Source organism: Bos mutus, chromosome 4 (genome assembly GCF_027580195.1).
Source record: "Bos mutus isolate GX-2022 chromosome 4, NWIPB_WYAK_1.1, whole genome shotgun sequence".
Classification (NCBI taxonomy): domain Eukaryota; kingdom Metazoa; phylum Chordata; class Mammalia; order Artiodactyla; family Bovidae; genus Bos; species Bos mutus.
Genome location: NC_091620.1, coordinates 50,496,235 through 50,640,413, shown reverse-complemented (window position 1 = coordinate 50,640,413; position 144,179 = coordinate 50,496,235). Strand labels below are relative to the sequence as shown.

Sequence of the window (144,179 nt, the reverse complement as noted above, 5' to 3'; positions counted from 1 at the left end):
TAGAAACATGAAAACCAAGGATCCCTATTGTATTATTCCTTATTCATGCCATGTTGACGTCGTGGACAGTCGAGAACTTATCCTGAAAATGACACTGAAGAAAAAGGGAAGATAACCCGAAGTTCCTTTTCCTTTCAGTAGTTCGTACTCATCAGTAAGCTGAAGGTAGAGTGCTAGTAGAAGGTGTGTGTATCAAGAAATGTAATAAAGGACTTCCCTGGTGGTTCAGTGGTAAAGAATCTGCATGCCAATGCACATGGATTTGATCCCTGATCTGGGAAGATCCTATATCCTGCAGAGAAACTAAGCCTGTGTGCCACAACTATTGAGCCTGTGCTCTAAAACAAGAGAAGCTCCCACAATAAGAAGCCCCCATACCACAACTAAAGAGTAGCCCCTGCTCTCTGCAACTAGAGAAAAACCCACACAACAAAGAAGACCCAGCACAACCAACAATAAAGAAATAAATTATATAAAAAAGAAAGAAACGTAATGAAAACAATTGATTTCACTTTGAGCAACAATTTAATGTTCTTATATTTATATTTCTTTTGGCCATTCAAGAAACTTGCAGGGTCTTAGTTCCCAGACCACGGATGGAACCTGGGCCTAGGGCAGAGGACCTGGGCCCTAACCAGTAGACCACCAGGGAAGTCCCTTATATTTGCATTTAAGTTGGCATTATGCAATATAAAGATGAAGGGTAAAATGCATAATAATAGCTTAAATTTTTTTTTATCTTTTTGTTACTTAGGATGACTTTAAATAGAAAATAAAAAACTCCATGAGAAATTAAAACAGAGATCTCATAAGGAAACAATCTTTTGTGGGGGGGTGGTAGGAGACTTTATCCCAAGCTTGCAGGATCTTAGTTTCCCAACCAGGAATCAGACCCATACCTCATGGAGAAGAAGAAGGAGTCTTAACCACTGGACCGCCAGGGAAGTCCCCCCTGTGTTTTAGTACTTCTAATGTTTGCCCAATGAGTAGCAAGTTTATGCTGAGACTTTGAGGTTTGTAGCAGAGAAAGGGCTTATTCATAACGCAGCCAAGTCAGGAGACAAGAGAACAAATCTCAAATCTGAATCTTAAATCTGCCTCCCTGAAAGCGAGAGGCTTGGGATATTTAAGGGGTAAAAGAAGCACAGTGGTCTTATGTGTGGGGAAAGGTGACTGGATGTAGGGACAAGATGAGATAATCAGCATTTTGGGCAGCCATATCCGAGTTATATGCTTCTTCATGACATACACGTTTGAAAATGGGATATTCAGCATGATTTGAGGGTGGAGTTTTGGGCCCTTTGACATCCAACGGTCATTTATCAGATACTTGAGCAGGCCCAGTTTTAGGGTTGATGGTGTTAACCAGTCTCATTGGCTTAAATGAGACAAGAGTTGATTCCGAGTTTCTGAAAAACTTAAGTTTCTTGATCCCCTGTTACAATAGCAAGGAGTTATCTATAGAGTGGTTAAAGAGTCAAAAATAATTAAAACAATTCAGCAAAGCAGGTTATAAGCAGAGGGATTTTTAACAAGCTGTTCCCTTACCTGCTGTTCTATAAGACAAGCTCAAGAATTTCTGTTAGTCACCAGTTTCTGTTAACCCTGTGGGGCATGGTTTCAGAATTCTCTACTTTTTAAACAGGAGGACCCACATTCTCAGTTTGAACTGGGCCCCACAATTATGTAGCCAGCCTTGACTTCTTGGAGCCAGTTCACCATCTGTGATCTGCCTACTTTTGTGTTGAAGAAACTATCAGTTTTTTATAGCCAAATCTAATCCTAAATGACACTTATAGTATACAGGGTAGCCACTAAATCACTGCTAGGGAAGAATATTTGATTAATGGGAAAACTTGCTTTCGATAGGTTTTTTAAAGTGGAATATGTACAATATGCAACTTAAAAAAATGCACGAACACATAAAACACACATAGAAATAAAAGACCAAAAGTAATTATACTGAAATATTCATAGTGTTTCTCTTTAGGAATTGGGATTATTGATAATATTTATTCTCTTATTGTGTACATGGTTTTTCTGCATTTTTTAATCTCCCTAAAATAAATATTGATTACTTTTATAAGTAGATAAAATTTAGAAAATTTACAAATGAATCCTGAACCAGTATAAAATTTACCATTAAATCTAGAAACTATGTGAAACTCAGCCTCATGTAGTTTTTTACAGCTTCCTTAATTTGGGACTTTTCAAATTACAGCATTTATCCAGGCTGGTTTAACAACTGAAACAAAACAAAGTTATATAAACAAAAACTAATTTCATCTCTCCACTCTATCCTTGCCATCTGTCTAAGTAAACATGTTAAAAGATTAATATGGGGAATTCCCTGGATGGCCAGTGGTTAGGACTCTGAGTCCTCACTGCTGAGGGCTGGGGTTCAACCCCTGGTCTTGGAACCAAGATCCCACAAGTGGCATAACCAAAAAAATTTTTTAAATAAATAAAATTGATATGTATCTCTCACAAATTATACAGTAGTGGGACCAAGCCTATGTGATTTGTTCATCACACACACACATACACCGACACACACACATAGACTGAAAAAGAGAGAGTGATTTTTTAGTTTGCTTGTTTTCTGTGAAACTGAATCCTATTAAAAACATTATGACTTCCATGAACTTCTCTACAAGTCAAAAGATATAAATTTAACTTTATAATTTTTCTTATTTCTCCATGCACACATAGAAATATATCATTTTATCTCCCACATTACCCATTTTATTTTGGAGCATTGAGGTGTCTTCTAAATGTAATTTCTTAAGCATTCTGTCTATTATGTTGCAGAGGCAGGAGGTGGTTTAGGTGGGCAGGATTTTGCTTTTGAGTGAACTCCCTCCACTGATCTTGATCAGAAGTTCATCAAATAAGTTTGTGTTTCCAAACAAAATAAATACCTTCCCCATCTGTGTGTTATCTCCTTGCCTCTACTTTCTCAGGCCATAATTCATCTTGTATCCTACTACAATGTTCAGTCAGTCCCCTGGTTTGCAGTTTGCTTTCTGATGCATCCTCCTCTTACTCTTAAGAGAGAACCTAGATTTTGTGCTTTGAAAAAGACCATATATAGTTTAATATTCTTTAGTTTAACTTTAGAAGATTAGGGAAACCAGAAGTTTTCAATCTAGCAGTACTCAGTGAGGAACTGAGGGAATTTGAGGTGGGGAGGGAGGCTGCAAAAGAATTATCAATAGTCCATGTTGGTACTGAAATGTAAGGTTATTCCTACAAAGAAACCAGTAAGGGATTGTCTCAAAACTGACCAATCTGAGACTTTGGGTAGACAAAGTCTTTGTGAATTCTCAGTGATCTTAATGTTATTAGTAAGAGATGGTTCAAAGAAGATTCTTTTCTCACGTGGACGTGCATGTGCTTGCTTGTATACATGCTGAGCCACTTCAGTCGTGTACCACTCTGCGACTCTACGGACCACAGCCTGCCAGGCTCCTTTGTCCATGGGATTCTCCAGGCAAGAATACTGGAATGGGTTGCCATGCCTTCCTCCAGGGGATCTTCCCTACCCAGGGATGGAACCCATGTCTGTTGTGTCTCCTGCATTGGCCAGCAGGTTCTTTACCAGTAGCGCCACCTGGGAAGCCTGTGCATGTGCTTACCTGCAGTTAAATCTGTATTTAATCTGAGCTGGCCAAGAGTTACTCTATAAATCAATGGTTAGTTTATCATTTAAAAATATATTACATACATAATTAGGTCTTTTCTTCTTGGTAACAAGCTTACCATTGCAATCATCTATGGATAATGAATTCACATCTTCTTGATTTTGCTTATTACCTTCTTTTTATTAGCGCAGCTTCCCTGGTCGCTCAGATGGTAAAGAATCTGCCTGCAGTGCAGGAGACCTGGGTTCAGTCCCTGGGTTGAGAAGATGCCCTGGAGAAGGAAATGGCAACCCACTCTGGTATTGTTGCCTGGAAAATCCCAGACAGAGGAGCCTGGCAGGCTACAATCTATGGGGTTGTTAAGAGTCAAACACAACTGAGCAACTAACACTTTCACTTTTCATCATTAACAATTGTTTATCTTGCTTTGCAGTATCAGATGATAAGATTAGAAAATGTTCCTGTCACAACAGGGAACATGTAGTTACCTTTTGGGGATTATTTTCTTAAAAAAAAAAAAAAAAAAAAGATGGAGTTGTTACTCCCCAAACATTGGATATAAAAAAATCTCTACAGGATATAAGTGCAAAATATAGACACAACAACCATAACATTGAAAATACTGTGAAAATAAGAGAAAGTAAGAGAAATCCTTCAAAATCTATAGCTATAGTATTTTTTTGAAAGCTAGATTTCTTCTTTTTTTTTTTTTTTTTCTTCTTTACTCAAAGATAGAGTTGGGCCACTTTGTTATTTTAAGGGTTGTGCCCACAATCCAGATCCAAAATAAATATTAAACAAAGAAAAACTGAAATTAAAATTAACCCTCTACTCCCAATGCATATCAAAAATTTGCTATTTCTCCCCAAACCAAGATTATGCCAGGCTAAATGTGGTGCTTAAAGAGGGCCTTGTCCTCAGGGATTGGGCTGGCCAGAGGTAAGCTTGCACAACAGGAAGTTTGGCCCTGGCATACTCTCCAAACAGCTCCCTTGGCCCTTGGTGGCCACCTCTTCTCTTTCACTCTTGCTCTCAGGGGGCTCTCTGTCCTGGCTAGATGTTGCTCCCAGCTGGCTGCTAATTAATGGGTTGGGTATATTGGTGGAGAAAGTGTGCTGCTAAGGATTTACAACTTCTTTATATGTTTCAACCTTTTTCAATTATTAGAAACAGGAAGGAAAATTTTGATAGTAGAAAAACCATTTTGGCTCTGGGTCAGTAAGTCTGTCTGGCAATTTAATAGAATCAAACCTTAGTAATGAATTCTGCATCATATTGTGGTAAAAGTTCCTACAAGGTGGAAGAGGGAAGGTCAGAGTTAGTAGCGCTTTTATAATTTTGTTTTTCATGGGGTCCAAACAGTCATGGGATCCACTGGAGTCTGGAAAAATTGCTCTTTTTCTTCATTGATATTTAGTGAAGGAGGGAAAACCACCAGCAGGAGAACTGTAATCAGAAAGTTTTGGTCTTGTAGGGGCACAGATATAGACTTCATAGGCTTAAATATGGGGAAAATGGAATTTAAACACCAACCACTTCCCACCTACAGCATAAACAAAAAGGCTGAAAGATGGTGAGATGGAAAGATTTAGTATGCCCTCAGGCCAAATTCTACATATAACTGGGAGAAACCCACAGTTGATTAGACTCAAGAGTAAAAAAATTAAATCAACAGAAGAAAAATGTTAGCTTAGTTAAGTATGAATTTTTACTAAGATGTTACCTTCTTTTCCATCCTTCTTTTAAATGGGATGTTTTTCATAGTTAATTATAGCTGTAGTTAATGTACAGCAGTGTTTCCTAATGAAGAGTTTAAATTGCTTGAGGTGGTTGTTGGTTAAAGTGCAGATCTTCAAAACTCTTTGCATATGTAATCCTGAATGAAGTCTGAAAAACATATGGCCCCATGAACATTTTACATTGATATCTAAAAATGATTTATAATATCTTAACTTGAAATCATTGCAAAGAATGTACTTCCTGGTGTACTGTAATTTGAATTTATACTTTAACTTTGTTTTTATCAAATCTTGAGGCCGTGCTCATTCAGTTCATCAGTCAGTCAGTCAGTCAGTCAATTCAGTCGCTCAGTCGTGTCCGACTCTTTGTGACCCCATGAATTGCAGCACGCCAGGCCTCCCTGTCCATCGCAAACTCCCGGAGTTCACTCAGACTCATGTCCATCGAGTCAGTGATGCCATCCAGCCATCTCATCCTCTGTCGTCCCCTTCTCCTCCTGCCCCCAATCCCTCCCAGCATCAGAGTCTTTTCCAATGAGTCAACTCTTCACATGAGGTGGCCAAAGTACTGGAGTTTCAGCTTCAGCATCATTCCCTCCAAAGAAATCCCAGGGCCGATCTCCTTCAGAATGGACTGGTTGGATCTCCTTGCAGTCCAAGGGACTCTCAAGAGTCTTCTCCAACACCGCAGTTCAAAAGCATCAATTCTTCAGCGCTCAGCCTTCTTCACGGTCCAACTCTCACATCCACACATGACCACAGGAAAAACCATAGCCTTGACTAGATGGACCTATGTTGGCAAAGTAATGTCTCTGCTTTTGAATAGAATAAGTCAAATGTATGAATATAACACTTTTTAAAAGAATTTTATTCATTTATTTATTTTTGGCTATGGTGGGTCTTCACTGCAGTGCGGGCTTTTCTCTAGCTGCGGCCAGTGAGGGCTACTCTGTAGTTGTGGTGTGCAGGCTTCTCATTGCCGTGGCTTCTCTTGCAGCAGAGCATGGGTTCTAGGGCAGGCTTCAGTAGTTGCAGCACATAGGCTCAGTAGTTTTGGGTTTCTGGGCCCTAGAGCACAGACTCAACAGTTGTGGTGCACAGGCTTAGTTGTTTCTCAGCATGTGGGATCTCCTAGGACCAGGGATTGAATCCATGTCTCCCGTGTTGGCAGGCAGATTCCTTACCATTGAGCCCCCACGGAAGCCCTGAATATAAGACTTTTGAAGCCAGTCTTCGTTGTCAACCCAATCAGCTAAATCCGAGTTACTGTCTATCTTTTTTCCCCCTGCTGTGCTGAGTCCTTTTTGCTGCATGGGCTTTTCTGTAGTTGTGGTAAGCAGGGCTACTCTCCAGTTGCAGCACGTGGGCTTCTCATTGCAGTGTCTTCTCTTGTTGGGAGCACAGGCTCTAGGGCGCTCGAGCTTCAGTAGTTGCAGCTCCAGGCTCTAGAGCACAGGCTCAATAGTTGTGGTGCACAGGCTTAGTTGCTCCACGTGTGGGATCTTCCTGGAATAGGGATTGAACCTATGTCTCCTGCACTGGCAGGCAGATTCTTTAGCACTGAACCACCACAGAAGCACCTCTCTACCATTTTAAAATTTAAACGATTGAGATGATATCCTTCTGAAGCCTAATTCCATGTAAGAGAGACAGAAGACAGAGAAGGCATGGAGACTTAGCAAGGGATGTTACCTAGATAAAATAAGACTTTAGTACTTTTTACTGAGACTTTCTTTGCTTTTTGGGGGAGGAGTTTAGGGAATGGAAGGATGCCTCCTCAGATGCAGTGCCTGTTTGTCTCCTTTTGAGTTGGTTCCAAGATTTGTATAGCTTGGAGCAATGCACCAAGGTAAGATTCAGGTAGGGAGAGAGATGTGTCTGTCTTCTCTGAGGTGGGAGAGGTGAATGTGTAAAGGGAGACATTGGCAGGCCTTGGGAGGGGGCTCTCAGGAAACAGACCTGTGGAAGTTGAGAACTGGAAATTCACTGTATTAAAACTATCCAATCACCATATGTTTGGGGAAAGTTTTCTTACTCTAGGAGCATGAATACCCAGTTTGAAGTTGGCTACTTTAAACCCTTTTTGGAAAAGTACATGTGGTGCAAAGATTCAAGATACAAGACAGCCTTCCAATAGTGAGACACTCAGAAGCTCAGTAGGACAAAAGAAACTACTTTATCTATACTTCCTATTATCAGAGCAGCTCACATTCCCATCATATTTTGATACAGAATATAATCATCTTTTTAAAAATTGGAGGATAATTGCCTTACAATGTTGTGTTAGTTTTTGCTATACAACAACGTGACTCAGCTTTAAGTATACATATATCCTTTCTCTCTTGAGCCTCCCTCCATCCCCCCAACCCACCCCTTTAGGTCATATTTTGATACAGAATATTTAAGAGATGAAATATCCTACAGTATGAAATCATAAAGCTAGAATAGTGATGAGTAAATAGCAGTGAGATCATTTGCCTTTTTTGTCTCTGCCTAAGGGCTTCCCAGGTGGAGCAGTAATAAAAATACACCTGCCAATGCAGGAGATGTGGATTGGATCTCTGGGTCAGAAAGATCCCTGGAGTAGGAAATAGCAACCCACTCCAGTATTGTTGCCTGGAAAATTCTATGGCCAGAGGAGCCTGGCAGGCTACAGTTCATGGGATCACGAGGAGTTGGACATGACTGAGCACACACACATGCATGCAAGTAGAATAAAGTACCTTTTGATTTAATGTTTCCACTGAAGGTTCTAAAATATTGTCACAATAAGTAAAAATTTAAAGTAATACCACATGTCATGGGGTTTGAAAGCATGCAAAACTTGTGTCTCACTTTGAGAACACCAATTGTACAAAAATCTGAACTTCATAATATATAAACTAATATGTCACAGAAATGCTTCAAAGTGAATCCTTCAGCGTTACTTAGTGTTAAATATGTTTCCATTTTACAATTTTTTTCCTGTAAAGCATACCTTTCCTTGTTGTTCCCTAGGAATTGTTGAAACACCCAAAAAAGGAAAAACTAGCCATGAGGAATGGTCAAATCTCTACCAAAAGTGATGTTTGTTGCTTTTGTTCTTTGAGCATTTCTGTCTTTCATCTTTAGGTAAGATTTCCCCATTTCCTTTGGAGTTTTCTTCTTTTCTTATTCCATGTAGCTCTGGGCTGCCACCCATACTACCACCATAGAAGCTGCTAAGTGATACAGGTCTGGTCAGTCATACTCCCATCCTCCTGACCACACACTGACCCAGTGGGACGCACATGACCCAAGCTGGGCCAATTAGAATCTTTCCCTGGGATATTTACATGAAACTGGGAACAATTTGCCCAAACAGAAAAATTCTGAGTTTTGTTAAATTTCTTATGGAAGATGATAAAGAATGGAGTTTTTCCATTGCCGTCTAATGTGAAATGAAACCTAAGAGGCCACATAGATACAGTGATCAGCAAAAGACAGAAAGATACAAATAAGTAAGGACAGCTACATTATAGAAAGGACTTGGACTGGTATTCAAAGATTTACCTGCACCACAGGTAAATCTGAGACAGGGTGGCTCCCAGTGACATAAGAATGACAGGGTTTGAAAACCAGAGGCCAACAAGTAGAACTTGCTGGGACAGATGCCACTGGAAGGGCCTGTTATATAACTTTTAGCAAGCAAACAGTGCATTGGCTTGTTTGCATTGATAGAATTTCCTGCGTTGGAAGGAACAGTGTGTGAAAGAGGAGGGGGACGCTAGGTTTGAAGAGGAGATGCAGGTTGGTTCTCTGTAAAGCTTTGCATACCTAGGAGCAAGCTGAGGTGGGGGTGGTACGTGGGGGGGTAGGGAGGGTACTGAGGCAGCTGCAGTACCTATGTTTCAATAGTGCCACCATGTGGCTGTGATGTCAGCAACAGCCTAGGCCCAGCCTAATACACCACCTCCTGGGTGGTGGAATTTCCTGCCTTATGTCACTGGGAGCCACCCTGTCCCAGATTTACCTGCAATGGAGGTAAATCTTTGAATACCAGTCCAAGTCCTCTTTATAATGTAGCTGCCCTTACTTATTTGTGTTGTTCTGTCTTTTGCTGATCACTGTATCTATGTGGCCTATTAGGTTTCAGAGATCAAATTGCCAACATCCGTTGGATCACTTAGAGAAAGCAAGAGAATTCCAGAAAAACATCTACTTCTGCTTTATCGACTATGCCAAAGCCTTTGACTGTGTGGATCACAACAAACTGTGGAAAATTCTTAAAGATATGGGTATACTAGACCACTTGACCTGCCTCCTGAGAAACCTGTATGTAGGTCAAGAAGCAACAGTCAGAACTGGACATGCAACAATGAACTGGTTCCAAATTGGGAAAGGAGTATGTCAAGGCTGTATATTGTCACCCTGCTTGTTTAACTTCTATGCAGAGTACATCATATGAAATGCTGGGCTGGATGAAGCACAAGCTGGAATCAAGCTTGCCGGGAGAAATATCAATAACCTCATATACTCAGATGACACCACCCTAATGGCAGAAAGCGAAAAGGAGCTAAAGAGTCTCTTGATGAAAGTGAAAAGTGAAAGTGAAAGTGAAGTTGCTCAGTCGTGTCCGACTCTTTGCGACCCTATGGACTGTAGCCTACCAGGCTTCTCCGTCCATGGGATTCCAAGAGGAGAGGAAAAAGCTGGCTTATAGCTCAACGTTCAGAAAACTAAGATCATGGCATCCGGTCCCATCACTCCATGGCAAATAAATGGGAAAACAATAGAAACAGTGACAGACTTTATTTTGGGGGGCTCCAAAATCACTGCAGATGGTGGCTGCAGTCATGAAATTAAAAGACGCTTGCTCCTGAGAAGAAAAGCTATGACCAACCTAGACAGCATATTAAAGAGCAGAGACATTACCTCACAAAGGTCCATCTAGTCAAGGCTATGGTTTTTCCAGTAGTCATGTATGGAGTTGGACCATAAAGAAAGCTGAGTGCCAAAGAATTGATGCTTTTGAACTGTGGTGTTGGAGAAGACACTTAAGAGTCCCTTGGACTGCAAGGAGATCCAACCAGTCCATCCTAAAGGAAATCAGTCCTGAATATTTATTGGAAGGACTGATGCTGAAGCTTAAACTTCAATACTTTGGCTACCTGATACAAAGAACTGACTCATTTGAAAAGACCCTGATGCTGGGAAAGATTGAAGGCAGGAGGAGAGGGGGATGACAGAGGATGAGATGGTTGCAGGTCATCACTGACTCAATCAACATGAGTTTGAGCAAGCTCCAAGAGTTGGTAATGGACAGGGAAGCCTGGCGTGCTGCAGTCCATGGGGTTGCAAAGAGTCAGACATAACTGAGCGACTGAACTGAATACACCACCTTGGATGACCAGCTGAATTTCTCTTTTTTTCTTCTGTAAGTGATCTAAGTAGGTCAAACCTCTTAGTCACTGAGGTGTACAGATTTTGTACAGTGGAAATGGGGAATGGTCAGAGTGGAGATTACAGAGAAAAATGATGTTTTCATGATATCAGAGAAGTACAATTTGGACAATGAAAATAGAGGGGTCCTCATTTTGATCCCAGAGAAGGCAATGGCACCCCACTCCAGTACTCCTGCCTGCAGACTCCCATGGACAGAGGAGCCTGGTAGGCTGCAGTCCATGGGGTCGCTAAGAGTTGGACACGACTGAGGGACTTCACTTTCATTTTCACTTTCATGCATTGGAGAAGGAAACAGCAACCCACTCCAGTGTTCTTGCCTGGAGAATCCCAGGGACGGGGGAGCCTGGTGGGCTGCGTAGTCGGACACGACTGAAGCGACTTAGCAGCAGCAGCAAGTTGGTAAAGACAAGTGAATTTCTATGACATCTATGGTAATACTTTACAACCATCCTGAAGTGCTAAGTGACTAACATTTCTAGAAGGTGACATTTTATTTCCACCTACATAGTTTCAATTTATATAATTATATAAGGGGTTAGATGTCATCATGAGCTACTTTTTCATGGAAAAAGTAGACAAGTGAATTCTTACATATGATAATGATGAATAAAATTACTTTGAGACTGAAAAATAAAAAGGACTAGGGAGAGGCTTCCCACTTGAATGGCAAACTGCACACATGTGTTTGCTCTGGATGCAATTAAAATAATAGTAAAAGAGCAAAACCCAAAAAGGGAAATAAAATCACATGAATGAAGAGAATAGGAAGAGAATCACCAATGGATGAAATATTTTTAAAATCGTATGAAAATCAGAAAAGCGATGGAATCATATGAGGGATTAAACAGAAAGAAAGAAGCCACAACCCAGATACAACCAGGAGGGGCTGCAGTGGCAGTAGGAATGAATCTGTCCAGTAAAACCTCAGAGATTTTCTGAGGTTGGAAATTTGGAGTCAAATTGTCAAGTAAGCAATAGAACAAGATATGGTCATCTGTTGGTTTTCAGGGAGTTCGTTCCAGGACCCCTGGGGACACCAAATCCACAGATGCTCAAGTCCCTTACAGTTGTCCCTCCATAATGGTGGATGCCAAAACCACAGATAGGGAGGGCCCATTGTAAAGATATTCTGCTGCTGCTGCTGCTGCTGCTGCTGCTAAGTTGCTGGAGTGGATTGCCATTTCCTTCTCCAATGCATGAAAGTAAAAAGTGAAAGTGAAGTCGCGCAGTCGTGTCTGACTCTTCGAGACCCCATGGACTGCAGCCCACCAGGCTTCTCCATCCATGGGATTTTTCCAAGCAAGAGTACTGGAGTAGGGTGCCATCGCCTTCTCCAAAGATAATCTAGGACTCAGAAACTCCCTTTCTTAGGAAGTTACTTGATGTAATTGAGAAAAAAACAAGAGGTAGGGAAAATAGAAAGAAAATGAGCTGGAGTTCAGACAACACAGACCTAACCCAGGCTTCAGCAAACAGAAATCCCAAAGGACTGCGAGCGCTGCAGGTCTAGAAATGTCTTTCCAAATTAGAGTAAGAACTCAGTGGGGGCCAAAAAGAATATCTGTAATAAGAAAAGAATACATTCCACACTGTAGATAGAATAAATAAGGTGTTGGAAGATATTTGGATATGGTGAAGAAGGTATATTCCTTTTCCCAAAAGAAAACAAAAAAGAAATTAAAAACTCCAGAAAAACTGAAATAAAGTTGTGGTCTAAATAGTTATCAGTCTAAAATGCACTGTAATTTTGGGCAATTGGTAAAGTACAAGGAAAAAGAATGTATTTGAATATGAACATCAAAAAACATATGCATTTTATATCTTAATAGCAATTATCAAACATCCCTTCTAAAAAGATTCTATTTTGGCCATAATTATTAAAATGTAAAATGTATAAACTTTTTGACCCAGATATTCCACCCTAGGAGTTTATCCTCAGATTTATATTCATATCTTTGTTCAAATATTTAAATTTAAGAATGTTCATTTCATCACTATTTATAGTGGCAAAAAATTAGAATTGGTTAAAGGAGTTATGGTATATCTATACAATAGAATACCATACAGTCTTTATAAAGAATGAAATAAATCTATTTTTATGATTTGAAATAACCTCCAGGATATAGAAAGTACAAAAAGCAAGATGTTAGAACAATGTATACATTGTGCCTCTATCTGAGTAGAAACAAGAACACACACATTTATATATGTGAAGCTTATTCTGTGGTTGACTCTGAAACGAGATGGACATTTTCTTTGTCCTTTTATGCTGCTTGAATTTTACCACATGCTTGCTTGTAAAAATTGTTCTTAAGCCTTAAAATATTTTGATATTTTGAAAATGAAACAAAACTAAAACTAACTCAACCTTTTTAGTTAAGATACTTTTCCCCAAACGTAACAGAAAATCAGACTCCACTTAGTTTTTATTGGCTTATATAACTGAAAACTCACTGGTTCACATAATGGAAGTCTAGAGAAGGTGGGCACCAGGTTCAGTCTAGTCCAGCCTGCCAGAACTATTATTCCTCAGTTTGCTGGATCCATCCTCAAAGGGGCTTTTCTTACGGCAAAATGCTACCTTCGTATACGCTTTCCTCAGTGTCCAAAGAAAGAGCATTTCTTCCTGTGATTCTCTTGGAAGAACAAGGAAAACTCTTTCTCAGAAGTTTCTTCATGTCTCTTCTCATTTCTTATCAGCACAAACAGGTTTATTATATTCTTCCTGAACCAGTCCCTGGGGCCAGAGGAGTGCTGTGAACAGGCCAGCGTAGGCCTGGGTTCCTGCACCAGTAACTATAGGAAGGGACATGGTATTATCCTTAATTCAAAACAGTTTTTCTCTGGAGCTGGGTGTGCCGGTTTCCCCTGACGTACATGAAAAGAGTCATACCGGTACCCAAATTAGGATGCTGTTAGGAATGGGAGAGAGGAAAATGGAAATGGGTGTCTTGCAGGAAAACTAATGACCATTACTCCCACCCTAATCCTCCTCAATGCGTCTTTACTATGCCTTCATAAAATTATCCTAACTCATAAAATTACTGTCAAAGAAAAAAGTTTATCTTTTGCAGCAACAAAGTAAAACCTGCCCATAACGGTCATGATATATCCTTTGGAAAGATATAATTTATGGGAAACTCTCCCCTTTGATATAGAATAGATCATTTGTTAGATTACCCCATTCTTTAGAATACAATCCTCAGGGAAGTAGGACTATATCCTTCAAGACACCAGGCTTTAAGAGAATATAGAATAAGCTCGTCATAATGCATGCACAATGATTATAAACTCCAAAGTGGAATTCATTAGGCTTAACTTCCCCTTACTACTGATTGGCTGCAAATAAACAATGTAAAGTTTACAGGAAGAAACCCACAGAAAGCCTGATTAAACTGATTAGATAAGCAGCAGATATTTCCTTGCTAATAAGGGGATCAAGTTAAAATACTGTGGACATTCTGTCTCTTCTAGAACCTAACCAATTTAGAGTAAATATTGGTATTCTCCAGGGAAGGGACAGCAATCCTGAACATTCTGGTTTATCTGTTTTTTGTAATATGCCTAGCAAAAGATGACATTTCTGAAGGACTACAGAGTGCAAACAAAGCTGAAATTTCATGGGAATCATCTACAAAACAATATCGTTTAGCCATATTTCAGACTTCAGAGTCCAATCATGCAGGTCTCAAAAAGCCTGAAGCTTCTCCTGAACTCATGAAATTCTTCTAGGTAGGTTGCTGGAGTGGTGATCAAAGTAAGTAACAGAGAATTACTTGGAGTGAAACCCATAATTGCAGTAGGTATTGAAATACTGGTTGAACAGAATCAGAAAAGTTACATAGTGTGAAGGTTGCTCTATTAGGGTTAACTGCCCTATTAATAAGTTGGCCTAAAACTGAAATAGCCCAGTATTTGGTTCATAGTCTCTTGGCCATGAGTTTAGAGGTGATGACCAGTAGACTTGGACCTGGATTTCAAATGCCTATGGAAGGATTACAAGTCTGCGCCCCTCCAAGGGGAAAGAAATATATTCGGTGCTTTGTACTGTTCCACTGCATTTTGCACGTGTGTGGTCCAGGGGCATCTTGCAGGTGCATGGTTGAGTGGCCAGTGCTGTGTGAGCAGGCACAGGTGATGTATAAACTTTTCACCAATAGCCCCCTCACTCTGAGGTGGACACAGAGAAAAAGGAAGGTTTACGATTAAATTGCATGACTAACAGGCTTAGAGGCAGGAAAGGGAATAATAGCTCCTTGGGGATCACTGACTTATCTTTAGGCCGTCAGTATCCTTTGTCTTTGTCTGATTAATGAAAGAAGTTATGTTGCATATGGGACTATTGGAGCCCCTAATGAATCAAATTAGTTCTCTTGAAAAGGCCCTAGTGGCCTTCTCAGCTTGCATCCTGGCACAGAAGAAAGGCCTGGATCCAAGATTTGTCTACTGGGACATGTAACTGGCTATAGTCACATAGGATGCCTTCCTTATCCCCAGTTCACAGTGTCTGGGTGTTCCCAGAGTTCTGCTGAGCATGGACAGAGGCAGAAATTTCCTTTTGGTGGCACTGGATAGGTTTACCAATTCTTTTGAGGTTGCAGGACTGTAAAGGTTTTTGAATGGACATTCTAAGATAGGGTAGCTTTCTGACTCCTTGGCCTCAAAGCACACTCAAACCTAGAATTAACCATTGGAAGAATTAAGCTTTGCCCTTAATTTCTAAGGGCAATAGTTGTTCGAGGCTTCATTCTGAACTTCCTAAGAGTGCTTGGTCTTTTTGAGGTATGCCTTTAGGGGTTAAACGTGAACTTCATGTGAGGAGTTACTTTTCTATTCTAATTAAGGCTATCTGGCATTGCATGGGTAGGTGCTAAGGTGCTTCAGTTATGTCCGACTCTTTGAGACCCCATGGACTATAGCCAACCAGGCTCCTCTGTCCATGGGATTCTTCAGGCAAGAGTACTGGAGTGGGTTGCCATGCCCTCCTCCAGAAGATCTTCCTGACCCAAGGATCAAACTTGCATTTCTTATGTCTCCTGCATTGGCAGGGGGGTTCTTTACGACTAGCACCACTTAGGAGACCCTCATGTGGCATTAGTCTGTATGAAAATACTGAGCATACATCAGGACACCTGTCCAGACATTTTCTTGGAACAATGGCATTGGAGGCATCAGTCTCTTTTACCCCTACTAAAAGGTAGAGTACATCACAGCGTGTCTAGCCTCCTGACTGGTCTGGCCATAGTCAGATTCCAAGGGACCTCCTGGGCCTTCTCTTGAGCTGCACTGTCCAATACAGTAGCCACTAGGCAAACATGGCTATTAAACTTTTTTTTTTTCACTGAAATATGGTTGATTTACAATGCTGTGTTACTTTTAGGTGTGCAACAAAGTAATGTCATGGCACTGACTTTCTAAGGCAAGCAGACACCTCAACGACCAATCTCAGTCATTCTTCCCTGAGATACCCTTGTCATGCTGTGGGGGCACCTGGAGAGCATTTTCATCTTGACTGTACACTTTCAAGCATTTAACTCAGCTACAGATCAGGAGGGGTAGCCTTGGGCATCCCTTGGGTAGCATTTGGAATCAATCACCTCTGATCAAAACCCTCAGTGGGTTTTACTTCAATCAGGTTCCTGTTTGGTTTCCCATTTCTGTTTTTTTTTTTCTCATTCACTGTCCAGTGCAGACCTTTGGACTTGACAGTTATGTATGAAAGCTCCAGCCTCATGTTCTTGGTTTTCCCTCAAGGACTTTGGCTTAGACCTGTTTTACCAGATCTTTATTTGCATGCCACCAGTTGCTGGAATCAAGATTGCCGGGAGAAATATCAATAACCTCAGATATGCAGATGACACCACCCTTATGGCAGAAAGTGAAGAGGAACTAAAAAGCCTCTTGATAAAAGTGAAAGAGGAGAGTGAAAAAGTTGGCTTAAAGCTCAACATTCAGAAAATGAAGATCATGGCATCTGGTCCCATCACTTCATGGGAAATAGACGGGGAAACAGTGGAAACAGTGTCAGACTTTATTTTTTGGGGCTCCAAAATCACTGCAGATGGTGATTGCAGCCATGAAATTAAAAGACACTTACTCCTTGGAAGAAAAGTTATGACCAACCTAGATAGCATATTGAAAAGCAGAAACATTACTTTGTCAACAAAGGTCCGTCTAGTCAAGGCTATGGTTTTTCCCGTGGTCATGTATGGATGTGAGAGTTGGACTGTGAAGAAAGCTGAACGCCGAAGAATTGATGCTTTAGAACTGTGGTGTTGGAGAAGACTCTTGAGAGTCCCTTGGACTGCAAGGAGATCCAACCAGTCCATTCTAAAGGAGATCAGCCCTGGGTGTTCTTTGGAAGAAATGATGCTAAAGCTGAAACTCTAGTACTTTTGGCCACCTCATGCAAAGAGTTGACTCATTGGAAAAGACTCTGATGCTGGAAGAGATTGGGGGCAGGAGGAAAAGCGGACGACAGAGGATAAGATGGCTGGATGGCATCACCGACTTGATGGACGTGAATATGGGTGAACTCCAGGAGATGGTGATGGACAGGGAGGCCTGGCGTGCTGCAATTCATGGGGTCACAAAGAGTCGGACATGACTGAGAGACTGAACTGAACTGAACTGAGTTATTAAAAAAAAAAAAAAAGAGTTAACACAGCAGACTGAGTGCCATCCTTTCAAAGTCCTCCTTACAAGCTTGGCCCTTGACTGATGTCTTTCTGGCATGCTGAATCCTCCAAAACTTCCTTGGCCTTCTTCCAATGACTTCTCTTCAGTGTACCTTTCCAAGTGGGTGTCTTTTGAGAAGTCTGTATCATTTGCCAATTTTCCATGTACCATGAGCCTCAGATTTCATGCTTTGGGTCTCCCAACCACATTTTGCAATATTAGGTGTAGCAAGAGATTCCACTTCTTACTCTCTTAAGAGAGAAAATCAAACCAAAAATCATTTACATTCAAGTCTTCCTCTAGTGGGTTCTGTGTATTACATCATGTCTCATGGGGTCTCCAAGACCACCTCTCAGTCATACTCATGGCTATGATTGATTTCAGCAAAAAGATACAAAGCAAAATAGCAAAGATAAAGGGGACATGGGGCAAAGTTCACAGGAAACCAAGCACAAACTTCTAAGAATTCTCTGCTGGTGGAGAGAGACAGGACCCTCCTTGAACAGAACCCAAGGCCATGTCCCAGAAAAGGGAATAGAGAGATAAAGGCTGGTCTTGTCCCAGCCACAATGACAGAGTAGGCTAAAAGGAGGAATTCTGCTGAAACAAAACAAAACAAAAAACTAGTATCAGCACACAGAAAAACTTCTTTCTTAAGAAATACTGTTCTTGATAAAGCTTCAGTCAGAAGTTATTTTAGGAACAAAATGTTCACAAACAGAAGATTAAAAAGGGATAAAGGGAATTATCGAAATATTTTCATTTTTTATCTCAGAAAATGCAAGTTACTTTTGTATTTCTATGCTTAGGGTGAATTAGGTTTAGCATTGAATGTTTTTAAATTGTCAAATATTCAAAAATATACTAGGCCTCATTAGTTTTACTATCATAAAAAACCCAGGTTTAATTTCCCAATGAGAAGACAGCCTCTGATTTTTCAAGAGACATAATATGAAAACGGACTTTGGAACCAGACGCCTGCTTTTAGTTTTAGGTCTGGTTGCTAGTTATGTGATCTTGGACAGATTAATAACCTCTTTATGTCCTAATGATTTCATCTTAAAATGAAAATAATAATTACAGTTACTTCATAGAGTTATGAAAGGGCTACTAAATCTATATAAAGAATTCACAGTGCCTGGCATACAGTATATGCTCAAGAAATGGTAGATGTTATTGTAATAAGATATACTTCTTGTGTTCTTAGAAAGTAAGTTTACAGGATGTTCTAAATACTTGAGGATTATAAAGATATGCCCTGTTAACTTGTAAATGAGATAAAATAAAACCTCTAAGAATTTAGCCTTAAAATGAATAAAAAATGAATCACCCGAAAGATTGCTTGAAGGTACAGTGTAACCAGTTTGAAATCATTACGATATCTTAAGAACATATCAATCAAAACAGTGTTTGTTCCTCTGGGTGGATAGGATAGTAGTTCCAGGCCTTTAGGTTTTATGACTCAGTTTAAAAAAAATAAAAGAGGACCCAATGAAGTGCTGCTAACTTTTCAATTTACCAAAGACGAGTGTGAAAAAGATCCACCAGTCTCTTGCCACCATCATGGCGTAAATGAAAAGATGTTTTGCCATAAAAAATAACAAATGCCGTATTCTCAGAACAAACACAATTGTTCCCATAAAGGCCACTAATCCAGAGAGATATTATTTTCTTTTCTTTCAAAATAGGTGAAAATCTCATTAAAGGCAAGCAACACTCTCTTGGACTAGCCCTCGGGGTAAGAAACAAAGAATCACAGAGGGAAGTGTTGGAACTGCCCATTCTCTAGGGAAAAGGAAGTTTTAGCATCAGTCTTTGACCACTTCTAATGTGAAGATAAACATAGGAGATTTAGGCATCTGATTTTGAGTACTTCCTGTCACTACAATCACAAAGCGGCATTCACTAGACAGCTGATTCATTGGTTTCTCCGTGTTTGATTTCATGTTCATGAAGCAGCCTTCTAAGTTCCATGTAGGTCTGCCAATAGGGAGAGAATATGTTGACTCCGTGAACCTTACTTTATTTATTTTTTTCTGGCCATGCCATGTGGTTTGAGGAATGTTAGCTCACTGACCAGGGATCGAACATGCACCCTGGGCAGTGAAAATGTGGAGTCCTAACCACTAGACAACCAGGGAATTCTTAACTCCACAACTTTAAACATTTCTGGCAAGTCACTGGAGTCCAGAAACATGGGTGGATCTGGAGAGCATTACCCTAAGTGAAGTAAGTCAGAAAGAGAAAGAAAAATACTTTATGATATCACTTATATGTGGAATCTAAAAAAAAAAAAGCAAACTTATGAATGTAACAAAAAAGAAGCAGACTCACAGATACAGGGAGCAAATTAGTGCTTAACAGCAGGGTGAGGGAAGGGAGGAGGGACAATACAAGGGCGGGGAATTAAGTGGTACAAACTACTAGGTATAAAATAAGCTACAAGGATATATTGCACAGCACAGGGAATATTGCCAACATTTTAAATATCTATAAATGGAGCAAAACCTGTGAAAATCGTGAGTCACTATGTTGTATACTTGAAACCTATATAATGTTATACACCAACTATACTTCAATAAAAGAAAATTCCCTGAATTTACTTCCTTCTAATTTCTCCTTTCCTTCACAGGCCAAGTTTCCTGGGGGAAAAAAAAAGACAATATTCATTGTCTCTGTCCATTTTGCCATCTGTCATTGTCCCGTAGTGTATTGTGAGCTGGCCCTATCATTTCATTGCAAGTGTTCTTCTTTACTAAAGGCAACAATAATTCTTAGTTGCAAAAGCCTACAAAGACTTTTCTGTGCTTATCGTATCTCTCACTTGATAAGCACTGGCATTAGAAATATTTTCTTTGAACTGTTCTATTTTAACTTCTCTGACATCTCTCTGCCCTCATTTCCTGTCCTCTCTGGACTCTCCCTCTTGGTCTTTACATGCTCTAATTCTTCTTCCACCCCCTGGAGTGTTCTCAGGATTTTTATCCACTCTAGAAATATTCAGAGGGACCCCATCTACACTCATGACTTTCATTATCATCTATTAGCCCATGACTTCCAAATATATACGTCTAACTTCAACTCTCTATCTGGCCAACTGCCCCTGGACACATCCACTTCAAACTCAAAATAACCCAGTTCCCTATTGTGGGAAATGGCATTTTTGTCTAACCGGTTACCCAAGTCAAACCCTAGGAATCTACCTCGATTATTACTTCTCTCTCTCTCTCTCTTTTTTTTTTTTTTGGCTGCACCATGCAGCATGTGGGGATCTTAGTTCCTCAAACAAGGATCAAACCTGTGCCCCCTGCAATGAAAGCAAGGAGTTTAGCCACTGCACTGCCAGGGAAGTCCCTTTCTTTCAAATCTCCTTCAGTTTTCAGAAGTAACAGGTACTATCAGTTTCACCTCCCAGACGTCTCTCCTACTTGTCCCTTTCTCCCTATGCCCATTGTCATTGCCAGCATGACTAGTTCCTGAACATCTCTCATGTCTTAGATCGCTTTAACTTGTAAGGCAGCCGCTATCAATGCTCATTCTGTGGCAGAACTATTTGAGAAAATTTAAAAATAAAGGCAAATGCTCAATGAGTCACCCCAGAAATTACTTTTAGTTGAGCCCTGGGCTTTAGTATTTTGGAAAAGTTCTAATACGCATTTGGGACTCCAAACCACAGCTTTATGGTCTTCATAGATGAATTGGACCATACAGAAATAATCTAAGAAACATCAAAGTGACTGAAGGCTACCAAAATTATGTCATGGGTCTCTGGTAATTATAGCCTTAAGCAAAACTAAATAAACAAAAGCAAAACCAAAAACCTCTGTTATTTTTGTTATAATTGATATATTGGATATAGAATCAAAGTAATGCACTGCGTCTTCGGTCACGAAAGGGTCAATAGATTATATGAGCACATGACATGAATATTGGAGAATGCATGACTTGTTCAAAAGGCATTCTGATGCCAATTTTTTAAAAGCATCTAAGAATGGCTAAGTGACTAAGTTGTGGCCAGTGGGGAAGGGAAATTGTGGCGTGGCTTATAAAGAAGAATTCTGAAAATGACCGTCCACCAGCATATTCCTTTTCTTTACCTTTTCCCCTCCTTTTCTTTTATGTGGAACCACCAGCAGCCACCGTGGATGGTGAAGTAAGCATGAAGCCAGATACCAGTGGCAAGACAGTAAAACAAAAAGAGGAGCCTGGGTTTTTGATAACTCAAGAGTTGCCATAATGATCCTGGTTTGTCTATGTTTAGACTTTTTATGCGATGATTAACCAGACTGCTATTATTTGGCCTCTCTGCTTCATTCAGCTAAACCTGATGCTGTTACAATTTTTGAAGGTACCTTTAGGTATCGTTTCTTAACCAGACTTTACCATTTTCTTGACTGCTTATTTATTGTTGTGGAAAAGAAAGAGAATGAGAGAGGGAGAGAGAAAGAAAGAACCTGGTATTTCAGAGTGATCTGGCAAGAGAGACAGTATCATGTTATGGTGGAGGTGAGTGAGTAAGAAAATAGCTTGGAGACAGATGTAAAATGATTAGATAGCATGGGTCTTTTTGGGGAAAGCTTTTTTTCCCCCTCTCTTTCCCAGATTCTGAGGACATGAATGTTAGGTCTTTTGTCACATGGATCCCTGAAGCCAAGGTTTTGTTTTGTTTTCAGAATATTTTTTTCTCTGTTGTTGAGATTGGGTGATTTCTACTGTTCTAGCTTCTTGCTCGCTGATTCTTTCCTCTATTCTGCTGTAGAGCTCATTCTTTGAGGGTTTGTTTTTTCTTTCAGTTATTACATTCTTCAACTCCAAATTTTTCATTTATTTCTTTCTTGTATCTTCTTCTTCTTCTTCTTTTTTTTTTTTAACTGTGCTAATGTGCTTAGTCACTCAGTCACGTCCGGCTCTTTGCGACCCCATGGGCTGTAATCTGCCGGGCTCCTTTGTCCATGGAGATTCTCCAGGCAAAAATACTGGAGTGGGTTGCCATGCCCTCCTCCAGGAGATCTTCTCAACCCAGGGATCAAACCCAGATCTCCCACATTGCAGGCAGATTCTTTACCATGATAGCCACCAGGGAAGCCTGTAAATACTGGAGTGGGTAGCCTATCCCTTCTCAGGGGATCTTTCTGATCCAGGAATTGAACTGGGGTCTCCTGCATTGCAGGTGGATTCTTTACAGTTGAGCTACCAGGGAAGCCCTATCCGGCCCCCCCCTCCATTTAAGGGTATTCTAACTGCTTATTGAAACATTTTTTGATGGCTGCTTTAAAATGTTTTTCAAATAATTTTAACTTCTCTGTCACCTTTGTATTGACATTTTCTTTTTATTAGTTTGCAATCTTCCTGGTTCTTGGTATGATGAATAATTCTTATTGAAGCCTGAAAGCTTTGGGTATTGTGACATTCTGGATCTTATTTTAATCCCCTCTTTTAGCTGGCTTTCCTGACACTGCTCTGGTGAGGGAATGGAGGGGGGCTCCTCGTTGCTCTTAAGTGGTAGTGGGAGTTTCAACTCCCCACTGGGCTTCCACTGATATACCCCTAGCCTAGAAGGGTAGGAGTGTTCCCTAGGTGGCCTCCACTGACACCATGGCAGTGAGGGGTGGCCTCCTTACCTCTGATGGTGGAGGAAGTCCAGTCATTCCACACGGCCCCTCTGACTCTGACTGTCAGGTGGGGATGGAAGGCTCACCACGTGGTTTCCAATGACATCTTGGGGATAGGGGAGAATGTGTGAATGGGTACTTGTCACTATCCAGCAGTGGGAAAAATCCTGCCTTTCTACTTGGCTTTCTCTGAAACACACGAGTGGAGCTGAAGTGTAGAGAGATTGGGCTGTTAAGATGTTGGGGTGTCTCATTATGGCCTTGAGGGTGTGGAAGTTGGTTCCTCACCTGGCCTTTACTGGCGTGAGTGCGACTGGGGCCGTAGGTTTTTATTATATGGTATTTGTCTGCAGTAGTGTGGTTATTTTCTAAAGGTTTTCTATCTTGCTGCTGCTGCTGCTAAGTCGCTTCAGTTGTGTCCGACTCTGTGCGACCCCATAGACGGCAGCCCACCAGGCTCCCCCATCCCTGGGATTCTCCAGGCAAGAACATTGGAGTGGGTTGCCATTTCCTTCTCCAAGGCATGAAAGTGAAAAGTGAAAGTGAAGTTGCTCAGTTGTGTCCGACTCTTCACGACCCCATGGACTGCAGCTCACCAGGCTCCTCTGTCCATGGGATTTTCCAGGCAAGAGTATTGGAGTGGGGTGCCATTGCCTTCTCCATTCTATCTTGCTAGGCTGCCCCTTTTTTTGGCCCTTTGGCTAACAAGAGTAGTCTTACTGGGGCATTTGGGTTTGTGCTTCTTGGCTATTCGGAGTTTCTGGTTTTGGATTCTCCAGTACCCGGTATGTGATATAAAATGCTAAATGAAAATCCAAGAACTTGCCTCTGTGTTCCTATTTGGATCTTGAGGTCTCTAGCTAGTATGCCTTCTTTTATTCACTTTTCAGAGTCTTCTTATTGTTACAGAGCAAGGACTTGTGTGCTCACTGTGCAGAAAACCAAACTCTGATAGTGAGTATTTGCAATAAAGTAAGGGTTTATTTGCTGGGTGCCAAGCAAGGGAAAGGCGATGGCACCCCACTCCAGTACTTTTGCCTGGAAAATCCCATGGATGGAGGAGCCTGGAGGGCTGCAGTCCATGGGGTCGCTGAGGGTCGAACACGACTCAATGACTTCACTTTCACTTTTCACTTTCATGCATTGGAGAAGGAAATGGTAACCCACTCCAGTGTTCTTGCCTGGAGAATCCCAGGGATGGCGGAGCCTGGTGGGCTGCCGCCTATGGGGTCGCACAGAGTCCGACATGACTGAAGTTACTTAGCAGCAAGCAAGGGAAACAGGCAGCTGGTTCTCAAAACATCTGAGCTTCTTGATGGCTTTCAGACAGGGTTTTTAAAGACAGTATTAGGCAAGAGGGCTATAGAATGCATAATCAGCTTGTGGACCTTCACATCAGTTGATGGTGAGGATAACATTTCAGGAATCTCAACTTTCTGATTTCAACCAGTCTAGGGTCTGCCTGCTTGCAGTCAGCACGTAAGTCACCATCCTCTATCTGGGTGAGGGTCTTACATTCTATTGAGCAACTCAAAGATTTGCATCAGGTTGTTATCAATGCCCCGTTAGGAGGGATTCCTATGATTAATCATTCATTAACTGCTTGAGCCTGCTCTTTAGAACCCAATGAAGGCCATGGAAACGAAAGAGTTTTTTCCTTTCAAATAAGAAATGGGGGACATGCAGGGGCTTTTGTACCTGGGAAGACCCTTCAGGGTCCTGATCAGTTTCAACTCTCGCTTCCCCCCACCCTTTTTCTTTGACACTCCTCAATCTTGAGGGGTACAGGGGCAGGATAAGAAACGGAATAAAGTTCTGGATAGAGAGATTAATCATAGACCTACTAAGGGAATTTGGTTTTAGAGGGACTTGGTTTCAGTATGTTTATTTTAGATGTAATGTCCAGAGTTTTCAGTTGTACTGTGTGGGAGGAAAAGAGAAAAATACATCTACTGCATTTTCCCAGAAGCAGAAGTAAAGATCCTATAATGCACTAAAACACAATTTCAAGCAAAACTACACGGCAGTGACTTAGGGAGAAGTTACAGGGCCTTTCCAGCAAAAATATCAGGAAGGCAATCAAGTAAAGCCAGACACAGGAGTAACTGTTTTTTCAGATACATTAAGATCTGTAAGCACCTTTAAATAGGAATAGTTACTTTAAAAAATCAAGGTGCTTATGGGAAAACTTTTATGAAAATCTCAGAGCCTTAATTTATGAAGCAACATAGGGCTTTTGAGAAACTATACTAAACTACATGATGTAGGAATATGGAGAAATTATAACTTACCCCTGGTCCTAGTTGAGCAAAACAAATCAAACTTTCAATGCCATTCAGTCCCTTTTCAAAACCAGCACATTCATTTTGTTTTTTAAAAAAATTAAAAAGCTCTCATGTGCAACCTTAGGTCTGCCTCCTCTTCTTTCTGAGTTATTTCTTCTTTTCCTTTCAGTCCTAGGAGAAAGCAGTTAATAAGAGGGGACTTTTGTAAAGAAAGATTCATTTTCTGAGAAGAGAGTCCTACAAACAATTTAGAGAAACAAGCACTGTAGCTCACAATAAAAAAGACAAAAATCCATCTGATTGGATATAAAGTCTCAAGAGGACTGGGATACAAACTTAAGGAGTTGGGAGATCAATTGATATGTGGGCCTGTTTTCTAAATACCTCTGCTATGTAGGCTCACATAGTTGAAAGGCAGACTGCATGTCAACAATTATATAAACCTGTAGTGCTACATTGTAGCACTAACAATTGTAGTTCATTGTTTGCAGGAGGTCTATTCAAGCTGAAACCTAAATAAACCAGCAATAGATGATCAAGTAGGAAGTGCTCCAGAAACTAGTAAGTAGATTTGGGTGGGGACCCAAATCTAGGAGACTGTCCCCATGGCTGAAATAATGTTTTCTTTCCTATCTTCCTCCTTTCCTTGGTTTTGGTTTGTGTGGAGTAGAGGGCTGGGGTGGAGAAAAAGTCAAAGAAAGGAACTGCTTCTCTATCAGTTACAAACAGCGACCTTGCACTCTGTACCAGTTTTTGGAAACACTGCTACCATGCCAAGAACCCGGAGAGAGCATACTTGGAAATCATCCAGTTCCTTTAGATACTTTGAACTCCTATGTGTGGCTACAGTGGAGGTTAAAAAAAGTCAAATCTGTTGATTCTGCTACATAGATCAAAAGGTTGGGTAAAAACAACCTAGGCAAATGAATAAATAAAATGAATTCAGGGGAGTGGTTTCTATTGCCCTAGTCTATTCTCTTTTTTTCCTTCTGTACTGTGCGGTGTGCTAAGTTGCTTCAGTCCTGTCCAACTCTTTGTAACCCTATGGACTATAGCTTGCCAAGCTCCTCTGCCCCTGCAATTCTCCAGACAAGAATACTAGAGTGGGTTGCCATGTCCTCCTCCAGGGGATCTTCCTGACCCAGGGATGGAAACTGTATCTCTTACCTCTCTTGACTTTGCAGGCGGGTTCTTCATCACTAGTGCTACCTGAGAAGCCCCTTCCTTCTGTACTATGCTATGCTATGCTAAGTCGCTTCAGTCATGTCCGACTCTGTGTGACCCCATAGACGGCAGCCCACCAGGCTCCGCCATCCCTGGGATCCTCCAGGCAAGAACACTGGAGTGGGTTGCCGTTTCCTTCTCCAATGCATGAAAGTGAAAAGTGAAATTGAAGTCACTCAGTCGTGTCCGACTCCCAGCTACCCCATGGACTGCAGCCTACCAGGCTCCTCCGTCCATGGGATTTGCCAGGCAAGAGTACTGGAGTGGGTTGTCATTGCCTTCTCCGTCCTTCTGTACTACTTTTCCATTAAAAACAAAAAACAAAAAGCAAGTCTTTGTTTTGGGTGTCCATGGCTCCCAAACCTTCCATGGGGTCAGTGAGGAAATGAAGCCCTGTAATCATCGCCAAAGGTTTCAGAGATTCAAATATGTACACCAAGCACAGATGGAAGAATGAATACATCTCCTTTCTGACACACAAACATACTTTCTGCACTTTCATTTGCCTTTCAGTTCAGTTCAGTTGCTCAGTTGTGTCTGAGTCTTTGCAACCCCAAGGACTGCAGCGCGCCAGGCTTCCCAGTACATCACCAATTCCTGGAACCTATTCAAACTCATGTCCATCGTGTTGGTGATGCCATCCAACCATCTCATCCTCTGTCATCCCCTTCTCCTCCAGCCTTCAATCCTTCCCAGCATCAGGATCTTTTCCAATGAGTCGGCTTCTCGAACCAGATGGCCAAAATATTGGAGTTTCAGCTTCAGCATCAGTCTCTCCAATGAATATTCAGGACTGATTTCCTTTTTGATTGAGTGGTTTGATCTCCTTGCAGTTCAAGGGACTCTCAAGAGTCTTCTCCAACATCACAGTTCAAAAGCATCAATTCTGGAGCTCAGCTTTCTTTAAATTAAATGGATGCAGAATTTTCAAACATTAGAGAAATATATATTTGAGGAGCAAGTTCCTAGCAATTCTATACTTCGAAGAAAACAGTATTGTTTTCCTACAATTTTTCAAATATGTGGAGAATCTATTCGGCAAATTAAAATAAACTGAATCTGGTAAAGTTACTGCATTCATGGTAGATTTCTGCGCAATGAATAGACACTAAAAACACAAATGTTAACATCAAGAGGCCCACGTTTTATTGAAGTTAAAACGGGATCACTGTTTTTGGAAAGCATGGGAATTTCTGCTCTTGCTTAAATATTGCAGCAGCTTCCGCGAGCCAAAGTTCCGTCCTTGTCTGCATGGAAGCAACACGTGCAGTTATAACACTCGAAGAGGCAGTTCTGAGGGGCAGGTGTGGCAAGGAGGCGCTGAGTGACAGCCACCGCCTCCCACACGCCCCCTGCGTTTTGGTAAACGAGATTCCAACCCGCAGTCAGTAAATAAGGGAGGAACTTGGGGGGCGGGGTCATGGAGGTATGCGCTCTCCTATTGGTGGTTCACAAAGGGCGGAGAGACCTGGGATTTCTGATTGATCTCTTTCCCTGTCTGTAAGGTGATTGACGGCGCTTGTCCCGCCGGGCCACGCCTCTCGGCTCCGTGCTCCTCCCCTCCCGGGTAGGTGTCCCCCCCTGAGCAGCAGAGCGCGTGCGCCAGCGGCCCCACGCCGCCGCCGAGCCCGCCCGCCGTACCACGCACCCTGCCAGTCAGTGGGTGAGCCGGGAGCCGCGGAGGTCACTGTGGGGAGGCGGGGCGGGGGCAGCATGGCAGCCTCCTTACGGCTCCGTGGAGCCGCCTCCGGCCTCCGGTATTGGAGCCGCCGGCAGCCTCCGGCAGTGGCCAGCCTTGCAGCGGGTAAGGACCTCGCTCCTTCTTCCCCCGTCCCTCCTCCAGTCGCCCGCTTCTCGCTCCCTGATCGGAAGAGGTTTTTTTCACCGGAGGCGCTGCGATTAGATCGGGGCTTAAAACCCAACATTTTGGCTGGTTCCAAGGCCTAGGCTTTTCTGCGGCCGTGGCTCGCGCCGCCAGTGCGTCTCTTAACTCTCCCCACCTGGATCTATATGAATAGGGATTAGCGTCCTTCTGGGACTTAGTAATGCGAAGAGCTTGGGATAAGGGGAGGAGTGTTTGGGTCCGATTCGTGCCTCTTTAGAGTTAGGAGTTTGAGGACAATTGGAGGGCCCAGCCCCACGGGCGACCCCGTAGCCACGCCGGCGACCCCTGGCCTTGCAGCGCTGGCTGGCCTTTCAACGCCCCGGGTGGGCGCGCCGTCTGGCCGCAGGACCTGATTTTTGTTAAACTACCTTAACTGTTTCAGATGTTTTTACACAAATGGAGTCTATACAAGCCAGATGATCAGTCTTTCCAGCAAAGTTTTAAGTCACCTTTGGGTGGCCAGGCGGGCTCCTTACCCTTCCCCCCAGCCCTCCAAGTTCTCTGTAACTGTGCCACCTGAAGATGGCACTTCTGTCAATTTATTAACCAGAATACTTTGTGTCCTTAAAATTGTGGCCTGAAGCTATCCTGCTTCCGTCCCCTTCCACCTTCCGTATCATTATAACTTATGGAAGCTAACCATCGATTTAGGAAGAAACAGGTTTTTTTAGACCCACAGAGAACTAATAGTCTTTTCATTTTTCAGAGGAAAGAACCTAAAGCCTCTCGGATAAGTGAATTAGGATATTACAACAGGATCTAGAAAGTAGTCCTTGGTTCTTCCTGATTCCTGCACGTTTCTTCTACAGCAGGATTCCTGTTTAACTGAAAAATTGGTTGATTTGTGCGGACACTGCCATTGTCTTCTTGTAAAATTTTTTAGTTTTGACAGTGTACTGTTTAACACTCTCATACTTGAGAGTTTTGAGAAAGCCTTGGTATTAATTTTTTTCTGATCCTCACTGAAAAAAAATATAGCAGGCTGAGAATTGAGTTCTTAACAGACTCCCTTTCTATCCCTCAGTAAAAACCCAAGCAGAAGAGTGGATTTCCTCTCTGGTTTGAAAAAAGAAAGCTCCCTGTGATGAGAGAAAACAGATGTCTGATACAGAATCACACTAATAAGATACAAACTCACAGAATTTGTCAAACTTGAGTATAACCACTGCTTGATCTACATCTATTGAACTACAGACAATGCCTCCCATGTTGGAGATATTTAAAAAAACCCAACACTTTTCTGCAGTAGTAAATGTAGCACCAGTTTTCAGATGAATGTGTGATTCTTTCAGTTTTGATTAGTCAAAGAAGGCATATGTGGCTGTTTAGTGGTTTTACAAGGTGTTCTAATGATATTTTAATGAACCCTTGAAGTACCTTTTAGAGTTACGAAAGTTCTTAAAATTCATGGAAGAGGAGTCAGAGGCCTTTGATTATAATAAATGCTTCTCTAGACTGGAAAGGCCTACCTTGAAACGTTGATAGACTACTTTGGCATATAATGTTGTTTACCCAAATACATTGTAATAATATAGATATATGACAAATTTTGAATTTTTTTTTTTGATGTGTGTGTGATGATTGTTTAAAATGCTTCAGTATTCTTACTCTTGAATTGTTTTAAATGTTTTTGTTAATTTACTACAAAAGTGTTAACTTTTTTGATGTTGGAGTCTTAAAAATTACATGCCAATTTGGAGTCTAGGGACATTAAGAAAAACAGCCAAGTTCAAATAGTAACATTATTTAGTGTTCTAAATTCTGTAGGCTGTTTGCCTCCATGGTATGTTCAACATGTTTTTATCATGTGGAGGGTAATATTATAAAGATCTGTACAGTTATTTACTGTACAGTTTGAAAAAAATAAGATCTAGTAGTTACTGGTTAATAGCATATCTTAATTTTAATATTTAAAGCATTAAAAAGGAAATAAAAAAATGAGAAGCATTAAACTAGCCATACATTACTATTGCATCACCATTTAATAAAAGTAAGTTTTGTGTTTTATCTTAAAGGCAATTAAATTTAGTTTCAGACTTCTTTGTACAGACAAAAAAATTACAGATGTTGACCCTCTACAGCCATTGTGATTCACTAACAAGTACAAGTAAAAATAAATTTGTAACAGATCATCTTAAAGTGACCACCTGAGCAAAACTGGAATGGGAAAATTAGCCAGAATTATAGACAGATATGGGAATACATTTCTTTATTATTGACGCTGTGTGTGTATGAAATCTGCTTTAACTCCTTGTGTAAATAAGACTAATGGCATTTTTTTTCTCTTTACATTAGCTTCTAGGGTTGCACATGAAGCTCTGAGAAGCTGCACATGACCTTGGGACCAAAAGTTGACCTTAAAATTGCATAAGGAAAATACATTTGACCTTTGAACAAAGTGGGTTTGAACTGCAAGGGTCAGCTTACAAATGGATTTTTTTCAATGAATTTGTACTACAGTTGGTTTAAGCTGCAGATTTGGAACCATGGATGTCGAGGACCAACTACAAATTATATTTGGATTTGTGAGGAGCATCACAAAACCCCCACTTGTTCAGAGGTCAACTGTATTTCTAAAATAACTTGATCCAAATAATAAAGGCCTTTATAGAGTCACTATTCTTAGTCTAATAATAATTAGCATTAAAGCAAAAGGAATGCTCATGACATAATATGTGATAAAGTAGGACACCAAGTTGTATATACAACATGTCTCATGATATAATGTAAAAAATGCATTCAGAAGACTGGTCGGGCTATACAAAAAGCTAACTGGTTATTTTTGTGTAGTGAAATTAACTTTTTCCCTTATGACTTTATTAGTTGTTGTTCAGTTGCTAAGTCATGTCTGACTCTTTGTGGCCCGTGGACTGTAGCACACCAGGCTCATCTGTCCATGGGATTCTCCAGGCAAAAATACTGGAGTGTTGCCATTTCCTTCTGTAGGGGATCTTCATGACCCAGGGATCTAACCTGTGTCTCCTGCATTGGCAAGCAGATTCTTTATCACTGAGCCACTAGGGAAGCACCTTTTTCATATTTTCCAGTTTTCTACAATGAATTACTTTGATGCAAGGGAAAAAAAACTTTTGGAAATATAAAATAATTAACCTCTTACCAATTTTTGCATTTTTATACTTGGAGTAGCCTGATTTGGGTTCACAGTGTTAACAAGATATGGGTAATTTTGTCCATGTCCCATTGGAGAAAGAGGTCATAACCTGTAAATTTACAGCTATCAATTTAGAGTTTAACTTTGCCAAATTTTCTGGCTATTTCTTCCTCCTGTGTGGTGGTATTGAGAATCACAGAGGTTTGCTGATTAGATACAATCGTTTCTTTAATCTGTATTTCATTTCCTAGTACATGTTCATATTTTTCAGAGCTTCTCTAAATCTTTTACTCAGTGTTACCAGTCTGTGAACAGTCAGTTCAGAGAGATGGCAGTACATAAGTGGTTTAAATAATGTGGAGCTTGACTCTAGGTCCGGGAGGAAAGGATTTGGAGAGTAAACCTGAAATGTTTGTTTAATGGTTGCTGCAATACCAATTAAATTAATTCTTTGCTGGATCTATTTTATCATTACCTTTTGTTTTAGCATTGATTTCTATCCCCATTTTTGTGTTTTTCAGAGTTTATATATAGTAGGAGTCAGCACACTGTGGCCCAACAGCTGAACCTGTTTTTGTAAATAAAGCTATATTGGAAAATAAGCACAACTACTTGTTTTTATATTGTCTATGGCTGCTTTGAAAATGTAGTGGATGAGTTGAATAGTTGTGACAGAGGCCTATGGCCCCAAACTGAAATTGTTTACCCCTCACCCTTTAGGAAAAAGTGTGCTGACCCCTTACATATAGTGTATATTCCTAGAAATGTAATTACTGTTTCAAAGAGTATGCACATTTTAAATTTAAATTTTATAGTAAGGTTCAAATGTAGATCTTTTTTTCAAATTGCTGTCTAGGATTGATATAAAATACAATTCTATTGTGTACAAGAGTATATGTTTTTATCAGGAATAACCAGTTATGCATTTTATCAGAGAAACACATTTGTCCAGCTGATAGGTAAAAATGATACTACGTTGTTTTGTTTGCATTATTCTAATTATGACAGAAGTTGAACTTTTTTTAAAAGTTTTTTTTGGGTATATTGTGTTAACTGTCATTTTGTGATTTTGGCATACTTTAAAACAATGGGTTATTTAAATTTTTCTTATAGATTTTAAAGTTATTTGCATATAAAGTAAAATAGCCCTATATCTATCTTGTGTTTCAAGTGTTCTTCCTAGTTATTTGTGTTTGGTCATGTTTTTGATTTTTTTTTTTTTTGTATATAGATTTGGTAAGTTTTCCCCCTGTGTTTTTTCATGAAAAACTTCAAACATGAAGTATTGAAAGAATAATGCCACAAACATCTATGTAATCTTTGCTTAGTGTCAATAGTTGTTAACCTTTTGCCAGGTCTGCTTTATTTCTTTCCAACATGTTCATTATTTGTGTATTATTTGAAAGTAAAATGCAGACGCCATGACACTTTCAACCCTAAATGATTCAGCATGAATCTCTTAAAAACTGTCTCCTACATAACCAAATTACCACTATCTCAATTAGCAGGCTGCCCTGGTGGCTCAACGGTAGAGAATCTACCTGCCAATAGGAGACGTGTGTTCGATCCCTAGGTCAGGAAGATGCAAAGATCCCTAGGTCAGGGTTGCAAAAGGAAATGGCAACCCACTCCAGTATTCTTGCTTGGGAAAATTCCATGGACAGTGGAGCCTGGCGGACTGCAGTTCATGGGGTTGCAAGGAGTCAGACATGACTTAGTGACTAAACAACAACAACAAGGCAATTAGAACTTCCCGATATCATCCTAATGTACAGCTTATATATAAAATTTCATAATTTTCCTTAGAATGTCTTAATGCTTCCTTGGCACCTCCCCAATCCAGATCCATCCATATTTCACATGTTGCATTTGGTTGATATATCACTTTAGTATCTTTGGACTGAGGAATGTCTTCTCTTGGTTGTTTTTTTGTGAACATGTTGACTTTTTAAAAACAGCTTTATTGCGATATAGTTGACCTACAATAAACTACACATCTTTAACATGGAGAGTTTGATGGGTTTTGACATGTGGGAAACCATCATGACAGTCAAGGTAGAGAACATATCCATTCACCCGTTTCCTGCCGATTTCCTCATACCCCTGCATACGCAGGTTTCTATAATCGTACACTGTCACTGGCTAGATAAATCCTAGCTTGACAGTCATTTTTTGTTTCAGTCCTTTAAAGATGGTGCTCTCCTATTTTCTCACTCATTTTGATTCTGACAGTAGATCTGCCTTCATTCTTATCTTTGCTCCTCTGTACATAATGCCTTTTTTTCTGCTGGTTGCTTTTGAACATTTTGATTATGACATGTCTTGTTGCAGTTTTTTTCATGTTTCTTGTGTTGGAGTTCATTGAGCTTGGATGCGTGGGGTTTATGGTTTTCATCAGATTTGGAAAATTTTCCCATTAGGTCTTCACACACTCTTCCTGTCCCCAGTTTGCTTTCCTCTCCTTTGAGGATTCCAGTTTTGTTGTGTGTTTGGCTGGTTGAAGCTGTCTCACGGCTCACTGATGTTTTTGGTTTTTTTTTTTAATTCTTTTTTCTCTCTCTGTATTGTGTTTTGGATAGTTTATTGCTTTGTTTTTAAAGTCTTTTCTTCCAGTATTTCTTCCATTATTACATTATAATGAGGCCTATTACTGTGTCCTTTTATTACTATATTTGAAATATTTTTCCTATCTGTATTTTCTATGGCACCACCCTTTATTAGTTCTGAACTTAACTGTGGACTGAATGTTCGCAGCCCTCCAAAATTCATGTGTTGAAATCCTAATCCCCACTGTGATAGTATTAGGAGCTGAGGCCTTTGGGAAATAACTGGGTTATAAGGTTGGAGCCCTCATGAATGGGATTAGTGTCCTAAACAGAGGCAGGAGAGCCTGTGTTGTCTCTCTGCTCTCCAGAGATACAAGAAAATGGGTCATCTACAAGCCAGGAAGTGGGTTCTCCTGGATACTGAATCTGTTGCCTACCTCATCTTGGACTGCCCCAGCTCCAGGTCTGTTAGAAATAAATAACCTGTCATTTAAGCCACACAATCTCCTTGGCTGGAGAATCCCAGGGGCGGGGAAGTCTGGTGGGCTGCCGTCTTTGGGGTCGCAGAGTCGGACACGACTGAAGCGACTTAGCAGCAGCAGCAAGCCACACAGTCTGTGGTTTATTTGTTACAGCAGCTGGCGTGGACTGAGACTTTAGATAGTCACTTTTATATTGGTCTTTCTGCCTCCAGGCTGGTCTTACAGTTTAGTTTTTGTACACTGCTGCTCTGTTTCTCTCCTTTTAAAGCATGGGTTTGATCAGGTCATTTATCTCGCTCAGCCCTTTCAGTAACTACCTGTTTTAGTCTGTTTGGGCTGCTATAAATAAATACCACAGACTGGGTGGCTTATAAACAATAGAAAACTATTTCTCACAGTTCTGGAGGTTGGGAAGTCCAGAATCAGCGTGTTGGTATATTTAGTGTCAAGTGAGGGCTCACTTCTTGGTTCAAGGACAGCCATCTTTTCACTGTGTCCTCACAGGGTGGAAGGAGACAAGGGCGCCCCCTGCGGCCTCTTTTGTAAAGGCATTAATGCCATCCTGAGGGTTCTTCCGTCAGGATCTAATAATCATTGCCTCAAGGTCCCACCTCCAAATACCCTCACATTGGAGGTTATTTTTTCAACATAGAAATTTGGGGGTCACCAAACATTCAGTTTGTGGTACCGCTACTTGCTTACAGAAAGTGAAAGTGTTAGTTGCTCTATGGTGTCCGACTCTGTGCAGCCCCATGGGCTGTAGCCCACCAGGCTCCTCTGTCCATGAGATTCTCCAGGCAAAAATACTGGAGTGGATTGCCAAAATACAGTCAAATTGTTTATAGCATACTTTCCAGCCATGTTATGGTTGCATTTTTTTCTTTCAATCTTAATCTTGCTCTTTTGTTTCTGTGTGTGTCCTGTAGGAAGAGTGGATGGCAGTTAAAAATGAAGAACCTAGAGTCAGATTGGCTGGATTTGAATCTTGGCATTACAACAACTTGAATCTGTGCATTTTATTTAAACTAAGTGTCAGGGACCTGAACTGGAAGATAGGCTTAATGATGGGATGTAATGACAGTGCTATTTATCAAGTGCTTAGTACAGTGTCTGGCATGTAATAAAATTGCCACAACTATTAACTTTTATTATTCATGTTTGCTTGACTTTCCTATTTGCTTGCATGGAACTCCCTTTGTTTCTACTCTCATTCCATTTGAAAGCCTACCCATCCTAAAATACTTAGCTCAAATGCTGTTTTTTTCAAGTTCTCCTTTAGTATCAGCATTGTTTTTCATACTTTATCTTTTGCTTTCATGTTTTAGTGTCTGTGTACCTAGTTGTCTTCTTGTGTTTTAAGCTGGTTGAAAGCAAGGACTGTATGTCACTTGTGTCTTTGATGGCATCTGGCATGGTACAAATGATTGCTTCATGTTTATTGAATGTGTAAATAAATCATGGTTCTACTTTGCCATAGTTATTGTTTGACTTAGAGTGAGTTGCCTGTTAAAATTAACTGCATTTAAATAATAATATTTCTAGTTTCTAATGTTTTTAGTTAAATTATACCTTTTCAAGCTTAACACAGTAGTCAGGCACGCTAGTTACTAGTATTTATGAGAGTTCTCTTACAAAGTATACTTAATATCAAAATAAAAATTCAGTGAGGAGTCATTTCTCTGTCATTAAACCCCTTGTGAACCAGAAAGTTAGGCACAGGACTCCTGTCATGCCCAGAATGTTAAACTCAGCACTAGTAAGGTGGTGATGCATAGAAAGCACACCCATCTTTAATGGAAATGGTAGAGACAGACATGGAGTTCGTAGGAATTAAACATGCTTCTGACCCAAGATGACCTCTTTTTCTTAAGCATTAGGGCTTCAAATAATCTGCTTTTAGGAAATCTCATTACATTGAGATTAAGTTGAAGGAAGAGCAGGGATCCATCAGTTGAGAGGATCTGAAACTTAAAAAGCGTTACTGTGATTAGTCATTATACACTTTACTAAACACTACACAGTTTTAAAACTGGAGTCCTTGAAAGAAAAAGAAATAATAAAGCTGGGAAATGATAGGAGAAAAGGCAAGTGGAATTATTTTGCTTTCTTCTTTCACTGGAGTGTGAACTTTTGGAGGGCAAGGACCATATCATAGAACTTCATGCAGTAAATACTTCTTGAATGGAGTAGTAACACCATCTAATGCGGAGCTTCTCTGCTGTCTTGCAAAAAGCATTACCTTGAGTTGTATGCCCCAGTGTGACTTCACAAAGTCTTTTATGAAAAGAAAGAAAATAAAATCAAAAGCTATATACAGATTTTTAAGAACAGTTTTCTTTTTCTGTGAGTGAAAATGTCTCTTCTCTGAAAGTGCCTGGAGTTGTTAGCCCAAGGTCCTGAGACTGTTTCCGTTGTCATGGAAAGCCTGTGGAAGTGTCCCCCTGGTCTCACCTAGGACCCCGTTTATAAACTGGTCACTTTTAAGTTGAAATACATTCTTCTGGGTTTAACATTTTATTCAATTGTTTTTTTTATACCATTGGAGGAAGTAGTTTCAATAAATGTGAAGGTGGGAAGCTAAAAAGTTTTTCCATTTTTGGTGCTTGTCCAAGATACAGGTTTTTTTGAATACTTCCAGTTTTTTGTACACATTTTTAAAGAAGATAATATAGATAAGAGAATTTAGGATACTTCACTTAACAGGCAATGTAAATAATAGGTACATGGTAACATTATTAAGTTTATTGTTAAAATAGTAAAGGGATGTTGTAGAGGTAGAAAAATTTATGATTATTCCTAGAGAACTGTATATTCAGAAGTGAATATTTTAAATATTTAAAATAAAACATTGTCTGCTCCTGTTAAAAATAATGTGTTGAAATCAGTGTGTTCTAGGTCAATGGCTTCTAAGACTCCAGTTGGATTCATTGGAGTTGGCAACATGGGGAATCCAATGGCAAAAAATCTCATGAAACATGGCTATCCACTTATTATTTATGATGTGTTCCCTGATGCTTGCAAAGAGTTTCTAGATGCAGGTGAACAGGTAAGGCCTTTTCTTAAATTTCTTTTAAGATATTGATGTTTAAAAATGTTTTTCAGATTTTGATATTTGACATTCAAGTAAGTAATAGCTGCTTGGAAGTATACATGATGGATTTGTAAAGTTAACTCATTGTTAATTTTATTTCTTTATATGTGAGATTACATATGTATATTTATATAATATGTAAAATACATGTACACACACACACACACACACACACGGGAGACTGTGTACTAGTAACCAAATTTAGAGGTTCCCCCACAAGATACGCAGGAAATTCTTCTTGAACAAGGTGTAGAGTGGTAATTGAGAACTGGATGCAATCCCAGAGCTGGGTGAATACTAAAAAATACTGAGAAATATAGAAAACAGTTAGAGAACAAATAAACTTCTAGATAACAGACTTGAAATAAATACTGAGAAGACGCAGTGTGTATGCAAAGAGCAGGTTTAGGTAACTTGGATATCCTCTGTCTCCTCCTCCCTTGAGGTTTGTGTGCCAGATGGGGGTGGCTGCAGTGCTGTCTAAGGATGTGTGAGTATCCTGTTGGGACTTTTCAGGGTGGGGTTGCGGCTGCGTATGTCCATATAGTCTCTGGGTGCTGACAGTGTGCTACCAGTGCAGCAGGTTACTGATGCTCTTAAGTAGCTAAGGGACTTAGACTTGTTGGAGAGGTTTGGTCAGTTCTTTGTTCTGGGACAGGTTGGCCATTACCATTTTTAAGGGTGGACAGGAGTTCCAAGTTGATACTCAGTCTGGGGTGAATTAATTGTATTTTTCAGGAGTTGAATATTACTTTTTGGGATAACATATCTATTTGATGTTGGCACTTTCCAATAGTTCATGTATTTATTTGTAAAAATAACAATGGTACATAATCTCTAAATAGAGGAAATATCTATTAAATACAGAATTTAATCAAAGTAACAATAGGAAATTCTTTTGGCATTTTGGAACTAATGTTCCAGATGTTTTTTGTGTGTGTGTGTGTGTGTGTTCATGAAAAATCCCATGAATTCCTCTTCCTCTTCCTACCCCTTCTAGTAATAGAGAGGTAGAAATTGAATGGAAGCTGATTTACCATGGACTGGCAAACCAGATGCTTAGGGCCTTTCAGATTGTTTCTAATGCCCTTACTCTTCCCTCTGTTCCTGTAGTACTGAACAGCTTGCCTGTGGAGAACTGAAACGTTCATCATCCTTTTGTGAATCTCTTTGCTGCTGCTTCCCAGATTGCTGGAGCTTTTTGATGCTCTGCCTAAATTGCCTCATACTTTGAAGAGAGTGAGGCATTCCCTAACAAAATTCTGATTTTTTTAGTGTTGCTAATTTTGGGTAGATGTGAAGGAAGGTTACCTTAACAATAAGACTTATACTTGAATGAAGGAGACATTTACATTTTAAAAGGGAGAGAGAAGAAACAATATTTAATGAGTACCTACTATGTGTCAGGTCTCTTACTAAATATTTTGTACATATTATCTAATTTTATCTTCACAACAGAAGTATTTTCAGGAAACTGATGCTTGGAGAAGTTAAATAACATCCCCAAGGTTACATGGTGAGTGAATGGCAAGAGCCAGGATCTGAAAAAAGGTCTGTCTTTGACTTTGGAGTTAGTCACTAACTAATGAAATTTATGTATGAGACATTTTTAAGTGTATTTTTGGTGTCTTCCTTGATGATTCTGAAATAAGCACCTGTTAACCTGTCTACAACCTAGACTACTAGACAATAAAATGCCTAGATTTCTTTTGGATTAGATGATGTCAGGGCAGTAATGATTATATACCACACCCTACTTAATTGTGTTGTTCTGCACCCATGAAATTTGTTGGAAGTAAATAATAGTTATCTATTATGATAGATAATATAGTTAGTGAGTATACAGTAGGTTGAACAGTAGCCCCCCAAAGAAGTAACTTAGAAAACTCTTAAAAGAAAACCTGAGGGTAAATCTTTATGACACTGGATTTGGCAAAGGACTTTAGGTATGATACCCAAGATCATGAGCAACAGAATAATAAAAAAAAAAAAGACTTCATCAAAATTAAAAACTTTTGTGCTCCAAAGAATACCAGCAAGAAAGTGAAAAGATAACCCACAGAATGGGATTAAATATCTGCAAATCATGTATCAAGAAATATCTGGAGTAACAGGCAAATTTGGCCTTGGAGTACAGAATGAAGCAGGGCAAAGGCTAATAGAGTTTTGTCACGAGAATGCACTGGTTATAGTAAATACCCTCTTCCAACAATACAAGAGAAGACTGTACCCATGGACATCACCAGATGGTCAATACCGAAATCAGATTGATTATATTCTTTGCAGCCAAAGATGGAGAAGCTCTATGCTGCTGCTAAGTCGCTTCAATTGTGTCCAACTCTGTGTGACCCCATAGACGGCAGCCCACCAGGCTCCCCCGTCCCTGGGATTCTCTAGGCAAGAACACTGAAGTGGGTTGCCATTTCCTTCTCCAATGCATGAAAGTGAAAAGTGAAAGTGAAGTCGCTCTGTCGTGCCTGGCTGTCAGCAACCCCATGGACTGCAGCCCTCCAGGCTCCTCTGTCCATGGGATTCTCCAGGCAAGAGCACTGGAGTGGGGTGCCATTGCCTTCTCCGGAGAAGCTCTATACAGCCAGCAAAAACAAGACCAGGAGCTGACTGTGGCTCAGATCATGAACCCCTTATTGCCAAATTCAGACTTAAATTGAAGAAAGTAGGGAAAACCACTAGACCATTCAGATATGACCTAAATCAAATCCCTTATGATTATACAGTGGAAGTGCAAATAGATTACAGGGATTAGATCTGATAGACAGAGTGCCTGAAGAACTATGGACAGAGGTTCGTGACATTGTACAGGAGGCAGTGATCAAGACCATCCGCCAAAAAAAGAAATGCAAAATGGCAAAATGGCTGTCTGAGGAGGCCTTACAAATAGTTGTGAAAAGAAGAGAAGCGAAAGGCAAAGGAGAAAAGGAAAGATATACCCATTTCAATGCAGAGTTCCAAAGAACAGCAAGGAGAGATAAGAAAGCCTTCCTCAGTGATCAGTGCAAAGAAATAGAGGAAAACAATAGAATAGGAAAGACTAGAGATCTCTTCAAGAAAATTAGAGATACCAAGAGAACTTTTCATGCCAAGATGGGCTCAATAAAGGACAGAAATGGTCCTTTATTTGGTATTTATATGGTTATGGACCTAACAGAAGCAGAAGATATTAAGAAGAGGTGGCAAGAATACACAGAAGAACTGTACAAAAAAGATCTTCATGACCCAGATAATCACAATGGCGTGATCACTCACCTAGAGCCAGACATCCTGGAATGTGAAGTCAAGTGGGCCTTAGGAAGCATCACTACAAACAAAGTAGTGGAGGTGATAGAATTCCAGTTGAGCTATTTCAAATCCTAAAAGATGGTGCTGTAAAAGTGCTGCACTCAATATGCCAGCAAATGTGGAAACTCAGCAGTGGCCACAGGACTGGAAAAGGTCAGTTTTCATTCCAATCCCAAAGAAAGGCAATGCCAAAGAATGCTCAAACTAATGCAGAAATGCACTCATCTCACAGCACTAGTAAAATAATGCTCAAAATTCTCTAAGCCAGGCTTCAACAGTATGTGAACCATGAACTTCCAGATGTTTAAGCTGGATTTAGAAAAGGCAGAGGAACCAGAGATCAAATTGTCAACATCCGTTGGACCATCGAAAAAGCAAGAGAGTTCCTGAAAAACATCTATTTCTGCTTTGTTGACTATGCCAAAGCCTTTGTGTGGATCACAACAAACTGTGGAAAATTCTTCAGGAGATGGGAATACCATTCCACCTGACCTGGCTCATGAGAAATCTGTTTGTAGGTCAAGAAGCAACAGTTAGAACTGGATATGGAACAACAGACTGGTTCTAAATCAGGAAATGAGTACATCAAGGCTGTATATTGTCACCCTGCTTATTTAACTTCTATGCAGAGTACATCATACGAAATGCTGGACTGGATGAAGCACAAGCTGGAATCAAGATTGCCGGGAGAAATATTGATAACCTCAGATATGCAAATGACACCACCCCTATAGTAGAAAGGGAAGAAGAACTAAAGAGCCTCTTGATGAAAGTGAAAGAGGAGAGTGAAAAAGTTGGCTTAAAACTCAACATTCAGAAAACTAAGATCAAGGCATCTGGTCCCATCACTTCATGGCAAATAAATGGGGAAACAGTGGAAACAGTGGCTGACTTTATTTTTTTGGGCTCCAGAATCATTGCAGATGGTGACTGCAGCCATGAAATTAAAAGACTCTTGCTCCTTGGAATAAAAGCTATGACCAACCTAGACAGCATATTAAAAAGCAGAGACGTTACTTTGCCAACAAAGGTCCATCTATTCAAGGCTGTGGTTTTTCCAGTAGTCATGTATGGATGTGAGAGTTGGACTGTGAAAAAAGCTGAGCGCCAAAGAATTGATGCTTTTGAACTGTGGTGTTGGAGACGACTTTTGAGAGTCCCTTGGACTGCAAGGAGATCCAACCAGTCAATTGTAAAGGAAATCAGTCCTGAATAGTCATTGGAAGGACTAATGCTGAAGCTGAAACTCCAGTACTTTGGCCACTTGATGCAAAGAACTGACTCATTTGAAAAGACCCTGATGCTGGGAAAGATTGAATGCAGGAGAAGGGGACGACAGAGGATGAGTTGGTTGGATGGCATCACCGACTCAATGGAGTTGAGTTTGAGTAAACTCTGGTAGTTAGTGATGGACGGGGAGGCCTGGCATGCTGCAGTCCATGGGGTCTCAAAGAGTCGTACACTACTGAGCAACTGAACTGAACTGAAATCATGTATCTGATAAGGATTTGTATCTAGCATGTGTAAAGAAGCCGTGCAACTCAAACAGAAAGACAAGTGACTTAATTAAGTGGGCAATGGATCTGAATAGACATTTCCACAAAGAAGGTATTCAGACAGGCAATAAACACATGAAAAGATGCCAGTATCTTTTGTCATTAGAGAAATGCAGTCAGAATCACAATGAGATTTCCACCCCCTAGGTTGGCTAGAATCACAAAGTCAGATGACAAGTGTGAACAAACTGAACTATCTATCACACACTGCTGATGAGAATGTAATTCTACTCCTAGGTATATATGAAAGAGAATGAAAACACATGCCCACACAGGAACTTGTAGATGAGTGGCAACATTATTCATTATAGCCAAAAGACAGAAACAACCTAGATGTCCCATCAGTGATAAAAAAAAATATGGTATACGCATATGATGATATATTATTCCACCATAAATAGGAATGAGGCAGTGACACATGAAAATCCAGAACAGAGAAATCAAAGTGGGTTTGTGGTTGCTTGACTGAGCTACTTCACTTTCACTTTTCACTTTCATGCATTGGAGGAGGAAATGGCAACCCACTCCAGTGTTCTTGCCTGGAGAATCCCAGGTACAGCAGGGCCTGGTGGGCTGCCATCTATGGGGTCGCACAGAGTCAGACACGACTGAAGCGACTTAGCAGCAGCAGCAGCAGTGCTGGGTGGGAAAGAGGGAGGCAGGCACAAGAGAGAGAGAGAGCTAATGGATATGGGATTTTTTTCTTGAAGTGATACAAAGTTCTAAAATTATAATGGTTGCACATATCTGAAAATACCCTGAAAACCATCAAATTATATACTTTATGTGGGCAAATTATATATCACAATAAAGTTATTGGAAAAAAAAGATAAATGTCCACATTCTAACCCCAGTACTTGTGACAGTGACCTTAATTGGAAACAAGGTCTTTGCAGATGCAATTAGGTTGTATATCTTGAGATGACGTCCTCCTGGACTTTGCATGGGCCCTAAAGGCAGTGATGAGCATCCTTACAGAGAGACATAAGGGCAGGCTATGGCAGGTCCTTGCTGACTTCAGAGTTAATGCTGCAGCAAGCCAAGGAGCAGCCGGGGCTACCAGAAGCTAGGAGAGGCAGAGGAGGCTCTTCCTGTGGAGATAGCATGGTGGTGCCTACACCTTGATTTCGTCCTTCTGGCCTCCAGAGCTGTGAGAATAAGGTTCTGTGTTTTAAGCCACCACGCTTATGGGAACTTGTTGCGGCAGCCACAGGAAACCAATACTGCAAGAGTTTTGGGAACCTGGAGCATGACTTTACCACTTAGTGTCTGCAATCCCAGGAGAGATATTTAGTGTCTGTATCTCTGTTTCCTCCTAAGAATAATAACAACAACCTTTCTCAGAGAGTTAGTATGAGGATTACATGAATTCATATTTGTAAAAAGCTTAAAGTCATGCTTGGCATGGTAAGTACTGTGTGTGTTAGGTCTAAGTTAGTTCCTAGAAGTCTTTGTTTCCCCTCTGCTGTGCAGAGCTGTAATTCCTTTTCTAATGCTCTCTATTCACATGACATGTCAGAATCTCTTCTTTGTGAAGAGAAGTTACTTTGATCACTGCAGATTAAGGCTACCTTAGACTCTCCTAGCAAAACAAGGGAGCAGGCAGTGGCAACCCACTCCAGTACTCTTGCCTGAAAAATCCCATGGATGGAGGAGCCTGGTAGGCTGCAGTCCATGGGGTCACAAAGAGTCGGACACGACTGAGTGACTTCACTTTCACTTTTCACTTTCATGCACTGGAGAAGTGGAGACAACACTGGAGTGGCAACCCACTCCAGTGTTCTTGCCTGGAGAATCCCAGGGACGGGGAGCCTGATGGGCTGCTGTCTCTGGGGTCGCACTGAGTCGGACACGACTGAAGCGACTTAGCAGCAGCAGCAGCAGCAAAACAAGGGATAGGACCTTCATTTATTTGCTACTTTGATTGATGTTTCTTGAGTACTTTCTTTGTGCTGGGTATGGGTATTATAGCCTAGAACAAAATAGTTACAATTTTGCCTTTGGGGACGAGCAGGAGGTATTAGATAATCAGATCACACAAATATGTTATTCCAAATTTCGATGTCAAAAGAAAAAGTAGCGTCTCCTCAGTTTTCAGTAAAAAACCTGTATTACATTGGTTTAGAGGGCAGTTAGGGCTGTTCGCTGAAGACTAGCAGTGTAGGCAGATAGCGCAAGAACAAGCAGGATTTATCCAGATGAATAATGGAGACAAAGGAGCAGTGTTCTTTAAAAGTGAAAGTCTCTACAATGATGGCAGTATTTTTTGTCAATAGCAGTTCACCTAGTGAGTGTTGATACTTTGGGTCTGAGTAAAGCTGAGGGTAGAGGGGAAAAAAATAATAAATAAAAGTGGAAGGCTCCCTCTCTAGTTTCTAGAGATTTCTACATCAGGTCAACAAATAGAGACTGAGTACCAGTATGACTCAATTCTCATGTCCTTCTTTGGAAGGACTGATGTTGAAGCTGAAACTCAATACTTTGGCCACCTGATGCAAAGAGTTGACTCATTTGAAAAGACCCTGATGCTGGGAAAGATTAAGAGTGGGAGGAGAAGGGGACAACAGAGGATGAGATGGTTGGATGGCATCACTGACTCGATGGACATGAGTTTGAGTGAACTCCGGGAGTTGGTGATGGACAGGGAGGCCTGGCCTGCTGCAGTCCATGGGGTTGCAAAGAGTCGGACACAACTGAGCGACTGAACTGAACTGAACCAGTATGTCTAGCAGAGCACCTAGTGCTGTGGAGAATAAAACAGGTTGTATGTGGCAATGTTTTAGATGTGTCGTAGATAGCCAGACTAAAATTAGGAGGGAGTTTCTATTAAAATTGCATTTTGACAATAATGAAGTGCTGAAGCAGGTTTTGAGGGGAAAAATAATAAGTAACTGTTAAGAGCCATTTCATTTCTCATAGAAAACTACATAAATATTGCTTTTAAGGTTTGCTGACCTGCAAACAGAAATGCTGTAGTCTGAAATGAAAGTCATGTAGACAAGGTCTCTCAGACTCCTGAATAGAAATCAGAGGGTTCTAGGGCACAGGCTCAGTCATTAGATTTCCCTTCTTTCTGTCTTCCTTGAGACACTGAAGTGGGTATGAGGAAGGAAAGACGTTGGGTTCTGGGTAGCTGCCCCTCCCAGAGTAGTGAATAGTGAAGACATGTCCTAGCTTCGTGCCTGCAGCTCCCACCCCTGACCACTGCACGCGGTGGGAAAGGTTCTTAGATGCTTCAGTCTTAGGTGGCAAGCCTGGAAGGCAGGCTCCTCTTTTCCCACATTCTATCTCTGCTTCCCCTCAGAGTCTTGACTCTAAGGAGTCCTGTGTGTATTGATTGTAACAGCAGTGGAGGGCTGGAGGACGTGAAATTTAGATGAATGAAGGGAGAGGGGTGAAAAGTAAAAAAGCTTTGGGCCTGAGGGGGAATATTCTGTCATAAATATCATAAAATGAAAACATTGTTGATAAATGATTTATGCTGGCAGCTTAAAAACCATTTTGAACAGTGTCAGTGTCATTCAAACAAGTGTGATTTCTTAAGAGTCCTACTTTAAAAGATAGAGTTAATTTGGATGGATGACATCTGATATGTTAAAATGTCAGTATTATTTCATAGCTGTATTTAGTTTTAAATGTTTGATAAAGGGAAAAGTGAGTTTCATTTTACCACTAAAAGATGAAGATAAGATTTGGGATTAGATGGGAAAATGCAGGTGAAAACTTTGAAACCTCTGGCTATTGTCCACAGTAGTACAATGGATGGATTAAGAATTCAAAAATTCAGAGTATATTTGAGTTGGTGCTTACATTTTAAGGACAGATGTCCCTTTCTTCCCTTAATGTTACTATCTCAAGGGAAGTCCATGAAATGGCAGCCAAAGGAAACATAATTTTTTTTCCTCAAAGTTTGTGGAAAGCATGGCTAGTTGATTTCTAATGTCAACTGTGCTTTCAGTAGGAAATTTGCGGGAAGAGAAAGTACCAAACTAGACATATCTGAAGGATCAAAAAGCAATCACTTGGTTTTAAAGATCTTTGAACATCTTGAAGAAGTGCTGCTTCAATTTTTAAAAAGCAAAAACTGAGAATTTGTTGTTTCATGTAACTGAAGAGCTGGGGAGTGGTCTGAACCTAAGCATAATTGAATGTTGGGTACAGATGTAAGCAGATTCATTTCTGTCTGTGTCTTGGCTCCCCTTTCTGCAGCCCAGCCCCTCCCTCCCCTCAAGGTGCAAGGTGGCCGCCTGTAGCTCCAGGTGCAGAAGTGCTTTGGATGTGACCACCCTGGAGGGTTTCCTTCCAGCTGTACCTAGTAGTAAAAAACGCTACTGGGTTATGAAGGAAATTTGTACCTTTACATGTTAACGAATTGGGACATTTACAACTGGTTTAATATGTTATTTGTGGTCATTCCCATAAAAAAAAAAAAAAAAACCTATGCCTTCCTCTTGCAGTAACCCTTTGTTATGTCTTTATTTCTGTTGGAAACTCAGGTTTAACCTGGGCTTCCCTGGTGGCTCAGCTGATAAAGAATCAGCCTGAAGTGCAGGAGACCCGGTTTCGATCTCTGAGTTGGGAAGATCCCCTGGAGGAGGAAATGGCAACCCACTCTAGTATTCTTGCCTGGGAAATCCCATGGACAGAGGAGTCTGGCGGGCTACAGGTTTAACCCTGAATGCATCTTTGCAACTTATAGCATCTATTATAAGAATGTAACCCTGGTAATCGTCAGCCCTTTGGGTTTTAGAAATTATGAATCAATAAATGGTGAATGTAGTGGTTTAAAAGCACAAACTTAGGAACTTGACTGTCTGGTCTCAAATCTCAGCTCTGAGTGACTTTAGACAGATTAATGTCTTTCTATCAATACTTAAAGTGTCTCATAAAATGTCAAGTAGTAATAGTACCTTCATTTTAGTTCTAGAAAACCTGGCACATGGGAAGTGCTATTATTGCTGCCACTGCTGTTACTACTGTTATGGTTGTTGCTTTAGTATCTATACTGTATTTCTCCCAAATCTTCATCCCCAATATCACACATAGAAGTGCACCACTGTCTTGACTGAGTCACTGAGTCCAGAGTTGCTTGGAAGAGAATTTAGACATGTTTTTAAGTCAAAGAATGATGATAAAAGTTAAAACCAAATTAGGAGACAAAGAGGAATTTGACCGCATCCCTGCTTAAAAATACATTCTGCAGAGTGCCTTGTGTCCTGGACACAGAAGATAGCAGTTTCTCTTTTTAAGCATTAGTATCAGGGGCATGTGACTTGTGCTTTATTTTCATTTTCATTGTCTAGGAATTTCCTTGGAGATGCCTCTGATTGGTACCAAAAGTTTTGAGACTTATGCAACCATTTCTGTGTGAGTTTTCCGGTTGAATGAGGCTTAATTGGATTCTCTCTAAAAACTTGGAAGCCATCTTGTTGTTCCTAGATTATAAGGCTGACCATGTTTGGTTAAGAAAGTCTCTTGGGATCTAATCTGGCATCCACTCAGGTCTCGTTAAATGGGAACTTTAAAAGCCTCTTGCTGAGTGGGCTTCATCATTGTTGACCAGATGTTTCAAGATGTAGGCACAAACCATTTCAGTCAATTTTTTTAAGGGTGGTGCAATTTTGAAGCAACAATATGCTTTTCTATTTGGAAAGATGAAAATACACAGAGTGGCATGTTTAACCAAGGTCATTTTCATCTTGTCTCTTTGCAAATATCTCTGTCCCACTTAGTTTATTTGGAAGCAGTGCTAAGAGCTTGACTTATGTGACTGTTTTGTCTAGAAGAGACAGCGAGATTTTTCTCTTTATGTAAAATAGCTAGGTTAATTGTTGTCTCCTTCCACTGATAATGTAAAAAGGAAATGTAATGTAATGTGTAATGTAATGTAAAATATAATGTAAAAAGGAAAGTAATGTAACTGTAGAAAAAATCCACAGTTACTTCAGATTACTGTGGACCCTGATGCCCATCATCCCCCCCCCCACCCAGCAAAGCAGATTTTGTCTTCCATCTGTCCAGTCATCTACTCTTTATATTGTACACCTGCCATTGTACTTACTAGCATATGGATGAATCTGATTGCAGAAATGCTTAAAAACTAGATAGTTTGAAGGGAACCAATCTCCTGTAATCAAAATTGAGATAATGGAAAAATTGTTGTTGTTTAGTTGCTAAGCTGTGTTTGTTTTGTGACCCCCATGGACTGTAGCCCACTAGGCTTCTCTGTCCATGGGATTTCCCAGGCAAGAATACCGGAATGAGTTGCCCTTTAGTAAGGTCATCTTAATTCACAGTGGTGTAAGAAGGAGGCAGTTGAAATTGTCAAGAATTTCTGGAATGCGCATGACAGAGCAAAGCCATGGTCCAGAGTCAGCCAGATCAGTGACCACCCACACATGTGGAGGTGCAGAAGAGTCCTGAGTCGCTGCAGATGCTTCCTATCCTATCAGTCCTTTTTCACAGAGGCAATACCTTCCTAGCATTTAAATTTACTCAATATGGAAAAATTTCCTTGCCAGAGTTGTCTTTCTACTTTGGAGGTAGAAACCCTTAAAGATAACCTGAGTCAGTTTTCTTATTTTGTAGGTTCAGAAACTGAAGTCAGAGAGGTTAAGTGATTTGCACAAAAGCACACATGACTTAGTGGCTGAGCTATAGCTAAACCCGGGTCTCTGCCTTCTAAATTAGTGTTCCTTTCACTGATCCACGCTGTCTGTCTGTGCTTATCCATTCAATTAGCTAATGTAATTGAAGGGACTCTAATTAGTTTGGCTCCTAAAGGCTTTTGTGGTTAGTGTCAGATTGGCAATAAGGTTTGTTTTTTTCCTGCCAGCTTTTGAGTCGTGGCCAAATTTTGTTAGTCAATTATTTCAGTCTTGAAGTCATCACATGGAAGGCAAGATGATTTGAATAACTGGACACACATGTCTGTCTTATCTGTCTAATAAACATGCCTTTTCTGTAGTGCAAATTAGAGACTGTTATAATGTACCGAATGTATATAGTCATTAGATATGGAGCAGTTGTGGCCAGTAGAGTGGTGACATTCCAGCTATCACTATCATTGTGTGTTTTTTCCGGACCTGTGAGCTTTGACACTACTTTCCTTTATAATTGAGGGGTTAGCAGTACTCTGGCAACCCAAGCATCCCAAGAAGCAGATGCTAAGGATGCAGGGGGCTGATTGGCCACCCCATGCACTTGGCAGTTGTATGAATTGGCAATGCCAATTCATGAACATGAGAAGCTTGGAGGTGTGAAGTATTCCTAGATTTGCGAGCTAATCGTCGGGGTCCCTGAAGGCACGTCTCAAGGAGCTATCTAGATGGAATTGAATTTCCTTCAGTGGAAGAGACTCAATTCCTAAGAGAAAGTTTGAAGTTGACTCTTAGACCTCACGGCTGAGGTCTTAGAATACAGGCCCTGAAAGATCAAGCGAGATGGAGCTGCGATAGAAGGAAAGGCCACTGAAAGGTACGCCAGCATTTTGTCTGTGTTTATTACTTCATTTAAGTAGGGTGAATGGGTGGGGCTCTCTCCATGTAACCCATATTCTTGACACAGTCCAGAAGTAGGGAATTACAGCTCCTACAACCTTTCTTTTTCTTATCTTCTCATCTTACTGAACTTTTTTTTTTGCTTGAATAAACTTGAATTGTTTGCCAGGAAATAGTTGCCTCTTTTCAAATCTCAGTATTTGTTTGAGTGTAGGAAAGGTTTTCACCTAACTTAAGTATTTCTTTGTCGTTGGATGGAAAAAAATGTTTTTTCTGGAATGATTTGTGGCAGATCCCTACTATATATCAAAATATACATGTTGTTGAATGTGCTGCATTGTAGATTCGAAAGTACTGTCTTGCCTTTAGAATAAGAGAGACTATCTTTTTTCTTTTCTTTTGGTTTTTAGAGTCTGGTGTTTCACTTAATGTTAACACACAAAGTGATAGGACACTTGATTGTCTGAAATTTTGAAGTACAACATAGGAAATTCTGTTAAAACTTCCTTTATGTAGACTTTGATTTAGAAGCTGATAATCTCTTATGGAAAATTGAAATGTCATTGCTTCTAGTTCATAATATTTAGATTGCACACTGTGTTTGGCTTCTCACTCTTTCATCAGCTGTACATCAAAGACAAAAAGAAAACGTTTTGTGTACTTCCACTGCATGAAAAACAGAGTCATTCCCATTCCCAAGATGCTTATGTGCCAGTTCACATTTCCTTGTAGAAAATACGTTTGTTTCTAATGCATAAGTAAATCATCCTACGGAGAAATCTTTGATTATCCTCTTGATAATCCTTTGTCTTTTTTTAAAGAGGAAAAAAAGCTTTGGACAGGAACTTCTATGCCAGGGTGGTGGATTCTTTCTGTTAAAGGGGAGTTTTAGTCAAGAAGTGATTTCCTGGTCTTTTTTGGCCTCTTTGGTGGCTGCCCAGCTGGTCAGGTGTATCATGGTGTATGTATGCGAGAGAGCAGAGGATGTGGGGGATGTGAGTGAGGGCAGAGACACCGACACTTGTGTGCACGTATGTTCAGAGGATGGACAGAGCAGCTTTCCTGTGTGGTATGTTCATGGTCATTGTTAAAGCAGAAGTCAGGGTTGCAGAGAGGGCGTACCTTGATGCCTGTTGGCTTGTCTTCCTTGTAAATGTGGTTTCCACAGGAGTCCTGGCAGCTCACGCTCTCAGACTTTCATGGTGGTCTCAGTCAGCGCAGTTCATGCTTGTCCTTGTTCTGACTTTAATGAGAGGCTTAATTTTTTTTTCTCTTGAAAATAGAGGCTGGAAGATAGTGGTAATGGGGGCTTGAGAATTTTCTTGGGGATTTTGCTGCTCATGAAATAACTGGTGAATCCTGTACTTCAGCTACCAGCTCTGTTATACTAGAATGTTTTTCTTAGAGCATCTACCAAGAAGTATGCTGTTTTAAGAGTCCAAGTTGGAGGAATCCATGAGAAGTGTGTCTGTTCCCAGGACTGTAGGGTTTTGCCCTTTTCCCCCTCAACTCACTTCACACTTTTAAAAGTAAACAGTGGATGTGATTCCATAGAAACTGCATTTGTATGTGTGTAAGGAGTGGACTCTCTATTTTAGGCAGTAAGGTTTTTTTTTTTGTCATTTGAAAACAAGTATTGATTTTTATTCACTGTTACTATTACAGGCATGCATAAAAAGTGGGTCCTACTTGTGCTCTAGAAGCATTTGATTTAAATAATGTGCCTTTGCAATTTTTTTTAAAGGTAGTGTCTTCCCCAGCAGATGTAGCTGAAAAAGCTGACAGAATTATTACCATGTTGCCCACCAGCATCAATGCGATAGAAGCTTATTCTGGAGCAAATGGAATTCTAAAGTATGTATTTCTCAACTGTAGATATGTTCTTTCTATGATAGTTTATGTATTTCACATTTGTTAGAACAGTTGTGAAATTACAGTTATGTTTGTTAAGTCTTCTTGTACTGTTTTCTTATGTCTTAAAACTGAATAGTGTGGTTTCTCTCTCATTGTAAAGGGTTTATTTTTTCACTGAATTCAAGTATGTGACTTTTGGGAATGAATTTTTTTTTGCTTCTCTTCCTTTAACTCTTGCGTTAAACTTAACACTTTCATTGGTAAGCTGTTTTAAGAGACTTTTTAAAGCTTGACTTTAAACTGTACACAAATGTTACAAGCATACTTTTCTTATGGTTTATAGAAATTCAGGAAAAGATTTCTATGAAAAATAAAACCAAGCATTGGAAAGAACACTATTATTTAAAATTTATTATGAAATTAAAAGTTACTGTATGTCTTCTGGGTTAGTTCATCTGTAGTAAGAACTTTGAGAAGCTGGAATTAAAGATTAGCAGTAGCTCCCTGAATGATATATTATTTAGGCCAGCATTTCCTACCCAGTGCCTCGCTTCAAGAACCTTTTGGTTAATTGGTGCCTGCTGCCAGACCCTTGTGGTTATATTAGGATGGCAATGGGTGAGTTCGCAGTTTAGTTTTCTGGTCTTACTGATTCCTGTACCTAACTTGTTTCATTGTTGAGTTATAGCAGAGAGCTAGAACAAACTGGTAGGCTCAGTGGACACATGAAGGGCTGAAAGAAAGGGTTTTAATTTCATGAAGCTGTAACGCATGGAACTTGAGGTTTTAGGAAACAGAATTGCTTTGGAAAACTAGCAAACTTAGAAGCAAAAGACACTTGAATATTAGGCAGAAAACTGATAAGATAAATGTTTAGATTTCAGAGAAGGTTGAAAGATACTATTTTGGATGAAGCCCTCAGGCCCACAGTGTGTGTGGCCCTGAGGTGACCTAGCTGTGTTGTTACCTAGTCTGTTCCAATTATGGCCCTGCTTTACCTGTCAGGGAAAAGTCACTAAAAACTTTGTGTAGACAAAATTCTATGTTAATTAATATCCTTTATTAGGAATATGGTGGCCACCAACCAGGGTGGTTTTGTCTAGGGAGTGCTTTGAAGGAGTTTGGCTTTACACTGAACTATAATTTGCTTCTCAAGGGTGGTTCTTTATTTTCTTCTGGGCCAGGATCACTTCCCCACACCCAGTTGCATGTGTAGTTTCTGAAATGATTTCCCATTTGATTAAAGATTTAAGATCTTAAAAATACTACTATCACAGAAGACTGGTAAACTTAATTGTCATTTTTAGGGTATATACATCCTGGAGTGATCTATAATAGAGTATGCTATTTCCTTTCTATAGAACATACTCATTTACTGCACTTAGACCAGATCAATTCATATGTCAAAAATTGTTGCTTAAAGCATTTTATGTGCTATTTTTTTTTTCTGTAGAAAAAACATTTTTAATGGTTTTAGCAATGATTTTGTTTCCCCTTTAATATTTATATTTATTCAGTTTTAATTTTCCAATCATAGTTATGATTAAATGTCTTGCGGGTTAGTTTATCTGTAGTAAAAACTTTGGGAAGGTTAGCCATAGCCCTTTAAAAAAATTATAATTTAGGTCTGAGTCTCCAAGCTAGTGACAATAGCATAGATAATATACTGTAAGGGAACTCGACAGGTGTATAGTCTATATTTAGAGTGCAAACAAAACTATTACTTAAAAGTGAAAGCGAAGGTCACTCGACCCCATGGACTATATATTCATGGAATTCTCCAGGCCAGAAACTGGAGTGGGTAGCCTTTCCCTTCTCCAGGGGATCCATCCACCCCAGGTCTCCTGCATTGCAGGAGGATTCTTTACCAGCTGAGCCACAGGGAATCCCTTTACTTTAAGAACGCCGTTTAAATATTGATGTAAAATATGATAATGAAAAGACTGCTTCCCCCTTTTACCAGTGTATATATATAAATTTACCATAAAGAACAAGAAGACTCTTTGAGATTTCTAGGTCCATTCCTATATTTTCCTTAGTATCTGTTTTATATTTTATTTTATCTTTACAAAATTACAATTATTAAAGAATATGCCATTCTAAAGCAAATGGCTAAATTTTAATTGCTTATATTTTTTCTACCTAGTGGAAATAAAATGGATATGTGAAATTTGCAATATGGCTTGTTAAAGACAAGTAAATTACTTTTTAAAGAGACCCAGCTATTTTACAAACAAAAATTTAAATCTTACCAAATAGCCCCTTTAAAGTTAATAGGTGTTTTAAATTGCTTACATCTTAGCTAACCTACATTATTATGGTTAATGTGTATTTCACGTGAAACCAGAATTTATACCATGCAGTTTATTAGGTTACTTTGGTTTGTTTGAAATAGTTTGAGTTTACTTTGAACTGTAATTGATCTGAAAATGAATTTGAGATTTTGAACCAATTCTAATAACAAGCTTTTAAAAAATATAATTTATTTCTGGCCGCTCTGGGTCTTTGTAACTGTGCAGGCTTTTCTCTAGCTGCAGCAAGTCTAGTTGTGGTGTGCAGGCTTCTCAACGTGATGGCTTCTCTTGTTGCAGAGCACAGACTCAGTAGTTGTGGCACACGGGCTTAGCTGCTCTGCAGCATATGGGATCCTCCCTAATCAGGGATCTAACCCATGTCTCCTGCAATGGCAGGCGGATGCTTTACCACTGAGCCACCAGGGAAGTCCCTAACAATGTTTCTAATATTTACACCAGAGACTTCCTTGATATCTGGCAGCTTTTAGCAGATTCTCATTCTGTAAGTAGTTGCATGAAAGACTTATTCAGAGTTGTAAACTATATTTTTAAAACTATAAAACTGTACTTTTAAAAAAACGATGTTTCTGTTTGTTTACTTAGAAAAGTGAAGAAAGGCTCACTATTAATAGATTCCAGTACTATTGATCCTATGGTTTCAAAGGAACTGGCCAAAGAAGTTGAAAAAATGGGAGCAGTTTTCATGGATGCCCCTGTTTCTGGTGGTAAGTCATAGCTAAAATAGATGCACACCTATTCTGTTTGTCAGAAGTAACAATTACGATTTTTTGGTACCCAAGATAATCCAGTTATTTTTAGAGTTACTGCAGATTCTGTTTCCTCATTACAAATAAAAACAAACCAAAACTGACTTATGTTGTTTAGCCCTCTCAAAATACAATGCTTGTTCCAAACTCAGATAAAAGGATGTTACAGCTTTGAAGAGCTGTGAATTTTTGATCCAGAATCCTGTGGGTAGGGCTGGATCAATTGCTAGAAAATTTTAACTTTTCAGAACAGATTCAAGAAATAATTAGCCTGAATAATCTTATAACTATTAAAGAAACTGAAGAAGTAGCAAAAAAGAGAAAATGATTTCATGAGGAAAATACTAGGCCCAAGTGATTTTACCAAATGTTAACCAAAATTTCAAGGAGCATACCATCTCAATTTTATATGAACTTTCCCAGACAATGAGAAAAGAGGAAATGCTTCCTAAATCATTCTGTAAAATGTGTATAACTCTGATAATTAAACCAGTTAGAAACATTATGAGAGAGAAAAACTATAGGTCTACATCAGTCATGAATATAGAAGTAAAAACTTTATAAAGTACATTAACAAATGAAATACAACCGTGTATGAATGACATCAGACACTGCAACCAGGTTCAGTTTATCTCATGTATGTATAGATAACTTAATATTAGAAAATTTATAAATAAATTTTACCACAATCTCAATCAGAGGACAGGGAGCTAATAAAATTCTAAAAGCTTAATATTATATAAAATACTAATATGGATATCTAGGTATTTTGGAATGGCAAGATTATGATTTTCTATAATTTACAAATTTTTCAGAGTTACTGTGTAATCAAATATACATGCACATACACATACATATGTGCATACATATATACACATACATATGTAATTATAGCGATATGGCAGTAGACAATGAAATAGCAATTTTATTCCTATTAAACATGATTATTGGCTTTGGAATTAAAAAATAATGAAATGTAATAATTTAAATCAGTTTCTTTTTCATAAAGAACCTAGTGAGCTTGTAAAGGAATCTTATATCCCAAACCCTTTTGAGTGTAGAAAGTGAAAGTCACTCAGTCGTATCCGACTCTTTGTGACCCCATGGTCTATACAGTCCATGGAATTCTCTAGGCCAGAATATGGAGTGGGTAGCCTTTCCCTTTTCCAGGGGATCTTCCCAACCCAGGGAGCAAACCCAGGTCTCCTGCATTGCAGGCGGGTTCTTTACCAGCTGAGCCACAAGGGAATCCCAAGAATACTGGAGTGGGTAGCTTGTCCCTTCTCCAGTGGATCTTCCCAACCCAGGAATCCAGCTGGGGTCTCCCGCATTACAGACAGATTCTTTACCAATGAGCTATCAGGGAAGCCCTTTTAGTATAGGTGGAGGTATAAATAATTTTTAGCCCCTATAATTGTTATATTGAATCATCTAAGTAGAATTTTAGGTGTAAAGATTTATAATGTGGTATGGATCTTTGATTACAAAATACTAATAAGCAATTTTAAGCTTGGTATTGGAATTTATTTATAGAATAGATTCAGTAAATGAACAATTCTTTGTTCTGTGAGTGGTTCTGTAATTTAATTTGAAAATTGATACGGTACGTATTAGTTGATCTTATTGATTGATCTTTTGCCTCAAGAGTATAGCCTGAAATTATCATTTGATAATGAAAAATACAATAAATTAAATAACATTAATAAATAATAAATAACTAATAAATAATAATTAATAAAATAAAATTAATAATAAACTAGTAAGCAATTTTAAGCTTGGTATTGGAATTTATTTATAGAATAGATTCAGTAAATGAACAATTCTTTGTTCTTTGAGTGGTTCTGTAATTTAATTTGAAAATTGATATGGTACATATTAGTTGATTGATCTTTTGCTTCAAGAGTATAGCCTGAAATGATCATTTGATAATGAAAAATACAATAAATTAAATAACATTTAATAACATTAAATATTATTTTAACATTTAAAATACAGTCGTCTTTGTGATAAAACTTTGAGATTACTCCTCATCCTTATCAAGTTATTTTTATCACAGTTTTTTGGTTTTAGAGTATAAAAATGCTAATTTGTAAAAGTTTATTCACTTCAGTCTGATCTGTAGTACAGATTGAAAATTTTGTGTAGAGACGGTTTGTGATAATTCATTGCTTGACACATCATCATTATGAGTTTGGCTAACATATAATAGAAACTTATGTTTGTCTTCTCATTGTTATTATTTTTATATTTTTAATATGGGTTAAAAATGCCTGCACTTTCTCAGTTAAAATAGAGGGAACTTTCTGTAAGTTAGAGTTAGCAGGTTTAAAAATCATTGCATTTTAACTAAATAAAATTTAGGAACAGGGACCTGGGAAAAGTCTGGGTTAGGTACCCAAATGGGCTTACAGTTTTACAGAGGTTCTATGTTTGTCAGTTTTAAAACATATATTATTTGAGGTAATTGTAATAAAATCTTTAAAAAAATTCCCCCATTTTTATCCTCCTCCCCCCACTCTTCATTTGTTTCTTATCTTAGACTTAAAAAATGCATTTTTGTGTAATTATATAGAGGTGTTACCTACAAATACAGTAGTATTCTGAAAATTAAAATGGGAACACATTGTATTCCTATTCTGTGGTTAGCATTTTAAAGAGAACCTTTTTTAAAACCCAGATGAAGAATTTGAAGTTGTACAGATTTTTAAGACAGTGATTTCTTCAGTCTAGCCCCTTCTGCTTTCTGCTAGCTTTTATTCAATTTTATTTGTTTCATATAACTTTAAAAAAAAATAAAAAGCAAACGATGCTTAAACTGTTCTACTTATCATCCTGAAACCATTGTAAATAACTGTTATATGCTTGTACAGTTATCGCTTTGTACCCTAGATACTACTTTATAAAATATTTTGACATGCCTCAACCGATTTTGGTGCTTCCTTTTTTAACTTCCCCAGCCAGGAATCAAACCCTTTCAGTGAAAGCACAGAGTCTTTAACCACTGGACCAGTAGGGAAATCCTGGTGCTTCCTTTTGAAGCTATGAAACATGCCTTTATCAAAGCCCATATTACATTATATTTATAGGTGTTGATTCTCTTCTTCCTCTAAAGCTTAATCCTTTTGAATGCAGGGAGTAACTTTTCCCCCAAATTTTTATTACATGTGAATTTATATACAAAATATTTATAAAATTATAAAGGTGCAAACTACAAGTGCACATCAGGCCCATGTGTTCCCCCCTTCCAGTTTAAGAAATAAAGCCTTACTATTACCTTTGAAGTTTTTACGTGTTTCTCCTACTCTTTGTCCTATCTGGGGTGGGTATTAATACTTAATTTGACCTTTCTGGATATTTAAAAAGAGGGTAACACCAGATCTGACTCATACACCTGATTCTAGGCTAGTGAAGGATTTTAAGTTCTGGAACTGGAACACTTATGTTAAAGATCAGCTGGAAACCTTGTAGATGATTCCCAGATCCAAGGAGAATCATTGGAATTTGGAATTAGATATGACTGTTTTTAGTAAATACTCTTTAAGCAAGGAAGAAAGGAAATTGGTTAGTTCATATAATTCTACCACCTTTAGTTTCATTTTCTGGAACTTAAACGTGAAGGTCTTCATTTTTTTCTTCAGTGGAATGTCTTATACTTAAATTATTGTATTTATATAATTCTTACAGTGTTATATACTGTTTTCTGATCATATATTCTAATATTCTCTTTTATGCTGATGGGACCTTGATTGCAAGGGACATGCTTCATTCTTCCTTTCATGCAATAAACATTTATTGAGTACTTGCTATGTACTAGGTATGTTCTAGGTACTAGAGAGAGCTTTGAAGATACTCAACATCTTTTGTCTTATGGAGCTTATTATTTGATTGGAATAGAGAGGATAAACAAACAAGAATAATTTCAGTAATCACGATAAAGGAAAAAATAGAGTAAACCGTTAAGGCGACAGACCAAGGGGAGGGCCCTTTTACATCGAGTGGACAGGGAACCTTCTCTGGGCAAGTGACATTTAAGCAGAGATCTGAACACACAGGTCCGGGGTAGACTGTTCTCAGTGGAGAGAGGTACTCTATAAGGTAAGAGGTACTCTGTACTTGTTCTGAGGCATGAACAAACTTGGTATGCTTGTGGAACGTTTGTCTTTGTATTGCTAGGACTTAGCAGGTAGTTTCACTCGGAGTTAGTTAAACTGGATCACCTGTATATTGATTCCCTATATGTCTAATACCATGCCTTTGTTTAACAGTTTGTTTATTACAGTAAAGCTAACCAGGATCTCTGTCTGTTAGCCATGACACTGGCCTCATAAGTATGATGCCCTAATCTGTTTATCTGTCTTGTGTAAATCACATCTTTATGAAAGTTGTAATCCTTTAATGTGAAGTGTTGTTTAGTGACACCATTTTGGACACATGCATTTTTTTTTTGGTGGGGGGTGTGGTCTGCTACCACAGAGTTAGTTCCAGTTTGACCAGCTCTCTTGTATAATGAATGCTAGATATAAAACAAATTAAAAACTATTGTTTGTAATTGATATCTAAATACTGTTCTTTCTGTGCCAAGGGCATAATTATAGCATTTAACTGTGCTTGAATAATTGAAGAATAAGATCACTGATTACATAGTATGTCTGTAGGTTTGCACAGAAACCTTGAGTTGAAGTGACTCTGAAATGGCTCTTATAGATAGCCCAAGGCTTTCTGTGCTGGCCAGCCTCATTGATTTGCTAAATTGTATTGCCCTAGTTAGGATTAATGTCAGAATTAAATAATTGAACTTGTGTGTATGTGTTTGTGTAACAGTTCCCGACCAGGAAACCAGATTTTATACTCTACTTGGCTGGGTTAAATTTTAGTAATTTGTTTGAGGTATTCTTAGAATATGGAATAGTAAGCACAAGACCTATTAAGGAGTTTCTCTTAGAGTGCTAGACTTGCTCGCTTAATTCTTCAATGAAAGTCTCACATAGACTCCATTATTGTTTTTAAAATCAAATGTGCACGTCTTGGCCTTTACCGCTCACTGAATTGGATACCTACTGTTTTTCCACTCGACCTGTATCTAATTTAGGGTAAAGAGAGCACAAAAACAAAATTTATTTATGTTTTGGCACCTAACACCACACCATTATGGTTAAGGGTCTCTTGGCATTTCCATTAAAACATTTTCTTAGAGAGGTTTATAGCTTGGCAATTTTACTTTGCTTTGGGCTGAAACATTGCTATTTCTGTCCAAAAGCAAATTCTTTTACCAAATTTCATATAACTTAATTTACCGTGGTTTGTAATGTGTGTGTTGGGGGAAAGAGCTATCATAGGAGGTCTTTGGTGCTCTCATAAGCTATTTGATTACACAGTAGTATTTTGTACAGTATTCATTGTTGAATTTTAGTCTTACCTCAGTAATATTGTTTTTAATGTTTTGAAATAAGTTGGTTTAACATGATTCAGATAATTCATTTTCATGGGTTCTTTCCTTTAAAGAATTGTATTATTGTGATGATTTTTAGTTCTTTTAAAATGATCAGTTTCTATTTTTTATTATAAAACTTAGAAGTACTTTGTGGCATTGACTTCTGTATCAGAGACTTGGATTATTTTATCTTAAAAGGCTAAAGTAAGCCTCTCCTTGGTCTGATTCAATGGTATTTAAAACTTTAGTAGTAACTCAAATAATTAAATTTTTCTTTAACTTGATTTAATGGATAAGTCTATTTCTTTAGAAGTGACATAAGATTCATCAGTACCAGTATACCCAGAAATGAGTTAATTTTGTTATCCATCTGCATTTACCCATAATTTTACTTATCACCCTGTATCCATTAAGTATCCCTTCTGTCTCTGGAGAGTACATTTTGCCTGGGATTTTCTCCAGTTCGCACAAAGTGGTTCAGAGATGTTTGGTAAATAAATTCCAAGGATTTCTTTGAAATTAGTCCCAAAGAAGAGGTGCCCATAAAAGCTTCTTTTTACATTCTTTGGCATGTCTGAAACTCCCTTACAACAGTTGTTGTGGAGAGTCCCTATATAAGGTGTTAATGAGTTCTTAACATGTTTAGAGAAGACTGCTGACTCACTGCCCAAGATAACATGGTTGAGGCAGCATTAATAATTTGTCTCCTAAGAAAATAGTGGAGGAATGGGATAGAGAATGCAGGGTGATCACTTCATTCAGTGTTCGTATTATTACTATCAGTTATTGTTGGTAATAATTATTATTGCTAACAACAACCTAGTTTATTTTTAAGAATTTACTCGCTTGCAGTTTGCAATTCCCTCATCTCCAAATCTGCAGGCCAGATTTTAACTGCATCTCAATTTGCAGTCAAGTAACTATTACCAGAGTTGCTCTTGCCAGGCTCTACCCTGTGGTGGAGGGTCACTGTGTTCTCTTCACGTGGTTCTGTTGGAAAGCGCATGGATAAGGCAGGGGTCCTGCCTCAAGTAATCCTGGGGTATTTTTAATGTCCTTTAATTGCCATTCAGGATGTAAGTCAGACCAGACACATTTGGGTCTGGTCACATAGTTTAGAACTGCTTAGCAGTATTTATATACAGGTGAAATAGATTTGGTAAATTAAGTCTATTAATTGTATATAATTTATTTTTCATTAACATCTATTGATTCCTTAGCAGCATGAAATTAATTCCAGTACCCCTGAGGTATTATATGTCTTTATTTTGTTTTGCTTGTGATCCCTGGATAGCTATTGGGGGGAGGTGAGAGGAGGCAATGGAATTAAGAATTTGACAAGGGCTTTGTCATCACAAACTGTTACCAGATTTATTTGCAGTTTTATAGTTGTCTGATTTTCTTAAAGTTTGATAATATCAGCTGATGAAAAGTATATTACATAGAATTTAATACCTTCTCTGTATATATTTGTCATACAATTCTATTTTATTTTACATTCTTTGGGATATTTTAATTGTGAAAAATTTAAATTTACATGCGCATTTCTTGGAGGCCATCCTCCCAACATGGCCAGTGAAGGTTTGATAACCAACTCACCATCTGTCTTCTGTGTCAAGTAATTTAAATTGACCTGAAGGTAGAGAGTTTTTGTTGTTATTTTGTATTTAGCTCAGGTTATATCCAGCAAGGGAGAGGTATGGACTCTATTCTAAAAAGAGTATTAAGAATTTTAAGATTTGCACCTGCCATCTTTTTTATAAGTTAAGTTGTTGCCTGTTAGTTGTGGTCTTCAGAATGTTTATCCATTGCAGTCTCTAAGACAGCATTGTTCTTATGGAGTTGTGAAACACAATGTGAGGCCAGGCATACAAGTGGTTTTATCATTACTTATGTTTCTTTTCCACTAATTCTTATGTGTGAGGGTAATACTCGTTCTCAAGTGGCCAACATTTTAATGTACTATGTACATATAGTAAAAGTAGAAAAATAATCTTGGCAGACGGCTGAAATAGTTAATTTGCTTTTCTAGCCAAGACAGGTTTATAAAACTTTCTGAAAATTAAGAAATGAGAGAATTTTTCTTTGCATTAGTGCCACATTAACCCTTTACCTTAGGCTATAAAAATTTTCTTGCAGCGTTTTTTTCATTAGATAAGCAGCTAGAGGAAGAAGGATAGTTGATTTATTGTAATTGTGAAATATCTGCACTCACTCAGATAGTTGAATTATTTTGACATAAAATCCTGAGTAGAGATGAGATTTTTCTTTAAAAGTAAATGATAATTTTGAGTATAGTTCTGGCTTTGAGATCTGTAATCTTTAGTAGCAAACATTTAAAAACAGCGTTTAGAAATTTTTGATGGTATCTTATGGGCTTTAGTTGGGCTGTACTTTTGTATTCTTACTAGTACTCGTATAAAATCAACAACTTTTCATGATCGAGCATTTACATCTTAAATCTTACACCCTGCTCTGTTGGGAAATAGATCCGACAACACTGAGTATTTTGAAGTTAATAGAAATAGCCTACTTTTATACAGGAAAGTTGCTTTTTATGTAATATTCAAGGGCTGGTGGACAAGGGTGAGAGTGAGGGTAGAGGGAGGCTAGGTGGGCACATGTCGGGGATTGAGAACGCTGACATTGTCCTTCTCCGTTTTAGCTGGTAGTTTGGAATAAAACTGCAGAATTAAATTTTTTGGAATCGTTACTACCCCAAGTGGGAATGTAAACTATATTGAACACAATTTATGTAGCCTGTTAAGAAGTCAACCGAACACTAGTTAATTAGTTTACATTATTACATCACTTCTAGTAGAGACTCAAACTGGTACCGAGTAAGAGGAGCTCTATCAGGTGAGCTGACTGCTGCCCATATGGGGCTTTAAGATAATGATGAGTTTAAATTTCCTCTTAGAGCTAAGTGAGAATAAAACTGGAGGCAATAAATACTCTGGGCCAAAGCCATTAAATGAAAAAGCTGGGAATTCTCCAGCTCTTGACTTAAATTGTTTGTTTATCAGCTGGCGCCTAGTCTGGAGTCAAGAGCTGGAGATTTCTATCTGTGACAGAACTTTGAAACTCTTGCAGGACACTTTCATTTCAACTTAAGGTAACTTGAGTTTATAGCTTTGGCTTTAAAGATTACTAATGATTTACTCATTTCCTTACCATTTAACCAGAGTGGACTTTTTCCCAGGAAGGGATCTGTGTTTATTTAGGGCCTTTGTCTGCGGAGGGATTAAAAGGCAGCCCACCAGCATTGTGAACTTGATGGTAATAAAAGGTCACCAAAACACACCATAAAAACATTCTTACCATGGAATTAATTATACAGTGTAATTTTACAAAGCAGTTCGGTTACTCCATCCCTACACCCCCAATTCTTACGTATTTCATCTTTTAAAAATTAGAGCTTTGGTACAGTTTTAGGTTTTTGAAAAAAGAAAAAATGTTTGGCTTCCTTTATGATATTTAAACACTAAGGATGTTCTCACATGCAGTTAATTGCTTAAAATTTTTAATGTTTTAAAATAAAAATTAGTTGTCATTATTAAACGGCAGGATGAATAACTTGTTTAGGAGGAAGGTAGAGGAGTCTGAAGGGGTGGTTGGTGTTTTCATAGAACAGCTCAGTTTCTAAAAATCTAAGCTTCGTTAAAAAAATTTTTTTTCTGTACCACCAGGTGGCATTATATCCAAACCTGCTTGTGATAAAGGGAGGATTTTAAAATACATGCTTTTTGTTCAGGAGAGGTCATACTACTTTCTCTAGATTTTGTTTTTGAAGTTAGCTTAAAAATACATCTAATAGCAAGGTTGATTAAATGTCACTCTCCAAAGAACTGAAAAGATTTCTGAACTGCAAGTATTTGCGTTTAGGTAGTTAATACTGAAATGAAAGTAAATTAAAACGTTGAGACATTCGCAGAGGATTACCTTTTTTTTTTTTTTTTTTTTTTTAAATAAAATGAACATTTAACAGTTGGATTTTTTTGGTTTTGTTTTACTTGTCTAAATCCTGGAGAGAGGATCCTGCCTATAAAACCCTCACAAATGTTGCAAAAATCCGCTCATTCCTACAATGTGGCAAATCAGTGCCCTCCTCCCCTGAACACCCACCTTATAAAAGCGGTGTCAGCAGGTTTCACTGTATGGGAATTTTTAAAAAGAGGGAAGGACCTCTGAAACGTGCAGGTTGGTCCTTTTCACAGGCCTAACTATGAGATTCATTAGGCAGTTCACGTCTTAAAAGCTGTTTTTGGGAAAGTAAATTCTTGCAGTTTCCTGTACTGATTTTGAGGGAGTCTTTATAGTCTTTTGAGTCAGCCCATTTTAAGAAAGTGATAATGTAAAAGCAGGGGAAAAAAAGGCTCATTATAAATTTTAATAAAAAAGATTCTTTCATTAAAATATATTAATGTTCTATTTTTATGAACCCATATATGTTAATAAACTCTTCAGAAAAAAATTGTATGATACAAGTATTCAGGTGCCACAATATTTTGTCAGAATAAATAAGGTTCAGTGTACATTCTATTGATTTTTATCCTTTTAAAAAATGTGTTCACTGTACAGAGAGATGTTTAATTCTTAGCTTTGATTATTTATTAAAATGCTTTATGAAATGTTACTCAATTTATATTCTCACCTCTTCCTCTGTGGCTTCTTAGTGTGTACAGCCTGATTAAGAAATGTGTATGTTTTCAAATTAAGTGTTTGACCTCCCACTTTGATGTTCCTGCTTTTATATATACACACAGAAACACAACACAACCCTCTCCTTCCCTATATTTTGAATAACTTGATTGTAATGTGCGTTGTACTAAAACTAAATACATACAAACAAACCTTCAGTATTATCATGAAAACTTTGTTTTAAAAATAAGGAAAATTTCATATTTGAAACTTGACAAAAGGTGTGCATGACACTTAACACTGAATATTTTACTTTTAAACTTGATACAACAGTTTGCTTCTTGGCTTTGTTGTATGCTGATATTTCTACTTATTTAACATCAAAAAGCTGTAGTGGTTTTTCTTTATAGATTGTGCCTGTGTTCTGGAATTGCCTCCTGCTGTCCATGAATTGCTTCTTGTTTTTTTTTGTTAGAATTTCTCACCAGGGTTTTTGTGAGCTAAGTAGCCAACATTAAGCGGGGGCAGGGAGAAGAATTTGATACAGTAGGCTGGATTAGTAAAAATTATACTATTTATAATTATAATTGAGTCAGCCTTCTGGCTCAGTATATCAGTTTTACGTAGTAGGAATAAGCACATGCAAATCTCCTGTAATAATATGCATATGTAATTACCTACAATGACTGTTTTTTTATTTATTTCTAAAATATTAAATGACTTATTTTGCTGAAATTCTAGAAATCTACTTTTTCACTAGAAAAATGATAGAAAAAAAATCCTTACTCTTAGGGTGTGTGTAATTTAGTAATGAAGCATTAAGATTTTGGCTTCTTTCATTTCAGTTGGAAATAGTATTGGTGTAAGTGAGTGTTGCCATGGGAACCCCCACATAGATATAAAAGGCAAGACTGTCTAACTGGAGGAGGAGGGGCGATGTTCTCGAATACCACTGGCTTAAATGATCTATTTTATGTATATGTTGGGGGTCTAGAGGGAGCTAGGATGAGAAGGGAAGAAAAAGTAGTGTAGAAAGTAGACGTTAAAGTTAAAATCGTACTTTTGGAGTCTCATAGATGGAAGTGTTTTAAAATTTAAATGGATGAAATGTGATTCCTGATTATTTGTATCATTTGCATATGTTGGGGAGTGTCTGCATAGCTTATTTTTAAATTGTCTTGATGGAACATGTTTAACTTATTTGATTTTAGATAAAATATTTAATTCTGCGAAATTTTCTTGGTTGGAAACTGAGGATTTCAATCTCTGAGATGACTTTAATTATAAATTTTATTAAAGAGTTTAAAATACTTAATTTTTTTTTTCAGATATCTGAAAAAAAAGTTTTTTAACTGTAACTTTGCTGATAAGCAGACAGTTAATGTGGGCTTTCAAAGGAAAACTGACTTTTAGACTTCATAGTATTTTTAATATTAGATTTTTTTAAACTAAAGAAGTTTTTGCTTTTCTATAAATATGGGTCAAGGAAGCAATGATTTACTGTATTTACATGTATAATATTGTATGGTTTTCTAAAATAAAGAATGAAAATAGCAAAAGCAAGCATCAAATCCTTTTATATCCTCAGGAGCACATGTAGCTGCTGACAAATAGGTTTAGAGAACAGCCAGTTTTACTGTTATGTAACGGTTTTTGTTTTTTGCATATTTATGCTACAAAAACCAGTGAAATTGTGCCAAACAGGAGTTAGTGTGGTAAAATGCAACATTATTATTGCAGTTTTAACACTATGGATTCTGGTTGTCATATATCCGTGTAAAAAAAAGAAAAGACATTAACCTGACAAAAACTGTTTAAGCTTACCTTTTTAGTCTTTCCAGAGAAAAAGGAAAGCTGCCAAGGTCATAAAACATCCGGAAGTTTTTAAATTAAAAAGAGTAATTTAAATTTTTTTAAAAGGGAGGGGGGAAACAGGAGGAGCGGGGGAGACCGCATACTGCTCCCCAGGCCCAGCCGAATCTGATGTAAATCAAGCAGCAGTGGAAGTGTATTGTTTCCAACTCCACACAAACAATGCTGGCATCTCCTGGGGGTGGGCGGGTGTTGGAATAGAGAGGGGTGTTGAGAAGTGAAATGGAATGCAAAGAGTTTAGTCGTCAGTGGATTCTGTGGCTTAGAAAACTACGGGGTTGAGAGTAAAGAAGGAGAAAGTATGTTGGCATATACAATTAATGAAGGGAAACCTTCAAGGGGTGTGAAACAGTTCATAACTGGGAGAGAAGGCTTAGTTGCCAGTACTCTTCTATTTTTTTTTTAAAGAGATTGCATGAGGCCCTTAAACTGTAAAATGTTCAGCAACCAAGATACATTACGTTCACTTTTAGGTATACTTTTAGCATAGACTGTCGGCTTAGACTTGATTTCTTATACAAAAAGATGAAGAAAAACTTTCTTGGAAAAATAGATAAGAGCGATAAAAAGTCAAGTTTATTTTAAAAAATACTTAAGAAAACGAAAGGGCAATGCCATCTATGTTGTTCTTCTGTTTCAGTTTGTGTCTGCTACCTCCCTTCCCCCTCTTTCTTGGAAAAAATCTGACAATCTTAATGCAGTGAAGCGTAATGAAGTGGAAAGCACATAGCCTTATCAATAAGTGGATTCAAAATATATTTAACCTCCTTAAAATTCATAATACAGAAATTTTTAGAAGGCAGGTAATATTTATTAAGTACCTTTGGTGTGTCTGGCTGTCATGCTAGGTGGTTTGTGTATTTTAAATCATTTAATCCTTATAGCAACTTCGTGAAATGCAGGCTGTCCTCATTTTTTTTTTAGTGTGAAAGTTGAGGCTCATTTTGGAAGGTATGATATGACAAACTGGAATTATTATAAGAATTAACCTGATATAGCAAGAAGACATTTTAGGTAGAGGGTTTTATTATGAAAGGAGTAGTACTTTCAAATTTGGAATTTCTTTGGTTGCTAGAATAACAAAAAGCCTTTTTTTTTTAATAATAAAAAAAAAGAAATCAGCGAAATACTTTTTCACATTCCATTGATATCACCACTCAGTGACTTCCCCCCTTCCCCTGCCACCGAATATAGAAGAAATTATTACCCAACTGAAAAAACAAAACTTCCATAATTTAAATCAGTTTTGGTTTTGTTCTTCTATGCTTGAATCTAGTCAATGACAAGAATAAAAGGGACAAGAAAATGCAGAACCAGAAGTGAAAGCCAGAAGTTTTAAACCCTCTAAAATCACTTCCTTGGAAAGAAGATTTAAAGATGCCAGAGGGTATCTTTTTAGCTATGTGGTTGAAGTATGAGTACACAGACAGTTTTACATATGTTCACTCTTTTAACTTGTGTTTTAAATTTTTTATTTTAAAAAAATTATTTATTTAAGTATACTTTTACAACTTTTTAATCACCAAAAATTGGCCTTTACAAAAATAATGTTTAACTGCATGTATACCTTTTTTAGTATGTTTATAGTATTCAACATTAAGCCTTGTGATTAACAGTGTATCAAAGTTTATTGCTCAATAATAATAAAGTACAGTATTTAGTCTAATTTCACATTATAGCTATCATCATGTGTTTTACTGAAAGAATTATAATGTATTGGGAGTTAATGGTTTTTATCCTGTCATATTTTTATACCCTCTCAATATGCACAGTTCTTCAGTCATATTATTAAAAAAATCTGTCCCAACAGCTTTTGCAGAAGGCCTTTAAGAGTTGTGTGTGGTATGTGAGTATGTCTGTCTTGAAGTTATTTTCTAAACATAATTCACATTAGTTAAAAAAATGAGAGCGGTACAAACCAACCCATACTCCTCATAGCTTAAGTATGAAACATAGGTTTCATCGAAAGCTATAGGAAAATATGTTTATTATATTTTACTTTGCCAATATGTTTATTATATTTTACTTTGCCAATTTTTCTTTGAATTTCGTAAAGATCAAGTGTGTTGAAATGCAGTATGCTAGTATATATTTGGAATACAAACTGCTGCTGCTGCTAAGTCGCTTCAGTCGTGTCCGACTCAGTGTGACCCCATAGATGGCAGCCCACCAGGCTCCCCGTCCCTGGGATTCTCCAGGCAAGAACACTGGAGTGGGTTGCCATTTCCTTCTCCAGTGCATGAAAGTGGAAAGTGAAAGTGAAGTCGCTCAGTCGTGTCCGACTCTAGCGACCCCATGGACTGCAGCCTACCAGGCTCCTCTGTCCATGGGATTTTCCAGGCAAGAGTACTGGAGTGGGGAATACAAACTGGACCTCACCTCCTCTCTTTTTTGGCATATACTAAGAGTGAGAATTTCAAGTGTGATATGTCTGGTTTCATCCTCATAGATCTAGCTTCAGGCATGATTGGCAGCAGTTTAAAAAGATTGATGAGTGGGCCCTTCTTCCCTTTATCCTGGTGTGTTCAACAGGAAAAAAATAAATCAGCATTCTTGTTACTAATAGCTCAGAACACTGAAGAAGAGTATTGTAGTCTTCCCAGGTTATTTTGGAAGTTATATGTGAAGCTTCTTTCATTTCAGTTTGTTCTTATTCTAAGGATTATCCAGTTCTCCCCAGAAATGCTTACGAGATGGATTGCTATGAATATTAAGGATAGAAAAGGCAGAGTAGAGAATACTGGCAAGAAATTTCTGGAAAAAAAATTTTCTTAAGGATATTTTGACCCTGATCTTTATTGGGGTGAAATTCCAAGTGAATAATTATTATTGTTGGTCAGAAAATCGTCCATCTGGATAATGATGAAAACTGAAAGTTAGTCAAATGTTATTTTTATGTGGTTTTGCTTTCTTTTCCTATTGTTGGTTGTATTGGAAGGGACCTTTAGTGGGTCATCCAATTATGGCAGGGTCAAGATTAGCTTTGCCTGGCTTCAGTCATGTTATCTTTTCTAACCAAAGTGGCCTATGATATTGAGATTCTTCATGGGGAAAAAATGAGCGATCTTGATCTTTATCTGTGCATTAGTTTTAAGTGGTGATATGATACTTGAAGATGGAGGCTGTGGCTTTGAACGAATGAACTGCTGTTATTTCAGGAAGTATGCTAACGTGAACATGGGACAGTGTTTTCATAGGGGAGGTGATATGGGAAAACTGTAGTAATGAGGTAAGGAATTGTACAGAACCTAAAGGAACAATACCTATTCTGTTTTGTTGTTGCAGTGGGAGAACTAGGGCATTTGTATATCTTACCAATTATATGTAGATATAAAGTTAACAACAGGAACGAAACAGTTTTGAAATAGTAATTTTGATGTCTACCCCTTATTAAGTATATTTGCAGTACAGTTGAGCAACAGAATAAACTTCAAATAAAATTCCAAAATAAGGAATTGTTGACTTTTAACTTGTCATGTGTGTCATTGGGTATGAAGGTCACAACTAGGGGACAAGTTTTGGGAAAAGATACTGTGAAAATGAGCTGTTTGTGGTGTCACGACCTAACCATTTACTATTTCCCGCTTACTTTCCTTTGAGAATCATAGATGTGTATGTGTGTGGATACGCATCTTTATCTGATAGTTCTCCCTTATCCTGCCAAAGCAAAATTTTAACGTCTAAGAAGTAAGAGGTTATTTTTCTGTTATGCGCTCCACATCTTATAGTAAATTAAGCTCTGAATTTTTTTCCATTGGCAACAAAAATGAAGGTGATATACCTTCCTTTTACTTATGCTTGAATTTTAAATGTTCTTGAGTTTTTTATATGATGATACCACAATGTACACAAAGAAAGAAGCAAGCATCTGTTTATAATTTTTCCATATAAACCTTTTTTGAAAAAGAAAAAAACTTAAAACTTTCCTTAAGAAAATCTTTTCAATAATTGCTGTTTAATTTTATTTACATTTTTATCCTTTCTCCTTAATTTTTATCATAATTTAAAAGACTAATAAAAAGTATAAATGTAAAGAGTTCAAAAAGTTTAGGATGAAAAATTTATCTAATTGCATCTGGCTTTTTCCTGTGTTTTCTACTGAAATTTCTTAAAGTTCCTTCCTTTTAACTGTGCTTTAAATTAAACCTGAGGAAGGCATTTAATTAACTTTCCTTGGACCCCAAACCAGAGCTTTGACTCTTATTGGTATATATACTCCTATCTGAACACACATCTTTGAATATGGTGTTTGTATTCTGAAAATGATTCCCCCTCAGTAATGATCTAAAATGGATGGTATCAATCTCATATTGTCCTAAGGTGTTCTGCGCCTAACCTTTGACAGGGATGGTTGTGTTACGTATGTCCAGTTTGCGCTGTACCCACTCTGACTTGGATATGCTTCTAAGTGGGCGCAGTTTTTGCTTTTCCTTTCAGTGTTCATTCTACGTAATTACTGAAATGAAAGCTTGTGTGGGAAAGAAGTCCTTGTTTCCTGTCTTTGTTGGTCCTTGTGGGTTCCTAATCTCCTAAGAGCCTTGGGATGTAGATCTGTACATCACAACTAGGGGTGGGTAGTTTTTATGGCGAGGAAGAGGGGAAAAGATAGTATTGAAGCAATTCCTGTCTAGGTCTGCAGAGTGCAGATTGCATTTCTCTTTCAGTGGTGTTAGGTTTATGGCCCTTTTTTTGGAAAGTGCTGTTAAGTGTTTGGAGACCTTTATCTTCCTCTGTTTTGTTGTAGCAGATGGAGTTGTCCTCTGGTGGTTTTGCTAGGTATGATAAATGTTGTACTAAAACTGCTTGGTGGAAGTTTGATCTGGAAAGATTACTATTTGTTTCAGTTTCCTGAAGAAAATGGAATCTGAGTATTCACACTGTTGAACGCCAAGCCCGTCCGCAGATCAACAGTAATAATGCATGCTTCTCTTTGATGCTTGTGACTTTTCCACCCTCCCTTAAAAAAGAAGGGTTAGGAATAAAAGCTAGAAATGATGATCAGTTTTGTCTGAAGTAAAGTAAGTGGTAAAAATAGTCAAACCTTTCTTCTCAGAGCCTATAGGAAGAGGTGGCTGTATAATATAGGATTGTCCCTATTTTATAAAAGAAGAATGAATGCAAAGCAGTTGTGCCTTTCTCTTGTGTTCACAGAAAAGTTATTCACAAGATAGTGTTGAAGTCTTTTATAGCATAGCTAGCCTTAGTTTTATTGTTAAAAAGACTTCCTTGTGCATGTTTCTAATATTCTAAGAGGCATTTCCCTCTTCAGCCACAACTGTTTTTAGTTTAATTTTGATTAATACAACTAGTAGTGTTTTAGATAATTGTGTAGTTCTAGCTTTTATGCATATCTGATCTATAATTTATCTACACTGGAAGATACTGGCTACCGGACCTGGCTGCTGAATTGAAATAAATTTTCATTGACTGAATCCTCCTTATAAACAAACTTGTTACTAAAAATGCATAGGAGATTATAACCAAATGACCTGACATTTGAAGACAGTTTCACTGCTGAGGGTCCGAGTTATATCCCTGGTCAGGGGACTAAGATCCCTCAAGCAGTACAGCACGGCCAAAAAAAAGAAAAGAAAAAGTGAAGATAGTTTATTTCTTTCTTGGATGATTCTCAAGATTGGCTATGATCAAAACTAGGAGTAAAGTTGAAGCTTCTACGGAATCTGTGGGGGCAATTTGCAAATTATTATTATCACATTTGAATTATTTGCAATTTAATACTACCTTATATTGATAAAGTTAAAAATAGATTGTAGTTTTTAATCCGAGACTCCCTCTTCCAGCTTTTATACCTTTTATGTTCTACCTCTTAAGTATTCATAGCTTCAGTAGTCAGGAATAGCATAGCAAAGCATAATAATAAGAGTGTCCACAATCTTATTAAGCCCCTCTTTTTGCTGGTGTTGGGGGAAAGAAGCAGAATACTGGGTGGTTTCAGTGGTATCTGGAGTTCACACAAGTCTTTAACTGTGGTTACTGCTTCTGAAGTGGAGGATGCAAAAGGGACCTCCCACCGTGATATACCTGTCGGAAGATTGTTGACTCACGGCATCATATTTTTCCTTTTTCTGAGGTTGCTAGGAGACTCAGAGCTAACGTACTCAGTAGTAATCATTATTTTCCCCAGCGTGCTCTTCCACATGGTTTCCATTCTCATTTGTAGCTTTAACTGAACACGTATTTATTTAGACCCTACTATCTGCTGCTAAGCACTGGTAAAATAGTGGTGAACACGAGAGACCTGTTTTCCCTGTTCTCAGTGCTTAAGATCTGTGTGTTTGTGTCATCTTACCAACTATCTCAAATCTTTTTTGGGAGTAAGGATATGAGTCATAAATATGGACTCACAAAGACATGAGTTTTCTTATCATTTCTGTCTCTTTAAAATCTTCCTCTGTGTACTTTTATTCCTGCCTTGTTTTCTATTTTTTACTTATTTTTCATCAGTTTTTTAGAACAAAATGACTGCCATTTCTTCCTAAAGCTTCTGTATATCATAATTGAAGACTGCATCTTAATATTTAAAATATATTTTACTGCATGTATATGCATATGTACACTTGCTAAAAAACAAAATGGGATTTTTTTGCAATTTTTTTAAGTTTTATGTAATTACTCTTTTAATATATAATAGATTTATTTTACACTTTAGTTACTACAAAGTATTCTATTATGTGGACAGATTTCTGTTATTACGAAAAAGTTACTCTGAATATTCTTGAACATAGGTCTTTTCATGTATATGCAAATTTATCAGAAATTCTAAGAAATGGAATTGCTGGGTCAAAGAGTGTGTGTCTTTTCAGTTTTGCTAGACACTGCCAGTCTTTTCACCAAAGGTGTACTTCCACCGACAATGTAGGACAAGTATTTATTCACATTCTTGCCAACAATATCTTTACATTTCCTTTTTAATCTGATAGTTTAAAATACCATACTGTGGTTTTTATCTTTTTTTTAAGTTATGAGTTTGAGCATTTTAGGAATGTTCATTGACCTTTTGTTTTTCTTTTTTCCAGTGATTGCTTCTTCCTGTTCTTTAGGCATGTTTTTATTGGCTTCATTCCTTCAGCAGATATCTGTTGAGTACTTAGAGGGTACTGGGCACTGTGCTAGGCATTGATCTCTTCTAATTGATATGTATGAATGTCAAATGCTCATTCATTTATTCAGCAAATATTTACTGACCATCTACCATGTTTTAAATACTAAGTCTGGGAATACATAATTGAGAAAACACACAAGCACTCACATATATACACACTCTTAGAGAGGCTATATTTTTAATGAGTGTGAGTATGTGTGGGGAGATATGTTGTTGTTTTAGTCACTGAGTTGTGTCCGAATCTTTTGTGACTTCATGGACTATATAGCCCACCAGGCTGTCCTACCATGGGATTTCCCAGGCGAGAATACTGGAGTGGGTTGCCATTTCCTTCTCCAAGGGGTCTTCCCGACCCAGGGATCGAACCCACGACTCCTGCATTGGCAGGCTAATTCTTTACTGTTCAGTCACCAAGGAAGCCCATAGGGAGATACATATTTTGCAAATATCTTTTGCCAGTTTGTCCTTTCTTAATTCATTTTGTATATGGTACTTTTTGAAATACAGAAGTTTTGAATTTATATGTAATTGATTTTGTCAATCTTACCTATGGCTTCTGAGTTTTATGCCCCATTTCTTTTTCTTTTTTGTTTGCCACGCTCCTTGTGGGTTCTTAGTTCCCTGACCAGGGATTGAACCCAGGCCCTCAGCAGGGAAAGTCCTGCTAACTCCTGGACTGCCAGGAAATTCCCTATGTCCTTTTTAAAAAGGCCTTTCCTCTCCAAGATTATAACAATTTTTTAAACAATTACACATTTTTCTTTTAGTTATTCTATGATTTCATTTTTTAAAAATTTAAATCTTTGATTCATTTAGAATTGTGGGGGAGAGAATAAGGGTAGAGATGGAGATTATGTTTTTTGTTGTTGTTGTTAATTCACTTAATGAAAATCCATGTTTTCCCTTTAATTTCAAATACTCTATCTTGAGCTCTGTGTACTCTTCTATTGATACTTTATTGTTGAGTTTTTCCTATGTAGGCCCTTTTAACTTTCTGTTGCTTTATTTTCCTATCTAGAAGGTTAGTCTTTCACTGGTCTTTTTTCCCTTTCAGAATTGTCCAGACTACTTTGGCCTATTGATTGTTATGTATAGACACGAGTGACATTTTATCATGTTCCTCCCAAAACATTCTGTTATTATTTTGATTGGGATTGCACTGAGTTTATGGATGAATTTATACAGAAATTGATATAGTTACAAAGCTCTTGAAGAGTAAGATTTACATGTTATTGATTTCTTCTTTTATGTCTCTTATTAGGATTTTAAAGTTTTCTTTTTGTACACCAAATATTTCTTGTGCAGTTTATTTCAAAAAGTCTTTTTTTATCTTTGTTATTTTTGTCAGCAAATATGGAGCCCTTTCTTTTTGTATATTTCTAACTTGTTAATAAATATGACAAATATTGATTTCTATACGTTAATTTGAGTTCCACCTCCCTTTTGAGTTCTCTTACTGTTTCATCAAGTAGTTTTTTAGTTGGTTCTTCTGGGTTTTCCACTTCTAAAATAATAATTTTGCTTCTTTTCCAAGTTTCAGCTCTCTTTATTTCTTTCATAACGAAGGACACTGGTTGGTACTTCCAGAACAGTTTTGAATAGCAAAGTGTGGTAACAGGCACCCTTGTCATGTCTTTGACATTAATGAGAAGGCTTTTTTGGATTTGATGGTAAATAGAGTGATAGCTTTTGGTTTGAGGGAGATTGAAAAAAAATTGTTAAGAAAGTATTCCATTACTTTTATTTTAATGGGTGCTTTCATTATTCATTCCCTCAGATGTTTATTACATTTCTAGTATGGGTCAGACACTTAACTTTGGCACTGGGAAGTGAGCAGTCATAACCAGTACAGTTCCTGCCCTCATGAAATTTATAATCTAGTTGAGGGGAGACAGATGTTGGTCATCGAATCACAGAAAGTGGTACAGTATTCTTACTAGTATGGTACATTGGAGATAAACTGGGCTTATAGAAGTATATAAATAGGGAAATTTTCTTGTTGGAGGAAGTAGCTTCTGATTTGTGATCTTTGATAAGGGAATGAAGTAACTCAGCACAGGGGAAGAAGATTCCAAGCTGAGGGTGGGTACATTTGCAGGGAAGCACCATGTTGGACAGTGTTGAAGAGAGGGGTCAGGGGTTAACAATCAAGACCTTTTCAGTGGTGCTCCTCATTTTGTTCTCTATGCTAAGGAGAATGGAAAGCCTTTGAAAGTTTTAAGCAGGGAGGCAGCATGATTGGATTTGGATTTCTAAAGGATCACATAGTTATAGTGTGGAAAATATTAGTATTTTAGAGGCAGGGTGAGGGTCAAAACTGGGAGACTAATTGGGAGGCTATTGCAATAGGCCAAACACTGGGGGATGGTACTTTGAGCCAGAGTTGTGGCTGTGGAGTTAGAGAAAATGGCAACCTAACTGATTGTTTATTTGGTTGTTTTCCTAAAAGTATCTTATATTTAGGCATTACAAAGAGTCAGTGTATAAAATTCACCAAGAATAACTCAGAAGATTGGGGGAAGCCAAGTGGAGGTCCAGCTTTTGAATAAAAAAAATTATGTTTGTCCCAGGAGTTGGTTTTAATTGTTTCTATCTCTGTCCTCTAGTTCTTTCCATCTTTACTCTTTTTGTTTCCTGATCTGGAAATCCAGTCTCTCTTCATCAGATTTCTGTCCATTCTTCTTAAGCATTTTTTATCCAGCAAATTTTATTGAGCACCTCCTCTGTGTTATGTTTTCTTCTGGGTGCCTGGAAAAGAGATGACTGGGCCCTCAAAGTCATAGTAACGTAATAGATAAGGCAGATGTATATTCATAAAACAACATACTGTACTAAATGTAACATACAAAACATGCAAAATAGTTATTGATCCTTTTGGGGGCATCTCGTGGTTGGTTTTTTAGAATAGGGGAGGTCTAAATTACATTTTAAAGGATAAACAGAAATCTGCCAGGGGGAGAACAGGCAAAGGGAATGTAGCATGTGGAAGGACACTGAAACTTGAAACAGCACAATGTTTTTTTCTGAAATATGGCAGTTTGACATTTCTGAATTTTGGTGTTGCTGGTTGTAAACGGAGGGGAAAGTGGCAGAAGATGAGATGGGCCAAATTGGCAAGACGTTCACCATGAAGTTTCTTCCAGAATCACTGCATTCAGAAAAGCATTTGTGTTTGGGGAGTAAACAATGTTTTGTTTTTAAAAGCTTATGACTTCGTTTAAAAAGTCTTATTATCTAGACTAACGTTATTAGACTGAGTTTCAAGAAAGCAGATAACGTATTTTGTAGAAGATACCATCTTTGAAATTGCCTTACACTATGTAACCTATAAATGCTTGCAGATAGTAAAACTAAATAGTGAAAGTGCCTATGTTGTTCACAGGAGGCAGTCAGAACTTCAGTGGCTCAGTGATATCTGAGTGAGCTGAGAGGGCTCAGGTCCTCACCAGACTTATACTTTCAGGGAGAGACTTAAGGTTTGTGAAGAATCTTAAATGATAATTTTGATGGTACTCAGTTAATCAAATTTGTGTAGTGCTTCCACTCATAAAAGATGAAAGCAAAGCTTATTTTTAAAAAAATTAACCTTAAGTAAGACCATTTGATACCAAAATATGATAGTGTTATCATTTAAGTCACTTACGAAAGGAAAACTACGGCAGTTCTCTTGCAGTATTAGCACTTTTCCTGAGCTGTTTTCTTCTCCTGTTAACCATTTCTCTGTTGCTTGAGAGAGCTATTCAAGCGCTGATACTAGCAGAGTGCCTCAGTGAAAAGCTGGAAATACAATTTCACTTAACTGTTGCTGGTATGTTTTCTAAGTGTGATAAGAGGGTACTTTTCTAATTCTAGGTGCTAGTATTACGCCCAGACTTTGAAGAAATTGATATTGCTAGTTTACAGAATTAAGTGAGATCCTTATCTGGGACTATGAAGGAATTAAGATACTTTGAGAATACTCTGCAGCTGAGGTGTAGATAGAGGTAAAGCTCTATAAAGGGATCAGATGGGTGGTAGTTAAGTAATAGCAGATGTTCCTTTTCAAATCTGCAAACCAGAGGTCTGTTATGGTTTTTGCTGACTTGGTTCTGTAGGAAACCTTTGATTTGTGCCTTATACTTCTGAAAGAATCAAGAAGAAACTATTCAGATGATTGGACACCAGTATTTTTGCTTTGTAGATGGCTTTACATACAAAGGAAATTCTAATTTACTGTAGGCTAGCACCAGAATATTTAATTAAGTATGCAAGAGAGTTGGGCATAGTGAAAAGGACGGTTATGTTAGGGATCTGAAGACAGGTTTGAGTTGCTTTGTTTCCAGCACCTGTGGTGTAGCTTTGGGAAAATTACCTGACTTCTGTGAGCCTTGGCTTTTCTGGGTGTATATAAAAGTGGTGAGAGTACATATATGCTATTTTGAAGTTTAAGTGAAATATTGCATGAAATGAAAACCATATTAATTGGTTCATAAAACCATTGAATTTCCAGAGTGAGCATATGCCATTTTATGTCTGTGCTTCTTGTGAAATAAAATAATGATCAAGAACAGGGTAAAGCAATAAAAATAGAGAATATAATATGCTTTCATTTTTAAATTTGTTAAATGCTTTTATTTTTTGGCTGTGCCACGCGACTTGTGGAATTAGTTCTCGACTAGGAATTAAACCCATAGCCCTTGGCAGTGAAGGTGAGGAGTCCTAACCAGTGGACCACCAGGGAATTCCCTATAATTTGCTTTTAGAGTGTTGATTCTTTAGATGTCATTAAGGAAATGTTAGTAATTTTTAGAAGCAAAACTGAGAATTGTAAGTTAAATCATCTTATCAGATAACAAGATGATTTTGAGATATATTTTAAAGTATTGTATCTTTTATTATATATATTTAAAATACTTACATACTGATGTAAAATTACTGTACAACTGATATTAAAAATACTATATATATATATAGTTACCAAAATCTCTTGCCTTGCGTTTATCCTGGACCATCTTCCCTTATTTCCTTACTTACTTAGAAAATGAAGCAAAACAAACCAACAAAAAAACACCCTTCCTCCCTTGTCTTTAGCTTTAAACCTGAAGTGCATTTTAAATGTGGTTGGTGCCTGGCCAGCAGTCTCTTCATTCTTTCAGTTTTGCAGTCAATAGTGAATTGTTTTCAGAGTAAAGATCCTAAACATTCCTGTGCTAGAAACATTCCTTGGGGACCGAGGTCCAAATATCATTCTGCCACTCTGCAATATCTGTTTTAGCTAAATTTCTATTGGTATTTGTATCATTGCATGATTCATAAACAGACATTTACTTAGACCCTCTCCCTCCTGAACTGCCATACTCAGAACATGGAATCCGCTAGTTTGGAAGTATGACTACCTGATATGCTCATCTCTCTCTCTTACCCTCTCACTTGTTTAAAATGTCCGATTTGATAATAATGTTACTTGGGTGAGACTTTGAACTATAGCTTTAGCCCGGTGGGAATCTTTTCTCAGGTATTGAAAGGATTAGAAATAGTTAAATGCTCTTGAATGCTCACACCCCAAATGATTCTCAGATTGTTGGTTGGTTAAAAAGGTATTAAATGAGAAAGAAACCAGATTGAAAGGGGAGATGAAAAGGGTGCAGGCAGAGGAGAGGGAGGGTGTGCACGTTTGGGGGGTGCCTGGCTGGGGAGGGTTGTGGCGGGGGAGGAACGTAGACAAGGCAGTGAGCCCTCCACATGAACTGTACCTGATGAAATTTGTCACTTCTTTCCTTTTCATTTAAAAATGACTATTAGCCAAAGTACCACTGCAGCATTTTTCCTAATAATTTTTTTTTGGCCCAGTATAACTTCTTATACTAGATTTTCCTTTAGGTCATTAAGATTTAAATTTCATATTTCTAGTAGTAAAATCATCCTTGTCAAGTGTAGGGAGGCTGTAGCTTTAACACCACTTCATGTCTGATTAGAAGGTTCCCTTTTGTAATTCATTTTCCTCTGAGTTCTTTGTGGAGCATAGTAGCCCACTGCAGAGAGGTTAGAATACTGTGGACTTTGGCTGTTCAGTTTTAATGATACAAGGGAATAGCAAAGCAAGAATAAATGAGGTACTTTTTGGTGAGCACAAAATGTGAACTGACTGTCAGTGTGAGCTTGGTTCTAGGAGCAGTTAGCCAGCAGTAATAGGGCACACTTGAGTAATTGAATTTGCATAACAAGGCTTGCCGAAGAGATCTGACAGGCACAGAGATTTGTCTAGCTAGCGAGCTCCAGATGGACATGACCGCGCAGCAGCTGGGCGGCACGTTGCTCAGCATGGACAGCACCGCCCAGACTGGCAGCTGGACCCTGGCGACTGCAGGGCTGTGGCAGGCCAGCTGGTGGCTTCTGACAGCCCGTGGCCCGGTTGGAGAGCCTTTTCATAATGGCCTGTCAGGGTATGGGACCTGCAGGGACTGGCAGGAGAATGTCACAAGTCACCAGTGAGGGTTGTTAAGCTGAAGAAATCTGTCCTAGGGAAGTAGAGGTGGTCACCATTGCAGCCCCAAAGCAAATGCCTTCCAGAGCCATTCCCCTCCTTTTTGAAGAGGACAGGCTTTCTTTCTTTCTTTTTTTTTTAAAAACACATTTGCTCCAGGCTGCGGTCATTCTGAATTATGTCATAATCTTAAAACTTTGAAACCAAGTTGGCCACCTTCCTGAGAGCACATGTTGACTGTCAGTTGAGATGAAAGAGAACATTGTTTTTTATGTCTTTGCATACTTGCCCCTCTGTCTTTGCATACTTGCCACCAGGGCATATTTGTTGGTGGCAGGGCCGGGGAGGGGGGGGGGGCGGTGCGGGCGGCGGCAAATAGGTGATAGTTTAATGATCTATCTTGGATTTATTGCTTATAAGAAAAAGCGATATATTTTAAGAATAAGCTGCAGAGAAAATGAGTGAACTGGTATGAGGTCAGTTTGTTCAGGCCACTCCTTTCCTGTGTCCAGGTGAGCTGCATTTATGTAGAAGAATTATATAACCACTTGTCTTCTTAGATTAGAATGAACATAGAGGAAGGCCAGCTCTGTGCTTGCTATTAATAAAGTTTACATCTGTAGTTTTAAATTGAGATTTTTGCCATCTATACCACTTTCACTCTAAAAAATCATATAACTAGACAATACAATTTTTTTTTTAAGGGCAGGAAAACTCAGAAGCGTTTTTCAGTAAAATGAGAAATTTGCTGTTATAAGCCCCAGGCTCTTGTACTTTCAATACAACCAAATTCTGATGAAACAACACAATTCATACTGGAGCACCTTGGGCTTTATGGTAGTAAAAACAGTTCAAAAGGTTACTGTTTTAACCTTCAAATAAGCAAAGATACAAAAGTCTGTTTTCAGCCAAGACAGGAAATATGAAGCCTCATTGATTACTGTTGGGGATGGAAATTATTACAACCAATTCAGAGAGCAATTTGGCTAGATGCATCAAAAGCTTAAAAAAATTATGTAAAATAATTTATCTAGTAATTCTAAGAATGTATCCCCACACATTCAGAATATATATAAAGATTTACCTTTTAGAATGTACATTTAGTGTTGTTCAGAACACTGTTTCTCAATGTGCTATCCATGGACCCTGGGGGTGGCCATGAGGTCAGTATTATTTTCATACTAATACTAATAATATTGATTTAATACTAATACAGTGCAAAAGGAATTGTGGGTAAAAGTGCTGGCCCCCAACATGAATCAAGGCACTGGCATTGTGTTCTTCACTGCCACCTGCATGCAGTTTTACTTAAGAATGGCCTTGAAGCAATGCAAATTAAGTCTTGATCTTTGAATACATTTTTTTTAATAACTGTGATAAAATGAAAAGCATGCATAAACACTTCTGCTACAATAGATTGTTTTGAGGAAAAGTTCATTTGTGATTGAGTTGCCAGATGAACTATCTGCTTTTCCGTGGAATATCGTTTTTATTTAAAAGAATGAATGATAAGACATTTTCCAGAAAAAGGACAGAGTGAGCCTGTTACTTCAAATATTTGTTGCCAATAATAATATTGGACCTCTCAAGCAAACATAAGAATTTTAGAAAACCTGATTCTACAAGCCTGACAGCTTTTTAACACTAAAGACTATTATGAAGAGGTTTGTGGTGCTGTTAAAGAGTGTGAATTTCTAATATTGTATATTGGTAATTTGAAAGATAGGCGTAACTTATGGAACCCTTATTTTCCAAGAGATTGTTAAATAATGCTACAGAACTATCCTGAGTAAGAGATGCATTCAAAGTATAAAGTAGATAGATTTTAGTATAACAGACTGAAAAAAGTTCATTGGTAACAATTTTAGATTCCACCCTGCAGCTGGCCTTTAATAAACTACCAGTTTTCAAAGTTTTGGTTTAATATCAAAGAAAAGTATCCACAGTTATCTGAAAAGATTCTTGAAACACTCCACCCTTTTTCAATTTCATACCCATGTGAAGCCAGCTTTTCTTTATATATATCAACCAAAACAACATATATTTGCTTCTGCACTCAATCTGGTATGAAAATCCAGCTGCTTTCTAATCAGCTAGATTTAAAGAGATTTGAGAAACTGTAAAACAGTGCTACTATTCTCACTAAATTTTTTTTTTTCGCTTTAGGAAGTCTTATTATTTTTCATAAAAATGTTAATATTATGTAATGGGTTTATTGTTTTTAAGTGAATTAATAAATAAATAATCTTACATTTTCTCAATTTTAATTTCTAATGTAGTAAGTACCAATTGATATAATCCACCTAAGCTAAAGGTCCTCAATAATACTTAAGACCAGAAAGTTTAAGAACCACTGGTTTAAAATAATGATTACTTGGAACTAGCACAGATGTCCAATAGGAGGGAGTTGATTAGATTGCATAATATGCATCAAAATGTTAAATATTTGGCATGAAAAAATTTTACAGTATTTTGTTAGGTAAGAAAAGCAAGCTATAAAATAATATATACAATATTCCATTTTTGTAAAAAAAATATTATAAGTGTATCATGTTTATATCAAATGTATTCTATAACACTCAGATATGAAGCAGTTTTCATTGGGAAAGAAGGCAGAAAAAGTTCTAAAAAAGTTGTAAGAATGTTAAAGTGTATCATGAGATACTGTTTCTTCCTGGCTTTTGATGAAAACATCTTGTTCTTTTCTAACCAGCTTACCTAACCTGAATATTTTCCCCTTATTTTAAAAATAAGGACAATAGCTACCTCTTAGGCTAGTTGATGGCACCCTACTTCAGTACCCTTGCCTGGAAAATCCCATGGACGGAGGAGCCTGGTGGGCTGCAGTCCATGGGGTCGCGAAGAGTCGGACACGACTGAGCGACTTCACATTCACTTTTCACTTTCACGCATTGGAGAAGGAAATGGCAACCCACTCCAGTGTTCTTGCCTGGAGAATCCCAGAGACGGTGGAGCCTGGTGGGCTGCCATCTGTGGGGTCGCACAGAGTCGAACACAACTGAAGCAACTTAGCAGCAGCAGGCTAGTTGAAAGAATTAAGTGAGGTAATAGTACCTGGCATATGATAGTTGTCCCATATATATACTTCCCTCTAATATAACATTTCTCTCTATGCTAAAATTCTGTATGGTAGCAGTGTGTCCGTGACATTCAGTGGCTAGTAAAATATTCCCTTGAAGTCAAAATAACGGTCCTTTGAAAACAAGAGCATTTCAGGTGACTATCATCTTCTGTGAAAAAAATTTGGACTAATAGCTGTAATACAAAAAGTAAACAGCACCATGCACATGCTTTTTGGTAAAGATGGGTATGGGAAACAAGTATTTAATGAGCTGCAGATACCTAAGTTCCCAGCCAGGTACTTTTGTAAAATAGCTGGATGCTTTACAGACATTATTACATTTAATCCTCACAACAGCCCTCATTTTACTGAGGCAGAAATGGTCAAACAGAGATGTTACAGAACATGTCTTTAGTCATTTGTGAGGGTGGAGTAAATTCAAACCCACGTCTGGCTGACCGTGAGGTTTATACTTTGAACCCTATAATATACTGCCTCTGATAAAAGAGAAGTGAATACAACCAGATGAATACAAGGAACAAGCCAGCCCTGCTCCTCACTTTGGGAGATTCTGAGGTAGGGGAAAACCTGGATTCAGGTTTATAAACTTCATGATCTCTGAGTCTCATTCCCCAGTGTTAAAATAACATATAAAACACAGTGTCTGATACGTCATAATCATTGAGTAAATGGAAGTGAGTTGTTATAACTGCATGGCCAAGCCAAAAGTTTGGGTTCCTGACTATAAAATATGAAAAGAAAAAATATCACTGTATGTTCATAATCCCTTACTTGAAACTCTAGGAACCATATGAGTTTTATTTTAAATTTTTTAGAAAAACAATACCATACACTTACCATATATTATGTAACATCCCTAACAAGGTCCAGGGCCACCCTTGGTAATCAAATACATTAATTATTTCTGCAGTGAAACGTGATATTCACACTAAGCATAATAAATGCTATTAATATAAAAGATAAAGACTATGACTATGTAAATAACCTTATGTCAGTTCAGGTGAAATTTTGCTGTCAAATGAGTGAAGAAAATAACCTTTTGCTTTTAGAGGTTTTGTAGAACAGAGTTCTAGGGATGGGATTGTGGATTCAGAAAGCATACAATATAATGTTTCAAGAGAATAAAGAAGCCTAGATTTCTTTACCAATTGAGGAACAGATAGTCAGATGATTGTTGTGTTCAAAAGAGACTCTACATATTAAGTCAAAAACAGTAAGTCCTTTTTGCTCCTAATCTCAAATACTAACTATATCCAAGGAGGAAAAAACACGCATCTCCTCTCATATAAATATACTTCATGTTAAATGTTGGGGACAGAATCAAGTCCCATATTTCATCTGAACGATCTGCCTTTATCAAAGAAACCAAAAAAACAAATCTATTTGCCTTGGTCTCTTCTTCCCAGATGTCTTCTTGTAATAGAATCTCTTTCTTTCTCTCTCTTTTTCAGTGAGAGTGGAAGATTGATATTCTGGGTCTTGGTCTTCAAATACTGAAAGTGCAAGTCGCTCAGTTGTGTCCAACTCTTTGCAACCCCATGCACTATACAGTCCATGGAATTCCCCAGGCCAGAATACCGAAGTAGCAGTTCCCTTCTTCAGGAGATCTTCCCAACCCAGGGGTCAAACCCAGGTCTCCCACATTGCAGGCAGATTCTTTACTAGCTGAGCCACCAGGAAGCCTTTCAAATACTGAAAAATTTGCAAATACTAAATTCTCTTGAACTGTGAAAGAGACTAACATTATAGGTTATGTTTGGTCATTCCTAAACAGTGGTATTCAAGAAAATTGCCTTTTGTAAAAGAAAAAGAATTGAGTAATTTTAAAACAAGGGAATTTCAAATGTTGAGAAGATAAGCAATATAGTTACTGGCTGTGCCTGATGGAGTCAGAACTGAGGGAGAATCATAAAACAGCCTATTCTTTATCCCTATCCTCCTCCAGTCCTCACTTTTCTTAGTTTATATTCTGTGGTACATGATTAAACATCCCTCTGTTGAATTTATTCCATCCCTGTTCTGCCCTTCATTTGCCCTTGAGGAGCTGAACATGCTTGAAGTAAATGGATGCCCATGTTGGCCTGGTTTCACTTGTAAATTATCACTAATCTCAAGTGGGCCCTTAAGACGGACAGTTTTTCATTTGCTTAATTCATTCACGCTTTTCATCACCTAAATAATTCTTTCATAGCTTCTCTAGGACCCTTCCCCAGTGTCATCTCAGGAGCTTCCTTCTTGACTTTCACTGAGGAAATAGCAGTCGTCAAAGAACTTCCACGTAATCCCAGCACTGCCTCTACTAACCTCCATGCTACTTGATGCGTGCGCTCTGCCTTCCCTCCTGTCACAGTGGATGAGCCCTCAGGGTTTTGTTGAAAGTTAACTTCTGTACTTCTGCCCTGATTTCTACCCCTCTTGCTTTCTCCCCAAGTAAATCAGAAGCCCTAGGAGCTGTTCTTTGCAGTTGGGGTTGAGAACTACTCTTATTAGAATATAAGCTCCATGAGAGCAGATATTTGTTCTGTTTTGTTTAGTATTTGTAACAATACCTAACACATAGTAGACATGCATCCACCTATCCATTGTGTTGAATGGATAGATGAGTAAATGAATAAATTTTTCTAGAATGAAAAAAGATATAAACTGTAAGTTCTGAAAAGGACAAAACATACACACCTAATAAATAGGCTTTCCCTGTGCTTTATAATTAGAAGTTCAGATCTGTTCACCAAAAAAATATTGGTTGAGTGAGGTTTCTAATGAGTTCCTACAGATATGCTCATTTGAAATTTTTTTCCTAGAATTTGTTTTTTGCAGGTAATTCTAGTTATTTGGATATTTTTTGGTTACTGAGAGCTGAGGTTTTTCTAATATCTGAGTGCTCAAGCCTTTTCATGTGGATTTCTTGGTGGCAGTTTCACAAATGAGTGGATCTATTTAAATACAAACCCCTGTTCCTTTTTACCCAGTACTGCTGCTCAGAAGACCTAGCTTAGAGCTCCATCATGTTTTCTCTTAAGGAGACAGATTCTATTATGACCATAATCTAATTGATTGCATTTCTTTTTTCTCTTTTTTAAGCAAAAAAAAAAAAAAAAAAAAAACAGTTTAATTGTGGTTTAAAAAAATCTAATTAATAAAAGTTGATAATAGCTTCATTCATTAATTAATGTACCTACCCAGCATTTATTGAACACCTACTGTGGACAAAACACTAATCCAGGCACTGGAGACCTTCTAGATGAGAGAAACAGTAAGGATAAACCTTCAAGTGTAATTTACATTAAGGTAAATGTTATAAAAAGAAATTAGATTGTGACAGAGATCTTCATTCAGTTAAAAATGAAGACGTATTCTTTATTGGCTTTGAGTGTAATTGATTGCATTTCTTTCCTTAAAGTGAGAATAAAAGTGTTTATTTTCATGATACCTCTGTTTGATGAAAAGTCATAGGAAAAAGCCACATAAATTTTAATTTGGCTCTGTATCTCTTTTCTCTAAATCCTAATTTATAGAAATGTGGCTATTCAGACTCCTGTGCGTTTTGACAATGTACATGAACAATGTACATGTGTGTGGGAAGTAAGCACTAGGGATGAGGGTGGGATGGTTAGATAGCATCATGGACTCAATGGACGTTAATTTGAGCAAACTCTAGGAGATAGTCGAGGACAGAAGAACCTGACATGCTACAGACCATGAAGAGAGTCAGGTGTGTCTGAGCGACTGAACAACAGCGTAGCAAAGTGTTGTGGATTTTCATGAACTGTAACTCAGTAGCATAGCACTATGTAATAAAACAGTCCCTGAGCGCTGCTTCCTTACCGATGTCAATCAAATAATATTAGGATAATGATACTCGCTTCTTTTTTTGGCAGTTGAATTTTTATTTGTAAAACAACCTTAAAATGAAACTCACGTAATTTTTATATGTATGCCCTGGTAGATAGTCTAGAACAAATACCGTTGGTGTGGTTAGTCATTTACTTGGGAAGCTGTTGCCAGGGTGGACTCAGAGCTACCAGGGACAGAAAGCACATATGTAAAGCTGATTGTAAGAGTGGAGATACAAAGTAACTCAGCAATATAATAGTGTAAATTAATGAAGGATTGCTCCATTTGTAGAAATTTGATGCAGATGTTTCAGGAAAGTATCTTTTGTAAATCAAGGTACAAGTATTTATCTCTGTTGGTCTTTAGGTCAGAATTTTCCCTCTGTCACCTCCTGCCTTTGTAAAAGACAGTAAAAGTAGAATTTGTGAAACATTTCTAAATAATGAGTATACAAAGACACCATTTATAGGTGGATCAGTGCTATTATTCTATTTTTTTATTTTATTGGAGTATAGTTGATTTACAATTTTGTGTTTTATTTTAAATTTCAATTTGTAGGTTCTTCCCTTGAGACTTTGTTCTTTTTTCTCTATTTTTAAATTTAAATTTATATTTAAAAATTTTAACACTGTTGTGTTGGTTTCTGCCAACAGCACAAGTCAGACATATTTATACATACATCCCTTCCCTACCCTCATCCCATCCCTCCTACTCTTTTTGGCTGAAGCATTTACTTCTATCTGAAAACTATTAGCATAAATCTCCTGAGAACCAAGACATCCTCCTGTATAACTTCAAGACTGCTGTCACATCCAGGAAATTTAACATTGATTCAGTATCATCTAATGTAGAATCCATATTCAGGTTTTCTCAGTTACTCCCCAAATAACTGGGCTTTTCCTTTTCTTGTGATCTGCATTCTGATAAGGGTTCATATATTACATTTGGTTGTCATGTTTCATCAGCCTTCCAAATTTTTCCTTTAAAAAATCTTTCATGATGTCATTTTTGGAGTCCAGATCAAGTTATCTTATGGAATTTTTCTCATTCTGAATTTGTTTCCTTATTGATATAAGGTTAAACCTTTTTGGTTACCATACAGAGCTTGATTTGAAAGAAAAAAAAGTTGGCATTCACTTGTAGAGAATCTTGATTTTTTGCCTTTCTCAGATGCTTTCCTTAGAGTCTCAACCAGGTATAAAGAAGTAGTAGTTGAATTTGTTTGTTTGTTTGTTGTAGATATTAAAAACCTGAAATATTGTAATGAAAAAAAAAATTTAAGCAAAACTCAGCTGTCCAATTTATGATCTAATGAGCCTTTCCAAAACCTGATGGTAGGGTGTTTGCCCCATAGAAATCTTAAAAGAACAGCATTAAATATTCTTCTGAAATTCAAAGCTTTCAAATTTACATCCCATCAAAAATTCACATTGTGTAAAACAGAAACAGGCTGAATTGCAGGTGGATTACTGAAATAAAACCAAGAAAGTGAGTATTTTGTACCAGCTCTCTTGAACCTTATGCTCATGGGAGGAAATAGGCATTCCAATATCTGTATCTTTAGATTATTCTGAGCTTATCTCTGGTTTAATTTAGGAACTTGTGTATAAGTAGTAAGAGTTTAACAGTAAACTTTAAAACCAAAATGACATCTTACTGTAGCCCTGGTTTATAATGCTAAGAAAATAAAGCAAATATTTAAAATAACATATATTGAACTTATAAAATCAGGTATTTCCAAAACAATAGTTCAATAGTTGTAACAAATGTTGATATTTAAGTATTGTCTTTAGCTCTTCCTTTTTCAGAACTCTTGACAACTTTCACTTAGTAAAATTTGCATACCAGATTTTCTAAAAATACTGTTTTCATCTAAAGATTTGTTTTCTGTAAGTTCATACTAAAGAACAGTAGATGTTAATAACAGGAGTAAATTCCCCCCACCTTTTTTTTATTGAGGTCAGCAGTGTTTAGATTAATCAGGTTGACATTTCTTGCTGGTGGGTCATGAACTGTTGATAATAGCATTAAATGGTGATTCGCTTGTTGCAGAAGGTACAACTCATTATCCAGCTACTGTATTAAATCATCATGGTACCCCCACATCCATGTGTTCTGTAGAAATAGAAGATGAGGAAGTATATATTTCTTTTGTTTGCATCTTAAATTTATTGGAGGCTTAATCACGTTCTCTATGGAAGCTGCAGCATTGCCACTATTTTAGAGGACTAAAATGTTCTGACTGATTTGGGGAAATAAAGGGGTGTAGAATTTTGTAAATAACACACCCAGAGTTTTTTTTCATATTGTAAACCTTTCTGAAAACTTGTTTGAAGAGTGAGTATACCTGGGTAGCAAGTAATAAAAGCAAATGTTTACAGACTTTTAATTTGGATTTAATTTTAAATTATAGGCATATGAATATTTTTTATAGATATATTCATTTTAAGGGAGAGATGGTACTTGGAAAGCTTAGTTATGTACTATGAGAGTAGATTTCTTGAGAAGTGTCATTGTTATGAAAAACCTCTTTTTTAAGAAAAGGGCTAGATTTTTAAGTAGCTGCTAGTCAGCTGCCTTTTAAGATAAACTTCAGTAGTTTAGTATTCAGTGACTCTGAAGTTACTAGTCTCTTTGAATTTTAAATTCAAATGTCTTATACATATAATATGCACATTAATATACACATGTCCCATGTGTATATAGGCAGTGAATAGTAGCATGACTCTTGTATTAATGTTGACTTAGTTTCTGATTGGATAGTATAGAATGAATGAATTCAGTTTCCAGATAATTAATAAAACACCACAAACACCCAGCTCAACGGTCTTATAGATACGTGCTCAGTAATAATTTAATAATGAGTATGTGTCACTTGTGCAGAAACTGAACTTCTTTAACACTTTGTATTTGTGACACACAGTGTATCTTAAGGAGGGATGGTAACAAATATTTCCCTTTATGGGGAAAAAGAATATTAACATTTTCAAAGTAACAGCCTTATTTAGAATAAATAGGTTCTTGCTGACTCAAAGAGAAACATAGCATTAGAAAATTACAGGCCACTAGAGGTCACTGTTTAGTAATCAACTTTTAATGAACCAGAACAGTCAGGAAAGCCAATAAATTACAGTGTGGGTTTTTCTAATTATGAATTCATATTTAATCCTTCAATGCCAAGTTAACTGTGGCAGTGGTTCTATGTATTTTGCATATGTGGTTATGCTAATATACTATTATATTTCTCAGATACTGGTCCTCCATCATTAGAGAAGTATTGCCAAAGGCTTTGTTATCTGGTCTTAATTACTAATTACGAGATGTAATTAACTTTGTTACCACCTTCACCCCTTTCATGGAACAGAAAGTTCTTTTGAAAGGAAAGTTTCACTGTAAATGAAAATTACATTTATGTGATCACAGGTGTAATGGTTCTGATCCAGTCCACCCTCTGCCTGTCTGACATCTTCATGCTTCATTCTTGGTTTCTCTTGATCCCATCTCTGTTCTCTGCTCTGTCTAACCTGGTTTCTTTCCTGCCTTCTTTGGTCTACTTTATGTGAATCAGCTGCTTGATTAACTCAGTGACTGTTTACTCTCCAGCTTTCCAGCCTTGAGTAAGTGAGGAGTAGATTTGACTCTTAACTGCATATGTTAAAGGAATCCCAGGGTGGGTGACTTGGACCCAGCAAACCTGCAAAGGGAAAACCATATGCATGTGAGCAGGTGTGTTCTGCTGCCACCACTGCTGCTCCAAGCAGATGTCTGTCCTCAACCTGTCCAGCCCAGAATCCATTCAGGAAAAGGCAAATTTCCTTGCTCATGTGATGTAAATTTGTTTTCTTCCTTAGAGACTAGGCTGGTTGCCCAGGAGGAGCCCTCTTAATCATGGGGAGAAAACCGGAACACATGCAGATGTGTTTTCTGTTCTTGAAAACAATTTTGTGCATTCTGCCCAGAAACAGGTACATCAGTCCTTTGCTACTCAGACTTCCCTCTGCTTCATGTTGCCTTTACTTCCCCTGCTGCTAGGCAGCTGCTGGGTGCTCGGTATCCATGGGGGATTGGTCCTAGGACCCCCTGCCGATACCAAACTCCTCTGTGCTCAAGTCTCTTATATAAAAGGCATAGGACAGTCGGCCCTCTGTACCTGAGGTTCAGCATTCACAGGTAGGAGGTGCCACCTCTTTTCACTCAGAGTTCTCAGGGTTGCTTCAGTCTATGCAATGTACATACACGATATATTGTTCACCCAAACCAGCCCAGTCTTCTCAACCTGCCAGTCAAGGCTCTCCACAGTCTGGAGCAAGCTAACTATTCTACTCTTATTTCTTATTACTTGTCTTCACATGCTTTAACTTCTAGCCAAACTGAACCATTCATGATTTCTTAATTGTGGCTTTTATTTACTCAAGTTTCTATTTCTTGTTTATGCTTTCCTTTGCTACAGTTTTCATCTCTTCCTCATTTCCTATCTGTCAGACAGTAAGCCCAGCATAGGTGCTACCTTCTGTGATATTCTCCTTCAGTAGTGCTGAGCCTTCCTTTGAACCGCCATAGCAGGTAGGACACTTACCATCCCACCTTGCACTGTAATGGCTTGTGTACCTGTGTTTTTGCCTCGACTCAATATTGCCTACACTCAATATAGAGTCATTGAATAAAATTCTTGGCAAATAAATCAGAAGTCCTAAAATACAAACAGTTCTTTGTTTGGTACAAATAGCTCTTTATTGTATCACTTAATGGAAAGGGAAATGGAAATGTATTTTATACTTTGAAATGATTCTCCTCATATTTGCATAGCTCTATTTTGAAGAGATTGAGAGTTTAGTTAAAAAATAACCTTTTGCTTAAACAGCTACAATTTTTTGTGGTTTTATAAAAATTTGTAAAAGTAAGAGGATATATACATTTTGAACTTGAACCAGCTCTTTTCAATTAGTCTTTCCAGTGGCTGAATACATATATAAATTCCATATTATTAGAGGAATAAAGAATGCACTTTATTATGATAGAAGCTAACTTGCAGAGTGTTTGTTTATAACAAGGTAAAATAAAGTATTACCTGTTTGAATTTGGAATATACTTTTCCTTGGAAACAACATTTTCTAGTATATTCAGGTCCTTTTTTCTATCAAATGTAGTCAACACAGGATATTCCTAAATTATGATAAGTATCATGTTTCTGTGGGAAATGATTTCAGAGATTCAGCTTGGAATGCCAGCCAGGATGCCAGCCCTTTTTATTCTTTAAGAAAATCAACTTACTGCTTCTTCCTCCTCTTTCTAGGCTGTGGGCTCTAAATTTTCCTGTGAGATTCACTTACTCTTCTAAAATTTCAAGTAGCTCATCTCTGAAATGTTTTCCTAATTCTGTATTTCCATCACAGTTTTTTTTTACTTTCTGGACCTGCATTTTTATTAATTTAACTCCTTAAGTTAAACTCTTTTTTTCTAAGTCAGGCTCATCTTTTCTATAAAACAAGTTCTTCCTCTTGATTTCTATTTATAGTGTGCTGCAGTTTCAAAATTTTTAAATTTTAGGTTTAGACTCTGAAAACAGCACTGTCCGATAGAAATATAATGCAAGTCATATGGATAATTTAAAACCTCCTAGTAGTCACATTTTAAAAGTATTTTAAAATACAGGAATAGAATTTAATAATATTTCATTTAGGCCAGAATATCTAAAATGTTAACATTTTTTAAACATGTAATCAATGTAGAAATTACTGATGTATTTTTACATCCTTTTTTTCTGTACTGAGTCTTCAAAATCTGGTGTTCATTTTACACCTAAAGTACATTGAGAAAACGATCTCGTTTTAAATTGTTTTAAAAAGAATAAAGTGCCTATCACTAAATTTAATGAAGGTAAAAAAATTATACACTGAAAACTGTTGACACATTAATTTAAAAAGTTGTGTATGTGTTAGTCACTCAGTTGTGTTCGACTCTTTGTGACCCCATGGACTGTAACCCACTAGGCTCCTCTGTCCATGGAGTTCTCCAGGCAAGAATACTGGAGTGGGTAGCTATCCTCTTCTCCAGGGGATCTTCCTGACCCAGGGATCAAACCTGGATCTCCTGCATTGGCAGCAGACACTTCACCGTCTGAGCCACCAGGGAAGCCCAGAAGTTGAAGATGATCCAAATAATTGGAACAATATTCTATGTTGTTCATGGATTGGAATAATTAATATTGTTAAAAATGTCCATATTACCCAAAGCAATCTATAGATTCAGTTCCAGTCAAAATTCCAATAGCATTTTCCATAGAAGCAAAACAAGTAATCTTAAAATTTGATGCTGTGGCTGAAACTCCAGAACTTTGGCTACCAGATATGAAGAGCCAATGCATTGGAAAAGACTCTAATACTGGGAAAGATTGAAGGTAAGAGGAGAAGGGGATGAGAGGATGAGATGGTTGGATGGCATCACCAACTCAGTGGACATGAGTTTGAGCAAGCTCTGGGAGATTGTGAAGGACAGGGAAGCCTGGCATGCTGCAGTCCATGGGGCTGCAAAGAGTCAAGACATGACTGAGCAACTGAACAGCAGCAAAATTTGTATGGGACCACAGAAAACCTCCAGTAGCCACAGCAATCTTGAGCGGAACAAAGCCAGAAGCATCACACTCCCTGATTTCAAACTATTACAAAGCTGTGGTAGTCAAAACTGTATGGTATTGCCATAAAAGCAGACATACAGAACAATGGAAAAGAATAGAGGGCAGAGAAATAAACCCATGCATACATGGTCAATTAATATATGACAGAGGAGGCAAGAATATAAAATGGGGAAAAGATAGTCTCTTAAATAAATGATGTTGAGACAATCACATGCCTAAAAATGAAACTAGACTACTATCCTAACACCATAGACAAAAATTAACTCAAAATGGATTAAACATTTGAATGTAAGAACTGAAACCATAAAAGCCCTAGAAGAAAACATAGGCAGTAAGCTCCTTGACATCAGTCTTAGTGATTTTTTTTTTTTTTTAGAGGATCTGATTCCAAAAGCAAGGCAATAAAAGTAAAAACAAATAAGTAGGACTACATCAAACTAAAAAGTTTCTGCGCAGCAAAGGAAGTCATCAGCAAAATGAAAAGGCAATGAGATGGGCATGGAAAAAGTAACCCATTACATTGCAGATTTATAGTTGCGGTAACAGTTGTATAAGCAAGTTCCATGATGAGATGATGATATAGTTTGGATTATATGTATTTATCAGATTGAATAAGTTCAAAGTCAGTTACTTTCCTGAGCTGATGAGTGTTACCATGTATTTTATAGTTGGGTTAGGGTATTTTAAGAAAAAGATAGTTTTGAAGGTTTGGAACTGCAAAGGGCATATTTAAGGACTATTAAGTGAGAGTCAGTTTCTGGAGTTTTAATTGTTTCAAATTGAGCTGCTTATTATTTTCTGAACAGATTAGTACTTTTATACCTTTATGTATTTGCTTTTGTAGTTCACTTCTAGAATTTCTCTCTTTGCCCCAAATCTTTCCCTGCTAGCATATCCTAGTCTTAATCATCTTTCATGGCCCATATTGAACTGATCTTTTTAGTGAAGATTCTCCTACATTCTTTTCCTAGTTTTATTCCATAAATGAATGTGACATTTCCTTCTTTTGAATTTTGAACATTTTGGCTTTTCTTTTTTGTTTGTTTGTTTTTGTTTTGTTTTATTTTTCCATTTTGGCTTTTCTTATGGCAGTTGTCTTTGTATTAAGATTAATTTTATAATGGAGTAATCCTTGTTCTGGATCACAAAAATTAACTTGAGCAGGAATTAGGTCTTAATTATTTTTTTATATTCTGAAGAACCAAGAGTGAATTCCTTCTATGTAGGAAATATTCTGTAAGTATTTGATTTATGTGTAGTAAATATATTTTATGAGATGTAAACCAAACAAAAACACAAAGTAATCTAGAGACTCCCAAAACCTAATGTTTTCTTTTAGATTACTTTCATGAAAAATATTCATAAATTTGATTGGCTGCTCTACCTGGATAAAATGTCTGGATTTCACTTGTAAAAGTAGATGCCATAAAAGCAACATTCTGTTGTAAATTTTTAGTGTAACACAGGTGCTAATGGTAAAGATAAAACCTTTTTTATTATCATAAAAGAATTAAAGATATCTCAGCATAAAAATAACATGGAAATCAATCGTGCCTTTGACATTTAAGGACATGTTCTGTTTTCTTTTTTTACATATCTATCTGCTTCTTCTGGCAGTATAGTGAATTAGGTATGTTAAAATAAGACACCTAGGTGCAGGATAAATTACAACAAACATACTTTTAAATGCATTTCAGATACTTCAAAAAATAAGAGAAATCCTCAGTGACCAAATAATTTAATAATACAGGCGTATCTCTGAGATATTGCTGGTTCAGTTCCAGACCAGTGCAATAAAGTGAGTCACATGAATTGTTTGGTTTTCCAGTGCATATAAAAGTTATGTTTATAGTATATTGTAGTCTGTTAAGTGAGCAATAGCATTATGTCTAAAGAATAATGTGCATACCTTAATTAAAAAATACTTTATTGCTAAAAAAAGTGCTAACCATCATCTGACAACATAGGGTTGCCAAAAACCTTCAATTTGTTTAAAAAAAAAAAAAAAACCCATACTATCTGAGAAGTGCAATAAGCAAAGCGCAATAAAACAGGATATGCCTGTAACCTGAAAGCAGAGTAATAAATCCAGAAGCTTTGGCTGCCCCAGAGGCAAATGTTGATTTCAGGAACCAGGAGCTTTAGGGATTAATACTGATGAACAAAGAATCAAAGTGTAATGGGAAACTAGGCCTTGTGCTCACACCAGTTGGGAAAGCTGACCCCTGCCTCATATTCCCCTACTTCCTAAAAGCCAAAATACCCAGAAGCCATATCCTCTGGAAAAAGGGTGGTCTGTAGATAATATCCCTGCTGATAAAGTAGATTAAAGACTACTGGAAAAACCGCACTATCTATGGTGGTAACTGTGAAATTCCAGATGTTCAAGCTGGGTTTAGAAAAGGCAGAGGAACCAGAGATCAAATTGCCAACATCTGCTGGATCATCGAAAAAGCAAGAGAGCTCCAGAAAAACATCTACTTCTGCTTTATTGACTACACCAAAGCCTTTGACTTTGTGGATCACAACAAACTGTGGAAAATTCTTCAAGAGATGGAAATACCAGACCACCTGACCTGCCTCCTCAGAAATCTGTATGGAGGTCAAGAAGCAACAGTTAGAACTGGACATGGAACAACAGACTGGTTCCAAATTGGAAAAGGAGTACCTCAAGGCTGTATATTGCCACCCTGCTTATTATTTAACTTATTTGCATAGCACATCATGAGAAATGAATGAACTTGGCTGGATGAAGCACAAGCTGGAATCAAGATTGCCGGGACAAATATCAATAACCTCAGATGTGCAGATGACACCACTCTTATGGCAGAAAGTGAAGAACTAAAGAGCCTCTTGATGAAAGTGAAAAAGGAGAGTGAAAAAACTGGCTTAAAACCCAATATTCAGAAAAATAAGATTATGGCATCTCATCCCATCACTTCATGGCAAATAGATGGGGAAACAATGGAACAGTGAGAGACTTTTTTTTTTTTTTTGGCTCCAAAATCACTGCAGATGGTGACTGCAGCCTTGAAATTAAAAGACGCTTGTTCCTTGGAAGAAAAACTGTGACCAACCTAGACAGCATTTTAAAAAGTTGACACATTACTTTGCCAACAAAGGTCCATCTAGTCAAAGCTATGGTTTTTCTAGTAGTCATGTATGGATATGAGAGTTGGACCATAAAGAAGGCTATGCACCTATGAATTGATGCTTTTGAACTGTGGTATTGGAGAAGACTCTTGAGAGTCCCTGGACTGCAAAGATATCCAACCAGTCAATCCTAAAGGAAATCAGTCCTGAATATTCATTGGAAGGACTGATGCTGAAGCTGAAACTCCAATACTTTGGCTACCTGACACGAAGAACTGACTCACTGGAAAAGACCCTGATGCTGGGAAAGATTGAAGGCAGGAGAAGAAGGGGACAACAGAGGATGAGATGGTTGGATGGCATCACCAACTCAATGGACATGGGTTTGAGTAAGCTCCTGGAGTTGGTGATGGACCGGGAAGCCTGGCATGCTGCAGCCCATGGGGTTGCAAAGAGTCGGACATGATTGAACGACTGAACTGAACTGACAGTTTGCATAATATATCAGCCTTGCTCTCCCCTCCAAATCTTTGTAACAGTAGGTCTGATCTCAGGTATAGTGTTCAAATTTAAGCAACTAACCCAGTTGGGGAAACACTCAAACAGTAAGTTCAGTTTCTGAGTTGGTAAGGCTAGTAGGGCTTGTCATCCACAGAAAGAATGAAAATCCTCTCTGGAGAAAATCACCCTCAATCCAGACCTCTTGGAATTCACAAGTATTCAGCTTAGTAAATATGAGCTGACAAAAAATATATATATCTAAAACATAAGGCAAGTTTCCAGCACAAGAATTAACAGGAACAAACAAATCCCTAAAGCTCTTGGTCCTGAAGAGCTACGGATACTAAAACCCCCAAACAGAATATATATAATTACTATATATAAAACATTTTAAAATGACAAACATAGAATTAAAAATAAATGAACAAAGAACGAGAGAGTATCAAGAAGGATCAACCACTCAAATTTGGAAAAAAAATATTGAAATTTAAAAGTTAATAGATGAGTTAAAGGGCATTGGAGAGGGAGCTGAAGAGAGATTTAGTAAATAGGAAGAGAGATCTAAAGAAATCACCCAAATGTATTACAGAAAGACTTGGAGATGAAAAATAGGAAAGTTAAGAGGCATGACTACATGGATAGAAAAAGTCAAATGTGTCTGATTGGAATTCCCTGATGTAATGGGGGGAAATGGTCTAAATGATAATGTCTAAGAATTTCCAAGATTGACGTAAATCCACAGAAAACAGGAATCCACCTAACATCCTTCCCCACCCCCAGATCTCCCAGCCTGGTTTCAAAGACAGCTCGAATTCTGAAGCTATGCATGAGTACAAACAAAAAGAGTTCTGAGGAAAGGGTACTTTCTAGTCCAAGGAGCAGAAAGAAAGGCCCCATGAAACAGGAAGAAATTCTTTATTTTTTTTCCTCCCAGCTCTGCCACGGGCAGGGCTTATTTAAAAGGTAAGTCTTACTTCTGAAACTGCAGTTCTCTTGTGGCAGCAGCAGGCATACAGATTCTTAAAGATCTTAGGAAGGAAATCCATCTCTCTGACCACAGAAACTGTGGTCCAAAGAGTGTGGGAAAATTCCCTTGCTTTTTACTTTCTTTATTCTTCTGCTCCTGGTACCCAGAGACAGATCTAGTTGTACAAATTGCAGGACTTTACAGCCGGAGGACCAGAATAGGGTGAGGATTGGTAGCGGGGATGGGGCTTCCCTGATGGCTCAAGTAATAAAAGAATCTTATTGCCATTACTGGAGATGCAGGAGATGTGGGTTCGATCCCTGGGTTGGGAAGATTCTCTGGAGAAGGAAATAGCAACCCACTTCAGTATTCTTGCCTAGAAAATCCCATGGACAGAGGAGCCTGGCAGGCTACAGTCCATGGGGTTGCAAAGAGTCAGACACAACTGAGCACCCATGCACATAGCCAGAGGACCAGAAGAGGGAGAAGACTGAAGTGGGGGTACTGGAGTGTCAGTGAGTGGGGGCTGGCAGGAGTTCACAGATGGGAAGGGACTCAAGAAAAAGGGATCCCTTAGTTTTGTATGCACTTTTGGGTCCATCCCAGAGCCACACAGCGTGGACTTCTCCCTAAACAGCATACCAAAAGCTTTAAGAACTTAACTATGGGATAGACTGGAGAAGGAAATGGCACCCCACTCCAGTACTCTTGCCTGGAGAGTCCCATGGAGGGAGGAGCCTGGTAGGCTACAGTCCATGGGATCGCAAAGAGTCGGACACGACTGAGCGACTCCACTTTTACTTTCACTTTCACCATGGGATAGACAGACTGGCCCCTGCTGATGCACATGCAGTACAATTCAAATATCACCACTGAGACTTTAAAAACCGAACTGACATTGAAACCACAATGCACAAAAAGCAAATAGCAGTTTGTAGCTTGACCCTTACCTGGTCAATTGGTAAAGCAAACAGACAAAAAAACAAAATGCAATATTCTTCATAGAATTTGAGTAAGACCAGAGTCTCATAGCATATAATATTCCAAATGTCTGTGATACGCTGAAAAATTAACTTGACATAGAAAGAACCAGGAAAATCTGAAAAATTCTCGAGTGAAAAAGGCTATCAAGATGCCAACTTGAGATTACCCAAATGTTTCATATCAAGCAATGACTTTAAAATAGCTGTCATAACCATGTTCCAAGAAGTATAGAAATAGAAGCTGTAAGAAAGAACCAGATTGAAATTTTATAACTGAAAAATACAATAGCCAGAAATTTGGGGAAAAAAAGAACCACAGAATGTATTTAAAAGCAGAGTGGATATGACAAAGGTAAGAGTCAGTGAATTTGAAGATAGAAATGACATGAATGCGAATTATTCATTCTGAACAACAGAGGATAAAAATACTTTAAACAATGAACAGAGCTTCAGGACCCTATGAAATACCATCAAAAGGTGTATGTGCCATTGGTGTTCCCAAAGGAGATGAGACAGTGTGGTGCCAAAAAAAAAAAAAAAAAAAATGTTTGAAGGAAAAAATGACTGAAAGTGCCACAAATTTGACAAAAGAAAATCTTATAAATCCAGTAAGTTCAGCGAGCCTGAAACAGGATAAACTCAGAGAGATTAATGCCTAGATATATCATAAACAAACTGCCAAAAACCAGAGAGAAAGAAAATTATCTTGAAAGCAGCCAGAGAAAAATGCATTACAGGGAACAGTGATATGAGTGACTTTAGAAAAACCATGAAGCCCAGAAGGCAGTGGAACAACATTTTTAGTGCTGAGACCAGAATTCTATATATGGCAAAATATCTTTCAGGAATGAAAGTGAAATAGAGACATTCTCAGCTAAAGGAAAATTAAGAGACTTTATCTTCACCAGACCTACTTAAAAAACATACATACTGCACCTAACAAAATAACCTTAAAAATTTATAAAGCAAAAAAGAAGACAACCATAGGGAGAAATTGTCCACCATAATAGTGAGACATTTCAGTATACATCTTTTAAGCAATTGGTGAACAATTTTTTAAAATGCAATAATTTGAATAACACAATTAACAAGTTTGAACCTTATATCTAGAAATTGAAGAAATGTATTTCTTAAAACACATGGACAAAGTATTAAAAATTGACCACGTGTATAAAGCAAGTTTATATAGCAAGTCTCCAACTCCAAAGAATTTATGTCTTATAGATTTCATTGTCTAACAACAATGTAATTTAATGAGATAAGAATAGCAAAAATAATTTCTGTACATTTGAAATTTAAAAGAGTTCATGTTCTTTACTCAAATCGTATGAGAGCAAAAGAATAGTACTCAACAATAAAGAAAAAAATATATTCAACTGGGATGCAGCTGAAGTAGGACTTCTAGAAGAAAGCAAATTCAAATTTTGAATAAATTCTGAAAGTATATATTAAAAGGAAACAAGGTGAGTATAGGAAAGAACTCCTAATTTTTTTTTTTTTTTCAAAGCAAAAATAAAAACACATTTTGAAAAATGAGTTTAACAATAGCGGAAAACAACCCAGTTTTAAAATGGGCCTAGGACTTGAGTTAAACATTTCTCCAGAGAAGGTATACAAATGGGCAATAAGCACATGAAAAGGTGTTCAACTTCACTAATTATTAGGGAAATGCAAATTAAAATCACAATGAGATACCATTTCACATTCATTATGATGGCTACCATGGAAAAAACAAAATGACAAATGTTAGTGGGAAATTGGGATTGACGTCTGAACACTACTGTATATAAAAATAGATAACTAATAAGGACCTACTGTATAGCATAGAGAACTACTCAGTGGTCTGTGATGACCTAAATGGGAAGGAAATCCGAGAAGGAGAGGATATATGTATGCATATAGCAGATTCATTTTGCTGTAGAACAGAAACCAACACTACATTGTAAAGCAACTATATACTCCGAAAAACATTAATTTTTAAAAAATGAACCACAAACACAAGATGATTTTAGAAATCATATCACAGGGACTTCCCTGGTGGTATAGTAGTTGAAAATACGCCTGCCAGTGCAGGGGACGCCAGTTTGATCCTGGTTGGGGAACTAAGATTCCCACATGCTGTGGGGCAACTGAGCCCGCAAGCTGCAACTGAGCCTGTGGGCTCTGCACCACAACTAGAGAAAGCCTACACATTGCCATGAAGGCCCAGAGCAACCTGTGTGTGTGTGTGTGTGTGTGTGTGTGTGTGCATGCGCGTGTGTGTGTGCGCGCGCGCTCTGCACCACAACTAGAGAAAGCCTGCACATTGCCATGAAGGCCCAGAGCAACCAGTGTGTGTGTGTGTGTGTGTGTGCACTCTGCACCACAACTAGAGAAAGCCTGCACATTGCCATGAAGGCCCAGAGCAACGTGTGTGTGTGTGTGTGTGTGCGCGCGCGCGTGCGTGCGCGTGTGTGTGTGCGTGCGTGTGTATCGGACTTCCTTGGTGGTCCAGTGGCTAAGGCTCCAGGCTCCCAATTCAGGGGACCCGAGTTTGATCCCTAGTCAGGGTACCAGATCCACATGCCACAACTAAAGATTCCGCATGCTGCAACTAAGACCTGGCATAGCTAAATAAATAGTTTCTAAAAAATCAAATCAAACTTTAAGTATTGATTGTTTAAAAAGGCCTGTTTTTGTGTGTTTAAGAAGTAAAGCTAAAAGTGGACAATAATAATATTTGAGGTGTGCGTGTAGTGAGGGAGTAGTATCCTCTACTACTTAATACTCATTAAGCCAGTGAGTATCCTCTGGCTTAATGCATGCTGAAGTTCAAAACTATGTTTGAGAGGAGAATAGAAACACTGAAAACCTTTAGATATTACTGGAAAATGTCATAGTTAACTTCGTATATGTAAAATTTTTAAGGACTATCATTAGAAGAATAGAAAAGTGATTCATAGATTCCAAAGCCCACTGGTCACGGAAAAGATATTAGAAAATGTTTATCAATCCAACAGGAGGCAAGAGAATAGGAAGAAAGTAATTTAAGGAAAAATGAAAGTAAACACAAAAACTATGTTAGGAATAAATCTAATTGTAATACATATAAGCTAGCTAAGTTCATTTTTCTTGAGATTGTTATTTAAAACTTTGGCTGCCTGCTCCCTATGAGAGACATATCCAAACATCTTTTTTAAAAAGGGAAAAAGGAAAGAAAGAATTCCCTGGCTGTCCAGTGGTTAGGACTCCCAGCTTTCACTGCAGAGGGCCCTGGTTCAATCCCTGGTTGGGGGGAACTAAGATCCCATAGGCTGTGCAGTGCTTAGAAAGTAAGAAATAAAAGCTATGCAAAAAGATTAAACATAGGGCGAGAGAAAACACTGAGAAAATATTAACCAGAATAGAAATTTCAGATCAGAATTAACAAAAAATAGTAGCTGGGTATAGAAAGTTAAAAAGAAATGAGATGATTGAAGTAGCATTTCCTGAGACAGCTTCTGAGAAAACTAATTCTGAGGAGGTTTCTTTTTTTGTATTCAAATAAATTTAAGAAATGATACATTTTTTTTGGTCACCCTTTTTAACCGATTAACTATTAACCGATTAACTATTGGTTAACCTTTCCAATAGTTAATTGGAACTATTCAGGGTACATGTTTTCATATTAAAATAAGCCCTTAAATTCTTAGTTATCTGTTTAACTTTGTTTAAACCAGTATGTGTTTGACCATAAAGCCTTTAATTAGTTTAAGAGATGGGAGTCAGGGGGTAGGAAATTTATGGGATAACTCAAATTGAAAGAAGAGCTTCAAGAACCAGGGTTTTAGTGACTAGAATTGAGCAGCTGATGCTGCTGAAACACTCTTTATTTGTCTTTATTATCTGCTAGTTTCTGCTATGCTTTTTTGCTTGTCAGCCTCATAATCTTTTACTGCAGACACTGTCCATGTGAGCCTTCAGCAGTCTTAACTTAGCAGCCTAGGACAGGACTCTTGGTTTTGTTGAATTTCCTTGTCCCCATGGACTAGGTACTGTTTTCCTGAGGATGGGGTATCTTTATAGTCTATGAGTACAATTCTTTGGCCATAGAGGGAGGATTTGTTAATAGAAGGAGAATGGAAAAGCTTACAGGGACCAGAAACAAAACCATATCACTAAACATGCAATAACATCCTGTAGAAGTAGTGTTCTAAGGAAGTGGCCTTGAGAAATACTGCCAGGGATTTCTAGTGTATATGGGTAGTGTATACAGATAGTTGGAGAAGGAAATGGCAACCCACTCCAGTATTCTTGCCTAGGAAATCCCATGGACAAAGTCTGAGCCTGGTGGGCGATAGTCTGTAGGGTAGCGAAGAATTGAACACGACTTAGGAACTGAGCACACATGCAGATAGTAGTAATGTCTTAACTGTGAAAGGATGCACAGAAGAAAGAACCAGTTTGGGGTCTGTGTGAGAGGAAGGTTGGGAGGACAAAACATGCTGAGCTCATTGTGGTTTAGTCGCTCAGTCATGTCTGACTCTCTGTGACCCCATGGACTGCAGCATGCCCGGCTTCCCTGTCCTTCACCATCTCCCAGAGCTTGCTCAAACTCATGTCCATTGAGTTGGTGGTACCATCCAACCATCTCGTCCTCTGCCGTCCCCTCCTCCTGCCTTCAATCTTCCCTAGCGTCAGGGTCTTTTCCAGTGAGTCGGCTCTTCGCCTCAGGTGGCCAACGTATTGGAGCTTCAGCTTCAGCATCAGTCCTTCCAATGAAGAACATTCAGGGTTGATTTCCTTTAGGATTGACTGGTTTGATCTCCTTGCAGTACAAGGGACTCTCAAGAGTCTTCTCTGACACCACAGTTCAAAAGCATCAATTCTTCGGTGCTCAGCTTTCTTTATAGTCCAACTCTCACATTCATACATGACCACTGAAAAACCATAGCTTCGACTATACAGACTTTTGTTGGCAAAGTAATGTATCTGCTTTTTAATACACTGTCTAGGTTTGAAAGTGAAAGTTAAGTCGCTCAGTTGTGTCCGACTCTTTGAGACCCCATTGTAGCCCACCAGGCTCCTCTGTCCATGGGATTCTCCAGGCAAGAATACTGGAGTGGGTTGCCATTTCCAGCTGAGCTCATTAGACTGGACATTTTTCAGTTGTGTTTTGGACTGGGAGATTTGGGGGCTCAAGGACTGTAACTCTGTCTTGAAGTTGCCTTGCCCCGTGCTGTGGATTTCAGTAGGAGTTCAGTAACGCTGAGAGGATATGTGAATTAACTGTGATTAATTTGTCATTTTCACAGATTAATAAAATTGGAGATGAGATTCATTTTATAGAAGAGGGCACTAAAGCCCAAAGTGGTTGATTTGCCCAAAATAGCACTGTCCTGTCAGAACTGGAGCCTGAGCATAGGTCTGGTGTGTCTTCCCAAGGCTGCTGTGTTCCCCTCGGCAGGCTGTCTCCTGGTGAGGAGACCTGAATTGGGGCTGAAATTCAGTTTATTCTCCACGTGCCAGTGTTGGTGGTCTCATCTCCTTCTGTCCGTTTGGGGTAAAGCCTTTTTCTGGTTTGTTCACCCACGGGGGCTGCTCTTTTCTGGGTGCTTTTGCCCTGGAGGGTTTTTACAGTTTACACAAAGGCAGATTTAAAACCCTCTTCTTTTGGCCCGAATCTGGTTTCATAATTAGGCAAACCAGATAACCATCATTCTGCTTCCAAGTAGTGTTATCCTGGGATTATTGCCTTCTCCTGAATCTTGAAGGCGTTTCGCTTTGCTTTATGGCCTCTCCTCCTCCGCGTGCCTACCCTTCACTCAACCATGTAAGACACTGGGTGCTGCTTTATGTGCGACGGCCTGTGTATAGTGGTGTGTATGCATACTGGGTTCCCCTACTCCCTTGTTTATAGTTCAAGTACCAGTCCACGTGGATTTAAAATTGTTTGCTTCTTTAGTTTAGCCTATGCTTTTAGTTGAACCAGTTCTTGATCCTAGTTTTTGTGCTTTGATTAGTCTCCTTTTTCATCTTAACTCCTGGGTGACCTCTTATCAGAATTTGTGCATTTTTCTTTGGGGAGGCAATTTGGCCTAGTGAAATGAGCATAATACTGCAAATTAGAGGACCCTCGTTTTACCCATTTGGCTCAACTATGTACGTTTACTTATTTCCTGTTAATTGTTATGTGTTTTTAAATTGTAAGACTAGTATGACTTTCCTTAGTTTTCTCTGCACAACTGCAGTAATGATTTGTAAAACTCTCTACATAACTGCATTAATGATTTGTAAAACACAGTTAATAGCATATCATTGAAATACTCTGTTCTTTTGCAGTATGTGAGAATATCAGAATTGTTGTTCTGACTAAATCGTGTCTGACTCTGTGACTCAGTGGACTGCCGCACGCCAGGCTTCTCTGTCCTTCACTGTCTTCTGGAGGCTGGTCAGATGTCCATTGAGTCAGTGATGTTATCTAACCCATCTCATCCTCTGCCACCTGCTTCTCTTGCCCTCAATCTTTCCTAGCATCAGGGTCTTTTCCAATGAGTCGGCTCTTCACATCAAGTGGCCAAGTATAGGAGCTTCATCTTCAGCAGCAGTCCTTCCAATGAATATTCAGGGTTGATTTCCTTTAGGATTGACTGGTCTGATCTCCTTGCAGTCTAAGGGACTCTCAAGAGTCTCCTCCAGCACCATAATTTGAAAGCATCAGTTCTTCGGCACTCAACCTTCTTGATGGTCCAACTCTCACAACCATACATGACTACTGGAAAAACCATAGCTTTGATTATATGAACCTTTGTCAGCAAAGTGATGTCTCTGGTTTTTAGTACACTGTCTAGGTTTGTCACGTCCAGTATGGTACTGGGGAAGAGCAGAGAAATAGCTCCAAAAAGAATGAAGAGGCTGGGCCAAAGCAGAAATGATGTTCAGTTGTGAATGTGACTAATGGTGAAAGTAATGTCCAGTGCTGTAAAGAACAATATCGCATAGGAACCTGGAAGGTTGGGTCCATGAATCAAGGTAAATTGGACGTGGTCAAGCAGGAGATGGCAAGAGTGAACAACAACATTTTAGGAATCAGTGAAATAAAATGGATGGGAATGGGCAAATTTAATTCTGATGACCATTATATCTACTACTGTGGGCAAGAACCCCTTAGAAGAAATGGAGTAGCCCTCACAATCAACAAAAGAGCATCAGAATACCACCAGTTAAAAATTATTTTTCTTTGCTTTTTATTTAATTAATTTACTGACTTGATGGACGTGAGTCTGAGTGAACTCCGGGAGTTGGTGATGGACAGGGAGGCCTGGTGTGCTGCGATTCATGGGGTCACAAAGAGTCGGACACAACTGAGTGACTGAACTGAACTGAATTTACTTATTTAGTATAATTTTAATTGTTGTAAATGCATATTACATAAAATTTACCATCTTAACCAAGTCTGTGTAAATTTCAGTAGTATCTGCAACCATCATGATCATTGATCTCCAGAACTCTTCATCTTGCAAAACTGAAGCTCCACACCCATTAAACAGCAACTGCCTATTTCCCTCTTTCCCTCGGAAGCCCATCTCCTTCCTGTCAGTGTGAATTTGACTGCTCTCGGTACCTCATACAGCATTTGTGTTTTGGGGACTGGCTTATTTCACTTAATGCAATGACCTAAACTTTCATTCATGTTGTAGCATGTGTTAGAATTTCTTTCCTTTTTTAAGCTGAACCATACTCCATTGCACGTCTGCACCAATTCTTATTTCCACCAACAGTGTTCAGGGGTTCTAATTTCTCACATTCTGACCATTGCTTGTTATAGTTCTGTTTTGTCTTAGAGTAGCCATCCAACTGGATGTGAGGTTTTCTTTGGTATTCTTACAGAATAAATTCTGATTCAAATACACTGAGCTAGACCTGGGACTGACAAGTTGACTTCGTACTCAGCATCCTGAACAAAATAAAGTGGCTGGCTGTGAATGTCGTCAGGAGGTAGTTTGTATTAAGGGGTGAGGAGGGAGAAGGCTGTCATCTATGATAGGATGATGTATACGGCTTATTCTTTACTTTCAGGGAAAAAAAAAGAGGTAGGGCAAGAAGCATTCCTTCCTGCCATGTTTCATTCTCATGAAACCAGGCGAAGAATTCTCATACCGCTTACATGGTCAACATTCACTAGTTGCCTTGACGACATATTTGGTCTCACAGTATTCAGTAAAAGTTTTCTTCTGCAGGTTTTAGTACTTGACCACAAATATAATAATTTTTATTACTTCCTATAGTATTGTTTTTCTACTCAATAAGGAAATGGTAAATGGGATCTAAACCCTGTGTAAACAGCAGTATGTTCTTGATCATCATGCAGATACGATAATTACCCTTTCTTACTATGATGCTATGCAACATCGAAATGGTGCAAAAGGGTACTGAAAAACCAAAGGGCTGGAAAGCACGACAGTGGACTGAGACTGGCGCACACTCGCAAGCGCCACCTCTTCAACTGTGCCTGCCCCGCAGTTCCAGAGGCCAGGGTCTCAAGGAGTTCCCAGTGGGTCCTGGAGACCGTAATTCCCAGTTAGCTGAGGGTAACTTATTAGCATGGCTTTCTCTTAATCTTTAGTTTCTATCCTGAGTTGGCTCTGATTTGCTGCCAGGTTATCACCTGGCCCTTAGCTTTTTCCTCCTTATTCTGTACTCTCCCTTCTCTGTTGGTCGTCACTTCTTTTACCTCTCCCCAAAGTTAAAACAGAACTCAGGTGAATGATCAGTTCTCTAAAATAGAAGGTGGGTGAACATGCTTGTGTTACTTCTCAAGCAAACTGGAGGAAAAGGGAACCTCAGAGGTTTGTGAAATACGGCAGTGATTGGATCACTCAGAATTTGGCGTGTTAGCCTTGCTATACTTTGTGATTGTTAATGCTGAATGCAAGGAATGTGTAGAAAATGTATAGGGAAGAATCTGACTCCTATCACAGAAAACTGTTGCAAATTATGCTACTTCTAAAGAAAGCAAACAGAAGGACAAAGGCTACAAGCTGTTTAATACAAGATTTTTTATTTGGCTTTTAAAAGTGTTTTTTTTTTTTTTTTTTAAAGCTGAAAGACACGTTATCTGTAAGATGGAGTTTTGAAAATCACAATCTCTGAAGACATCATTAACTTTCTCCTTGGGCTCTCCTTGGGCTCCAGATATGTAGCTTTTAGGAGCCTAGAGTTTCATAGCAAATCCAACATTATGCACCATCTTGATCTGGGGTGACTTTCAGAGAATTGGTTTTTAAAGTGATTTTCAAAATAAAAGCAAACCATTTCATTCTCTGATTTACCCCCACCCTATAAAAATCCCCACTCTGTGTGACGGCTTCTGTACTGCGTTGGTCCTGAAACCAGCCCAGTTCCATGCGGGACGTTCTGTTGCTCTTTCAGCATAAGCAGGTCTATTGTGATATTTATCTGAATTCAAACAAGGCTAATTAAAAGAGCTGCTGACAGTTGTTGTGATCTGACTTTGACTGCAGCTTGATGGTCATTATGGGTAAATAATGAACCAGGTCTGCAAATGTAGCAGCTGCCAACTTGGGATAGAAGAACGGCTATTGCTTCCAATTTAAGGATCTATCGACCGCTTCCCTTCTCCCTGCAGATCTTCTGCAGAAAACTAATGTTTTCTGCTGCCATGTATTGTGGTTTCAGCTGTTTCAGATAGAGCCTATAATTTCCTTCTTTAATATTTAACTTAGGACATTATTAGCTTTCAGAGTTAACAACTTTTCTGTTTTGAAGAAGTTCAGCTTTGTCCTTGTATGTCTATAACTAGCTAACCAGCTGTAGTTTATTTGTACGTGTTTAATTTGTATTATATAGGAAAGAGTCTGAAAGAGCAAGGTGCAGCTTTATGAAGATGTTTCAAAATCCTACGTAAATGGTTTTTACTTGTTTTTTTAAGAGAAACATGTCCCTTGCTTTTGTTTTCTTATCGATGGACACCTCCTGCCAAACCTGTTTCAGGTTTTGTTCACTGATTCAGTGACTTATGAAATATTTTGATACAAAGCTCCATTTATCAGTTCAGAGGAACTGCAGTGAGTTACATTAAAATATGATACTGAATATATTGTCACTGTATCATGAACTTTTCCTTGTACTATTAGCATGTCAGAACAGGTGCATTAAAGGTAAGAGAGAAACACATTGTGTTCATAGATTGATATAGTCCCTTGAAGATTTCCCACACATAAAACAGGGCGTCTGGATTTGAAAGTCACAGTCTAGAATTTAATACCAGCTAGTACTTAACAACACATCCTAGCATTTGTTCACCTGCCATGGAGAAGGCTGTCTGCATTATGTAAAGGCTGAGGAGACACTGGTGCTTTGTGCATAATGCAGCAGAGCTTCAAGATCTTGCTGGGAGGAAATGATCCCAAACATGCCCCTGAAAGACAAGTCTTATTTTGAAAAATAATGATGAAAAATTGCTTATTTCTCCATGTATTTGTGTCTGTGTTTATTGCAGGAAGAACTGAACTTCATTTATCCAACTCCAGAATAGTGCAGTGAATGTTTCTGCTTTTCTGTTTCCAGCTTGGATAATGCCAGAAATAGTGTTAACAAGGGGTTATGTTATGCTGGCTTATGTTAAACCAGATCACCCCCTAACATGTGCAGAGCCATTCATCTGTGTCACCAAAACCCAAGAGGACATCTGACATGGGCTCTGAAACAGAAACAGTGATCACTTACAAATCAAACATGGCACGCTCTAAACTGATTGTGCACGGCAATCTTTTCTAGAAAGGACAACTAATTGAACATGATAAAGTGTAAAGTTAATTAACACCCTTAAATTTGTTGATTACTTTCACGGGATTATATTGTTCGTTGAGTAGCAGCTTTCTGTCCCAGCTGTCGCCTTTTTCAGCGAATGTCGCTGGTAAACAATAGAGACACCATAACAAGTCGTAAATGGTCCCTGTGACAGCAGCCCCTTGTGAGGCTGCATCTGTAGAAAATGATTAGAACAATTGCATTTTAAAGACGGCTCACATTGCAGCCCGAGTCCCATTGGCCCTCTTCTTGATCTCTTCTGATGGCAGACTGGTTAAAACATTTAAGTTCTTTTGAGTAAATTAAGTGATTTACTACATTTTGCTATATATCAATGAGAATGCTTTGGTGGCAGGATTTTACAGTATTGAAGACAAATCTAACTCGATTGTACTCTTTAGATTGCCATCTCTCCCTTCTCTGGTTTTTGAAGATTTCTTTCTAATAGCCATTGTATTGAAAATGACCTCCTTATTTGTGACTTATAAATGGTTATTCTAAGTTGTCTATGCTTGCATAATAGTTTTTTTATTATGAGCTGAACTCTTGTTCAGCTTCTCATTAAGGCTAAATTCCATATTTCAGTTCTTTGCTGCTGTTAGACCAAAGACTTTAACATGTTCAGATTGAGTAGATTTACTTTTTGTTATATTTGAATTTTTTGTAACACCAGCATAGAAACTGTGTTCAGTATCTTTCCAATGTACTCTTTCTTTTGAGTTTCAAATTTAAGTATGGCAAGTGTTTTTATATCACCATTTTCAGATGAAGCAACCAAGATTGAAAGGTGTTGTAAGTGGTCCAAGTGGTGTGACCCTCACTCCAGGTCACTTAACCCAGATCACATGTTCATTTTTCAAGTCTTCATGATAGTATCTCCATACATGTGTACTTAGGTGCATGCATATTTATTCAGCAATAAGTGAGAATGCCATTATCACATGTGGAGAATCATGCTATTCCAAAGTAAAAACATTGTGTTATTTAATAAGTTAGAAAACATTGTCTTAGTATTCTTGATCATTTTGTTAATCATTGATTTCTTCTCTGCTTACCTCCTAAAAAGCCAGGGATCATTTATCAGACACATGCTGGATGCTAAGATTCAAACATGATATTATGCCCATAATAATCTTATCAAGACCCCAGAAAAATCATTGATTAGTATCAGTGCTTTATCAGAGATATCACTAGGAATGTCACAATAATAGAAAAAGGGGGTCATGGTCATTCACTGCTTCTCAGAGTTAACCTGAGATGAATCTTTGTTTAAATATTTATTTCATTTATTATTTATTTATTTGGCTGCACCGGATCTTAGTTACAACATGCGTTCCCTGACAAGGGATCGAACCCAGGTCCCCTGCATTGGGAGTGCAGAGTCTTCACCAGTGGACCATCAAAGAAGTCCCTTGAGTCTAGAAAGATAAGCAGGAGTTAGGCAAAGAAGAAAGAGAAGGAGATTTCTTAAGAAGGAATGCCCAGAAGAGGCATGGATGCATGAAAAGCCATTGCACAATGACAGCCACTGAAAAGGGTTTCCAGTATGCATTGCATAGTGCATTTTGTTGCAGGGCTAGGTGAGGAAACCAGAGAAGTTAAGAGTTATTAAAAAGAAAAAAATTCAGAAACCAGTTACGGAGAAAGAAGAGAAATAGAAAGTTATTGCTTCCTGTAACTAAAGAAGAGGGGGAAGATACAGTGAAGTATGAAGTTCTCTTTTTTGCAGAAACATAAACATTTAAGTACTTCAGAAAAAAATAGCTTTTCCTTAATGGAAAAAGAAACTGTGAGACTATACAGAAATAGTAAGAAACAGTTATTAATGTCTCTAGCTACTGGTTATATTCATGTTGATGCATGACTTGAGACTTAAGCCCGTTTTGGTTCTTCTGTCAAAAAAAAAATGCCAAAGATTAGGATAAACATAAATATTAGAATAAGGTTATTAATATTGACTTATGTGACAGGTACAAGACTAAGGTTAGCCAGAAAAGGATATAAAGAAGGAACTGAATTTTAGCTCAGTTTACCTTGAAAAAAATTATCACTACTATTTTGTAAAAATATGAAGAACACTGTCCATTACTTTATTTACTGTCTCCTGCATAAAGTTCCAAATGATAATATTTTAAGCATGTAACTTAGTTCAAGGAAAAGTTATATTTTCCTTGGGACTGCTTTATTCCTCTCCCAAATAGGATTTGCCCAAAAACAAGACAAAATAAAACAAAACCTGATATCTGTGTTTGAAATTCATTGTGAAATCTTATGGTTTCATTTTGGTATTTGTTCTTAATTCTCATTTTCAGTTTTCTGATTGTTTTGTTCTACTAAGCAAGCTCAAATGTGTTGTGAAGAGAGGTAGGGTATTATGTGCATTTAGATAACAGGCAGAACTCACTGTATATAAAACAAACAAAATTACATGCTCAAGTTACTTGAAACTGCTCTGAACACAATTTACAAATGGGTTCAGAATACTTGTATTCTTATCAAACTTTTCATAAGCCTACCCACAGTTGACAGCAAGACCGTTACTATCTGAGATCAATTTCTTATTTGATTTTCACTCTTTCTCTGAAAATCAGTATTGTTTTGATGATAGAGGTTGAAAAATAGAAGGAAAGTGGGAGTTGGTATTTGGTGGTGATTGTCTTCATCCATCTGACACGTTGTATGTGATGCTACCTTTTGGCATTCACTTCTGAATGGGTCTCTTTTTCCTAATTATTTGTTAGACTTTTTGAGAGCAAAGACTATGTTTTATACCTATCATGACCTTACATTTTGGACTTTCTAGAATAGTTGTATTTCAGATATTCTCCTGATACCAAAAAAGAGTTCCCAGTTTTTCATTTAGAAAATATGCTTACTCCCTGAATCTTTGTACCTAGCACCAAGGTCTATCAAGCTGTTAGAAGGACTGATAGATATTTCCTGCTGATGTTTTCTTCTTTGAACTTCTTGCAATTGTGTGTCTACCTCTCCTGTAGCTTGCATCTAACAGTCTTTTATTATTTATATTTGCATTTGTCTTACCTCTTTTCCTGTCTCCATTCACATGCACCCACACAGTGCCACAAACACTAGCTGTCAAACTCCTTGGGTGCAAGGACTGTTTCTTTGCCATTCTTGGTTGAGAACTACTGAGGAATGGATTTCGGATGGTCACATTTTTTTATGTCAGCTATAAGTAGGAGTGGAAGGAAGGAAAGAAGGAAGGTAGTTTAGATAACGGAGGCTCCCTGTGATACCTTTCTTATAAAGGGGAGGGGTGATTTAGGGTCTTGGATTAAAGTGCTTCTCCACTGTAAGGTTGATTGAAATCAAACTGCTACCAAGAGAAGTGATAGATATCTATCACTTTACAAGCAGGCTGGTCAGGCACCCATTTTGAATGGTTTGGGCGTTTGCCTTTTCATTTGTCTGTACCAGTGCATTCAGTTTTTCTGATCTAGGGTCATAGGAGAGAAACACAGACGACATCATCACAGGAAAGCGTTAGATAAACCATCAAAGGCAACTACAAGTCTTTAGGCTTGTCAGATTTAATTACTGTCGTTACATGAAAAAATTCATTTTTTAACTCTTTTCTCTAATCTGAAACTTTTTATATATTATTTGCATAAAATGAAACCTGCTTCAGTTTTGTGTGTTAATATGATGGGTGTGGGAAAGTGTATATGTATGAACTTGAGAATCCAAAATTACAGAATTTCAAAAGCTTAAAAGTAACTCAGTGATAATCTTGTCTAATCATCTCACTTTACATGTGAGAAACTTTCTAGAATGACAAATGCTTTGTGCGTCTATGGGAACAGCTCCTGCATGTACTGTAGTCACTCACTTCCTGGCTCTCCCTTTGCCCCTTTCTCTTTCTGGAACACATACTGTATTTACTAAGCATCTCTTATGGACTGGACACTGTGTATACAGGGTGAATAAGCCAGAGTTGCTGCTCTCCTGGAGCTAATTTTAATGTGGGGAATTCAGATCAGAAACAAATAAATAGAGGTGTTAACATAAGCAGATGGTAATCAGTGCTGTGAATAAAACTAAATCTGGAAAAGGGGATAGAGAGTGGCTGGGTGCCATTTTAGATGATTATGTTACGGAGATAGGGAAGGCCTCTCTAAAGAGGTGAATTTTGAGAAAAAACCTGAATGAAATAAAGGAAACAAGTATTAAATACCTAGGAAAAGAACATTCCAGGAAGAAGGACTAGCAAGTCCAAGGCTTTGAGAAGGGAACTTACTTGACCTGGTTCGGGAGCAACAGGGAGGCCACATGGCTGGAAAGCAGTGAGTGCTGAAGAGAATGGTATGAAATGAGCTAGGAGAGGTAGCCAGGGACCACACCATGTACCGCTTTGTAGGACTTTGGATTTTATATTGAGAATGATGGGCCACTTTGGAGGTTGCAGAGGAGGGAGGAACCATGAACTAGATTTATACAGTTGACCCTTGAACAACAGGGGATCTACTTATGTGCAGATTTTTTTCAGTAATAAGTATTTCTGTACTATATGACCCATGATTGGTTAACTCTTTGGATGCAGAGGGCTGGCCATAAATTAGACTCAGATTTTCAAGTGCATTTGGGTGGGGGTCAGTGCTCGCCATCTCTGTATTATTCAAGGGTCAGCTATATTTTAAAAAGGATCCCTCTGACTGTTGTATGGAGAATAGGCTTTAGGGGCAAGAGCTGAAGAGAAATCAGGTAGGACCTGGCTGTCGCAGTAATTCAGGTGAGAGACGGTGATGACTCAACCCAGGTTTAGTGATGGTTAAGGAGAGAGGGGGCTAGTTCACAAGTGTATAACAACTTCTTAGGATCGGGAACACATGTTATTCATCTGTCACCCTAGGGCTTAGCACAGGGCTTGATTTTTAGTAGGTTAATTTTGTTGAATGAATAAGACCAAACGAATGCAAGCTTTCTTGTCACTTTCCCAAATTGTGTTGCTTTTGAAAGATTTTACAAGAGGTTTTCACTGTAATCTTAATGACACTGGCTATGGACTACTTTAGTAGTTCTTAACTTCAACCAGCCTGGTTCCATTATTTATAGAATTGGCTCAAGCCAGCCACTATTTAGCCAGAGAGGCTAAAATTATACTACAGCAGACAGCTTAGATAACCAAATAGGAAAGGACTCAAGATATTATATAGGTGAAGAAAAAACCACTCTGAAAAAGCTATTAATGTTTTCCTCTTTTATACACAGAACCTCAGAGAAGTGAAGTAATTTGTTTATAATTTGTTTATAACAACAACATAACCAGCACATCCCCAAACCAGGTATTTCATCTCCAGATCCTTTACTGTTTGTACCATGCTCATGAATTAATTTACTGAACAACTATCTGTTGAATGTGATAGATAATGGAGTGCTGACATAAGCATGACCCAAATGCTCCCCTTGTAAGTGATTTATGGTGTCATGGAGGAATCAGGTAAGAAAGTCAAAGGTTTTAATAACGTGTATAAATGCTGTAATAAAATTAAGCATAGGGCATATTTTGGTTTTGTATATATAATACAATTACTAAAATATAAGTTTAAATAAATACTCCCAATAGTCTAGCAGCTGCCTAGTTATATATTCCATATTTTCCTATTTTGGGGAGTGGATCTGATTTAAAACGCATGGCAGAGTAATAAAGTTATTGTTTATTATTCATAGACATAAAAATATATACAGTGTCTTCTGAAATCCATGACATTGTCTTATACAGCTTTAGAGTTCCAGCTGTCTCTATGTTATTTCAAAACTTGAAATGGTTACATTTATTTTGGGATAACTTCAGTTCAGTCACTCAGTCATATCTGACTCTTTGTGACCCCATAGACTGCAACACGCCAGGCTTCCCTGTCCATCACCAACTCCCAGAGCTTGCTGAAACTCATGTCCATTGAGTTGGTGATGCCATCCAACCATCTCATTCTCTGTCATCCCCTTCTCTTCCTGCCTTCAATCTTTCCCAGCATCAGCATCTTTTCCAGTGAGTCAGTTCTTCACATCAGGTGGCTAAAGTATTGGAGTTTCAGCTTCAGCATCAAACCTCCCAACGAATATTTAGGACTGATTTCCTTTAGTATTGACTAGTTGGATCTCCTTGCAGTCCAAGGGACTGTCAAGAGTCTTCTCCGACATCACAGTTCAGAAGCATCAATTCTTCGGTGCTCAGCTTTCTTTGTAGTCAACTCTCACATCCATACATGACTACTGGAAAAACCATAACTTTGACTAGACGGACCAGGTCTTAATTTTGTCATTGCAATAGGACTATGCTTGGTAGTGACATATGGTTAAAGGAATACATGTGGAAAGTTAGAATGTGGTCCCAGGGAATGCCAGAACTTTAGAATTACCCAGTTTGGTCAGACCCTTACGTTGGAATATAGATTATGATGAAGTCGGAAATAATCACATCACATAATGAGAGAAGGAAAGAGTGGAAATACCACAGACTTACAAATTAAAAGATGAATTCTTCTTTCTTTCGTGGTATTCTCTTAAGTAACTTATTTCTTCTTTTTGAAATATGTGTTTGAACAAGTGAGAAAGTACACTTGTCAAAAGATTAACCAGCTGAGAACCATTGTCAGCATTAATTTTCCTTTAATAAATGACTCTCTGAAGCTATTTAGCAGCCTGTAATCTAGACACAAAGCTGTTGACCTATGATGGATAGTGCTGGGTTTGTTTATAAGCTTTAACTTAAATCGTCTGCTTAATTTCTCCTGGTCAGATCAACAGGATTTGGAGTAAGGGTGGTTATGTGGTTGGAATTAAAATAGCCATAGAAATTGAGCAAAATGATTGTAAAACATTAATGATCCACCATCTTGGTGAAGTAAATTAGAAACTAACAAAATGACAGTCACTTAAACTTCACCATTATCAGAATGTTCAAATGACACAGATAAGCTAATTAAAAGCATTTGTTCTAATTGGGTTTTTGTACACAATCAGTTCCATAGTGTGTCTGAAAATATTGTGAAATAATGTAATTTAACCATATGTAAGCATCTCAGACTTTCATAGCATGTGGGCACTTCCTCTTCCAAGATTGTTTGGCTAACATAATGCTGACTTCTCTTCCTTTTAATAATTAGTTAAAAATAGCATGAACTGTAAAATAGAAAGGCTATCAGTTCGTGAAATGTTCACAATTAGAATGAAATAAAGATCTCCTCATTTGGCTTTTTATGTATAAAACCTGTATTTCATTGAATAAATCGAATTTAAAAGTAGGCCATTACTTGCAGCTGTCTAGTCTAATAGCCAGGTTTGATACATAGCACAAATAGTTACAGTTTCTTTATTCCTAGCTATACTATAAATAAGTTGTAAAGGCAAAAATTGTACTAATATAGTTCTTTCACATACTTCCCTGATTTTGAACAACAAAACCTAACCTGAAAATTATGAATTAAGATTTTTTTCTAATGCTAAAGGCAATAAATAATACTCTTGGTTTTATTTTATAGTTAATAATAATATAGATGAGTGAAGCTCCCCCCTACTTCCTTTTTAAGACAAGTCTAGGCCATATTTTCTGTGCTGAAGTAGAAGTTGCTTCTCCAGTCATTTCCATTAGTGAACATACTTCAGACCTTTGAGAGGCTGAGGAGTGGCCAAACCGTTGATAAAGTTTATTTCTTCTTCCCATCATGTCACTAGGAATGAACTGCCCAAAAGGTGTATAGGCATACCTTGTTATATTGCTCTTTACAAATATTGGGTTTCTCCATTAAACACAGAACGGGTACACAACAAGGTCCTACCGTATAGCACAGGGAGCTATATTCAATATCCTGTGATAAGCTGTAATGAGAGAGAATATATGTATGTATCACTGAGTCACTTTACAGCAGAAATTAACAAGACATTGTGAATCAGCTGTACTTCAATAATAAATAAATTAAATATTTATTCAACAGAAAGAACCAACATTGTGGTAACCTTGACGTGTCATGTGATACTTAGCATTTTTAACAATAAAGAATTTTTAAATTATGTATACATTGTTTTTATAGACATAAAGCTATTGCCCATGTAGTAGAGTACAGAATAGTGTAAATATAAACTTTATATGCACTAAAAAATCTAAATATTCATGTGACTCTCACCTGATTACAATATTCACATTACGGGGGTGACCTGGAACTGAACCCACAGAATCTTCAAGGTATGCTTGCTTGTATAGCAGGAGGAAAAAGAAAAATCAAGTAATAGCTAAAAAGTGCACATCAGAATAATCAGTCTAACTAAGCAATTGTTTTCTTTACCTTAAAAAAGAATCTTTCCATCTGAAATGCCTACTTGTTTATGGGAGAAAAAGACAAGTCCCTCTCTTTGTCCGTCTCATCTATAGATAGTGTGTAGAGAGGGAGTGAGTGAGCCAGAGACCCCAAATCCAAACCTGGGCAGCTGACCCCATGGCTGTTCCCATGGCACAGGTACTGGTCAGGGTACAGGTCATCTTTTTCACACACTATTACTGAATAGGTTTTTCAGGAGAATAAAAGATGCATGGAAATAATAAAATTCACATTTCAAATTCCCATGGTACTCCATGATCTTGCAAAAAAACTTGAGATGAATTGAGTTCGACTGAATCTGTGTGTTGCCTTTGGCTTATGAGTAACCTTCTTAATACTTGACAATTAAAATATTCCAAGAGAGATTTATGCCTGATACAAATACAATTTGGAGGCAAGGTTTTTGATTTGGTTTGGAATTTTCTCTGATTTTATAATCTACTTAAACACTTGAAGAAATGTATCCCTCTGCTTCTATCCCTTTACCCCCAAACCATTCAGGTGTGGGAGCTGCTCGGTCGGGGAACCTCACATTTATGGTAGGAGGAGTCGAAGAAGAATTTGCTGCTGCCCAAGAGTTGCTGGGATGCATGGGCTCCAATGTGGTGTATTGTGGAGCTGTTGGGACAGGGCAGGTAACGTTTTCACATCACTGACACTGATTTGATGATGTAAAATCAGCTAATGTTCATTATTTCTTTCCTGACGACAGTCTGATTCTGCCTTACTCTGTTCAATCTATGGATTTTTTGTTTGCTCAGATTTTCTTAAATTAGAATAAATTAGTTTTCCATCATTCCTACTGGAAGTAAGCAGAGATCAGCCAATTAATTTAAAAAGATGTCAAAAGTTCCTTCATTTCAGACTTTAACATATTTGCCCCAGCGACCACTGAAATTATCCTTAAAATGGCTTCCGTGTGAAGTGCTCATGTTGTCTTATTTGCTGTTATCCACCCTCTAACTTTGTAATTGCTTGCCACAGCTCTATTCGTAGTACTGTTGGGTAGAAGTAATGTATGCACTTTAACTTAAAAAAAAAAAAAACACAACACAATTTTCATTAAGAAATGTGTTATGTTACTTTTCTAGTCAGATAAAGGTGAACGATCACATTGAATCTTGAAATCAAACAGGTTGTTCCCCTCCCACCCAACACTCGCACTCGTCTTCATGCTTTGTCCTGGTCACTGTCCTTTTTTTTTTTTTTTATCATATTCAGGACTATACTGTGATCTTAGATACATCTATTGTCTCCATTCCCTTATCCAGTCAGTCTCCAGTTTCTGATTCTAGCTTCAGTGGCTCTCACTGTTTTCTCTCTAGTTCAGTCCACACATTACCTGGTCTTTCATTGTGTCTTGCCTTGTTTACTGTTCACAGGGCCTAGTGGATCTCTGGACACTGGGTTTACCCCTCTGCCAACATTATAGCCAGAACTAATCAAGATGTTTGTGTCCTTGTAGAGTTCCCAGTTCTGACACTTTGTGTAGATCTCTGTTTCCTACCATGTCAAACTCAGACGCTCTATACTAACTTCCGTAGCTCTTGACCCAGTCTTACTTCTTCCCATTCCTTAAAACCACTGCCCAGGAATCCGTTTCCTTACTGTTCTCAAGAATATCTCATTCTCTTGTGTATGAGATATTTACTTTTTCTCCTGGTCTCCTCCTTTCCCTCTCTTACCTATTTAAATCCTGCGTGACCTTCTGAGAGATGGTTTCAGGTTTCACTTCCTTTCTGCTCCTGCCTTCAGTGATCTGGTGTCTCTGAACTCCTACTGTCTGTCTACAGCTTCTCCCATGCAATTTACCACTTAGTTGTGTTTGCTTGTTCACTGCCTTTTCATTCAGTGTGTTACCACTGTTTCCCCAGTTAGGATGTCAGCCCCATTCCTGAAGGAACAGTTGTGCCACATCAGTCAGTATTCCCTGTCGTGCCTGCACCCATGGGAGTAACTCGGTCACCTACACTTCACGGTTCTTCCCTGGTGCAAGAGACACCCCCACCCCTGTCAGCTCTGGGAGCTTGTGTTAGGCTTGGAGGGAGGTTTGCAGCACCAAATGCCTTTTCCTGCTTGAGAGAATCAACAGTTGAATGCTCTTACTTTTAGAAACATGTAGAATTGGGTGAAGAAATCTTCCTGTGAGTTACGGCTTGAAAATAAATATATTTAATATGTACTCAATTTGTTTTCAGGCTGCGAAGATCTGCAACAACTTGCTGTTAGCTATTAGTATGATTGGAACTGCTGAAGCTATGAATCTGGGAATCAGGTTTGTTGAATAGTACATTTTCATATACTAACAATTTTTACGAGCTTTCCAATTTGATTTCCTGATGTTGAAAACAAATGTTCATGAGAGATAAATGAGTTGATCCAGAAACATTTTGAAAGTATTTCATTATTGAACTTTAATAGACTTTGTTTATTGGACAACCAATAGGACCCTGGAGAGCATGAATATTCTTTGCCCTAAGCCATAAAATGTATTGTGCTGTATATTTGAAGTTACATTATCCTTTTTATATTGGGAGCTCCATTTCTTCTATTATGTCACAATGCAAGAAACACTTTTACTATAAAATTTAAACAATTTTTGGCAGTGTAGGACAAATTTGTATAAAATACAGTTTTAATGTGTAGTGAATTCAAGTGTTAGGCTACCATGTGACTGGTTTTATGTATTTATTTAAAATACAGTCCCTAGTATCTACACTAAAAGGACTCTTGGTTATTTATTCTCAGGATAAACTGGATGGCATTCATAAGACTGCATAGCATAACTCTTCATTTTAACTTGCCTAGGGTTTTACATTATCCTTACTTTACATTAAAAATATATCTTTTCATTGAAATAAAATGGCATTCATACTTTGCTGAAATTGATTTAGGAATTCAGTTTTTCCTACAATGGGGATCATCCTTTAGAATGCTTAAGGTTAATGCCTTAATTTTAGTCTTTAATCTTTTGGGTTAGGAATTTTAAATATGATTAATCACCTAATTAATTTTTTGGATGTTTTGTATTTCATGAATATAATATATATTTCTTATTTTAGAAAATGCTTAATGAGAAAGATGCTTTTATTCAAGTGTTTTCTTCACACTTGCCAGAACTGCTTGCCAAATATATTACAAATCAGAGTAGTGTTTCATATCATAGCTTTTGATAAAAGTAATAAAAGAGCCAAAGGACTTGAGATATTTTTTAAAACACAGTAATGGATTCACATTTCCTCTTAATTACCATATCAAGATGCTGTTGTTTTATTGAATTGCCCTTGTCTCAGATGTTAAACTATCTTGACCTATTAAGTTGTCATGTTGTAATTGAGATAAAAGAGGAATTTGCTTTGCATCAGTGCTAATTGGTTTATCAATATCCTGTACCATTTACATTTTAAAATTGAATGTCTGTAAGATGGTAAGGCATATCTGTACAAAGTCTTAATAAAACTAGTAGTATATAGGAAGCTTTTCAGAGTGCTGTGTCTGAAATGTAGCTAGTTTAGGCTATGGGTCACTTATCATAATTGGAAAACTAGTTATTAGTAACTTGTTTTCATGTCCATTCTTTAGACTAATTTTGTGGAGGGAGACAATGTAAATTTCTGGAACCAAATTGCATACAAAATTAATTGGTATTGACAACAGGATTAAAGTTAGTATGCATTTTCACCTTTAGAATTTTATTTTCGTCTTTCTGGATATAAATGAGTATATAATTAAAAAAGTAGAAGCCTAGGTTACACTATACCAAAATTTCCCTCTATTTTTGCCAGTTTATTTTATATTCTGGCCTCTTACTTTAAGCATCACTGGATCAGAATGTTCATTAGGCATCTTATAGCATTCCTCAAATGTTTTTCCTAGCAAAACTCTTATTAGGTGATCGTTCTAAAATGAAATGTTTGTACAGTAAGTGCTTATGGAAGTCTAACTCCAAAGGCCAGCTAATAAAGAGTAGTATGAAAATCAGTTGAATCAAATGAATAAAATGTATACCTTGGCTACTAGTTTATTATCAAAGAGAAAAAAAAGTGATAAAATTTCAAACAAGTATTAAGAGCAAAAGCAATAAATCTTTTCTCTTATTGTTGGCTTTGATTCACTATGATAAAAACAATATTTGGAAAATATTAAGCTTTCAATGTTTAATTTTCCCAAAACTGCATATTACTATTATTGATCTATATGTGTATAAATGAAATATTTACATATGTACATACACACACACATATATGTCTGAATTCAAAGCAGGAATTCATTATTTTTACTTATGTGCTATAATATTAATAATCTGTAAGTTTGTGGTACTCTACACTGTACTAATGAATTGTTTATTTTCATAACATTAGGATTTTATCAGTTTATCTTACAGAGATTCTCAGTGGTTTGAAAGTCCTAAAAATGATTGCTTTGGCTATTGTCTTTTCTCCATGGTTTACAGACATGGTTTAAAATGACAGGATTGTTCTCTAACAGAGTATAGAGAGCAACCACGATTTATTGAGCTTTGCAAGGTGAAAGAGAAAATTGGCATCAGCAAGCATAAATTCCCAAGTAGTAAATTCCCACAAAGTACTATAGCATCAAAGTGGTTCAGCCACATTTATATTCTGTTCACTCTGAAGTGAAAATTTTCTAGAGCATTAATGTCAACATTTACAAATGGAGTCACTTGTTCCTATGAAGTGATCATTTCTGATTAATTTCATTCTCATAAGGCAGTGTTTTTTTCTGAAACACTGACGTTTCCCTTTTTTAAGTAGAATAAAACCTTATAGTTTTAAACTCTTATTGACCCTATATGATCTTTTACAATGAATGTTTATGGATGTCAGTGAAAGTTTAAATGCTATTAAAAAAAGTAAAGTGTAAAAAGCATTGGTATACAACATATTTTGAGATTCTTTTTTACTGGACCTTTCTGCCTTCTAATTGGGTTCTATTTAGGACTCAGAGCATAGTTTTAGGTACTAAAAATGCCTTATGTGCCTTAGAGAGATTTTGTTCCCATGTACCACATAAGAATAAGGTTGGTAATGTGAGTTTTGTTGTTTTGTTTTCATTTTTCTTCTACCAGAAATTGTGTTTTTGTTTGGTTTTCTTTTTTTTTCCCCAATATGGGTGGTGTAACAAGTTATTTGCATTACCACCAGGGCCCAGGGCCCTCTAGCAACAGCCATATTGTCTGCTTCCACCAAAAGAAGCTTAAAACAGTTAAACTTCTGGAAGACTGTTCAAGATGAAGACTTTCCCACTAACATAATTTTAGCTTCTTGGCTACTGCCCTGAGATGGTGTTGCCTTTTTGTTTAAGTGATGACTGAAACCTCTCAGTTGTATACCCTAATAGATAAAACATATGGCCAAAGGTTTATAATAAAAGTTTGACCAAATTTGATGGCTGATTAAGTGACTACCCATATGACCTAGTGAGACTCAGGGTGGTGAGTCTGGGTGCCTGTTGATGACCACATCCCAGCTCTGCCACCAACTTAAACTTTTCTCATCTATAAAATGACAAAAATAATAGTATCTCTCCACAGTAATAATAGGATCTATTGTGAAAAGTGAAAGTGTTAGTCACTGAGTCGTGTCTAACTCTAAGTAACCCATGGACTGTAGCCCTCCAGGCTCTTCTGTCCATGGGGTCTTCCAGGCTAGAATACTGGAGGTAGCCATTCCCTTCCCCAGGAGACTTCCCAATCCAGGGATTGAACCCATGTCTCCCACACTGCAGGCAGGTTCTTTACCATATGAGCTACCAGGGAAGCCCCGTAATCTGTTGTGAGGAGTAAATAAATTCACCCATGTCAATCTTTTAAAACAGTTCCTGACATGTAGTAGGTGCTTAATACATGGCAGTTATTGACGTGATGGTGGTGGTTAGTATTTGAATCGTACTTAACGTACAATTAACGTTTTTTTCTTCATAATGCTTCTCACTGGCTAGCCTTATATATTTATTTGTTTGTTCGTTTATTGCCTGTCTTCCCAACTAGAATGCAGGCTCTGTGAGCTTTGTCTGCTCATCCATGGCATATAGTAGGCATTCAGTGAAGATTTGTCAGGTGAATGAAGAGGAAAGAGGGAGGGAGGTGGGCAAGGCTCTTCCCCTTGCCTTAGGTAAATGTTACTATCTGGATGTCCTAACTGGCCCAGTCTTGGAGGGCAGGCACAGCCTCTTGTTAGCTGGCAAGTCGGCATAAACTTTGGTGAATAAGGGAATGATTGATTTAAATTGACCTAGTCTTAGATGTTTCATTTCCAGATTGGTTCCTGTGATACACACATCTCAGTTTAGGGATATCATTTGCTGTGTCCTTATATAAACCAGACAGTATAGATACTTACAGAGACTATAAAGTGAGCAAACTTTGTTGGCCTTTAAAAGCCTTGGTTACAGTGAAGGCAAACACTTGGCTTCTCTTGAATTTTTCTTACAGTTTATGCTTCTCTCAAAAGTTCATTTAAAATTCTTGTATTTTAAAGGTGAGTAGATTTGACACAGTGACGTTTATTTGAGTTGCATTATATATGCGGTCAGAGCAATGAATTCATTCTCTGTTTATATCAGAGAACATTCCAGCAATTGTAAAGCCACATGCACGCACGCGCATACTCTCGAACCACATCCAGTGGCAAGTTATTATGGGGACTGACAGACTGTCATCCTTTTGATGGCTTGAGCTGTATATCTCCTGAACAGCAATGGGGCTCTTATGCAGAAAGTATCATATGTTCCCAGCCAATTTACAGGGAAACAGCAATAACATTTTATCATGGTTGAGAGCCCAGTAGCTGCTTCCTATTAAACTTGCCCTTTCAGATACCTGTCTTGGATTAATTTGTTGATTTCAAATGGAAACTCAGTCTTCTCCAGTGAAGCATGACGTTCTAGGATAGACTCCCTGAATGACAATTACTGTGTATTCTAGCTGGTTGCAGACCATTACAAGCCTTGGGCACAGTGGAAGACAGAGGACTTCAGTAACTGATTTTAATATCATGTCTAATTTTAGCTGTCAGTTATATATATGCCAGTGAAAGAATCCTCAGAAAGATGAAATGCAAAACACTTCTAACTTGCTCTTTTTAATGATACACTTTGCTGTTGGGGGTGGGGGGGATGCCTTGGGGAGGAGCGGAGAGGGAGCAGCCATCTCCTAAAGGGTATCAGCATGGTGGGGGAGCATCAGATTTGAAAAGTGATCACGTAACAACTGTCACCTTGTTTTTTGGTGTGCCCCTCAGGGTGCTTCTAAATAGTAACATGTTCACCAAAGAGTTCCATAAATCAGTGCCAGTATTTTTCCTTGAACATTCAAGCAAAATGGAATATAGGGTTTTACGACAGATAATAAGCTGTGCTCCCATTTGGTGAGTATTATAGACAGAGTATGAATTTCTTTAGCAATAAAAAGCATTGTGAGGCACTGTTGAGTCCAGGCTGGTAAGCAGGGAGTATCTCTGCTGCTCAGAATGTGATGAGCCATTTTAAAAGAAAATTTAAATTAGGAAGCCTAAATTACATTTCAAATGGAAGGAAAAAGCAGTGCTTTGGGGAGGGGGTCTTTAAAAATATCCCCTGCTCATAGAACACAATATTTGTGCTCAGAAAATATATTTGCAGTTAAGCAAATTAACTAATTGTTCATTTGGGACTTTATTTTTCATAGTTATTCCCTAAGTGCATTGTGTTTGGGTCATCTGCTACCATAGAACCCTGATAGCCTGATTTTATTTAAAAGAGAAAGAAAGCATCAGTAGCAAATTGTACATGTAACAAATTTGGATCTTTATAAAAGAATGAATGAAACTGTCAGGTTACTTTCCAGCAGAGTACAGTTGAACAGCTGACTTCAATGGAATCTTTATCTGTTAAAATCTTTTAGTAAAAACTGCTCATTATAACATGGCCCACTATGTGAATTCATGTAGATGGCATGCCATATCGTATTCCTTGAATCACAGTTGCTCCTTGAAAGTCTGATTACATAACAGTTGTATGATTACATAACAGTCCTTACCCAACCCAGGTATTAGCCCTTGACCCCACTTGAGCATTTGGAAAAAGGTTTTCCTGGTTGTTATATTCCGCCCTGGAAATAAACAGATATCTTTCAACACACAGGTAATAAGCAGCATACCAAAACACACAATTCATTTAACATTTATATGTCTCTTTTTAATCTTTTTTTATTCTGGAACAGATTCATTTTAAGGAAAAGCAGAAAGTTTTTTTGAAACTTGATTAAAAGATACTTAGCAAAACTGTGCTTCCCAGACTGCACTAAGATACTTGAAATCAAAGTAGTACAGCATTTTAATTCTTTTTTTTTTTCTGGGTCCACATTTGAACAGCCGTTTATGCCATCAGCTCAGTGATAGAACAAATGATGTTTCCGCTTGGGCAGGCTTTGTTTTATCAGGATCAGTAACCTTATCAGCAGTTGACCCAGAACTATAATGCATGCCTCTGAATAGATAGCATATGTCACAGCTCTATGCAGACTTGCTTCATAAGCAAGATGGGCTAATGAAGATTTAATAAATAAGGAAAAGTTTACAGCAAGAAATGTCCTCTTTTATAATAATAATTTCTCATAAGCTCATTTTACTGCTCATGACTCATCTCTTGCATTTATTCTCATAAAAGCTAAAAGAATAAACATACACATAAATGATACATAGACTCCCATGGTACATAGCTTATCTGTCAGTTTTTCTTTCTGAAATATATCATTTGCGAGTAAAGACTTTAGATGATCATCTTGGCTTAAGGTTCTTAGGTGATGCATAAATGCAATAATGTTCAAAACACTAGAAAACCTATGTGTATGATAAGCCAGCAACACTTTTTATGCAATTATATATTGTTTCTTAAAAGCAGGGTAGCACAGGTTTTCTCTCAGTGTAGAGTGTCCTGGCTCAGAAGTGTTTCTTCACTAGCTTTTAACACCCTATAATTTAAGATTGGATTCTTCACTCATCCATCTGCTTTGATTTTTCAAGACATCATAAATGGAGAGAAGATGGAGCACCCTCAGATGTAAATAAGTCACATGTGACTTGTACACTTTGACATTTAACACTTCTTTCCTTTGACCTTTGACAGGTTAGGGCTTGACCCAAAACTCTTGGCTAAAATCCTAAATATGAGCTCAGGACGATGTTGGTCAAGTGACACTTATAATCCTGTACCTGGGGTGATGGATGGAGTTCCCTCGGCTAATAACTATCAGGGCGGATTCGGAACAACACTCATGGCGAAGGTATGGGAAATGCAGTGACTACCCAAGAGAGTGGGGAAATGTGTCATGGTCTGTTCTCCTTCCATCTTTCCCTCCATCATTCTCCACCCACCCGCCTTGCCACTCCCTCCCTCCCTCCCCAGGGCTCACCACCCCACCCACCTCACCCGACCCCACTCCTCCCTGCTTGTAACAAAGCACACCCCTATCCTAGAAGGCAAGATGACTAAAATAGTGACTCACTCACAGGAAATTAGCTCAAACTTAGCTTCGATAAAAACCCTTATCTTGTTCATTTTTAATCCTGGTCTTTTGATAGAGAATAGATTAGGATGTTTCTCTTGTGCTTGGCTGTTTGTAATGTGAGTCGGTAAAATTTTGTTCTTCCTATGTTTTATAATCTTCTTGTTTCTAGTCATTTGCCAAGTCCTTAGAAATGGAAGCAGTAAGCATTTTCTGATGGCTAATAATCTAATGACATTAGATGTACATATCACAGAAGAGAGGATCTTTCTCATGATACTAGATTTCTAAATACATCTTCCTGCTTTAAGAATATGTGTTTATGTGTAAAGTCATTTGAAAAGCAAATTATCAGCCTTCTTTCATTTGTGATTTCAACGTTAGGAAATACTTTTTAGACAGACTTTCAGATTTTTGTGTAGCGCTTTGTCCCATTCTCACTGCCCACAACCCTGCCCTTTACTTTTTGACCAAAGTAATAGTACGAACACCTGGATGTGGTGCGCAGGTCACCCTCATTCGTTCCCCATGATGTTCGTGCATTCTGCTTTTCGACTGTGCCTTGACTTTGTCCACTTGCCCTCTCCACCACCTCCAGTGCCTTGGCTGAACCTCATTTGGATGCTGCCACCTCAGCCCTCAACTGGTCTCCTTGCCTTTCATTCTCATCGTCTCCAGTTCATTTTCCATGACATGGCAAAGAGTGGGCTTCCTAAAATGTAAAAACCTGATTATGTCGTCTCTCCTGTTAAGTCTCTTTTCGTGGTTTCCAGTTGCTTGTAGGTTAAAGTCCGTCTCTGCACGTTTTCTTAAAGGCCTTTGCTCTCCTTCCTGATTCATCTCTGCTTCCCACTCCCCTCCTTTGCTTTAGCCGCATGGGACTCATTTGGCCCCTTGTTTTCCCCTCCCTGGCAGCCCTGCGCCTGGTCTGCCCCAGGCCTACCTCAGTGCTTCCTCTACCTCCAGCCTGACCCTTGGCACATTGTCAGCTCATTTGAAATATTGGTTGGGTGAAGCCAGGTTTGAAACTATGTTTCTTATTTTGTGGATTTTGTAGTTTCATTTCTCCTCATGTTTCATTTAAGAAAACACTAATTTTTATGCCAGTCTGTACCTTGTATTTCGGCTTGCATATCTTCCACACAGGCTTTTATTGATGTAGTGTGCTGTGTTACTTTTATTGGAGAAAGTAGCTCCTTAAGCGGATTGTTTTCACAAAGCTGCAGGGTCGTTTATCAGGACACAGAAGAGTGAAAGAACCGCATTTATGCCCGGTTTGCTTTCTCTATCTGTGTGAAGTAGGTTGTGGCCTGTTAGCTTGTTTGGTTTCCCAAGTACTACTAATGGCTCCAATTGAAGAAGCAGCTACCAAGTGGCCTGTGAGCAGTGCTGGCTTTATTGTGGGTCTCAACTGCAGCTGACCCTGTGTCACACCTCTCCTTCCACTGTTTGCTCCAGTATCCCTGCCCAGGAAGAATCTGTCCCTACTGAGGTCCTTAAAAATTATTTCCTTGATAGTAGAAGGTAGCATAAGACAATTCAGTAGTAAAACATATGAACATTGTTCTCTTTTGCCCTTGTTTTCTCTGTAAAATGCAGGTGTCATTTCCCTTACAAAGAACAAGACTTCTGAATTTTGCTTAAAATGAGAGAATTTACACAGAAATGCTTTCATCACCTCAGAGAGCTGTTAGTGAAACACAGTATAGATGATGAGACTTGTGTCGAGAAATTGATAGAGGTTAAAAAAATCCCCATTCATGCTACTGATGAAAGCAATCGTACCTGCTTGGGCAGATGAGGCTATTTGTTGTTGTTCAGTCACTGAGTTGTGTCAGACTCTTTGTGACCCCATGGACTGCAGCATGCCAGGCTCCCCTGTCCTTCAATTTCCCTGATTTTGCTCAAATTCATATCCATTGAGTCACTGATGCTATCTAACCATCTGATCCTCTACTGCCTCCTTTTGCCTTCAGTCTTTCCCAGCATCAGTGTCTTTTCCAGTGAGTTGGCTCTATGCATCAGGTGGCCAGAATATTGGAACTTCAGCTTCAGCATCAGTCCTTCTAATGAATATTCAGGACTGATTTCCCTTAGGACTGACTAGTTTGACCCCTTGCAGTCCATGGTACTCTCAAGAGTCTTCTCCAACGCCACAATTTGAAAGTATCAATTCCTCAGCACTCAGCCTTATGGTCCAGCTCTCACATCTGTACATGACTACTGGAAAACCATGCCTTTGACTATATGGACCTTTGTCAGCAAAGTGATGTCTTTGCTTTTTAACATGCTGTCTGGGTTTGTCACATCTTTCCTTCCAAGGAGCAAGCATCTTTTAATATCATGGCTGCGTTCACTGTCTGCAGTGATTTTGGAGCCCAAGAAAATAAAATCTGTCACTATTTCCATCGTTTCCCCATCTGTTTGCCATGAAGTGATGGGACTGGATGCCATGATCTTAGTTTTTTGAATGTTGAGTTTTAAGCCAGCTTTTTCACTCTGCTCTTTCACTTTCAAGAGGCTCTTTAGTTCCTCTTCACTTCCTGCCATTAGAGTGGTATCATCTGCGTATCTGTCTGAGGTTATTGATATTTCTCCCAGCAATCTTGATTCCAGTTTGTGATTCATCCAGCCCTGCATTTCACACAAAGTACTCTGCATATAAGTTAAATGACTAGGGTGACAATATACAGCCTTGTTGTACTCTTTTCCCAGTTTTGAACCACTCAGTCGTTCCATGTTGCTTCTTGACCCGCATACAGATTTCTCAGGAGGCAGGTCAGGTGGTCTGGTATTCCCATCTCTTTAAGAATTTTCCACAGTTTGTGGTAATAACACAGTCAAAGGCTTTAGCATAGTCAGTGAAGCAGAAGTAGATGTTTTTCCCTTGCTTTCTCCGTGATTCACCACATTTTGGCAATTTGATCTCTGGTTCCTCTGCTTTTCTAAACCTAGCTTGTACATCTGGAAGTTCTCAGTCCACATACTACTGAAACCTAGCTTGAAGGATTTTGAGGATAATCTTAGTAGCATGTGAAATGACTGCAATTGTACAGTAGTTTGAACATTCTTTGGCATTGCCTTTCTTTGGGATTGAAATGAAAACTGACCTTTTCCAATCCTATGGCCACTGTTGAGTTTTCCAAATTTGCTGACATATTGAGTGTAGCAGTTTAACAGCATCATCTTTTAGGATTTGAAATAGCTCAGCTAGAATTCCATCACTTCCACTAGCTTTGTTTGTAGTGATGCTTCCTAAGGCCTACTTGATTTCACATTCCAGGATGTCTGGCTTTAGGTAAGTGATCACACCATCGTGGTTATCTGGGTCATGAAGATCTTTTTTGTGTAATTGTATATATTCTTACCACCTCTTCTTAATCTCTTCTGCTTCTGTTAGGTCCATACCATTTCTGTCTTTTATCCTGCCCATCCTTACATGAAATGTTCCCTAAATAGCTCCGGTTTTCTTGAAGAGATCTCTTGTCTTTCCCATTCTATTGTTGTCCTCTATTTGCACTGTTCATTTAAGAAGGCCTTCTTATCTCTCTTTGCTATTCTGTGGAACTCTTGATTCAATTGGATATGTGTGCATGCTAAGTTGCTTCAGTCATGTCCAACTCTTTGTGACCCTCTGAACTATAGCCTTCCAGGCTCCTCTGTTCATGGGATTCTCTAGGCAAGAATACTAGAGTGGGTTGCCATGCCCTCCTCCAGGAGATCTTCTCAATCTAGGAATTGAACTTGTGTCTCTTTTATCTCATGCATTGACAGACAGGTTCTTTACCACTGTCATCACCTGGGAAGCTCTCAGTTGGGTATATCTTTCCCTTTCTCCCTTGCCTTTCACTTCTCTTCTTTCCTCAGCTATTTGTAAAGCCTCTTTAGACAACCAGTTTGCCTTCTTGCATTTCTTTTTCTTTGGGATGGTTTTGGTTACCACCTCCTATAGAGTGTTATGAACTTCTGTCCACAGTTTTCAGACCCTCTACCAGATCTAATCCCTTGAATCTATTCATCACCTTCACTGTATACAATCATAAGGGATTTGATTTAGGTCATACCCAAATGGCCTAGTGGTTTCCCGTACTTTCTTCAATTTAAGCCTGAATTTTTCGATAAGAAGCTCATGATCTAAGCCACAATCAGCTCCTGATCTTGTTTTTGCTGATTGTATAGAGCTTCTCCATCTTTGGCTGTAAAGAATATAATCAATCTTATTTTTATTGACTCTCTGGTGATGTCCATGTGTAGAGTTGTCTCTTGTGTTGCTGGAAAAGGGTGTTTGCTGTGACCAGTGTCTTTCCTTGATAAAACTCTGTTAGCCTTTGCCCTGCTTCATTTTGTAGTCCAAGGCCAAACTTGCCTGTTACTCCAGGTATCTCTTGACTTCCTACTTTTGCATTCCAGTCCCCTATGATGAAAAGGACATCTTTTTTTGGTGTTAGTTCTAGAAGGTCTTGTAGGTCTTCATAGAACTGGTCAACTTCAACTTCTTCACCATTAGTGGTTGGGCCATAGACTTGGATTACTGTGGTGTTGAATGGTTTGCCTTGGAAGCAAACCGAGATCATTCTGTTGTTTTTGAGATTGCACCCAAGTACTGTATTTTGGACTCTTTTGTTAACCATGAGGCTACTCTGTTTCTTCTAAGGGATTCTTGCCCACAGTAGTAGATATAATGGTCATCTGAATTAAATTTGCCCATTCCCATCCATTTTAGTTCACTGATGCCTTAAATATTGATGTTTACTCTTGCCAACTCCTGCTTGATCTCGTCCAGTTTGATTGATTCAAGGACCTAACGTTCCAGGTTCCTATGCGATATTGTTCTTTACAGCATCAGACTTTACTTTCACCACCAGGCACATCCACAACTGAGCGTTGTTTCCACTTTGGCCCAGCTGCTTCATTCTTTCTGGAGCTATTAGTAATTGCTCTCCACTCTTCCCCAGTAGCATATTGACCTGGGGGACTCCTCCTTCTGTGTCATATCTTTTTTGCCTTTTCATACTGTTCATGGAGTTCTCTCAGCAAGAACACTGGAGCGGTTTGCCATTCCCTCCTCTAGTGGACCACATTTTGTCAGAGCTCTGCACTATGACATGTCCATCTTGAGTGGCCCTGCATGGCATGGCTCATAGCTTCATTGAGTTATGCAAGCCCCTTCACCATGACAAGGTCTTAACTTACTAGGAGATATTTTGCTTGACTGCTATTAGATCATATTATGTTGGGAGAGATAATGTTAGTGTGTTCTTAAAGTAGAGGCTTATATGTTTATTTCTTAACATCATAAAATTCTAATATAGGGTGTGTATATAATCAGAACATAATTAGAACATCCAAAAACTCCTCAACCTAAAAGTCTGTTTCTGATGGCCTCTAAGGAACAACTTACGGAATATCATGACCACTGTTGTTACTTACTTAATGTACCTGTCTCCTTGTAAAATGCAGTGACTTGGTCCTTCATTAATTTGTTGAAAACTTTTGCAATTGTTTTATTTTTTCCCCTGAACCACCCACTGAGCTCATGAATTCATAAATATTTTTATTTGATTAGTGAAGTGGGGCATTTGTTTGTTTTAGATTACATGTTACAGACTTCAAAGCATGCCTTCTTTTCTTACATTTCAGGACAGACAAACCACTTAGAGTTTTATAGACTAAATCACCTTTCTCTTTTTAGAATGTCTGTCCTCTGAGGTAGCAGCCAGCAAAGCTATTTTAGCTTTCTTTTTTTGGTTTTATTAGCTCTTATTTGGGATATTTACTTGCCCATTTGAAAACCTCTAATAGACTTTCCTTCTCAATAATGTTGTGTTCTCCTCAATATGTTATGTTTACTCTAAGTTTTTATATTCTAGTTATATTTCTAGGTTAAAAATTACAGGCAGTCTTTCTATGCCGATTTCCTGTCATTTTAAATAAATGCATCTTGCAGATATGCAGCAAAATGATGTTGACAAGAGGATTATCTGCTTGTCCAGGTATAAGCAATAATGTAGCTTATTCACCCACATTTGTTAAATGTGTGAGTAGTTATAGACAAGTTTTAGGTTAAGTAGATTTTCCAAATCCATGTGTTTGCATGTGAAAATATATAAGTAAGCACAAAATCATGTTAACACCTATAGCATCATACATATCCAAGCAGCTAGAGATTTAACCCATTCTTTAAACTTTTCTTCTTTTTTCTTTGAATCATTTCCTCCTTTGAATGGATGGTATCCATAACTGCTCATTTATCAAGAATGTTCCTCAAAGAATACAAATGGTCCTGATCTTGCCTCCTTTTTCATTGCTTGTTGACTTTTCTGTTGATGAGGCAATGAGGATGGTAACAGTAAGAAGGCAATCTAGTCGGTTTTGCCACTTGTGCAGCTCTTATATAATCACAAATAAAATGAAATGTGGGGAATATTATTTCAGTTATCCATGCCTTCATTGTCTTCCATTTACCCTACATATTTCAAGGTGGGACAAGATTCTGTTCTTAGTAGAAGATATCATTCACCACAGTTTAACTGTAAAAAATTTATAATGTTAGCTTTTGTCTATTTTTAAACAACCATAAGTTTTCTAAAACTCTCAGAATGAAGCATTAGCTCTCAGAGATGTTAAAGGGTTGATGTGATGCTGACTGTCCATTGCACTTGAAAGAAAATCCAGCCTTCTCACCAAACATCATAAAGTTTTCTTGTTCCACCTCTGCCCATCCCCAGGTTCATTACCCTCCCCAGCCCCTTGCTCACTCTAGTTCAGTCTCATTGGCCTTCTTACTGTTTCTTGAACATCCAAGCTATGCCTCTTGCGGGGCCTTTCCCTTGCTCTTCCACCCGCCTGAAACTTTATTCCCCCAGCTCTCCAAACAGCTCACTGCCCCCTCACATTCACATCGTAGGTCAAGTGTCTTCACCTCGGGAGGTCTTCCCTAAACATCTCATCAATCAGAACTCTCTTCCTTCCACTCTACCCCTTGCTATGTATGACTTCCTGACCCCTTACCCTGCTTATTTTTCCTCATCACTTGTCATTATCTGGAAGTTCAGCAGTTGTTTTCCTGTCTGTCTTCCACACTGGACATTAAGTTCCTGAGAATAATGACTTGGTTTTATTATGACTACGTATCACCAGCACTTAGAACAGTGTCTAGCACACAGGATTTTTTAAATATGTGCTAAGAGATTGAATGGATATTTTCATCATTGATAATTTCATCATGCTTAATTTCATATTGGGGTTTGTCTTAGGCTTACAGGCTTCTGCAGATGTGAAAAAGCATTTCTCTATGTGGTCTCTTCTGGATAGGAACATACCTGTCCAGAGTCAAAACAGATAGGTTTTGTGGAGGAGTGGAGAGGACACTCAGAAATCAAGGTTTGTCTCTGGAGCAGTTTTGTAGCTGTAAGATAGCACTTATCAAATATTTATAGACACACACACACACGGATAACTTAACGTCATTCTTGTAAGTATCTTATTTTTTCAGATTTCATTTTTTCTTCTTTGAAACCCAAGCATTAGGAGCCACAATTCCGAAGTGAGCCTTAACTGCACAGCCTCAATGTGTTCCCTCCACCCTTGTTTGATTTAGGATCTGGGATTAGCACAAGACTCTGCCACCAGCACGAAGAGCCCAATCCTTCTGGGCAGTCAAGCCCATCAGATCTACAGGATGATGTGTGCAAAAGGCTACTCAAAAAAAGACTTCTCATCCGTGTTCCAGTTTCTACGAGAGGAGGAGGCATTCTGAACTTGCCCTTTGGCTGGGGACACTGTTGGAAACCAAACTCTCTTGGAGCCACTTATAGCTCACTTCACAAGTAAATGGGCTTAATCAGAGGTCACCTGTCTGCTTTTGATTGTCTAGGTCACAATAAACCCTGGGAGTTTTCACCCATTTTTAACTGCTTATTGTTTTTATCTATTTAGAAAACACCTAGTACCTGAATTTTTTTTTTTTTTTTTCCTTTTCTGCAAGCCACTGATGGTCTCTGCTAGCTAGCCAACTGACCTTTTTCAAAAGTTTGATTCCTGAGCATCTTCAGCTGAAACGTTGCCTACTTCAATCAGGATATTATTTACTCCACTTTTCACTTTCACAAATAAGACCAATTTTTTTCAACAGGATAAAACCTATCCTCAAGGAAGGAGAAGAAATTGGTATGAGGAAATGAGTTAGGGAAAGGGAAAGTATAGTGAATTACTCCCTGTGTCCCTCAGGAAGTTCATCCTGTTAACCCAGTGGTGGTGGTCTTGCATTGAGGTTATGGTTTATTTTCCAAGAGTTGATAAAGCAAGAGAATGCCTTGCTGCATGTTATGTAATTTGGACCCTGTTATAGTATCTCAGTGTGCCCCTCTTGTAACAACTCCCAATACTCAGCAAACTTTTTTTTTAAATATATTTTTGCTTCCTTGTACATTCTTACTACATATTTTTTGACTTCAGAAGAATGACTTCTTTAGAACTGTTTCAGAGCCAATGATATATGCTTTAGATAATTATTACATTATCCTAAATATAACCATATTATTTTGAATTCAAATAAATTTCTATGCTGATAATACTTCCTTGGAGTTTTTGTGTCTTCCTAACCTTTTTGGTGAACAGTCAAATGACCTGACAGATTGGTGTTGTCGACTAATGGGGAAAGGATGGGATGAGGGGAAGGGAGGGCAGGTCAAAAGGAACTGAGTGTGAACTGGCCAGTGGGCAGCCCCCATCCTCCCCTCTGCCTGCATCCTTAATGAGTCTTTGTTTGTTTTCTGGTTCGTGGGTACTATAGGAATTTGGCCTGCAGTAGATGTAATTATGTCCCAATAGGCAGCACAGTTGCTTTTTTTCCCCATCACAGCCCCTAGAAATACTCCAGGCCATATACCTAGACACCAGATTTAGCAAAGTACTGCTACTTTAATCGTTTTCCTGGTGATCAGAAATTCCAGGCATTATTGTAAGTGCTAGGGCTCCAGTGATGAGCAAAACATAAAGTCCTGCCCTTGTAGACCATAAATTCTGGTGTCTCTTAGGTGTATATGTGAGGAGGTGTGAGAGACAAGAAATAAGTGTTGAATGTGTATGTCAGATGATAAGAACTAAAAGGAAAAATAAAGCTGGGTGAGGGAGATGGATGGGGAGTGTAGGGGTACCTTATTAGGCAGGTAAGGGCAGTGTGGCCTTTGAGCAGAGATAGGAAAGAAGCGAGGGAGCAAGCCATATAGGTATCTGGGAAAGAACATTGTAGGCACAGGGAACAGAAAGTGCAAAGGCCCTGAGTTAGGACAGCATAAGATACATGAGGACTAAGGAGGCCAGAACTGTGAAATGTCATAGACAGGGAAACCAGATCGTGTAGGACCTTGGAGGCTATGTAGGGATGGTAGCTTTTATTCTGAGTGAAACGTAGCATGTCAGTTAGCAAAAGTGAAAGGTAACCAATAAACTGCCAAGTTTAGTGGTTTAAAATAACAAGCATTTATTATTTTTTAAGATTCTCAACGTGGGCTATGTTATTCTTCTGACTGGGCTAACTCATTTGGAGCTGGCAGCTGTGGTTTGGTCTCATGTAGCAGGGACAGCAGGAATGATTGAGGCTTTTGTCCACATGGTCACTTATCCTTTGGGAAGATCCAGGTTTGTTGACCTGGTGGCAGAAGGTTCCCAGCAGCAACATAGGACAAGTCCCAGTGAACAAGCTTTTTTCAAGCCTCTGCTTGCTTTATGGCTGTATTGTCCCATTGGTTAAAGCAGGTCACCTAGCAAAGCCCTGAGTCAATATGGGAGGGGTTGCATAAGATGTGGACACGGAGAAGGGGGCAGTATGGGACCATTGTGCAAACAACCTAAATCACAGCCAGCACATGAAAGAGTTTGGTTTAGAGGGATCCCTCTGGCTGTGGTGTGGAGAACAGACTACTGGGGAAAGGGTACAAGCAAGGAGACCAGGCAGGCAATGGTAATAATCCAGGTGAGAAATGATGGTGGCTGGGACCAGAATGATGAAGATGGAAGAGGCAAGAAGTGGTCAGATTCTAAACATAAAGATGGATGGGGAGAGAGAAAAGGAGTCAAGGATGACTCCAAGGTTGGTGGAGAAGGTGGAAGAAAGGTGTGGCCATGTACTATGAGAACAAGATTGTGGGAGAAGAATTTAGGGAGGATTGGGAGAGGTATAGGAGAAAAAATCAGGAGTTTATGATAGACATCTAAGTGGAGAAAAAGCAGGTCCAAGGACCGAGCCCCATCTTACTCTAGGTTTTAATGGTTGGAACATGAGGCAGAACCAGCAGATGAGACTGAATGACCAGTAAGGTAGGGGAAAAAATGGGAGCAGTGTCCCAGAAGCCAAATGCAAGACTCACTATAAGGAGAGAATGCTTATTTGTATCAAAAGCTACTGACAAGTTGAGTAATATAAGGGATGAGAATTAGTCATTTGGATTTGGCAAAATAGAAGTCATTGTTGACTCTTGACAAGTGTTTTGGTGGAGTGTTAAAAATAAGATTGGGAATGGGAAGAGAGAAATGAATGGAGGCAAATTTCAAGTTTTGCTATAGAAAGAAGACAAATGGGATAAATACTGGTAGGGAACATGGGGTCAAAGGAAGTTTCATTATATTTTTAGGATGGGAGGTGTTATAGGGTTATGCTGACGGAGGTGAAATGATCAGAGAGGGGTAAAGTAATGATGCACAAAAGAGGATGCTTGCTAAGTGGGGTCTTTGAGTAGTGAGAGGAGAAAGGTAGAGGCATGGATGGAGCTCTGAAAACTAAAAACCAGCATAAAAATCATGTGTCAAACTGCCAGCATCTTATATGAAGGATAGAGTAGTATTGCAGTTAAATACTACAATTAAATATAATTAAAAATTATACTTTTTTTTCAACAGAATAAGTATTAGTGCTGGAAAGGACTTCAGTGACCTATAAGCGTTATCTGTATCAGTCACCCTCCTGATCATCAGCTTTCTCATCTACAAAGTTATCATCAATAGTGTAGCTTAGTATTAAGTGCTCTTTTGGAAACTTGAAACAAAACGTGAGTCAAGGACAATTGCAAGTGTTAACGAGCATGTGGAGGAAGTAGAACCCTCATAACATTGCTGCCAGGACTGTAAAACGGTGCATCCACCTTAGAAAATGGTTTGGCAGTTCCTTGAAAGGTTAAACATGGAGTTACCATGTGATCCAGTGATTCTCCTCCTAGAAAGCGCTCAAAAAAAGTTAAAATATACACCTCCATAAAAACCTGACCATAAATGTTTATAGCAACAGTATTCATAATATGCAAAAAGTGGAAGTAATCCAAACACCCCTCAACTGACGATTGCATAAACACACCGTGGTGTATCCATGCTGTGGAGGACTGGCCATGAAGAGGAGCAGACTACTAATGCACGCTGATGTCAATCATGGGCATCTGAGAAGCCTTGCTCAGGTATTCCCTAAATACCTCAAATTCAGTGTATCAAGCCTGAGCCCCACATCCTCCCCTGTTGACCTGCTTCTTCTCCTTGTCCCTGTCCATCCAGATTCCCAGGAAGCATCCCTGAGGCTCTCTCCTCCACCCATTCTCCAAAGCAGATTCTAAATCTCTCATACCTGCTTCACACCCTCATGGATTCCTGTCTAGAATACTTGGGTTTCTTTGTGGTTACTTCTTTTTTTCCTAAGAACTTCACAGAGGTATAATTTACGTACAATAAAATTTGCTCATTTTAAATGTATGATTTAGTGACCCTTAGCCATCACCACCACCCTCAAATCTCATTTAGTCACTTGCCAGGCTCTCCTTGCCCTAACCCCAAACTCTAAGCAACCACTCATCTTTCTGACTCTGTAGACTTGCAGCTGCTTCTTAGCCACCAATCTGGTTCTTCCCCAATTTGTTTGTTCCCCCACTGCAGGAGAAGTGGAAGGCTAAAATTCCCTGCAGAACACCTTTTGTGGCTCAGCTGGTAAAGAATCTGCCTGCAATTTGGGAGACCTGGGTTTGATGCCTGGGTTGGGGAGATCCCCTGGAGAAGGGAAAGGCTACCCACTCCAGTGTCCTGGCCTGGAGAATCCCATGGACCGTATAGTCTATGGAGTCACAAAGAGAACTGAGTGACTATCACTTTCACTTTCGCTTTAACACCTTTGAGCCTCAAATGCAGCCTGAAGCCTTTGGTGTGGGAGTCAGGCCTTTCATCCTCTGGCTCCTGTCTTACTTCACCAGACTGTCGCCCTTTGTTTCCTCTATGGCACCCTGTGGGCCCCAGCTTGTGAACCACAGCACTTGCCGGTTCCCAAGCATGCCACATTTCTCACACCTCGGGACCTTTGCACATGCTGCTTCCTTCACCTGAAATACCTTTCTCCTACACTCCTGACCCACTGGCTCAGGCACCGTATCATCTAAAAGGCCTTCCTTGGCCACCTCAGGCTGAGTCATTTCCCCTGTTTCTATAGCTCTTTGTTGATCCAGCCTACATCATAGGACTTTCCTCTTACATTATGTTTGCTGGTTTGCTCATCTGTTTTCTAAACAGAATGTTAGGTCTTTGAGGGCACAGAATGTATCTTATTCAGCTTTGAGTCCCTGTGTTGAGGTCAGCACCTGGCATCAAATAAGAGCTCAATAGAAGACCGAGTGAGTGGAAGCAGCGGCATTGCATTTGCATTAGGTTAACTATGATCTGCATGAACTTTTTCCTGAAAGATTCTTCCTTGGCGGATCAAGTTTATTTTCCTTTGGGTTATAAATGATGCAGTTTGTTAGACACTTGCAGAGTGTGGAACTTTTACACAATTTTCTTAGTCAAAAGGTTAGCTTATGATATTTGACCTAAGAACTTGTGCAATCAAAATACGCATTTCGGGTAGCAAGCTTTAGTCTCATGTGAACGTACTTTAAACATCAACTTGCATGCAGATAAAGCATGCACATCTTCCACCTTATGGAGTACAGCAATTCCAAATGTGATCTTTTTTATCATGCAGCCTAGACCTTGAGGCATAAGGTGAATTTCATAATAACACAGGTTTGATTTATTCAAGGGATCCTTGAAGAGTTAGGTATTTCAGAGACTCTCTCGCTATTCTGGGGATCTGAAACCATGATGAGAGAACATATGCAAGGCCACTGCTGGGTCCCTATTTAAGGGAACCTCAAATGGTCTGGGTCTACCCTTGGGCAATCTTAGTGCAGGGATTTTGATCTTGACTTGTTTTCTAAGCACTCTGAAATGCGTGTGATCTATCCGCTTCCTATGGGGGTTGGGGGAGAAAGGGCAGAGAATGGGGTTGCATTATCCATGTGCATAAATCCTACCCGGGCTACTGTCAGAAGCCTGCTGCTGCTCAGGGAAACTTCACAGGTTACCACCAGCTTCAGCCACAGTAACTGCCCCCTTGAGCATTCTCAAACGGCCAACCAATGGGGAGTTGTCTGCCTGAGTGGGGTTTTTAGCCATCTTTCAGTTCAATTGAAGTGGTAGCTTAAGGACATCATAGAGATTTGTAACGTTCCATGCAAGGTGTCAGGCCCATAAACCAGCATGTCTATCTCGCCGGTGCGCATGGGGAATCGTCTTTCGTCAGTGGCAGAGAGATTGAAGATGACCTTTTACTATTTAATTGTATTCATCAGTTAATAATTCAAGAATACCTAAAAGGGATGATGACTTCTTCATTCAGACTAGAATTCGACTCTTGGAGAACATTAATAGGAAAATACAGTAAAGCCGAAGCACTTTTCGAGCAGCCTGTCGGGAGTGCCTCAGTGTATTGTTTCCCAAAGTTGCCCCTGGCTGGCAGAAAGGAGACCTGGGTCAGCATTCACCTGTCCAGCATCATGGCTCAGTTCCCTTCTCTTTAAAACGAGGGCATTGCACTGATCTCCAGGGTTGGTTTTAGCTCTAAATTTCTGATTCCTCTTAGTTAAGGGTTTAGGAAAATGTAAGGCACGTGCTTCTGACAGTTTTTGGACTCTGTCTGGTCAGGGATTATTTATTGCTCATATAGGCATCTTATTTATTAGGGTTTTTTTGTAGCTGGGAATAGATTCAGAGATCAATACATTTTTATTAATGATAGTCCGTCATGCCTGGTAAAGAGACGGCAAGAGAGCTCGTCTAGAATGAGCCCCTTGAATAAGCCTGACACACTGAGCTTAGCTCTGAGCTGCATTTTGGCAGGCCTCTCTCAAATAATGACATTGGCAGAGGGAAACACTATGGAAACCTCCCTCACAGCCAGACTCATAAAATCAAAGGGCAGATTTGGGGTGTGTTTCTCAGCCTTGGCTGTATATGTAAATCCCGTGACTTTTTGAGTGTAGCATTTTATCTTCAAAAGGACAAAATTTGGCATTTGCTGTGGTCATTAAAAATGATAAATGCCTAAAATGCTTGAGAGTTGGGATTCTTGTAGGTTAGAACAAATATTGTTTCAGGACCAGACGGTACCCTACAGTAGAAAACTTCTCACTGAAGGTTGTCAAATCAGAAAATAAAAAATCCTCCATTATTTTCCCTATAAGTCAGAGGATATTGGGTATAATTGTTGCCACATCTCCTTATAAAAATGAATGGTCTGGGCCTTTTAGAGGTAGATGATGACTCCTGACGCCATGAAGAGATAGCTTTGTGCCCTGAAATGGTTAACTCGCCTCCAGATGGTGCTTCTCAGCCCCTCTGAGCACAGCTCAGATGATATCAAATTCACTGTTCTTTCACATTTGTTTTGTGCCTGTTGCATTCAATTTTCATTCCATTTATGGCTGGAACTTGAAATATTCTATGGTAATTTTAGACAATTTGAAGCCTTCCTCTAGAAATTTCACATTTGAGTTCCAATCTCAGAGACCCCAAAGAGCAAATGTAGCTTTCATTCCCCTCTCCTCCTTTTAATGACCTTAACCCTGACCCCAAGCCTGCTCTCTATAAGTGCCAAACATGATTCATTCTCCTTGCTTGATTTAGTTTTGCCTCTTTAATGAGCCGAGATGACTAGGGAGACCTGATAGCTTATTTGTGCTAATGTAAGTATGCTCTACTAGTTAACTCTTAACTCATTTATTTGTCTTTTCCTCTTGCCTAAAATTGACCCTTTGTCTCAGAGATGAAAAGTCCATATTTTAGACAAGGGAGATGCAAACAGTTAACGTTAACAAGCCAGTCAGGAGACAGACATTACCCAGGAATGAAAGATAAAGCAAACTGCTCAAGAAGGAGAGAGTCTTTGTATTGTGTGCCTCTGCACACAAATATGTGTACCATGTTACAGATGACAGTGCAAACGTTCATTAAGAGCATAGTTCACTGTGCAGTTATACCCTAATGCGCTATTTCTCAGAACCAGTTTCCTCTTTTGAGTTGTAGGAGTCATAATGTCTTCAGTAAAAATTTTCGTGCTTGAAGCTTTGCTGTATGAATGTCTTATTTCTCCAGCCTCTCTAATGTAATTTCTGATCCTGTCTGTGTGTGCAGGAATTTTTTTTGACATGGTGTTTAATGCATGCTGATTTTTTTTTTTTTTTCAATATTGCAATGGCAGACCTGGGCCATCAAGGACGCTTAGAAAGTGATAAGCACGAACAGACTTTTAAAGAGATTTACGATGGTTTAGTTTCTCTGTTGTCTGCCTCTCCACTTTCAGCCCAACTCATTTGGGTTGGTTGGGGTCTGACCGTGGGGTTCTGACAATGTGTTTTTATCCTTGTGAATTTATGCTTGCTTCAGTGTCCAGAAAAAAAAAAAAAAACACTCCACTATTAAAAACTGATATGACTTTGAACAGTGGCTTGATCCCTGATTATGGCCTTTCCCAGCCATCCCATTTAATTTCTGGCTGGTCCAACTAGTGGCATTAAAAGCTGCCCCTCCCGAGGTTGCCTGTTCCCTGAGTTGCACTGCACTCACAGCA

General features: G+C 38.4%; 1 protein-coding gene and 1 non-coding gene across 3 annotated transcripts; both read left to right on the top strand.

The window, feature by feature from the left end:
* Positions 1–28,221: 28,221 nt before the first annotated feature.
* HIBADH (3-hydroxyisobutyrate dehydrogenase) lies at positions 28,222–136,838 on the top strand. 2 transcript variants are annotated; one of them, XM_070369467.1, is made up of 8 exons: positions 28,222–28,410; positions 37,517–37,677; positions 51,819–51,928; positions 54,826–54,947; positions 119,260–119,393; positions 120,957–121,033; positions 127,885–128,041; positions 135,864–136,838. In XM_070369467.1, exons 1-8 carry the CDS (start codon positions 28,320–28,322, stop codon positions 136,020–136,022), a joined length of 1,011 nt encoding a protein of 336 aa, XP_070225568.1. In that variant the 5' UTR covers positions 28,222–28,319; the 3' UTR covers positions 136,023–136,838. The 2 variants fall into 2 exon arrangements, with proteins under 2 accessions (XP_070225568.1, XP_070225569.1); XM_070369468.1 differs by lacking the exon at positions 28,222–28,410 and having other exon boundaries at positions 37,538–37,677; positions 51,838–51,928.
* On the top strand, positions 44,821–44,891 carry LOC138987666 (small nucleolar RNA SNORD56). The gene has a single exon (XR_011464050.1). It is a non-coding gene; the product is annotated as a small nucleolar RNA SNORD56 (small nucleolar RNA).
* Positions 136,839–144,179: the final 7,341 nt, after the last annotated feature.

What these genes read in the sequence shown, in the direction of transcription:
- HIBADH (XM_070369467.1), top strand. Translation starts at nt 28,320, where the DNA reads ATGGCAGCCTCCTTACGGCTCCGTGGAGCCGCCTCCGGCCTCCGGTAT. An exon ending in GGAGCAAATGGAATTCTAAA is followed by an intron (nt 51,929 to 54,825) that starts GTATGTATTTCT and finishes TTGTTTACTTAG; the next exon opens with AAAAGTGAAGAAAGGCTCAC. An exon ending in GAGCTGTTGGGACAGGGCAG is followed by an intron (nt 119,394 to 120,956) that starts GTAACGTTTTCA and finishes ATTTGTTTTCAG; the next exon opens with GCTGCGAAGATCTGCAACAA.